This window comes from Bubalus bubalis, chromosome 23, assembly GCF_019923935.1.
Source record: "Bubalus bubalis isolate 160015118507 breed Murrah chromosome 23, NDDB_SH_1, whole genome shotgun sequence".
In the NCBI taxonomy this organism is placed as follows: domain Eukaryota; kingdom Metazoa; phylum Chordata; class Mammalia; order Artiodactyla; family Bovidae; genus Bubalus; species Bubalus bubalis.
The window spans coordinates 11,016,831-11,161,009 of NC_059179.1; the positions used below are offsets into that span (position 1 = coordinate 11,016,831).

The window sequence follows — 144,179 nt, forward strand, 5'->3', positions numbered from 1 at the left end:
TTGGCAAGGCAGGCAGGGGTAGCCATCAGGCTTCTCTTTGCACTTCTGCAAGGGATAGATTTTCCCAAGATTGCTGAGCAGAGGAGCCTTTTACTAAAGGAACATCAGACTCCTTAGAGGAGTCTTTATTTTATGATATGCCATGGGTTTGGGTTGACTTGCTGCTAACCGATTATTGATTGCATGATAACTGGTTTCTGGGACACCTTTACAAAAGTTGGCCCTTAAATGTAGTTAATCAGTGCATTTCCCATCCCAGGCCTTGGAAATACTGAGTTAGAACAGTTTCTTAAAGCATGGCTTATAGAACCTTAGCCATTGGAATTACTCGTTAGTTTATCAAAATGTACATTTCTGGGGTTTCCTTGAGCCAGATTCTCTGCGGCAGAGCCTGAAGATGTGCATTTAAACCAGAGATACTTAGAAGCACTAGCGCAGAGTGTAGGGGGATAATGTGACTCTCCAAAGTATAGGAAAACAGTGTAGGTTGGGTCATCATTAACATTATCATCTCTCTTGAGATGACAGGTCCCAGGCATGTGTCCTCAGAGAGCAGACACAGACAGGGGAAGGCAACTGAGCAAGACCAGAAGTCTCTGTTCTATTTTAGGCTCTGTCACTAATTGTCTGTGTGGCTTTGTATGGTTCACTAACCCCTGTGGCCCTGGTTTTGTCATTCATAACTATAAGTGTGGGGGCCTATATATTTCAATGTCCTTTTCATGACCACTCATCTCTGATTGAAATATTGTCTGAAAATACAAAGTATAAACTGGCCTGAGGGCATCTGTGAGGTTCAGTTCAGTTCAGTTCAGTTCAGTCACTCAGTTGTGTCCAAGTCTTTGTGACCCTAAGGACTGCAGCACGCCAGGCCTCCCTGTCCATCACCAACTCCCAGAGTCCACCCAAACTCATGTCTATTGAGTCGGTGATGCCATCCAACTATCTCATCCTCTGTCATCCCCTTCTCCTCCCGCCTTCAATCTTTCCCAGCATCAGGGTCTTTTCAAATAAGTCAGCTCTTCACATCAGGTGGCCAAAGTATTGGAGTTTCAGCTTCAGGATCAGTCCTTCCAATGAATATTCAGGAATGATTTCTTTTAGGATGGACTGCTTGGATCTTGCTGTCCCCTTGCTGTCCAGGGGACTCTAAAAAGTCTTCTACAACACCATCTATGAGGTAACAGGCTGATAATGTTGATAGTTTTCATAGAAGGTAAGGTATGAAAAATACAGCGGCTCAAATTTTGCCCCAAGAACTGGCACTTTATTATTCCCTGGCTGGGGGTGTGACCTTCACCTCAGTTTTCTCATTTGCAAAATGACCATGACACCGGCTCAATCACGGCACAAGGTTCCTGAGCTGATAAATTTTATAGAAAGACTTAAATTGCTAGAGTACTTTGAAAACTTTAAAATGCCAATCAAGGGAGCATATTATGAGTCGTCACCAAAACGAGGATTAACTCAACTGAATAGCAGGAGATACTTCAATGCTGTTGTCCGGAGTGTTGTGGGAAGCCCTGGGAATGTAGGGTGCCATTAGATGGTCCTGAGGTTTAAGTGGGAAGATCCCATAGAAAGCAAAGTGGCCTGATCCAAGCCGAGGCAGCACAGGCTGAGTGCCAAGATCGGCTGAGAGTTTACACAAACACTCTCATTTTAGCATCAGACATACTTTTTAGCCCCCAGAAAAGAAAGTGAACAGGAAGGACCCCACGAGATAACTTTGGATGCTTCAAGAATTCTAAAATCTTCAGTTTGGAATCTGAAGCATTCATTTCCTTTTCCAACAAAATTGAGACCCTATAGGGTAATTTCAGGCTGATGAACTCCCGCTTCTTTAAAACCTGATTGGAATTTGACATAGCTGGATCAGGCTGAGATTCGCACTGTGATGAAAAGTTTCACAAAGTAGGAGAAAACATATGGGCTTTGGAATCAAGTTGGATTCAAAGGCTGGTTTTTTTCCCAACAATCTAATTTGACTCATTGGGCAAATCATCTAACATCTGAGCATCTCAGTTTTCTCGTTTGTAAAATAGGAATATTGTAATATTATAAGGACTGACGGGAGAACACAGTGGAATAATGAATTCTGGTGACTTTCAATAGAATGTTCCTCAGCAGTCTTCCATTCTAACATGCATTTGATTACAAGCTACGTTGCCTGAAACCAAACTGCAAACACACCCTTCAAACACAAACAAAAAGAAGCCTAAGAACCCTTGCTTCTTAAACTTTCTAAGATGAAAGATTAATATATAACGTGGAACAAATGGTTTCATAACTTTCTTGCCATGGGCAGTGTCGTGTTAAGGCCAGTAAGACAAGCAGGATGAAGCTCTGTGAATTACTTCAGCTAGTCCAGAAGCCATGAGGCTTCACATCTCTGAACCCAGTTTATTCTCTTTTTCTGGTAATATATCTGATTGCCCTATGCATTTATCCTTTTTCTCTTATTGAAGTATAGTTGATGTACAATGATATATAAGTTACAGGTGTACAACACAGTGATTCACAATTTTTAAAGATTATACCCTTAACACATTTTATTCATCACTAAATTAAAAAATAGGATGATGGTTGATAAGTCTTCCCTCAAACCCCTATATTGGATCTCTCATAGGAATAAATATAAATTTGAGTTTTTTAAATTAATCTCAAGATTTTTCTGGTATTATTATCATCCTGCAAGCTTACATTTCCTCCAGAATTTAAGCTATATCATGCATATAACGATTGCTTTTTTGCTGTAGCTTATAACAATAATTGAGATTTTCCAGTTGTGACTTGCAAGTGTGGCATGATTCTAGCATTCCTTTGGAAGTAAAGTATTCAATTCAGTGGGGTTGTATATATAATTATTTATGTACAATTTATATGTTGTATATTAAATCTGTATGTAAGTCTTTGCAAACTTCTAACTCAGATCTGTTAGATTTAGCAACTCTCATTCATCCAGCATGTCTGACTAATCACAATATTTAATTATGTTCCCATGTGATCACACCTATGCATTAATAAACTTCCTTACTGTGCAGCAATTTTCTTACATGTAGTAGAGATGGTTACATATATAATCATCCTGACAGGCACAGGAACGCAGGGAGTCTTCAGGCAGGGTCTTTGGTCACCTTGGGTTTAAAATTCATCATAGAACAGCAAAACATGTTTGTTTTATTGAACCCATGACAACGAGGACTTTATCCAAAAACCAGCTGTAGATGCTGGTAACACGGGCACTCCACTGACCTGAAAGAATGTGAACAGGGTTTGTGTCTTGCACACATATTTGTCGACAGAGTACTTTTTTGGTAGAGAGGAACAGAAAATTCTGGCTTCTTCAGAGAGCTGGATGCAAGCAACCCCTCCTCCAAAAGTAGTCAAAATACCACTGGGGAGAACCTTGACTTTATAAGGGAAGGCAGCTTCTGAGTCACAGAAAGTCTTTTCCTGCTTAATTCTGTCTCACTGGCTGGCTTGGAATGAGGCTCTGCTAAAAATGTTTCAGGCAACTGTTGATTTAGGAATTTCTGTCCTCTTTTCTAGTAACAGACTGTGTATGTGTTGTGGAAATTCTACAGATCCCTACACCTCACTCACCCCTTTTAAAGTCTTCCTCTTGAAAAGTGGACGTGGATGGAAGATTTCTCAGGCTTAAAGAAGGAAAAGTTTCTGCCTGTCAGAACTTTATATAGGTCTGACATTTGGGGGTAAAACACCACATTAAAAAAGCTTTTTTTCCCCAGATGACATACAGATGGAAAATGTGTCTGGGTAGAAGATTCTTCTGAATAAGAAGAAACATCCCAGAAAACAGAAAGATTTAGGGGTTTGGAACATTATTATCTGTGTTGCATTGGGGTTTTTTCCCCTCACATTGAATGGTACTCAAGACAATTTTATACAAGGATCTTGATTATTGAACCAGTAAGTATAACCTTAAGTGATGGGAGTAGGGGAAGTTGGAACACATTGTCTCCATAAAATTAAAATGGATTTTCCAATACACTGTTTGCTTTGCCACTTCTCTCATCTCCCAAAAAACTTTCTTTAGTGTCAATATTCCATCTTTAAAAAAAAAAAAAAACTGCTTTGTAAGATACAAACATTTCCACATTCTGGGGTATTTGGGGCATCAACTGTGCCCAAGCCTATGCTGTGACCTGAGCTGCCGCTCTGCCTTGATATGCCTTTGATATCTCTATCGGAAAGGACACAACCCACCCAGAATAACAGATTTTCTGTCACGCAAAGGAGACTTTCTGAGCCTTCAGCTTCATCTCTCGTCATCCTTTTATGGCTGCCTTATTTCCACTCAGATTTTTCAGATCTCTCAGATGGTCAGCTTCTTGGAAGCCTTCCCTGACCACCACACTCCCTCCCAACTAGATATTATGTTCTTTAAGAGCACTCAACTGTTTTCTAATAGTACTTATTGGTCTTTGTAATAGTGTGTGATTACTTTGTGATACCCACCTTTCTCATTAGACTGGGTAGGGACCTGAGTGTTCACCACAGTATCTCCGGTGTCTTTTAAAAGACATGGGCATAGCAGGTGCTCAGTAAATGTCTCTCATGTGGATGTTGGCAAAGGACCAACTCCACCTGGGCCTTGATGATGACTTGTCATCGTTGTTCAGTTTCTATGTTGTGTCTGGCTCTTTGAGATCCCATGGACTGCACAGTAGGCTTCCCTGGCCTTCACTGTCTCTTGGAGTTTGCTCAAATTCATGTCCATTGAGTTGGTAATGCTATCTAACCAGTGATGATGAGTGAGTGCCTCTAATCCTTCAAGAAGCAGGCACTCCTTGCAAAATATGCTGATAGTGGACTATACTGGTAATGAAAGAGATGAATTTAGATGCAATTTTAGTGACAGAAAAGTGTTTTCAATATTCAGGCAATCTGTAAATCCCTTACATTTAGTGTTAAAATGCAGCTTAAGAAAAATTTTTACTTGCATGTACTGGATCTCACCAGTTCTTTCTCCACTCAGAGGCAATGTCATTACTCCATTCAAGCAGATCTATTTGTCCCAGAAGCATTCCTCCAACCTCCACCTCTTAACTCCACTCTCCAGAAACATGCTGGAAAAGTCATGTTGACCTGACTCTCCTCTCCTCTGAGTTCCCTTCTAACCCAGAAAATTGTTGAGTGTTCTCCAACTTCCATTACCACTTAAAAAAAAAAAATTTTTGTTTTTAATCTTTTGGCTCTGCCACAAGGCATGTGGGATCTTAGTTCCCTGACCAGGGGTTGAACCTATGTCCTCTGCTTTGGCAGTGAAGAATCTTAACCATTAGCTTACCTGGCAAGTCCTCCATCACCACTTTTATTCCAAAGTTTCCTTGGAGCTCAGGTCCCTGCTCCTGAGAAAGGGCTTTCAGTTAGGAATTCAGGGACTATCTGAATAGAGCTGGTTCTAGCTAAAAACAACTCAGCCCAGCAGTGAGTCTTAGAGGGTAGAAAGGACACACACTAGAATATTAATATTGCATTGGGTAGTCCTAAAATTAGTTTGCACAGCTCTAGAATTTTCCACTTGATATTTATGAATCCAAAAATCTGACAAAGAGATATGTCTGAATTTGTGTCTGACATTGGGATTTTACCATCAAAAGACAATAAAATGTAGTGACAAACTTTGTTCTTGGCTTACTCTTATCCATTAAAGGGATAAATAGTAGACATCTTTCTAAGTGATTAAGCCTGATCTTTAAGCACTTCTCATACAATTAGGAATGGGGCAGGAAAGAGTTTTTAGAACACCTAGGCTGTCACTCTGCTTATTTAACTTATATGCAGAGTACATCATGTAAAATGCTGGGCTAGATGAAGCACAAGCTGGAATCAAGATTGCCAGGAGAAATATCAATAACCTCAGATATGCAGATGATACCACCCTTATGGCAGAAAGTGAAGAACTAAAGAGCCTCTTGATGAAAGTGAAAGAGGAGAGTGAAAAATCTGGCTTAAAACTCAACATTCAAAAAACGATGATCATGGCATCTGGTCTCATCACTTAATGGCAAATAGATGGGGAAGCAATGGAAACCATGACAGACTTTATTTTCTTGGGCTCCAAAATCACCGCAGATGGTGACTGCAGCCGTGAAATTAAAAGACGCTTGCTCCTTGGAAGAAAAGTTATGACCACCCTCGATAGCTTATTAAAAAGGAGAGACATTACCTTGCCAACAAAGGTCTAGTCAAAGCTATGGTTTTTCCAGTAGTCATGTATGGATGTGAGAAGTGGATCATAAAGAAAGCGGAGTGCTGAAGAACTGATGCTTTTGAACTATGGTGTTGGAGAAGATTCTTGAGAGTCCCTTGAACTGCAAGGAAATCAACCCAGTCAATCCTAAAAGAAATCAGTCCTGAATATTCACTGGAAGGACTGAGGCTGAAGCTGAAGCTCCAATACTGTGGCCACCTGATGCAAAGCGCTGACTCAGAAAAGACCCTGATGTTGGGAAGGATTGAAGGCAGGAATATAAGGCAACAACAGAGGATGAGATGGTTGGATGGCATCAACAACTCAATGGACATGAGTTAGAGCAAGCTCCGGAGTTGGTGATGGACAGGGAAGCCTAGTATGCTGCAGTCCATGGGGTCACAAAGATTTGGACACGACTGAGTGACTGAACAACAACAAAGCTGGAGAAGGCAGGTGTTTTTCTTATTTTCGCTTTACCTAGAGTTTAAAATTTCAACTGCTTAAATGAATATCTCACTTTCAAGTGTGTAAAATAACAGATGATACATTTGTTTTTTATCCTTAATTGTTAACATGATGAAACAAGTACAGTTAAGGACAAATACAAGCATAAAATAGGCAAACCCCATGTAGTATGTTTTGTAAAAGGAATCAATGGCATGGATACATATGATTCTGTCTCAACCATTGTCAACATGGCCCCTGAAATTTTTTGTTAGTATGTGAGTGTTTGGGTAAATAGAATAAGGTAAGAATGAATAGAAGTTATATTTCCTTAAATCGCATCTGCTAAATGGTAAGACCCATATTTCGTTACTTGACTCTTTCATTTCAGACCATTGGGTTTTATTTATTTTCTGATGGGTTTATCAGAAGCAGAAGCAACAGTGCAAATCACTGGAAGAGAATTTTGTTGAAGGTGTTGTCCTTTGTTTTTTGTTTTTACTAATAGGACCTTTGTATAATGAAGACAGGATCTACAGCATGTAATGGCTCAACAATTTGTGCAATACTCCTCTTGTTAACCTTGCTGCATACTTTTTCCCTAGAAATAGTCAAGAATAAGTGTTTGGAGGGTAGCACTCTGAGGATGAGTTAACATACAGATCTGTAGCTTCTCCAATAGTTGCTTATTTATTCAAGCCAGATTTACAGTTCCTGGAGAACTAGGAGGCTGTTGGTCAGTGGAACTACTTATTGGTTATACGTTTCTAGTGAAATGAAACAAAGTCATCAGCTAACAAGAGGAGAGGAGCTCAAATTCAGCCATTGGCTGGTCTTTAGGCAGCAGGAAAATAAGGGACTCTTATTATTTTTGATAGTGATTGATGTTTTTCTTTTTCTCCTTTCTTAACTTCTTTTGTGCTATGTAAATATTTTCTAAACATCATTTTAATGTGTCTATTTTCTTTTTGGGCCTCCGTGGTAACTCAGATGGTAAAGAATCTGCCCACAATGCAGGAGACCTGGGTTCGATCCCTGGGTCAGGAAGATCCCCTGGAGATGGGAATGGCTACCCACTCCAGTATTCTTGCCTGGAGAATTCCACGGACAGAGGCGCCTGACAGGCTACAGTCCATGGGAGCACAGAATTGGACACGACTGAGTGACTAACACTTCATTTCCCTTTAGCTGTATCTTCTCATACTATTTTTAAGCAGTTGCTCTAAAGACTACAATGTGCCTCCTTAAATAGTCACAATCCACATAGAGTTAATACTGTTTCACTTCATGGAAAAAGTTGAAACCTTATAAGTGCATAAGTACTTTTATCCTCTCATCCTGTTACAATGCCTATTATAAATCCCATACAATTGCATAATTTTTGCTTTAATATACTGTGCTTTATTTTTATTTGAGCATATGCACTGTCAAAGTGAGCGCCTCATTTATCTTTTGATCTATCTCTGGACTGTTTCTCCAATACGTATTTGAACTGAGAGTCCTAAAGGCAATTTTGTAGTGTTTCATGTGTTTTCGATGGCTGATCCAAAGATTGTGTTTCTATATACATGTGTTTGTAAGGGCTGAACTTTTGAAAAGAGCCACTGCAGGAGACTAAAGAATGAACCCATATGGTGTTTGTGGTTGTTTTATTTTAAAATCCAACTTAGTAAGTCCTTGGTCTTTCCAAAAATAAATTTTAACTTCTAAATTTCATTTTTCTATTTTTGCTTTGCTTCTCTTCCACTGACCATCCCCCTTCTTTCCTCTGTGTGACCCATGGAGTCAGAAACTCCTTATTTGGATAATTTCAGGTACAACTTTGGAGACAAACCCCAGGAAATTGACCCTGGAGATGCAGTCTTACCCTTATGGGGTCCCACACCCTTAGGGATCTCGAGGATATCATCCCCATCTGAACAGCATCTTTAAGAGAGACAGGAAGTGAAATGTCTTGATGGGGCAAGGGAGATGCAGTCCCAGAGATTATCCCTTTCTAAACAAAAATGTATTGCTTCATCCTGATTCATCATTCCATCAATTCATCATTACATCATGGATGTAAGACGATGTGCCTGCAGGCCCCATTTAGAGTGCAAAGTGCCCCCAAAGCTCTTTAATGGGCCATTCTTTCTTCAGATACAAAGTGCTTAAAATGAACTAACCTCAAATGGCTCTCATTCAATTACAGACATTCAGATAAAACCTATATTCATTTTTGCAACTGAACCAAAGTCACCAGGCAATCTAGTGTTTGTCAGACCAAATACAAACAAGTATATATACATGTACCTGCATAATTACCTGTGTGTTTTGCATAATTACATAAGCATGTACCTTCAGAGCTACAAAGTTTATTAAATTTTACAGCTGGGTCTAAGACAGGCATTAAGGTGAATTGTAAATGTAACCTGATTTAAGCTATATTGAATTTGGCTTGACTCTTCAGCAAAGAAACGAGGCTCTCAAGACCCTGATTTAAGAAACCAACAGCAAACAGAAAACTGTTCTTGATGTATTTCACCGAATAGGTGTCCAAAGAATTTATACTTAAAATTGGATGATTTATGTATTAAAAGAGAGATTGAGGCTAAAGCCCCACTCAATTAATTTGAAAATATGGAAAAAGCAATTGCCAAAGTGTGTAATTTATGAAATGTTGGTGGTCTCCAAACTTCATCTTTAAAGTGGGGGGAAACGATATAGGTATTCTAACAGTGAGTGAAATAATGCACAGTGCTTGGTGCAATGTCTAGCAGGAAACAGGTGCTCAGGGCCTTTCCCTATTATCATGGATTGTATTAGTATCACATTAAATTGCTGACTAGAGTCAAAGTGAAACAGTGTTTTAAGTCATTGATTAAAAAGAAAAGAAGATGACTTTCAAGCAGGAGCAAACAATGATACTGCTTCTATGTTTTCTAAATCTCCGAATATGTGGCTATTTTAAGGCTTCTGAAGAAGACTGCTGAATTTATAAAAAGAAAGACGATAAATCAGAGACAGAGAGGACCCCCACAGGTCAGCATCTGTGCTTCAGTGAGGTACTAGTCCCGTGGGTATTTCGTGTGTGCTTAGTTGCATCCAACTCCTTGTGACCCCATGGACTGCAGCCCTCCAGGCTCCTCTGTCCATGGATTCTCCAGGCCAGAATACTGGAGTGGGTTGCTGTTTTCTACTCCAAGGGATCTTCCTGACCCAGGGATCGAACCCTCATCTCCTGTGTCTCCTGCATTGCAGGCAGATTCTTTACCCACTGAGCCATCAGGGAAGCCTAGCTCCATGGAAGGGAAACCAATTGAAAAGAAGATAAATTTGTGATTCTTTTTTAAGGAAACGAAAAACACCGGAAGTGTTTTGTTTGTTCCAGAGTAGACATAACAAAAGTTTTCCTGTTGGTTCTGGCTTCCCAAAGCTCTAAGGCAAGAATCTCAGGTGGAAAGGCAAGAAGAATATGGGAAGCAGCATGGAAAGGGCAAGAACAGAGCCTTGGGGAAATAAATCTGCGGGTTCTGGGCTCGCTTAAGTGGGGCCACACGTGCTTTTCACCTGAACTGTAAACTCTAAAGGGTAGGAAATTTTCTTCAATTGTGTTCACTGCTGCATCGCCGGGACACAAACCAGTGCCCAGCACATAGTGGGCTCTGAATAAGCTTTCTAGAATGATAGCAAGGAGAGAAAGTGGAAGATACTAAAGAGTTAAGGTAGTAAAAACCTGTCTTCTCTCCTTAGACTTGGGGAATGTAGCGGTATTAGTGTACATGTATAGTGTGTATGTGGAGAAGGCAATGGCAGCCCACTCCAGTACTCTTGCCTGGAAAATTCCATGGACGGAGGAGCCTGGTAGGCTGCAGTCCATGGGGTTGCTAAGAGTCGGACACGACTGAGCGACTTCACCTTCACTTTTCACTTTCCTGCATTGGAGAAGGAAATGGCAACCCACTCCAGTGTTCTTGCCTGGAGAATCCCAGGGACAGAGGAGCCTAATGGGCTGCCGTCTATGGGGTCACACAGAGTTGGACACGACTCAAGCGACTTAGCAAAAATCAATACCAATGTTTGTAAAAGATGTTGACGTTGTTTGAGATGCTTGACTCTGGTTTAGGGAGTTTTGCCCACGCTCCCCCACCCCACCCCACATCCCCAGTTTCCTTTGAATAAGCAGCAAAAATATTTTACTCTGAATCCCAAAGGAGAAACTTATTCCTGGCCTCTCCAGCATTGAATGAATTAATATTTTTGAGGACTGAATTATTAAAAGGCTAAAAGAAGTCTCTATCTATCTATCAGTTTCACAGAAATAGGTGAAGCTGAGAAAACATAACTGTCAGTACACTTGTCAGAACTCTACAAATCTGCACGAGCCTGTTTTCTGTGTACACTGAGAGAGCGTCTGCATACCTTCTCTGACCTGTCAGCAAGTGGAAGGAGAGGGAAAAGACTGTTCTATTGGAACCAACTGCAACGGAAGGAAGAAACGAAAGCCACCAGGCTTGTGCTGACAGCCGATGTAGTCATCAGTCCTTTCACACTAAAGCTCCAGCTCAGCCTACTGCCAGGGAACCTAGGGGTCTCAAGGGTCAGGGACCACTCCGGGAAGGGACTTTTATTCAAGTGGATGTTCTCTCCCACTAGGGCGAGCTTGCTGTCTTGGTAAAGAATCTGCCTGCAATGCAGGAGACCAGGGCTTGATCTTTGGGTTGAGAAGATCCCGTGGAGGAGGAAATGGCGAGTATTCTTGCCTGGAGAATTCCATGGACAGAGGAGCCTGGTGAGCTACAGTCCACGGGGTCACAAAGAGTCGGACATGACTGAGGGACTAACACTTTCACTTTTTCTCTCCCACTAACACATGGTAAATTGGGCCACCCCTCTCAGCAGCAGCTTCTCCATAGTCTTCTATGGTCCCTGAAGCTAGAAGCAACCTTTCCTCCATTTGGATCTCTTGGCAATTTGACTTTCTTATACTAATAATAACACTATTAGGAAATAATAGTAGGAAATATTAGGAAATAATATTAGGAAATAATAACACTCATCAGGAAATGACTCTGTGTCAGATTCTGTGAAACACACCCTTTCCATGAATTACCTATACCTTCATAACAAGCAAAGAAGATACATTCTGTTGTTAACATCTTTTTACAGATCAAACTAAAAGTCCAGAGAAACTAAGTAACTGCTCCATGCCCACCTACTTAATGGTTGTGGAGCCACAGTTCAACTCCCAGAACCCATGCTATGACCCCATAAATTATATTGACTGCCTAGCTTCTGTAGGGGACAGGACCCATATGCTATCCATCTCTACATCCTAAGTCTTCCTTTTCTCCTGCTGCTGCAAAGATAGAGACTTGCCCAAATGTCAATACATAGTTTTGGGATTAAAACCCAGAAGTGAACTGGTCTTTGGTTTCACTCTGGATGGGGGAACGGGCTGGCTTGTTATGACGTCCTCATTGAAGGACATGAAAGGGTCACGTAGCAATGTGAACTAATTGAGAACAGAATTGAAGGTAAAAAGGTTTCCTCATATGCCTTCAGAATTATAAGCCAATTATACAGAGTGAAGTAAGCCAGAAAGAAAAACACCAATACAGTATACTAATGCATATATAGGGAATTTAGAAAGATGGTTAACGATAACCCTGTATGTGAGACAGCAAAAAAGACACAGATGTATAGAACAGTCTTTTGGACTCTGTGGGAGAGGGAGAGGGTGGGATGATTTGGGAGAATGGCATTGAAACATGTATAATATCATATAAGAAACGAATCGCCAGTCCAGGTTCGATGTAGGATCCAGGAAGCTTGAGGCTGGTGCACTGGGATGACCCAGAGGGATGGTATGGGGAGGGAGGTGGGAGGAGGGTTCAGGATTGGGAACATGTGTACACTCGTGGCAGATTCATGTTGATGTATGGCAAAACCAATACAATATTGTAAAGTAATTAGCCTCCAATTAAAATAAATAAATTAAAAAAATTAAAATTCAAAAAAAAAAAAAGAATTACAAACCAAGTGAAAGTCAAGCCATGGTTGATTGTCAGGGTAACCTAGAAAGTTCCTCTTCTCCCTCATCCTGTTTAATAAACCAAATCTATTTTCACTCGGCCATCCCATTGAATACACCCAGAATCCTACCATCTTCCCTAAATCAACAGTAGAGAAATATCTTTAATACAAGTGAGCCTTTGAAAGTGGTTAGTATGGGGAAATGTGGTTTCTATGGACAAAAGGCTCAGTCCTGAGAACATGATGGCACCTGACAGTCTCCCAGAACAGAACTGAGGATTTTCCCTGTCCTGATGTACATCTACACTAATCCAGCTGTCCTTATGTCTCCTTGCTTAATGGAGAAAAAACAGGATGACCAGAGGCGGAGTAAAGAGAAGAATAAAATGTGCATCCAAAAACTGGGCACTGGTGAGGAAAAAAAAAACATTATTTTATGTTTAGGAACATGGTCCACTGTCTAAAACCCTGGAAAACAGAGAAAAACAAACACAATTCAAGTGATAGATTCTTTAGCTGTTATTAAGCCAGTTCTAATGAGCTGCACTGGTGTGCGTGCAGGGGGAGAGGTGCAGAGAGAGGGAGATGAGAGCTGAGAATAAAGGGAAGAAAGAAAAAAAAAAAAATGGGGTCAGGCTCTGCAGCAGGGAGGTTTGGCAGCTCTGGTTCCTAGAGAAGCCAGGCCTTGTGATTCATCACAGACCAGATTCCTGCTGACTTCAAAGAGAGATGTTCAGGGGGAGAAGATGCCAGCATCCAGGAGGGAGGCAAGTCTGGCCAAGTAATTGTCATGACCCCTGAAAATGTATGCTACTCATCTAGGGGTGATACTAAACTCTGGTTTGTGTAGCAGTCATCACGCTAGCAAAGAATGGGAAAGAGAACTTAATGGTCTCAAGCTGAGGCATCTCTCTCTTCCTCTCTGTCCCTCTGCTTTACTTTTGTGGATGATGACATTGTTGTTTATCTTAACATGTCTCAAAGCCCTGAACTTTGGGGAAGGACAGCATGGATATAATCCTTTCGATCATTTTATTAAAAATCAGGGCAAAATTAAAACCTCGTTCAATCAGAAAAGATTATAGGTGTTTGGCCTTATAATTTGCCTCGTTCAATCAGAAAGGATTATAGGTGTTTGGCCTTATAGTTTGCTAGCCATCTAGTCCTGACTCCACAATCAAGTGACAGGTGAGTCTGTATGCTGCTGCTGCTGCTGCTAAGTCGCTTCAGTCGTGTCCGACTCTGTGCAACCCCATGGACTGCAGCCCACCAGGCTCCCCCGTCCCTGGGATTCTCCAGGCAAGAACACTGGAGTGGATTGCCATTTCCTCCTCCAATGCATGAAAGTGAAAAGTCAAAGTGAAGTCGCTCAGTCGTGTCTGACTCCTAGTGACCTCATGGACTGCAGCCTACCAGGCTCCTCCGTCCATGGGATTTTCCAGGCAAGAGTACTGGAGTGGGGTGCCATTGCCTTCTCCAGGTGAGTCTGTATAGAAATAGCTAAAGCCATTTCCAGTGTCTGCATCTTCACCACAAACCTCCTCAAACAGTAGAAAGTGCCTAGGAGACTTTGAGGGTAGACCCTGACAATATGGAACAGTAAAAGTTACACTTCCTACTTTTAAGGAGCTTCCAATCTAATTACAGAAATTAAAAGACAGAAGAAGCAAAACACAGCTGCAAAGTCTGTGGGTTCTGAGCATGGCCAGATGGGCCCAAAGACTAATCGTGGGCTTGTTTCCACTTGAAATTTGACTTTTTTATTTTGTTCACTGTTTTCAATTTCCTCACCCTTGTGGTCTGGATGAAAATCAAAGAGCTCAGTTTTAGACAAATGAACAGTTTGAGGTGATAAGTGGAAAATGAAAAGGAATTAAAATAGTGCAATGGGAAGGTAAACCTAAGTGGGAGAAAGAGGGAGAGATCTGAAAGTCATCTGGGAAGAGGGGATGGTCAAAGCTTTAGGGCATCTTTGAGAAAGTGAGGGGAACAAATGCTGAGGAGAGTAGCAGGAGGTCAAGCATAACCAGGGTGAAGATGGCAGAGAAGGAGGAGGACCAGAAGAGAGGTGTCTGGTGAACCAAAGGTGATAAGTGTTCCTCAGGCAAGGGGAGTCAAGGCTGAGAATGACAATCATTTTGTAAAATCTGTTAAGGCAGGAACCACACCTGTTCAACTCACTGCTATTCCCAGGACTTAGTACAGCCCATGCCACAAAGCAGATACTTATAGATATTTATCTAATTAAGGAGATTGTTGGGATCCAGACAGACTTAAGTTCAAAGCCTCCATTCAAAGACAGTAGTAAAGGATGCCCCTCTCTCAAGTAACTTGTTTTCTGATTTAGCAATGTATCTGGTGCTAAATAAAGTCAAGTCCATTTTTAAGGCAAAGGTGAATGGGGGGGGGGTGGTAGTTCAGTTCCACGTTGATATAGATTTACCGGAAATGTGGTTTGGTTTTGTTTTGTTTTAAAGATGATTTTCACAGATTCCAAATATGAAACTCAATATCATTTACTCTTCAAAAGTGGTGAGAAAGTTCTATGTTCTGAAAGGTCACAATGGGTCACAAAGGTCACAAAGGTCACAAAGACAGCCAGAGAAGGCTAGAGTTTTAAATTCTGCCTTCTGTGAGAAGTGGGATTTGCAGGGTCAAAGTGGAGGAAGAGGGTCCTTCCAGATAGGCAGTTTGGATGAGAGGTTGGGGACAGGGCATGGGGAGGCTGACTGCCAGGAAGTCAGTGTTAGCAAAGGGCAAAGGCAATACATCATCAAAGTGGGAGTGGGGTTAGTTGATGGAGGGATACCTTAGGAGACCTGAGACCTGTGTTCTACCTAGATCTACCCTATACTGGCGTGTGTAACTAAGGCAAATAACCTAAATTCACCAAGCCAAAGGTTCTTAATTTGTAAAATGAGGACAATCTTACATAATGAGATTATGTTAGGATTACATGAGATTATGCAAAAAGCACTTCCTAGTGGGCTTCCCTGGTGGCTCAGCCGGTAAAGAATCCACCTGCGATGTGGGAGACCTGGGTTTGATCCCTGGGTTGGGAAGATCCCCTGGAGAAAAGAACGGCCACCCACTCCAGTATTCTGGACTGGAGAATTCCATGGACTGTGTAGTCCATGGGGTCGCAAAGAGTCGGACACGACTGAGCAACTTCCACTTTTACGTACAGTTAAACTCTTGGCTAAAGGTTAGTAATGTGTCAATCATTGGGCTGAGAGAGGAAATACTTTTTCTGAAGAAATTGGCCAATGCTTTACCCTTTGTCATTGTGGTTTGTGAACTTTTGCTATACTCACAACATGAAAAGTAGATAGGAAATTCTGTTTTGAATGAGGGCTAGAATAGTATCTAAAGAAAGAAAAATGAAGAGATGCAATCCTAGGGCGTGGGAAAGCTCCAAGGGAGGGTGAGGGAGGGACATTTTCCAATTCCCATCTAATGTCGCAATTGTTGGTAAGACCACAAAGACGGAGATGACGGATGGGGGTGACAGACATGAGGTCACAGGAAGAAAGGAAAGGTGAGGTGGGGAAAAGACTAAGGAAAAGTTAGGCCAGGTATTTCAGACCCTTCCAGAAAGCGCTCCAGTGCCAGAGAATATACATCCTACTCTATGCTCTGGTATATGACAAGGTTTCAGATTGGTGCTATATCAAAAGAAAGCAAGAGACAAACTCTCATTCACTAAAAAAAGGTAGGCAATATCAAGACATTGGGCAAAGACAGAGCACAGACTTTAGAGTCAGACAAACCTGAGTTCAGTGGACATGAACTTGAGCAAACTCCAGGAGATAGTGGAGGACAAGGAAGCTTAGCATGCTGCAATCCAAGGGATCACAGAGAGTCAGACATGATTTAGCAATTGAACAACAGACTTGAGTTCCTTACTTACCTCAGGAACTTGATCAAGGTACCTGTTTATGTGAATAAGAAAAGTTAGTCTTTCCTCATAGATGTGGGTAGGAAAATTAAATGAGATAATATATGTAGAAGGATCTAATGCATAGTGAATGCTCAATTAACTAATCTATGCTGGTTCAGGAAGAAGGCAGCACATGGTTAAATGCAAGAAACAATTGTTTGGTTCACATCCCAGCCCTACAATTTACTTGTTGTGTGACTAGAGCAAGATTTTTAACCACTTGGGGCCTCACCTTACTGCATCCATATAATGGGTATAAGAAGATCTATCTCTCAGGATTTTTATGGGCATTAAATGACATGATATTTATAACCCTTAGCATAGTACCTGGCTCATATTAAGTGCTCTAAATAAATGTGTTAAATATTATCATTGAAAGATAATCAAAAGCTGTACATGCACTAAATGTAACATAAAAAAAAAATTTCTACACGAGAGATCCACTGTGGGTTATTTATTTATTTATTATTTTGGAGAAGGGGAAAGTAAGACATAAAAGGCAGAGTATGTGCACAGAACTGTAAGATACATGTCCCCAAGACAGAAATAAAGAAGGCAGAGATTCACTGAGGGGGGAATTCATGGACATTTATGGTCACGTTATTCTGATTGGCTGAGGGGATCAGCAGGCTTCTGGCCAGTTTTCTTTCCGTTCACGGAAATAAAAGTTCAGTGTGTTTGAAAATGAACTAAGTTTATTCCCCCTTATTTTTCTCGATAGGAAGGATTTATTTATGTAGTCAGAGAAGGCTTGTTTCTGCTAAGTGAAAATTTGGCCTAGGGAGTATAATAATAAGCTAAACGGAAACTGGATAAAAATATGTTCATTATGACATTATTTAATTTGTTGATATCCCTACATTCCCTACCTAATACCATGAAAGAGGTTCTCAAATAACAATACAGTTGGTCAAACTGTTACAAGTGGGGTCAGCTTGTCTGTATCTGTATGAGCTGGATCAATGGCTAGTTTCTCTGAGCTGGTTACCTTGACAACCCAAGGCTCCTCTCCAGATGTGCCATCCACATCAGGAGTATGCATATGAGAAATGCAGAAGCTCATGCTTCTCTTCAGACCTACTGCATCAAACCCTGAATTTTAATAAAATCACCAGGTCATTTATCTCCATATTAAGATTTGGAAAGCACTGAGAATGTGGAGTTGTGGCCACATAATCTTAATCGTTACAGTCATCACTTCAATCCAATTAACATGGACAAGAGCTCTGATAATTAGGAGTGAGTGGATATAAACAGCAACATTTCATACTTGATTTGCTTGGTGCAATAAAGAGTTCCCTTAGCTCATGAAATCTTAGGAAATAAACCTAAAATTTAAGAAAATAAAATGATGAAAGTATGACAGTAATCAACCAGAAACCAAGTGCTCAACAGAACCACAAAACAATCAGGTTCTGTACTTCCTTAGAGTAGATTCAGCCTGGACTTTAGAACTTCACCTCAGCCACTTTATAACCAGATGACTTTGGGTAAGTTGCTGCAACAAATTTCTTATATCTGAAACAAGAGGCTAACAGAACCTATTTCATGAACCTAAGGGATCTACTTTAAGTTACAAGGCTTAAATGAGTTAGTATGAATGCAAAGAACACATAAATGTCTGTGCCAAGATTAGTTATTATTAAGCATTAGACGTTTTAATATTATTAGATATTATTATGAATAATGCCTTAGGTTTGTTGGATTTCACAGTTCCCTTCTCTTTAAACAATTCTTTCCAACATATTTCCATGGTTTAAATAAAAACAAATTTGAAGAAAAATCTTAAAAGAGTATTGATAAGCCCCTTGGATGACTTAGAATTTCCAAGACTTCACATCCAGGTGAGTAGAAGATGCCTGCTTTGGGTCTTTGCTCAGTCCCAACCTCTCCAAACCCCAGCTGACTCATAACCACTACAACATGGGAAAGAGTCTTCTAAAGAACCATCCTTCCCAGAGGGTGGTGTGTGTATAGGAGGACAGGATGCTTAGAAATTTAAAACTATTTTAAATAGTTTATCTATGACATTCTGCCTTTTGGGGCATGTCTCAGTATGGGTTTGAACAACTTGATCATAATCACTGAGGCACACACAAAGCAAGTTACTAAGATCTTTGTTTTTCGTCAATACCCATTTGATAGACTTGAACCAGCAAATGAACTATGGACATGGCACGAACTGGGCATATAATTTGCATTTGGTTCTTAATGAAACCTTTGGGCCAGCCTAAGTAGTAAAGTCACATATGAAGAGATCTGATCAGAGCCAACAACAGATGATCATGGGATCAAAAAATCTGAGACAATGATTTCTTTTTAGTTCTTTTCCAGAAAGTTTAAAATATACCTTCCTTTGTGGAGAAGCCAAGATGAGGGGCTGCAGGCCATGCTTATACTCTCCAACCTAGTGAAGAAGGAAAAGCACTACAGGTAAGAAGAAGGACACTGATAGTGATAACTTTGGGACCAGCCCATGTATGTTGTCACCCATTAAAAGGTGCTAGCAATCCAAGAGGTTTTGAGAGGACATTTGCACACCGCAAAAAAAATAAAGTTGCAGAGTACAAGACCGGGTCCCAAGCAAAGCATTATGCTGAAAGTGCTTAGGTTTACCAGGTGAGAAAATTGAGACTGAAAGAGGTTAAATATTATGCAAAGCTTCCTACAGCTAGTGAAGGAACTGACCTAGGATTTAAATCCATGGGCCTATCCTCCTCACTCTTCTGTATTAGTTGATGAAGGCCATCTTCTGCAGAAAACCATCTACGTCCTTCTCTTCCTGTGCTCTGTGCTCTAGATTAGCCTACTGTTCCCCATCCTCTCTTTTCTAATACCTTACTCTGCATTCTCTCTCTAGCTTTACAAGACTCTCTGTAACCCTCCTTTATCTCTTATCCGTCATGTCCCTTGAGCTGTCACTTAGCCTCTTCTAATGGGAAAGGCTTGGGCCTTGGTACAGGGTTTCCCCCAACCTCATCCCTCCAGCACTAGGTGGGGCTTAAGAGGCAATGACTGCCCCTAACTCCATGCTGCTCTGACATCTCTTGATGTTGATATTACCCAGGTTTGCTGGTCCTTTTTCTGGTGGTCATTTTGGAGGCAGAGAAAGGCTAAAACAGAAGATTTTCATGCCTTATGTCAACCTTTTCAGTACCCTTACCACTGGTGGTTTGGGAAACATTTTTAGTGGTAGGAAGGCAACTATTTTGTTTCAATGGTTATTTTTACAGATACCTTCTATCTTTGGTAATGAACGCTGATTTTCCATTTATGGTTACAATGTAATGCTTTTTTTTTTTTTCTATTTCTATAACTTCTTTTTAAATTTATCTTTTAATTGGAGTATAATTGCTTTACAATGTTGTGTTAGTTTCTGCTGTACAACATGAATCAGCTATATGTACACATAGATCCCCTCCTTCTTGAGCATTCCTCCCACCCCACCCCCATCCCACCCCTCTTGGAGCACCCAGCTAAGCTCCCTGTGCTATACAGCAACCTCCCAGTAGCTGTCTATTTTACACATGGTAGTATACATATCTCAATCCCAATCTCCTAATTCATCACACACACATACACACCCTCGCTGTGTCCAGAAGTCCATTCTCTACATCATCTTTGTACAGAGAGAAGCAAGTCAGAAAGAGAAAAACGAATACCATGCATTGACACATATATATGGAAGGCAGAAAAATTGGTACTGATGAATCTACCTGTAGGGCAGGAATACAATTGTAATATGTTATTTAAAAATAAATTACTTAAGAAATAATGCAAGTTGACTTTATATTATATATATATTAGTTATACATAATATAATATAATATATAACTAAGTTATTATATATATATTAGTTATATATTATATATATATATATATTAGTTAAATGAAAGTACAAGTGGACCACAGAAATAGCAAAAGGTAGACTAAGGCTTAAGAAATATTGCCTCAAGATAAGCCTTAAATCTCATCTGCCCCAGATCAGCTCTTCTTGAAAAGTGGCCCCTATCTTTTCACGTGTGGTTCAGAACACCTTGGATGGGCCCACTTCTGGTGTGTGGATTCATAGAAAATCTGTGCTTTCAGGGCACTCAGGGAAGGAGTGTCCAACTGGATTACAAAACCAGGACCTACACAAGAACCATTTTCTTCAACTACCTGCTGCTCAGAGTGCACTCTGCATCTTAACCACTACAGTCTTTAGGGACTTCCCTGTTGGCTCAGTGGTTAAGAATCCATCTGCCAACGCACGAGATGAGAGTTAAATCCCTGGGTTGGGAAGATCCCCTGAAGAAAGATGTGGCATCCCACTCCAGTATTCTTGCCTAGGAAATCCCATGGACAGAGGAACCTGGTGGGCTATAGTCCATGGGGTCACAAACAGTCAGACACAACTGAGCAACTGAGCATGCACACAGGGAACTAAGATCCTACACGCTTTAGGTTTACTGAGTCTGCGTGCCGTAAGTGCTAAGCACTCTCTGGAGTCCGTGTGCCGCGACTGGAGAAGCCTGCATGTGGCAACAAACACCCTGTGGGCCGCAAATGAAGATCTGACTCTATCAAATCAGTCAATAAATATTAAACAAATAAATGCTCTTTAATCCATTGTCTTTTTCAAGTTCTTACTCAAGAGGTAGGCTGATACATCAGGTTTCAAGGCAGAAGACATTGGGAGATTGAGGAACTTGCTCCATATCCCAGTGGCCAAGCTTTCCAGCCTCTTTCTACCAGGCTCCAAGTATTTCCCTTGGGCTGTACCTTCAGGCCATGATCACACTCATACAGGAAGTAGCACAGGAAAGCGGTTGTAAGCTACTACTCTTGCCTTTCTTTCCACCTGAACTGTGACCCCAATTTGCAACCTGTCCTGTGAACACACCTCATTTAGGAGGAGCAATGATAAAATAGTATTTATTGAATGTGCTAGGTGCTTTGTATACATCATGTCTTTAATCCTGGAAGAACGTTCTCATATAGATGAAAATGTCTAGATAATCAGTTCACAGATTCTCTCTCTTCTTTCTTCCATTTCCCAAGAACCCAAATATATTTTTATTCACGAATCGAAACCTTGTTCAAGTTGCTTCGTTTGGCTGATGTGGTATCTGGCACCCTCTAGTGACAGAAAGATTCTTTGGTAGAAGTGATGTTCCTAGATCTTCAGCCATCTCTACAGGCTTGTTTAAGACCATCATCCTTATTGAAACTGTAACAGTCTATTTGTAACAACTAATTTTGATAACAGAGAATTTCTTATGCCGATTATAAGCTCTGATGACCTACTTGTTAAGGCTCTTTTTAGCTGTAAGACTGTGGCTTAAGCAAACGTTGAGACTGTACTGGGCTGGGTAACTGTGGGTAGTCTAACTTTCAATTTCAGGATTAAGTCGATTCCAGACTCAGGCAACACTATCAGGCTTGGCCCTTCGGTGTGGTTTCTTTTCATCCTGGGTTGACTCTGCCTTCAGCTCTGGCAGGAGCAACCTCATCAGTTCTGTACCGCAAATATTTCCACTTCAAATACAGTGGAAAAAAAGAAAAAGAAGAGCTTGTGTCCCACTGTTTCCTGGAAAGCTCACGACAGAATGTGATGTGCTGGTTGCATTAACCACGTGGGGTTCCTTGTCCTCCTCTCCCCCGCTTTACACACACACACAGAGTCTGGGATCGGTGTCACGACCGCTGTAGTGATTAATCTTACGTGTCACCTTGACTAGGCCACAGGATCCAAAGACTTGGTACTTTTCTAGGTGTTTCTTTTAGATGGTGTATTTTTAGATGTATTTTTTAGATGGGATTGATATTTAAATCAGGAGACTTTGAGTAAAGCAGTTGCCCTCCATAGTATGGGTGGGCCTCGTCCTACCAGTTGAAGGCCCTGAGTAAAGGACTGACCTCTCTTGAAAGACAGGGAATTTTGCCAGCAGATGGCCTTTGCAATTCTTCCTTGGGTCGCCAGCCTGCTAGCCTACCTGGCACATTTTGGACTTGTCAGCCTACAAAATCACATAAAACAATCCCTTACAACACATCTTTGTCTCTCTCCCTGTTTATATATAGGTCTATGTAAAAATAGATAGATATAGCTATATAAATCTTGGTATCTATGGCTAATCTGTATGTATCCTGTTGGCTTTGTTTTTCTAGAGAACCCTGACTAACGCAACCATGTCAATAGCTAGGAAGACGGAAGAGGAACAAAGACAACTTGGAAGATGTTACCAGGAAGAAGGGGAGAAGATATAGGATAAACAATCATGAATGTGCACTACAGATGGAGATTATTAAAATCAATTTGCTGCTATTTAGTAAGAGAAATTTTGTTGACAAAAATTTTAAAACATTAGGGGATAAGAAATAAAAAGTTTTGGTGGTAAAAGGGTATTGGGGGTTTTCTTCCTCCCAGCTTTTTAAAATAAGTAGACATACGTTTAAATGTTATTCAGGAATGAAATGTTCAATGGCAAGGATTTCTTTAGAGTAGAAGCAGCAGGCTTTAACTTACATGGCGTGGTTTGAGTAAAATCAGGGTGGTTGTCCGAAGTGTCTCCCACATCTGGTAGAGTGCCTGAAACTCTATTATTAAAATTGTATTTCTTTGCCCTTGAAGGCCTGTAAAAATGTGTTGTTAAAATTAACTGTTAAAGATGTCTGAACTGTTTCTTCCAGAACACCAGCATTCATAAGGTGTTATTCAGTAGGTGTTCTTCAAAGAACTCCATAAAGACAAAGAAGACTGGGAAACAGTATAGATCACCGTCCCATCTTAGTCAGAATGCATATTAGCATATTGAGGGCTCAGAGAACTCTTAGATTAGGAGACCTGTTTAACCCAGAATTTTCTAAAATCATTTGATCATGTAACACATTTCTTCCCACAAAGTACCTATTACTATTTCATTAAACTTAAGGGTTAGGTTTGTGTGTGGAGTGGAGGAGGTTTGAGGGGAGTTAGAAAGAGCAAGGACTCAGGAGCAAGAATATCTAAGTTTAATTCCTGAATCTACTATTTACTAACTAATCAAATTGTCAGTGTTGCTTAAACTTTTTTGGCTACAATTCTTTATAAAGTAAATATAATAATTAGACACCTCACTGGGCTAAAATGGCAAATATTAGGTAAGGAAGAACCATTTGTGAAAGTTGTTGACTTATGATTCACTCTCAAGAGATGCTGATTTTGTCAGCTGTCTTGCTCTCCTCCCTTCCTTCCTCCCACCTTTCTTATGCTTTTTTTATTTCAATAAACTTCTAATTTCAGAATAGTTTTAGACTTACAGAAAAGTTGCAAAGATAATACAGAGTCTCCATATGCCAGCCCCTCTACACCCCTCTCCCCAACCTCCCACCATTCACTTCTTTTTGTGTCTGTTTTGGGTTGGGAACTGCAGGAGCAGGACTGGCCAGCTAGGATCTTCTTCACAGCACTAACAATCTGCTGGGCAGTGAAGCAGGGGACAGGTAAATCCACACCTGTAAGACAGGGCCACGAGTGCAGAGCAGAAAACAGGGAGAGTGAAAGCATTTAGAAGCAAAGCATTAGAAGCAAAGCAAAGCTCCTAACCTTGAGTTGGGAGACAGGAAGATCTCCCAGACGAAAATGTCTTGAAAATGTCTTCAGAGAGGGATCCAGATGGATGAGGAATGAGCCAGGCAAAGGGAGGGAAAGGAGAGTGTTCCTAATGGGATACAGCCAACAGGGAAGATGGACAACGGAGTGCAGGTGCAGAGCTTAGTGGAGGAGGGGGGTCGCAACTTACCAACTACTTTCAGAATCACGCTCACGAAGGATGTCATTATACAAACCTTCTGTAAAACTGTCGCAAACTGGCTAACCAGACGGATCAACTTTTCCAAAACAGTAATGACTTCGAGCTGTTAACCAAAGCACTAAAGTATACATACATATATATATATATATATATATATATATATATATATATATATATATATAAAGAAAATTGGCCAGGAAATGAGTAATAAAGGAGGGGAAGTAATTGTACGCTTTTAATCATATAGCTGGAGGTGTGTGATTTGTCCTAGGAGTTAGCTTTGTACTCCTCGTGAGAATAAAATATAGAGGGTCCTTCCTCTTCGGAATCCCCACAGCACTGGCCACTACAGACACTAGTCCGGGGTTCCTGTGAGCCTCTAACGTCGCCACCACGGCACACGGAGCTGAGCCAAGGCTGGGTCTGCTCTGGGAATCCCAGCAGTCAGCCGAGGCTCCTGCTCCGAGCAAGACGCGTGCGCTCTGCACTTCAGTCCTCCCCAGCCTCCCCAGATGAAACTGCAGAAGAGTTTAGAAAGGACATGGGGCCCGTTCTCAGGATCCTCACCTGAACCCGAGCATGCCAGTCGACTGCGGAAACGCTCCCAACGGGGAATGCCCGCTTGTGCAACAACGCTGGCGCCTTCCCCGCTCCCCGTTCAACACCCCTTCCCCCACCCCACCCCCAACTCAAGGCGCAGGGTTGCAGAATCAAAGGCGCCCTCCCCTACTCGGGCGTTCCCCAGCTAAGCTTCCTCCTCCAACCCCCACCCCCTGGCTCCGGGGACATTTCTTTTGGTCTTTTCAAATAAGCTACCAACAGGTGTTCACGCTGCTGGAGAAAGGGTTGAAAGCGTCCCGAGAGTAACTGTGCGTGAGCGCCCGGGGCGGGCCCGGGAGGGGAGCACTCTCCCAGGCCGGCTGGAGCGCGGGGAGGGGCCAGTCGGGGCTCACTACTCACCGGGTGCCTAACTCGCCCTGGTGCCAGTTGTAAGGCTCCTTCACTTCGGAGATTGTTCCACAGCCATGTCCGGGATTTGGGTTCACTTGTCACTGGTGAGTCGTCTCTGCCCCGGCGAGGGCCTCTCCCAGCTCGGCCACTGGGCTGGCGCGGGACGCGCTCTGGGGGCGGCGGGGGAGATGCGCGCGTGGCCGGCGGACTTGGCCGGCCTTTGCCCGGCTAGCTCCGCATGACTGCTAGGACTTCTCTTGAGGGCGAGGTCTCAGGAAACCAGGCTACTCGTTTTTCTTGGGGCTGGATGCGAAGCTGCGAGCCCTCGAGGCAGGCGGAACATCTCTGGGTGCCCCCTGGGAACGCGGTTTGCGGCGCCGAGTGGGTGGGCGCGGGGGGCTGGCCGGTGCCGAGGATGTTTGGGGGTCGCTGCAGGGAGACCCCCGTCTGAGGCAGGAAAGGGTCTTCTGGATAAGTCCTTGCATGTCTCTCTAAGGCTGTGCTATGAACGTGGGCGCCCCGGGGCGGTGAGAACTTGCTCTCTCGAAATTGATAACACAAGTTTTTCCAACACTTTCCAACTTTGGGAATAAATCAGCCTCGAGGCAGTGGTTACACCAGAGGCTTTGGAGCGTACCGTTTCTTTCTTGAAAACGTTATCTTGGGGCTGAATGCTCCTTAAAGAGACTTGTTTACCTTTTTGCCGCTACACAGAAAAAGAAACTGTTTTGTTTCCCTTCCGGGAATCCCTCTCCTTGAGAGTGTGAGTCACTATCTCAGGTTTGCCCCCCGCCCCTTTTTTTCCCTCTCTCTCTCTCTTCCGTTTTTTTTTTTTTTTTTTTAAATCTTTCATTGCTTGCCGGACTCGGAGGCGGGAGGTAACCCTGGCCCCATTGCTCAGGCGGTGGTACCTGCTGCCACCGCGCATGCGCTAAGTAGTCTGTACTTGGCCTAGACGCCTAAGCCGCATCCACCTCTCTTGGAGAGTCCCTGCCTCAGATATCCCGGCTTGGTGATGGCTGATGGAAGACTTTGGCCTCAAGGGGTTCATTTGAGTTCCGAACTCTGAAAACCAGTGGATTCTTATTTGCTGGGCCTCATCGACGTGCCAGGCAGTGTGATAGGAATGTTTATGAGTATGATCTCAGTCAGTTCTCGCAGCAGCTGCGCAGTATCTCCATCTTACAGATGGCAAAATGAGGTTCAGACAGCTTACGTAAGTCGAATCCAAACAGTAAGAGGCAGGACTGAATTTAAATCCAATTTAGATCCCATTCCAAAGCCTGGGGGGTGGGCGTGGGGGTGTCGACCGCAACTATGTCCAGAGGACACCAACAAGAGTTTTAAGAAAAAAAAAAGATAAAAAATCGATGTCTGGAACCGTCTTATGGTTGGAAAAAAAAATTCTCCCTGGTCCTTTTGGAAGTAATGTACGATATTTGGGCTCCTTTAGAAATTTTCTTTGAGAAAATTTGAGATTCAAAGTTGGGAAACCATTTATACAACCTCAAATCACATTCTTCCTTATCATGAACCACTGCCTTATTGCAGTCTTGGTTGCTTTGACAATCTCTTCGTTCTAGGAACAACAATTCCAGCTAGTATAGCAAAATTATCAAAGCCCAGACCTACACTTTACTTTTATAATAAAAAGTGTCTCTACCAGGGGTGCCTGTTTAAAACACCAAGGAAACTGCTTTTCTGAAAGAATGCACACGTATTCATACACACATATGTGCAAATACAGATTTATTTACATTTATTTGTATATGCAGATTATAATAGCTATGATATATATTAAACATTTATTATTGTTATATGATATAGAACCTCAGAAGTGAATGTTTATTGGATAAAAAGTGTTAATACAGATGTGTAGAAAGAAAAAAATCTGATATAACTGTATCACCTAGATAGTGCTGTTTACATTTGTAGTATATCCTCTATTTCCGCTTTCTAATATGGCTCTTCAGTTTAGTTACCCAGAATCCTGCCCTGCCCCCATCACGGGCCAAGCATCACACCTCTGTTCTTAAAGAAGTTTCCACACCATTATGTCAGCTTGTGTGTCTCCAGAAAATGCTTGCTTTTATGACCTTGCACTTAGTGGGGCTTACTTACTAGTCGCAAATAAATTAAACCAGTTAAACCGGCGCGTGAGTGCTAACTACGTGGAACACAGAAGCAAATTTGGTTCAGTCATGTCAGTGGACTGGACGCGGATGGGAGGGAGCGACCATGCTGTCTTTTTTCCTCTTTCTTTCTCTAGTTCGTTCATCTCGAGTGTGATCTATCAGCAAACATCCCATCCTTTACCTCTTTCCTTCTTTCTTCCCTGTTGAAGTTAGTTTTCTTTCTCTTAGATTCTGGGTGTTGTTTGGATACAGAAGGAAAGGCATAGTTACTTTAGAAATTTGTGTGAGAAATAGCTGTGAGCACTGCTGCTGCTGCTTTTAATAGCACATAGTTTTGATAGCTTTTGTTTTATACTATTTAGGTCTATGGTTAGGCAATTACTAGATAGCCATTTCCCTGTCCTTTATTTCTTGGAGTTTTCAAAATTATGGGCAAGGGAAAGGAGAGGGCAGCTGAAAAAGTGTATTTAAAGTAACCATACAGGACAGCTTTGAGGAGAAAATAAAGGACAGTTGTTTAATTTGTAATTTATAATTTTTCCATAAACAAGGCTAAGAAGCAAGAAATAGGTTGTGGTGTGTTTCTGTTTATTGCTGTTTTTAGCAGGTTTTCCTTATCTCATGGCGGACTTGAAAATTCTTTTGAATAAAATAATATTATGAAATGTAATTTAAAACACAGCATGTAAAAACACACATTGATAAAAGATGGCAAGATTGGGAGGCAAAAATGAAATTGATATGTGAAGATCCTCAGGGCCTTCACTGCTAGCTTCAATTAGCTGAATGAAAACTCTTCTATTGTCTATCTCCATAATACAGTTAACCACCCTTAGTGGCAAAACTAGAGTTTAATTTAGCAAAGCAGTTTTTATTCTAGCACTGAGTTTATAGAAGGAGAAAAGTGAGATAGAGGCAAAGAGGACTCAAGATTTTGATGTTGTCTCTAAGTAAGTTTCTTTGGAATACTAAACAAGTAATTGACTTCTAAATAGTTAAGAGTGGAAGTGTCAGCATTTCAAAGGAACCTCTCTGAAGGCTACTAGCACTATGCCACAACTGCCAAGGAGTAATCACTTTCTAAGAGATGATCAAAAACCTGAATAAGGAAATCCCCAACTTGAAAACCCCTAATGAGTTAAGTACATTTTGGTAAATTATCTTGGGTTCCAAAAGTCCCTTAAATGAGCACATGTTTTGTAATAGGTACTAAAGATTTATTGACTTATGATGAAAAGTAATAATATAAAGGTAATAACATGTATAGCTTGTTACCAAAAAATTATTTGCAGAATCATTGTAAGTACCTTAATGGACAGTAGTGTATTCTTTTTGCTATGTGTGTATATCTATTTACAAAAGTGGGAAAACAGCATTTAACTACTTAATAAGTCCTTTCATTTCCCAGAAGACCTTTGCTTTTAAATGAAATAGATAAAATGAGTAAATAAATAAACAAAAATGAAATAAAGTAGTGTATCTTTTGCTTTGTATGTAATTGGATCCCTAGCGCCAATTGAGTATCTTCCATTCAGTCTTAAACAGAAACAAATAATTCAAATGTACTTGCCTACTTTTATTTTCTTTGATGTGAGAGTATGAGTAGTAAGACTCGAATTAGAAAGTTGATCATTGTAAGACTGTTAACTTCACCTTCCTCAGAAGGAAATAGGCTGGTTCTCCTCTTTGATCACAGTTCCCTTCTTGATTTGGAATGAGCTTTTGCGCAACTGAGCCATCCCCATCTATGGACCAGTTAGAAACAGCAGCCATTGCTCTACTGGACACCTGGCTAGAGACCCACTAAGTGAGGGGTGATAGTAACTTTTGTATGAAATTATGCATTCTGATTAAGGCTAGTCTTACAAATTAGCAATCTGACTACAAACTCATTCAGCCGATGTACTCTGCCCAGCAAAGCAAGCAAACCTACTATATGTAGGTATTGTTAAGCTGTGAACTGGGATAAACTTGGGAAATTAGAATAAACTTTTTTTGAAGTCATTAATGTCAGGCTGTCTTATAGTCGAGTGATGCTGCATAGTAGATTTAGTCACTTCTGTGTTCTGGGACACCATAAATATAACCTGTGAGAAACGTCAATACTTTTGATTTCTGAGATCAAAGATCTTGGAAAAAAGAGAGAGAGAGAGAGAGAGAGAGAGAGAATAAACTCAGAACATGTGGTATCAGGTTCCCACCCCTTGCTGAGGTTTGAGCTTTGGTTTTTAGCCATCTTCACAAAAGGATCCTTATACCTAATGGACTGTTTTTTCATATGAATGTCTGTCTTGGGCGTGATTTCAAAAATTGGGCTTACATTGCCCCAGACTATGTTTTTGTTTTTTAATATTTATTTATTTGGCTGCACTGGGTCTTAGCTGCAGCATGCAAGATCTTTATTTGGAGCATGTGGGATCTAGTTCCCTGACCAAGGATCGAACTGAGGATCCAACCCAGGCCCCTTGCATTGGGAGCATGGAGTCTTAGCCACTGGACCACAAGGGAAGTCCCTGCCCCAGACTGTATTATGTCTATGCTGCACTGTCTTGACACATACAGAATGTATATAGGCAAGTATGTATTTTTAATATTAGTTGCGGCATTTAAACGTTGGAGGATTTTGGTTTCTCTTGAAAAATGAAAGGTCTGGACCCACATGCCACCTGGTCCCCACCCTCCTGGATCAGAAGGCTGCCTCTTGGGTCCAGGTGTGCCTCTCCATTTTGACAGCCCTGCCTACACTTTGTTGTCTGTTCCACCTGGATGCTTTACTCCTGTGACCCTTCTGGGCATTTGAGAATTCTTGGGCTCTAGTTTAGGACTCGGTAATCCTCCCATTTCCTCCACCAAAGATGACTTCTCTTCCTTTCAGGCTTAGTTTTAGAAGGGTAATTATTTCTCCATGAAAAGTCAAATTCTAATTGGCAAGTGCAGAGCACAGAGGCTGTTGGTCTGTAATACTCTTCTCACATGTAGATGTACTCATCTGCTAACCTCAGATTTCGCTTCCTCCAGCCCTGAAGACCTTCCCAGGTCTTCAGCTGCGAGGAGCAGCAAAATAACCAGGGTTATTAGATACTAAAAAACAAGGTTGAGCATAATCATGAGGAGGCCCCATTCTCAGAGATCCTGATTCTGTAGGTCTGTCCTGGGACCGAAGCATTTCTTATTTTTAATGTATCACTGTGTATGTGTGTGCTCAGTTTTGTCTAATTCTTTGTGACCCCATTGACTGTAGCCCACCAGGCTCCTCTGTCCTTGGGATTTCCCAGGCAAGAATACTGGAGTGGGTTGCCATATCCTTCTACAGGGGATCTTCCTGACCCAGGGATCGAACCCGTATGTCTGTGTCTCCTGCATTTCAGGTGGATTCTTTACCCGCTGAGCCATTGGGGAAACCATCACTACGTGATTCTAATGTTTTTCAGGGTTTTAAGGACAGTTTTTCTAACTCTAGCACAAAACCCCAAATCTAATCCCAAATGGAATTCTCTAGGTTTCATTTTACTTTATTTATGACTTGATTCAGTCAGGAGTCTAACCAATCACTTACTCTACTGACTTTGCTATCTCTCTCCTGGTCTTCCCAGAAACCAGCCTTAAGAAAGAATGAAGACCTTACTGGAATAAGATTACCTTGTGTGTTTTTATTTACACACAAAAAATAAGAGCAAAAGAAATCTTCACTTATCTCTTTAATACTGAAATGTTTCTGTGTTTAGAAAATTTAGAATACTTGTTTTTATTTCAGTTTTTCAATAATGTACCTACTACAAAATACCATCACTATTAATATTATCTCACTTTCTATACAAATAGAGATGCATTGAACAGTCAGAAATGGTGGACTATTAATGGTTTTTTAGAAGTTCTTTTTCCTAAAGTGTTGACCAGTAACTAAAAGTCTGAAAAGGGAATGACCAGTACTCGTGTGTTGTTACAATTGTGTCCTGGACAGTAGGGGCCAGTGAGATTTCAACTTTCTAGTGGAGGTCTGTAAGACTGGGAAGTTCAGGTTCCTCCTGGCCCCTGAGGATTCCAGTTCTGAAGACCATTTTCAGTCTCTAGTCTGTTTAGCACAGTGATGGTTGAAGATGGGATATCCTAATGCTCAGCTGCGAGGGATTCCCAAATGTGTGTGCACCACAGACCTCCCTCAAATCCAGACTCTGAGGGAATCAAGAGATGGTGGTGTGGGCCAATAGGTACTCATTTCCTGTGGCTGCTGTAAGTGGGTGGCTTAAACAACAGAAATGTATTTTCTCTCAGTTCTGGAGGCTAGACGTCTGAGATCAAGATGTTGACAAGTTTGGCTTCTCCTGAAAACCCCGAGATAATGATCTGTTCCATGCTTCTCTACTTGGCTCGTGAATGCCCTTCTCCCTGTGTCCTCATATCCTCTTCCCCTTGTCTCTGTGCCCAAATTTCCTCCTCTGAGAGGGACACCAGTCATATTGGATTAGGGTGCACCCAATGACCTCATTTGGATTTCCTCTTTAAAGACCCTGTCTCTAAATGTGGTGACATTCTGGGTTACTGGGGTTAAGACTTCAACAGAAGAATTTGGAGGTGAGGGAGAGACAACTCAGCCTATAAGAGCCTGACTCTCTTGATCCAGACCCGGCCGCCAGTTTGGGGCATAGCTTCTTCTAACAGATGAAGGGCTTGGGTTCTAAAACTCTTCCCAGTGATTACTGGAGAGCTTGTAGTCAGTCGGAAGTATGTGGTAAGTATCAAAAATTCTCAGTGACCATACTAAGCATCTGTCTTCTTACTCTTGTCATTTGAAGGACTGCCATTTTTCACCTTCCGACACCTTTTTTTTTTTCTCCTCTGCTTTTATAAATTCTTTTCCTGTTGCTTTGAACTTCACTGAGAACTGAAAAAAAGATGATTTTTTTTTTTTTAAACTTCCTTTTCAAACCCTGGCTCATCTCTTAGGGCTATTGCCACACTGATTCTTTGAAGTAACCCTAATAGGATTCTCCGTTTCTTCCAGTAGTTTGTTTAATGCAGTCACTGTGAGGCTACTCTATTTGTGATTGCCATGTTAGACCTTGAATGTTTACAATTCCTGGGAAAGCATGGTGAGCTTGTCAAAGGGGAGTGATAAGCCTCAAGGGTGGTCGTCAATTTCTGGATCTGGCCCTTCCTGCTTTGTTTCTTCTATGTAGTAACCCAGTTGGCTATGAAAAGTGATCCATCATATGATACAATTCATTAATATAAAGTCAACCGTCATCTGATACAAGGGACAGACTCTCATGTCAGCCTGTTTTTGAGAGTTTCAAAGGGAGCAAATGCAAAGATCAATGATAGGCTAGGAGGACTCCTGGTTCCCAGCTATTCATTGCAAATCCCCGCACCCACAAGGGACTCACAGTGCCTTCGATGGCTGTGCTCAGAAACTCCTCACCCAGATGGGAGGAAGGGAAACCCAAACTCCCCTTCTTTTCAAGATGCAGATCAGGGCTAGGAAGTTTCCCCTTCCCTGCCAGCCAGAATCCCAGCCTGGATAGCCCTGCCACAGTTTTCCCAGACTAGAGGGCTTGGGACGGACTTCTGGTTTTCAGAAAGTTCCTGCTAACTTCCTCCACCCTCAACACGCATTTGCTTTGAAGGTTCATTGTAAAATTAACACTCAGCCATCTTGCCCACAATTGTCTGAAAACAGACTGCATTGTTTGCATGCATAAATGGAGAAAGCGATTAAGAAACTGATTTATAAACCAGAACCAGAGTCCAGATTTGCACCGGAGATGCCGAGTCTTCCCTTAGCCTGTCCTAACGGGGGTTATCCAATGAGTCATTTCACATACTCTGTTCAGCTTCCTCAGCTATAAAATAAGAAAGTAATAATTCCTCATGTCTAGGTTTATTGTGGTGACCGTGAGGTGATTTTTGGAAGGAATGATGCTAAAGCTGAAACTCCAGTGCTGTGGCCACCTCATGCAAAGAGTTGACTCATTGGAAAAGACTCTGATGCTGGGAGGGATTGGGGGCAGGAGGAGAAGGGGACAACAGAGGATGAGATGGCTAGATGGCATCACTGACTCGAGGGATGTGAGTCTGAGTGAACTCCGGGAGTTGGTGATGGACAGGGAAGCCTGGCGTGCTGCGATTCATGGGGTTGCAAAGAGTTGGACACAACCGAGCAACTGAACTGAACTGAACTGAGGTGATGTATATGAATGAACTTCATAAAACGCCAGGCAAATGTCAAGGGAGAATAGGTAAATGACTCTAGGGTTTGGTTTCCTGACAACACTTTTATGAATGATTCAGAAGGACTCTATCCATTCGACCGAATGACATTTTGGTCATAATATTCTCCTCACTTAGGATGCTAGATATGAATTGCCACTTCATTAACAGAACTCTTAAAATTCTGAATTTAAGAGATTGTAATATTTTTATGTGCCATTTCTCAAAATGAATTTCACCAGGTTTTAGGCTTTATGCTGTTAAAGCATCTACTGGGCATGCTAAATAACAAATCTTACCTTTCTTCATCATTTCATAAGAAATTTTCTGATTTGCATAAAATATTAAAATCTTGTAGATAAGGAAAGACTCAAGAAGATCCAGTTTTTAAATCTATGTGGAAGTGGAGCAGATGGTTACATGGTCCCCTTCTGCTCTGATGTTTCAGGATTCTACAAGATTGCACATCTGTGGTTATGATTGGCTATATGATCCCACTGCACTGTGTCTTTAATAGTCAATATGTTAATTACCTGTGTGGTTCAGGAGACATTGATCTTTATCTCTGTTAATCAGATCAGATCAGATCAGATCAGTCGCTCAGTCGTGTGCGACTCTTTGTGACCCCATGAATCGCAGCACACCAGGCCTCCCTGTCCATCACCAACTCCCGGAGTTCACCCAGACTCACGTCCATCGAGTCGGTGATGCCATCCAGCCATCTCATCCTCTGTCGTCATCTTCTCCTCTTGCCCCCAATCCCTCCCAGCATCAGAGTCTTTGCCAATGAGTCAACTCTTGGCATGAGGTGGCCAAAGTACTGGAGTTTCAGCTTTAAGCATCATTCCTTCCAAAGAAATCCCAGGGCTGATCTCCTTCAGAATGGACTGGTTGGATGTCCTTGCAATCCAAGAGACTCTCAAGAGTCTTCTCCAACACCACAGTTCAAAAGCATCAATTCTTCGGCGCTCAGCCTTCTTCACAGTCCAACTCTCACATTCATACATGACCACAGGAAAAACCATAGCCTTGACTAGACGGACCTTTGTTGGCAAAGTAATGTCTCTGCTTTTGAATATGTGCCTGTGTGGTTCAGGAGACATTGATCTTTATCTCTGTTAATAGCTAACTGTTAATAATATTTTTGCTGAGGACCTCAGGTATGTCCCCATTTGGGCTAAGCCAGGTTGCTCTGGGTGTGACTTGCTTGGAAAGCCCTTTTCAGCTAATCATCTACTTGCAACAAGTCAGTTTTCTTATTCAGTGGCCTTCACAGACAACTCTTCCTAAAAGAGCACTGCCTCACACCTCAAATTCTCCATGCCCCCTAAGCTTGCCTTATTCCTTTAAATAGTCCTCATTCCTCTTGGTTATGTTGCCTATTTCTTTGTTTCTTCATCATTTCCCTCCGTGTGATGCCTAATATTATTTGTCTACATGACTGGACCATGGCACCCAGATATTTGTTCAAACAGTACTCTGGCTATTTCTGTGAAGGTTTTGTTTGTTTGCTTTGTATGAGTTGAACATTTAAAGTGCTAAACTTTGAGTAAATTAGATACCTTCTGTAATGTGTGTGGGTCTCATTCAATCAGTTGAAGGCCTTAGTAGAACGAAGACTGAGAACCACCCCCACCCCAAGGAAGAAAGAATTCTGCCAGACTGCCTTTGAAGTTCAGCTGCTACTCTCCTCCGACTCTCCAACATACTGACCTACCCCACCAGCAGAATCTGGACTTGCCAAGCCTTTACAGTTGTGTGAGCCAATTCCTGAAAATCAATCAGTCTCTCTTTCTTCATACACACACACACACACACACACACACACTCAGTACTGGGCCTGTTTTTCTTGAGAAACCTGACCAATAACTTCATTTACATATAAATGCTATAAGAGCTGAGTCTTTATCTGTATAATGCTCTGTTCCCGGAGTCTGTCTGGCGCGTAGCAGGCACTCAACTGGAGGTGGAAATGGCAGCCCACTGCAGTATTTTTGCCTGGGAAATCCCATGGACAGAGGATCCTGGTAGGCCATAGTCCATGGGGTCACAAACAACTGGACATGGCTGAGTGACTAAACAGCAGCAAAGGTACTCAGCAAAGTATTTGCTCATTTAAATAATTGATTAATGTATCAGCTAAGATTATTCCGAGCAGAATCTAAAACTGAGGTCCTTTTGACTTTTTAATCTTTGTTATGATGGTTAATTTTATTCCTTTTTTTCCCCATTTGGTTATCATTTTCCTTAGTTTATCTGCTTTTCAAATCTTTAATTTTCTGGCCTTTTCAGCTTTTTTGAAAAACAATTTTTGAGATTTCTGATCATTTAGTTCTTTGTGGGTTTCCTGCCTTGTCACAATTAAAAACACCCCAGTTTCTGCCAGGAAAGTTTGGGTTAAATCTTTGCATACTGCAAACTTGAGCTAATATAAAAACTTTAAAAAATGCAAGCTGTGTGGAAACTGTTTACATCGAATCATGTAACAGAATATGCTCTTTAGACACATCTTTCTTTTTTTAATACTTGACATAATTCTTTGATGCTGAAGTAAGTAGGAAATGTTTCCAGAAATTGAACTCTCTGAAGCTGGTGTGATCAGATATTAAGTGAATTTGGTGCCGGTGTCTGCTTCATGGGCAATGATATTTATGTCTTTCACTGTTCTACTCCAAGATTCACATTTCTCAAATTCTGAATGTATTTTGGACATTGACTTGATTTCCAGTCAAAAACTTCAACACTAAAACGAAATGTATTAGCAAGTACATTTCTTTCAGACAGTTCCAGAAAGTTGAGTATATGCACAGTGTTTTTAGAAATAACACTAATGTAACAATTCATAAATATAAAATGTGCTGCTCCTCTGAACACTCGATCATTTAAACCAGGAATTGTGGACCTGCTTATAATATTGTCACATGATTACTGAATGAAATTAGCATACCAAGGAAGATGGGCCCTATATCTGTAGGGTACACACACACACACACACACACACACACACTCTACTGTGTATCAACTTTGAACACCTTTAAATTGTCAGTTTTGACTAGTCCAATTTTGACTCAAATCTCTTTGAGTTTAAATGTGTGGCATTTTGTTCAGTTTCTGGTGAGATGAGAAACCAGAATTGAAAGAGGAGAGCAAGTAGTATCTCACTGTTAACTCCCTCTTTCCAGGCCTTGAGGTGGCTGATAACAGAAAGAATTGCTCCTACTCAGTTTGGTTGCTTAGATTCAGTTTTCCATTATCTGTTGTAGAAGGGGCTTACTGATTTCTTCTAGCTACAGAGACTTGAACATTTGTGCAAGAATTTTCATGTGCTGCCAATGTCTGGAATGTTATATGGTTAGTATGTTTAATTCCTGACTGTCACATAGAGCAAAGTTTGTGATAGAATAAGGATCCTAAAACATGGGTGATTTTCGTTTGAAAGCCCTTCCCATCTTAACAGTGAATGCTTTGGTGTGATTTCAATCACATTATTTCCTCAAGTGTCCAATTCAGTTACTGTTCATTAGCTATTGATTCTATGATTTAGAAGAGGGACTAATATTAAGATGATCTTCTGTAGAGAAGGTAAGAATTGGTTGGGGAACTGTCATCTTGAAAAGAGAAATTGATACTGATGAATATCTTTAGTTCAGAGCTGCTTTAGACAAAGACCATAGATTCAAATGTGTTTTAAAAAGTAAAAGTCAGGCAAATATAATGTTAAAAAATCAAAAAATTCCCAAATGATTAATATATTACAAATAACATGCCCCTGTGCAAGTCTGCTTTTGGAAACTTAAAATTCATTTTCGATTATAAACAGTGTTACGCATATAATTATAATTTATATATTATATATAATATAATTTCAATTATAATCAGTGTTACGCATCTCTGTATTCACAGAGTAGGTGCTAAAGAAATGTCTGTTGGGTTGTAAAGGCAGTGGTTTGATAGTGAAGCCAGTACACTGAGGCATAATTCCTCTGATCTGTTTACCAGCTCCAGTTATTCTTTAAATAGAATTGTTGACATAGAAAAAGTAAGCTACATTTTATGGTGAGTTGGGTGTAGCAGGAAAAACACTGTAATCTGAGTAATATGACTTAGACAAGTCCTAGCTCTCTGCTTTTTTGCTCATGAGTGACCCTGGATAAGTCAGGTATTCTCTTGATATTTTGGTGTGATTTTTTTCTCCTGGAGTCTGGATGTTAGTAATAGATTTTTGCTTTTTTATTTATTTTTAAAATATTTTTCTTCCTTTCTTTCTTTGACTGGGCTGGGTCTTAGTTGCAACATGTGAATCTTTGTTGCTGCACACAGACTCTCTCTAGTTATAACATGTGGGCTCCAGAGCTTGTGGGCTTCAGTAATTGTGGCACATGGGCTTAGTTTTTCCATGGCATGTGGGATCTTAGTTTCTCCAACCAGGGATCAAATCCATGTCTTCTGCATTGCAAGGTGGATTCTTAAGCACTGGACTACCAGGAAGTCCCTGGAAATGCATTTTTAAATCAGCCATCCCAGAAGGAAAAGATGGCAACCACAGCTCCTTCATCCTTCCTTCCTTGGAGGTCCCATGGTATCTTGTGACTTGGGAATGCAGGCTTTGGTGACAAAGGGGGAAGGGCTAAAAGGGAAGATTTGGGGACTCCTGTGACAGTGATTTATACACAAAGAATATTCAGTTCCCTTAACCCAGAACATGCCATGAAGTAGAAAAAATAATGTATGCCATGAAAAATGTGAAAAATGACCTTGAGGGAAAAAACCCTCAGAACTAGTAGTTTAAAAAATTTTGACGCTTGGCAATGAATTTACATATTCCACACAGAAGGAAAGATTATTTAAATTTGTGTTTAGAGAGACAAACAATAAATGTTCAGAAAACCTGAGAAAGGGATCAAACGGACATTAACCCCAAATGTTTCTATACATTTTAGGAGCTCATTTTTCTGAGGAACTCAAGCCTACAACTGACTAAGATAAATTTGACACAGTGTCCCTTATGGATTTTGTCTCCCAAACAAAGGAACCAATATTAAAAGAAGTTCATTTTTCCTGAATAAAAGTGAAAAAAATCCTGTTGGATTTATTGTGAAAGCCACCAGGCTCTTATGTCCATGATTCTCCAGGCAAGAGTACTGGAGTGGGTTGCCATTTCCTTCTCCAGCAGATCTTCCCCACCCGGGGCTTGAACTTGAGTCTTCTGCACCGTTGGCAGATTATTTACTGTCTGAGCCACCTATTAGTGCTGGTTAACCAGGAAGGAGTTCATCAGCACTGAATATTCTGTCACTATATATAAAAAAGGAAGAAATCGAACATGCTGTAAGCGAAGTAGCAGGTTTGGGAGAAACGACCACTTTTTATCCTCACAGCGCTTCGAGACAGAAAGTACTGTTGTCGCTTACAGATCAGGACCTTGAGGATCCCTGAGGTTATCTAACTTGCCTAAAGTCAATGTCGACTGCAGAGCTAGGATTCAAACCACAGTTGTTTTGAAATTTCATGTATTTTCCCAGTCTGCTTCGTTGTCCCTTGAGCTACCATCTGTGATGCTGTTTCTCAGGTGGTTTGGAGAACCCGAGGTTTGGACTGTTATGCACTTGACCTGCTCCTTTTTTGGAGATGGGTCAGTGGAAGAATGGAGCCTATGTTGATCTGTGTGCAGCAAATAAAATACATACGTTTGGGGTGAGTTAACACCTTTTTACCCAGTTGCTTAGTTCAGAAGTCAGTAAAATTCTCTTCATGCTTTTCTTTTACAGATATTTATCTCTGTTTCTGGACCATTGTCTAAAGGTGAAAATGCCCACATGGCTGGTATCAACTCTGAGGGGCTGAAATTGAATATTACTGAAGCGAACTCCTGCCAAGAAGGCCTGTATCGTGAGCATCAGTTTTGTTGTCAGCCTTGTCCTCCTGGTATGTTATACACACACAAACAAAAAAAATCCAGTAATCAGAGTGAAAATCCGTGTGAGGACTAGCATGTGGTAATAATGAAGAGAGTGTTTTTACAGCATTTAGTTCTCCTGCATTATGGCATGACTGAAAAGAAAAAACAACTATGACATTATTTTCCCAAGACTGGCTTAATTTTTAAATTTGTTTACTTTTTAATTGAAGGATAATTGCTTTACAGAATTTTGTTGTTTTCTGCCAAACATCAACACTAATCAGCCATGGGTGTACATATGTCCCCTCCCTCTTGAATCTCCTCCCCATCCCACCCCTCTAGGTTGTCACAGAGCCCCTGTTTGAGTTCCCTGAGATACACAGCAAATTCCTGTTGGCTGTCCATTTTATATGGTAATGTAAGTTTCCATGTTACTCTCTCCATACATCTCACCTTCTCCTCTCCTCTCCCCATGTCCGTAAATCTAGTCTTTATGTCTGTTTCTCCATTGCTGTCTTGCTAATAAATTCATCAGTACCATCTTTCTAGATTCCATATATATGAATTAGTATATGATATTTATCGTTCCCTTTTTGACTTACTTCACTCTGTATAATAGGTTCTAGGTTCATCCACCTCATTAGAATTGACTCAAATGTGTTCCTTTTTATGACTGAGTAATATTTATCGTGTATATATACCACAACTTCTTAATTCATTCATCTGTCGATGGACATCTACGTTGCTTCCGTGTTCCAGCTATCGTAAATAGTGCTGCAACGAACGTTGGGGTACATGTGTCTTTTTCAATTTTGGTTTCCTCAGGGTATATGCCTAGGAGTGGGACTGCTGGGTCATACAGTGGTTTTATTCCTCCAAGACTAGCTTATTTTATCTTTATCACACTGGTTTGATGTGAACATGAGTAAATATAATTTGTAAATCACATGTAACTCACAAGTGAGAGGACTTATTTGCTTAGCTCCATTTTTCAATAGCCAAAAAAGACTAATTTGTGGATATTAAAACTTGCCACATCAGAACTGGTTAGAATGTATCATAATAATTGTGGAGCTCTAAATGCAAGAAACTTCTACCCTTAAGAGATATGTCTCAACACTTCCCTTCAATCAGAAAGTCTCTAAGAAGAATGTTTGTCCTAGCACTGAAGCCTGAAAAATACATTTGCATTTTGCAACCGAATAAGTAGATGAGCTAGAAAAGCAACGAATAAAAACCAACCATTTTTTTTTTAAATCAGTATTTTTGAAATGAAAACCAATTTCAGATCGGAAATCCTCTGAACACTAGCAAATTAAAAGCTAAGCAAAATGCAATTGTGCAGACTTTCATTTTCAACACGGAGTAGAGTTGACTACTATGTTATACAGATAAGCATTTCCCAGCTGCATCATGAAGGAAGACAGGAAGATAAAGAAAAACAGCACATGGGCATATATAATAGATTAAGAGAACCATAAAGGATGGTAGTTGGAGAAGGCAATGGCACCCCACTCCAGTACTCTTCCTGGAAAATTCCATGGAATGAGGAGCCTGGTGGGCTGCAGTCCATGGGGTCGCTAAGAGTCAGTCACGACTGAGCGACTTCACTTTCACTTTTCACTTTCATGCATAGGAGAAGGAAATGGCAACCCACTCCAGTGTCCTTGCCTGAAGAATCCCAGGGACGGGGAAGCCTGGTGGGCTGCCGTCTATGGGGTCGCACAGAGTCGGACACGACTGAAGTGATGCAGCAGCAGCAGCAGCAGCAGCAGCAGCAGCAAAGGATGGTAGTAGGTTTCGTGTTTGGGTTTCCGGGCCTCCAGTACTTAAGCTGCTAAACAGATGTGGGCCCTGTTTATGAAAAGATTCTAACAGTCTTACTTGGCCTTCTCTCCAGGTTTTAACAACCCTTATGGAAAATCTGTCATAATCCAACTATATTTAAGCCTGTTTATATTTAGTCTCCTCCAAATGAGAATAAAGACTGGCTTCCTGGCTTTTTGTAATCTGCTGGTAAAGAATCCGCCTGCAATGTGGGATACCTGGGTTTGACCTCTGTGTTGGAAAGATCCCCTGGAGAGGAGAAGGAAATGGCAATCCACTCCAGTACTCTTGCCTGGAAAATCCCATGGACAGAGGAGCCTGGTAGGCTACAGTCCATGGGGTCGCAAAGAGTTGGACATGACTGAGCGACTTCATGCTCACTCACAAACACCATCTATTTGTCTTATGAATTGAGATCTTTACTCATATTTTTAAACGCTAAAATGCAAATTAAAATGAAGATAATATGCTTTGTATATCAAGCTGTTAAGGACTTTTGTTTGCTTGCTCTTTTTGTTTTGCTTGGTTTTATTTTCATTTTCGAAGTGATCTCAGTCTTAGTGAGTTTACTTATGAGATAAGCAGACTCTCCTACATCACTCTTGGAATGTCAATTGTTAAAACATTTTAAGAAAGAAATTTGGATATGTGGGTCAAAAATTTGAAAATCTACTGATACTATAATAGATTTATGGAAAAATGTCTTAAAAAATAGTAAAAAATAAAATAAATATATGCATAACATTTCACTGTGATATCCAATGATGTGAGGTTAAGTAAATTTCAAAGTATTCAAAGATTGGAATACTATGTATCAATCAAAATCATGTTTTCTGATATATTTCTGATATAAACCTCAATGTATATAAATTTCCTAAAGAGATTTCTAACTAATCTGCTGGCTGGATTAACTGATTCTCTCTGCTCCATCTCTAAAACATCCTAGATGGTGTCCAATATGTACTAAAAATCTTCCCACTTCTATTCTTTTTTGAAAAGAAATTTAAGCTTATCAGTATCCAAATTGCTTCCAAAAATTTTTGCAATAGTAATATATAATTTAACATTACATAAATCAGTAAACAAATACACAGAAAAAACATTTAATTTCTACGAAAATTATTTTTAATGCTTTGGAGAATTTCAGTAAAGTCGAGTTACTAAAAAAAATTATTAATGAATTAGGTGGAGGCAAAATACATGGGGAAAATAATGAAACTATGAAAGCCTTTCATACAGATTATTGAAGTCTTTAACTTTTCTTTCCGTCAAAAACAAAGGAAGAAGGAGAAAGAAAAAAGAAATTGTGAGTGATACATTTTGGATGTGACTTAAGTGAGAAAGAAGCTGGAATTCTAATAAGTTGTTTCTATATCACAAGAGTGGCAAATAATTATACAGTTATACTTTATAAACTGAATTATTTATAGTAATTTTTCTGTGATCCCCTATTTGAATTGACATTTTTTTAATCAAAAAATATATATGCAATGTATGCAGTGTACCATAGAATCCTTCTTATTGAATATGGTGATGTGATAAGGACTTTTTTGAGTAAAAAAATGTCACTTCACATAGGGGATCACATACATACCTATGTGTGTGTGTATATATATATATATATATACACACACACATACATATACACATATGTGTGTATGCATACATATACTAACATGTATATACGTGTATTTATATGTGTAGGAATGCACCAAAATAATGTCTCAGTGGTTGATATATAGGTGCTTTTTACACTTTCCTAAAATTTATACAGTGAGCATATATAGTAGTATACTCAGAAACAAATATATTTTAAAATATTATTTTCAAGAAAACAACTCCTTTTTTAATATTTTGATAAATTTAGGTTTTATCCATTGGAAGAAAGAAAGAACTTGTGATATTATATCTCTGTCATGCCATAGGCATTCTGCAAGGTAATTCATTAAAGAGGTCAGTCCATTTAGAAAGCAGTATTATTCTACTGGCAAGCAATTAAAGTTGTACTTTGACTTGGTTTTCTTAAACATACTGCTGCAATGATATAGAACCCTGATGCCCTGTATTTAAATTGGTTCCGAGTTTCCACCATTTGTTTATTTTTTCTATTGACATACCGTTGTCTTTGTTTACTAAAGTATTGTATATGTTTAAATTTCATGACTTGTTTAGGTATTGAGTAGTATTTTGTTTTATCAAAAGGAATGCTGTGAAAAGAAATTATTAAGAATTTCTATGTTCCTAGATTTCCTAGGAACAATTTCTAAGTTCCTAGATTTCCTAGGAACAATTTCTATGTTCCTAGGAAAGATAGTATACATAATTTTTGCTCTGCATGCGAATAGGGCAGATTAAACTTTAAAGTGCATTCCAGCTCTCTTCAGGAAACATCCTGCAAGATAGTACTGGACACTTTGCTAACATCCCATTGGCTAGAATTTAATTATATGGCCATGCAAAGGAGGCTGGGAGATGTAGTCTTGACTCAGGGCAGCCATGTCTCCTAGTAAATATTCTCTTCTTATGAGAGAAGGAAAAATGGATATTAGGTGAATCAGGGATCTCTGCAACATTGACTGATCTTTTACAAAGTTCTAAATTAAGAAAAATGTAAAGACATTGTAATGTGTTGATCTATGTAGTAATCACCATTTGCAGTTAGGTTTTTGGCACCCATAGTGGGCATACCAAGTAAATAGTTCCCCAGTAAAGCGATCCCAGGAAGGCAAACTGACTTCTGAGAGAGTTATGGGACAATGTTAGAAAGGAAAAGGAAAGCAAGTGAAGAATCATGCTCTGGTACACTCATTCTCCAGTGCAGCGGATAAGCCACTGGGACTGTGAGATGAAGGCAGAGAAATAGGACAGAGCCCCTGAAAAGTTTTGTCATATTAATAGTTTGTAATATGATAGCTGAAATCTTTACCAAGCAGATATTGAATTGTGTTTCATAGTTTAAGTACTGGCATCAGACACTGCTTTCAGATCCTCCCTCTGACACTTAACAGGATGACCAGCGTATTCTGGTTTGCCCGAGACTTCCCCAATTTTAGCACTAACAGTCTCACATCCTGAGCAAACAGGGATGATTGATTCTCCTAGCTATTTACAAGCTTCATTGGGCAAGATACTTGATTTCTTTGAGTCTGGTTCTTTAATTGTAAAATGGAAGTAGTAATAGTTCTGACCTTTTGTGATTATTGTGAACAATAAATGGAATGTGTTAATAGTGTGTAGCAGAGTGCTTGGCTCAACAAGTGTTAATATTATCATGTATTGTTACCATGTAAGAATTATAACAGGTTCATATACATTTGAATGGGTTCATTTGAATGGATCTGATGAGTTCGTATACATTTTACCTGCATTCTTCTGGATGGAATGACATGCTATATTGGAAAAAGTGAAACTGAGAATTTGTGATGGTCTTATATTTCTCATGAATGACAATAAGCTACTATAAGTGAGGAATTTTCTTTTAAAATTTAACATAAATCTCAAATGTTCCTTCTCTCATTTTCTCTGTATAGTAATCCACTAATCTTTTGTTGTTCCACCATGGAATCTGAAATGAGAATATTTTCTGAACAGTCATGTAAAGTAATTGTCTGAAATATTACAATAAATTAGAGTAGCACTGGACATGGAACAACAGACTGGTTCAAAATAGGAAAAGGAGTACGTCAAGGCTGTATATTGTCACCCTGTTCATTTAACTTATATGCAGAGTACATCATGAGACATGCTGGGCTGGAGGAAGCACAAGCTGGAATCAAGATTGCCGGGAGAAATATCAATAACCTCAGATATGCAGATGACACCACCCTTATGGCAGAAAGTGAAGAGGAACTAAAAAGCCTCATGATGAAAGTGAAAGAGGAGAGTGAAAAAGTTGGCTTAAAGCTCAACATTCAGAAAACGAAAATCATGGCATCTGGTCCCATCACTTTAATGGAAATAGATGGGGAAACAGAGGAAACAGTGTCAGACTTTATTTTTTGGGGCTCCAAAGTCACTGCAGATGGTGATTGCAGCCATGAAATTAAAAGATGCTTACTCCTTGGAAGGAAAGTTATGACCAACCTAGATAGCATATTCAAAAGCAGAGACATTACTTTGCCAGCAAAGGTCTGTCTAGTCAAGGCTATGGTTTTTCCAGTAGTCATGTATGGATGTGAGAGTTGGACTGTGAAGAAAGCTGAGTGCTGAAGAATTGATGCTTTTGAACTGTGGTGTTGGAGAAGACTCTTGAGAGTCCCTTGGACTGCAAGGAGATCAGCCCTGGGTGTTCTTTGGAAGGACTGATGCTAAAGCTGAAACTCCAATACTTTGGCCACCTCATGCGAAGAGTTGACTCATTGGAAGAGACTCTGATGCTGGGAGGGATTTGGGGCAGGAGGAGAAGGGGATGACAGAGGATTAGATGGCTGGATGGCATCACCGACTCCATGGATGTGAGTTTGAGTGAACTCCAGGAGTTGGTGATGGACAGGGAGGCCTGGTGTGCTGCAATTCATGGGGTCGCAAAGAGTCTGACATGACTGAGTGACTGAACTGAACTGAACTGTCATATGTACACCCTGGTTCTGAGCCCTAGGTTGAAAGTACTGAAATCACCTAGTGGAATTTTAAGTAGACAGACAAACCAGCAACTGGGACAATCCCACCTTTACCTAAAATGGCTCCCCTGTTCTCATCTAGTCTAGTCCAAGATGCTAGTCCAAGAGCCTGTCTAGTCCAAGTATGGTTTATAAGTCAGCAAAATCCACATTAGCCAGGAGTTTGTTAGAAATGCTGAGTGTCAGGCCCTGCCCCAGACCTACTCAATCAGACCAATGCCAAAACCCTCACTTAGAAATTCTGATTTAATTGCTCTGAGATGGGACCTGAGTGAGAGAGTGAGTGAAAGTCGCCCAGTGGTGTACGACTCTTTGCAACTCCACGGACTGTAGCCCACCAGGCTCTTCTGTCCATGGGATTCTCCAGGCAATATTTGGAGTGGCTTGCCGTTTTCTCCTCCAGGGGATCTTCCTGAGCCAGGGATTTAACCTGTGTCTCTCACATCTCCTGCATTGGGAGGCAGATTCTTATGTATACATAAAGCTGATTTGCTTTGTTGTACAGAAGAATCTAACACAACATTGTAAAGCAATTATATTCCAATAATAAATTTTTTAAAAAACTAAGAAATAGACAAAAAAGAATGCTATAAAGTTATTAAAAAAAGTCATATACCTGAGAAAAACAGAATAAATTATGTTTGCTGTTCATACGAGGGGGGCAGATTAGATTTTGCCTATTCTTTTTGTTTAGTTATAACAAGTTTAGTCACTACTTAGGCTTTTCTCTTAAACATCCCTTTATATTTTTTCTTTCATCTTTCTCTGTTCCCTTGCTGTTCCCTTTATATTTTCTCTACTTTCTCTGTTCCTTTGCTATAACTTAGCTTCCCCCACAGCAATTATCACCACTTGCCATCCTGTATTTATTTGTGCATGGCCTGCTTATACCTTGAAAATGTGAAGTCTTTGGAGACCAAGGACTTGTCTTCCAAGGGTATCTCCAGTTCCCAGAAAGTGCCTGGCACACAATAGGTATTCATAAACACGTCTTAAGGAAATGAATTTTCCAGAAGATAGTGTTGTATGAAAAAAGAAAGTGAAACTCTCTCAGTCGTGTCCGACTCTTTGCAACCCCATGGACTCTGCAGTCCATGGTATTCTCCAGGCCAGAATACTGGAGGGGATAGCCTTTCCCTTCTCAAGGGGATCTTCTCGACCCAGGAATTAAACCAGGGTCTCCTGCATTGCAGGCAGATTCTTTACCAACTAAGCTCTCAGGGAAGGCCATTGTTGTATAATACTTACTAATAGCAATCCAGTGATTCATTTTATTTTTAAAGTAAAGGAAAGCAAACAGGAATATGATTTAAAGTTTTGTGTATTAAGATAGCAAGCCTGGTAATAAAGCTCATGCCGACACATCATAACATACTCTGCCACTTAGTGGCAAAGGAATAGAAAGAAAGAGGCGTGAAAAGGAAACTGTGAGCACTTACTGGGCAGGTCCCTCGCAGTTCTTTTAGCTGTGCAAATGAAGTGCGATTATCTCCATCACATGCATGAAGAAATTCGGCTCAGAGAGATTAAGCAGCTTGTTAAAGATGTTATTGCTGTTAAAAATATAGCCAGAGTCTTTAGAACTTCAAATGTTCTTTTCCTCAAACAGTACTATTCTTACCAGGATTTGTGGACTTTGGAAAGTCAAATGAGACGTCAGAGCAAGAATTGGGTCATCTCAGTGGCCAGTGGCAGTCATCTCTTAATATGAATATATACTTAGCAACCTTCTTCCCTCCTCCCCCAAAGCTGGTAAAGGCATCTCTTCCGGTGCTTTTGGTCATTCTGACCTCTTTTTCATATGTTCCTATTGCTAATCATCCTATAGAAGTAGGCATAGGAACTTCCCTGGTGGGCCAGTGGTTAGAAATCTGCCTGCCAATGCAAGGAACGTGAGTTCGATCCTTGGTCCAGGAAGATTCCACATGCTGTTGGGCAACTAAGCCCATGTGCCACAACCACTGAAGCCTGAGTGCCCTGGAGCCTGTGCACTACCCCGAGAGAAGCCACCGCAACGAGAGGCCTGCACTCCACAGCCTGAGAGTAGCACCTCCTCGCTGCAACCTGAGAAAGCCCCTGTGCAGCAGCGAAGATCCAGCACAGCCAAAAATCGATCAGTCAATAAATAAAATAAAATAAAAAATAAAGTAGGCATCAGTTCAGTTCAGTCGCTCAGTCGTGTCCGACTCTTTGCAACCCCATGAATCGCAGCACGCCAGGCCTCCCTGTCCATCACCAGCTCCTGGAGTTCACCCAAACTCACATCCATCGAGTCAGTGATGCCATCCAGCCATCTCATCCTCTCTCGTCCTCTTTTCCTCCTGCCCCCAATCCCTCCCAGCATCAGAGTCTTTTCCATTGAGTCAACTCTTCACATGAGGTGGCCAAAGTATTGGAGTTTCAGCTTTAGCATCAGTGCTTCCAATGAACACCCAGGACTTATCTCCTTTAGAATGGACTGGTTGGATCTCCTTGCAGTCCAAGGGACTCTCAAGAGTCTTCTCCAACACCACAGTTCAAAGCATCAGTTCTTCGGCGCTCAGTTTTCTTCACAGTCCAACTCACATCCATACACGACCACAGGAAAAACCATAGCCTTGACTAGACAGACCTTTGCTGGCAAAGTAATGTCTCTGCTTTTGAATATGCTATCTAGGTTGGTCATAACTTTTCCTTCTAAGGAGTAAGCGTCTTTTAATTTCATGGCTGCAAGCACCATCTGCAGTGATTTTTTGAAGCCTCCCAAAATAAAGTCTGACACTGTTTCCACTGTTTCCCCATCTATTTCCATTAAAGTGATGGGACCAGATGCCATGATTTTCGTTTTCTGAATGTTGAGCTTTAAGCCAACTTTTTCACTTTCCTCTTTCACTTTCATCAAGAGGCTTTTTAGGTCCTCTTCACTTTCTGCCATAAGGGTGGTGTCATCTGCATATCTGAGGTTATTGATATTTCTCCCAGCGATCTTGATTCCAGCTTGTGCTTCTTCCAGGCCAGCGGTTCTCATGATGTACTCTGCATAGAAGTTAAATAAGCAGGGTGACAATATACAGCCTTGACGTACTCCTTTTCCTATTTTGAACCAGTTTGTTGTTCCATGTCCAGTTCTAACTGTTGCTTCCTGACCTGCATATAGGTTTCTCAAGAGGCAGGTCAGGTGGTCTAGTATTCCCATCTCATTCAGAATTTTCCCCAGTTTTATTGTGATCCACACAGTCAAAGGCTTTGGCATAGTCAATAAAGCAGAAATAGATGTTTTTCTGGAACTCTCTTGCATTTTCCATGATCCAGCGGATGTTGGCAATTTGATCTCTGGTTCTCAGTAACTCTTTTAGGTTTTGTCTTGGGAGAAATTCTGTCTCTTGATATGATTTTTCAACAACCTTCTCCACTACTATATTTATATTTCATTAGCTTAGCCCTTCCACTCCTGTTTCAGCAGTGTTTTATTATCATCCCTGCAGAATTCCCTTGCTGTTGCATGACCACCTTGTGTTTAAACACTTGTTCCATTTGTTCCCCATGGGCAGGCGAACGGAAAAACGGTGATTGCAAACACGACGGAGGTATACCAGAATGTGTGCTCTGCTCAGAGGGGAATGAGTACACAGACAAGAGCCATCATTCTGACAAATGCATAAGATGTAGTATCTGTGATGAAGAACATGGTAAGTGTCTTAAAAAAACATTCAAAAGGGACAAATCATGGTACTGCATGTAGCACCATGTATAATACAGTCAGAAACTGGGACCTATGCTGGTGCTATGTCAGCATACAGGAGGGAGAAGGTGGGGCTGATGGGGAAGAAGCAGGATCAGGTACCGAGTGAATGAGTAGTCTGGACATTTATAGGTCAACTCTAGGCAGTTCTTCTAGATGTAAGAGAATGACTAAATGTAAGCATGGTGAACAGGACCCATCAGCTCTAACCAGAATTGCAGGGACTTTCTTTCCTGCCTTGATTTATGCTTGTAAAATGGCTTTTGTTCTTAGCCAGAAAGAGCTCAGAAGCCTGCAGATACAAGGACACAGAAACCCAAGAGGTGGGTGGACTGCTCCCTGTTTCTCTGAGGATCTGGCTTGTCCTGAAAATTACTGTTGAGGACCTGAATTTTCATGGATATTCAAGTCTATCTTGAGGGTTCAGATTAAAATAAAGCAGAAGTACTCCCAGTTTTGTTAAGAAGAACATCAAGAACTCTCTGGACATAAAGCTTTTCTTGTCCCTATGCAGGCTCTAAAGCAGTGTTTCTCAACCCTAACTGTATAGTAGAATCAAACAGTAAGCTATGAATATTGCCAACATTTAGGTCCAATTTCAAGGGCTTCCTAGTGGCTCAGATGGTAAAGAATTTGCCTGCAATGCAGGAGACTCAGGTTTGATCCCTGGGCCGGGAAGATTCCCTGGAGAAAAGAATGGCTACCCACCACAGTATTGTTGCCTGGAGAATTCCTTGGGCAGAGGAGCCTGGCAGGCTACAGTCCACTGGGTCACAAAGAGTTGGACACCACTGGGCGACTTTCACTTACTCTCTCACTCAGGTCCCATCTCAGAGCAATTAAATCAGAATCTCTAAGTCAGGGTTTTGGCATTGGTCTGATGGAGTAGGTCTGGGGCAGGGCCTGACGTTCTGCATTTCTAACAAGCTCCTGGGTGATGCTGATGTTGCTGATCTATAAGCCATACTTTGAATAGCCAGGCTCTAGATGAGAACAGGGGAGCCATTTTAAGTACAGGTGGGATTGTCTAGGTTGCTGGATTGTCTGTCTGCTTAAAACACTGCTAGATGATTTCAGCTCTTTCAACCTGGGGTTGTCTATTTGGCATTTAAACGCTAGTTATGTTACTAAAGGTTTGATGGTTTGACTGCTGATGTCAGCACTGGATCTCAAAAACCCATGCTGCTCCTGCCCATCCTTTTCATTGTTCATTCATCAAATTGGTGTTCTAGGGCTAGAAGTGGAACAAAACTGTACTCGGACCCGGAATACCAAGTGCAGATGCAAATCAAACTTTTTTTGTAACAGTTCTCCGTGCGAACACTGTAACCCTTGCACCACGTAAGTTTTTCTCTGGTTAAAACAGTAGGTGTATCTTGAGAGAAAATGATTTCCTGAAAGGGGAGCAACACTAGCTGAGAGTGGAGAATTTGGGTTTTAATCTTGCTTTGACTCCAAGAAACTAAACAACCATTTTTTCACCCAAACATCCTGTGTCTAAACATTTATTGAACACTTTCTGAGTGCTTGATTCTGTGCTGGCTGCTCAAGCCATTGATGTATGCAGACGCATGCCTGGTCTTGAAGATCTAAGGCTAGAGGCAGAGAGTGTCAAGGAAGATGATGGTTATTATGTCCAGACCATATGGTAAGACTTGTGTTCCAGATTTTGAGTTATATAGGAAAACCTTTCAACTCTGGGAGATGGGTAAAGATAGGACACATGGCTTGAGTCTTGAAAAAAGGAAGGAAAGACACTTACCTGGTGTAAACAGAAAGGACATTTCAGGCAGGGGAACAGCAACTGCAACAGGCAAAAGGAAGCTCTGGAGAACAAAAGACCTGGCTGGAGTTTAGGAAAGACTGAGAAGGAACCAGGTCAGATCATGAAGGACCTGTCTTTCATGCTAAAGTGCTTGATTTTAACCCAAAGATAGGACACCTGATTGTAGGTTTCACTTTTCTTCCGATTAATTGGGTGATTTTGAACAGATCACTGAACCTCTTTGCAGTTTGGTTTCCTCACTCATTTTGTTGTTGTTCAGTCGCTAAGTCATGTCCGTTTGCGACCCCATGGACTGCAGCATGCCAGGCTTCCCTGTCCTTTACTATCTCCCAGAGTTTGTTCAAACTCATGTCCATTGAATTGATGATGCCATCTAACCATCTCATCCTCTGTCGCCCTTTTCTCCTCCTGCCCTCAATCTTTCCCAGCATCAGGGTCCTTTCTAATGAGTTGGCTGTTTGTATCAGGTGGGCAAACTACTGGAGCTTTATTTTCAGCATCAGCCCTTCCAATGAATATTCAGGGTTGATTTCCTTTAGGATTGACTGGTTTGATCTCCTTGCTGTCTAAGCTTTCAAAAGTCTTATCCAGCACCAGGGCTCAAAAGCATCAATTCTTTGGCACTCATCCTTCTTTATGGTCCAAATCTCACATCCATACATAACTAATGGAAAAACCATAGCTTTGACTATATGGTCCTTTGTCAGCAAAGTATTGTCTCTGCTTCTTAATACATTGTCTAGGTTTGTCATAGCTTTTCTTCCAAGGAGCAAGCGTCTTTTAATTTCATGGCTGCAGTCACTATCCACAGTGATTTTGTGGCCCAAGGAAATAAAAGTCTGTCACTTTCCATTTTTTTCCCCATCTATTATTTGCCATGAAGTGATGGGACTGGATGCCATGCTCTTAGTTTTTTCCGTGTGGATGCAAATAATACTCACTTGTCTTATCAACATCATTTCTGTGACAAATAGATTGGGTAGTATGTGCTGTAAAAATTTGTCCAAGCTCACCTAGTTAGGGAATGGGCAGAGCCAGGTTATAATTCAGACAATTTGTCGGTATTTGGTTGTCTGAAGAAAATCCTACAGGGACTTCTTGAGTGCCCTAATCACTAGTTGATATAAAAGAGGAGGCCTTTAGGGGCTAGCTAGGTAGACTCCATAAGCAGCAGCCTGGGCAGCAGGCTATTGTCTGACTGTTTAATTGCTCTATGACTGTTTTAAAATTGCTTTTGGCAATTTATGATTTTACGTTTATTAGCTAATTAAACTTTATTTTTATGTCTATTCCATCTTTTTTCTCACATGTTGATATTTTAATGCCTTTTTTTTTAACCTCAAGGTATTTTTAACCCATAGTCATTCTTTAGGATATTTTTCATCCAAACACCCAAATTATGTCATGAATTTGCACCAAGTAGATGCTAAAAAACACTAAGATCGTGTCATCTGATCCCATTAGGCATGCGTGCTTAGTCGCTCAGTCGTGTCTGTCTCTTTGCGACCCTATGGACTGTAGCCCACCAGACTTCTCTGTCCATGGGATTCTCCAGGCAAGAATACTGGATTGGGTTGCCATTTCCTTCTCCAATCTGGTCCTATCACTTCATGGCAAATAGATGGGCAAAAAATGGAAACAGTGACAGACTTTATTTTCTCGGACTCCAAAAATCATTGTGGATGGTAACTGCAGCCATGAAATTAAAAGACACTTGCTCCTTGGGAAAAAAGCTAAGACAAACCTAGACAGTGTATTAAAAAACAGAGACATTACTTGGCTGATAAAGGACCATATAGTCAAAGCTATGGTTGTTCCATTAGTTATGTATGGATGTGAGAGTTGGACCATAAAGAAGGCTGAGTGCCAAAGAATAGATGCTTTCGAACTGTGGTGTTGGAGAAGACTCTTGAGAGCCCCTTAGACAGCAAGGAGATCAAACCAGTCAATCCTAAAGGAAATCAACCCTGAATATTCATTGGAAGGACTGATGCTAAAGCTGAAGCTCCGATACTTGGGCCACCTGATGTGAAGAGCCAACTCATTGCAAAAGACCCTGATGCTGGGAAAGATTGATTGCAGGAGGAGACAGGGATGACAGAGGATTAGATGGTTGGTTGGCATCACTGACTCAATGAACATGAGTTTGAGCAAACTCTGGGAGATGGTGAAGGACAGGGAAGCCTAGCGTGCTGCAGTCCATGGGGTTGCAAAGAGTCAGACACAACTGAGTGACTGTACAACAACAACAAAATGCTAATCTAGAAATATTTGAGGGAATATGTTTGCCAGAGATGCAAAAATGGATAAAATGTCCCTGGATTTATAGTATGTTATTGAAAATGATCAAGGAATCAGTCCATCAGAATTTTTGAATTCCCTCTGTATTTTTTTCTAGGTGTGAACATGGAATCATTGAGAAATGCACACCAACTAGCAACACCAAATGCAAAGGTTATTATTTCTTTTTATGATTATTTTCTCCCAAACTCACTGTAAAATATGAAGAAAAGGCAATCCATTTTGACTCTAGGAGTACTTTGTTTTCATCTTTTTTTTAATAATCTTAAGAAGTATGTACTTTCATATATCATGTACAATGTTCCTATCTACAGGATCCAGATCTCACACAAACAGTTTATGGGCCCTCCTGATCCTCCTCATCCCAATAGTTCTAATAATATACAAAGGTAAGCTCTTACTTCATTCAAATGGCAGGTTGAAGTGACTTGGGAAGTCATTGTTCACAAGAATTCCCTTCTGTCTTCTACTTGTAAGAAAGCTCCTACCAGGTAGCAACTCTAGTATAGTTAAATTCCTACTTCTAAATGCACCCCTGAGAGCTGATAAGAATAGATGATATTATCCTTCAGCTACTGTTTCTGAGCAACCATTCTGGGGCACTGATTGGGTATTCCCATCCTCCCCATGAACAAGGGTATTTTCATTTACACAGCAGCCAAGTTGGCCAAGAATTAGAAGTAGTCCTTCACTCTACATTGAGATCATCCCCTGCATAAAGAGAACTCCAAGAGCAAAGGGATTGCAATAGACACTTGATAAATTCATCCCTCTCTGTGCCTCTTCTCCCTTGTCAAGACCCCATGTTTTTTGCTTATTTATCCACTTGAAAGACTGTGGCATACTTTTATGCAAGAGTTACTTAGTCAAATCATCAGGTAAACCAAAATTTGAAATACTTGTAATTACCCTGGGCTTCCCAGGTGGCTCAGTGGTAAAGAATTTGTTTGCCAATGCAGAAGACACGGGTTTGATCCCTGGGTCAGGAAGATTCCCTGGAGAAGGAAGTGGCAATTTACTCCGGTATTCTTGCCTGGGAAACCCCATAGTCAGAGGAGCCTGGTGGGCTACAGTCCATGGGGTCACAAAAGAGTCTGACACAACTTAGCAACTAAAGCAACAACAATAATTATTCTAGAAAACTCCCATTAGATCATTCATACAACACATGGCAGAGCCAACTTTTGATAACACTGATACATCCAATTTTTCCTTTCTGTTGGAACAAATCACTGTTTCTCCAGGTCAGCTGAAGATAAAAAAATTGTCTTGCCTTGCGAGGTTTAGCTGAAAATATAAACTCAATGTTTAAACAATGCCACTTCCCAGCAAACTGAAGTCAACTTTCTGTAACCTATGGCTTCTGTACCCTGCTGTAGCCATGTCACCCAGCTTCAAGCCAGCGAGACAGAGTGGCGATGGCCACACAGTAAGTCAAAAGCCAGCTTCAGGCTAGTGCGTGGTCACTGGATGGCTCCATTAAGAAGTGGCATATCAGGACATTCCTAACGGTCCAGTGGTTAAGATTTCACCTTCCAGTGCTGGGGGTGTAGGTTCGATTCCTGGTTGGGGAGCTAAGATCCTACATGCCTTATGTCCAGAAAACCAAACATAAAACAGAAGCAATACTAGAACAAATTCAGTGTGTGTGTTAGTTGCTCAGTCGTGTCTAACTCTTTGCGACCCGAATGGACCGTAGCTCACTGGGCTCTTCTGTCCATGGAATTCTCCAGGCAAGAATACTGGAGTGGGTTGCCATTCTCTTCTCCAGGGCATCTTCCTGACCCAGGGATCGAACTCAGTATCCCACAATGCAGGCAGGTTCTTTACCATCTGAGCCACTAGGGAAGCCTTAACAAACTCAATAAAAGACTTTTAAAATGGTCCACATAGAAAAAAAATTTTAAAGAAAGATGTGGCATATCTCTGTACCACTTGACTCAGTGGGATGGAATTTTCAAAATCAGGACAAATAGGCTTCTTTTGGTGCTTGGTTGCTGTAAATTTTAGTGAATGAATTTCTCCTTTCTTCTCATGCTTCTCTTAGTATGAGACTTTGTTCTGTCATGCTTCCTACAAGGCTGAGACCTGAGTCTGATAGATATTTCTTGAATCTTTCAGTGGTGAAAAGTCGAGAGAGGAATAAAAAAAATGGTTATTGCAACTCTGCAGCCTCAAATGATGTAAGTGTTGAAATGTGCATCAGCTATCCTAAAAAAATAGTCATTCAGCTTTTTACTTGTTACTTTTTAAAAATTAATTTATTTTAATTGGAGGCTAATTGCAATATTGTGGTGGGTTTTGCCATACATTGACCAGAATCAGCCATGGGTGTACATGTGTCCCCCTACTTGTTACTTTTTAAAAAGCAAACCTTTATGGTGCTTGTGTGTGCATGGATTAGAGGGGCATCAAAAATGAATTAAGATATGGTGCCCAGTTTATAAGAAACTTCTATACAAATAACATACAATTAAATTCTTATTAATAAGTTCTCACTTACACAAAGGGAGCTGACAAAAGGATGTGGCCAAGCTTCCATGTTCCATGTTGATTTTATTCATGAACAGAAATGCAGAGAGATATCCTTTCCCAGAGCACGGATTCAACCTGCCCAAGCAAAGAGATTACTCTGGAAGCCCACACTAAAGGCACAACTCAGCTCTCTCCAGTCACTTATTACCTTATCTGTCACCATATCTTTTTCCAACATGGAATCAAAGCCTGTCACATCGCTAAAAAAATGAGTTCCCTGGTGGCCTAGTGGCTTTCAGTGCCATAGCCTGGGTTCAGTCCCTGTCAGGGAACTGAGATCCTGCAAGCCATGCTCAAAGGAGAAAAAAAAAAAAAAAAAAAAAAAAAAACAGCCAAAGGTACACTGGGGAGAGTAACCAGCTCACCTGATGAATATTGATTTTTCTCATTTGGGGCCAGTGGGATTTAGGGTTCTTTAAATCAATGTAGTACAAAATCATTTCAACTTAAACCATGCTCTTGAGTCAAAAATTCAAATCGTTACAGTAAAGAAAATGTTAGAATGATGTTTACCATGTTTATTTTCATGTGTCTGTACAAAGAATAATCTCAGCACATTTCACAAATCCCTTAGGTTTCTTGCCTCTGTAAAAAATGAACCATTATTCCCTTCATTTCTGGTTAGGCTGGAACATTTCAGAATAAAAATTTGAATGGTGAAAGAATCCTCCTTAGTCATTTAGTCTCATTTTATACATCAAGTAAGTGTACTTCCTTGAGTATTAAGGAAGAATTGGAAGATTGCATTTAGAGTATTCTAAATATATTTTTATTTCCCTCTCTTCTTCCCTCTGTTTTTTGTTGTTTTTTTTTTCTCCCCAGGAAGGGAGGCAGCTGAATTTAACAGGTAAGATTTTTATCATTTTGTTTGATAGAGATGGCTTCCTTGGGAGTAACAGGCTAATTTTGCAGTTAAAATAATGTAAATTTCAGTGGCACATTGTGGGGTCTTGCTATTCCTTGAGGCTGCGTTTCTTCCTGCTCACTAACAGGGTTTCTTAGGCAGTGTGTTTAAATTTATAACTAATGCTCATTATTAAAAATAAGTCAGGTAACATAAGATGCTATATTCTTAAAGCTTTGTTTTCCTTCACAAGCAGTTGGGTATAGTATAGAAGAACTCTGCCTAAACTCCTAGGTAATCTGAATTGTAGACTCAGTTGTATACTTACTCTTGGTGTATCCTAGTTCCAGGGAGTCAGTGATAAGATGGTCATAAACCCTTGGCCTGCCTTTTATATTTGTGGATCATTGATCATCAGATCCATGAAGGCATTAGAAATGAGCTCTTCCAGCCCTCTTATTATATAGATGAGAAAAGAAGACGCAGAGATGTTATGTGTCTTGTCCAGAGTACAGAGCAAATTACTGGGGACATAGGAGGAGCTGGGATAAGAACTCAAGGTTGTTTCTGTTTTTATTTTTCCCCAATTGGCTCTTTAGATCTCTAGGACTTCCCCATATTCTTAAGTACAGTAAGAAGAGAAATAACTATGGTTTTTCAAAAGTGGGAATTTTGTTTAGAAAAACAAATTTTCAGAGACTGTTCTCTATTTTTTAGATGTTGACTTGGGTAAATATATCCCTAGTATTGCTGAACAAATGAGAATAACTGAAGTTAAAGAGTTTGTTCGGAAGAACGGTATGGAGGAAGCCAAAATAGATGATATCATGCATGACAATGTCCATGAAACAGCTGAACAGAAGGTCCAACTGCTCCGCAATTGGTATCAAAGTCATGGGAAGAAAAATGCATATTGCACTTTGACTAAAAGTCTCCCAAAAGCTCTTGCAGAGAAAATTTGTGACATAGTCATGAAGGACATTACTAATGAACGTGAAAATGCAAACTTGCAAAATGAAAATGAAAACTTGGTTTAAAGTGAAAAACAACTAACTCAGTTCTGAGAATATACTAAATATTCTAAATATGTTCAAATAAGTTCTGAGTAGCTATAGATATTGCTTGGCTTGGCTTTTTACTGGGTGTGTTTTCTTTTTTCATTTATTAGATTTGTAGAGCTAATACATTTGCTCAAAGCTATTTGTGGGGCTAATAGCTTTGAGCATTTCATGATTCTGCCTTCAAGGATTTTTAAAGTCTAGTTGAGGAGATGAATGCTGGTGAGAGTAAATACCCATGTTCATCTTCTTGCCTGTTAAGTGGGTAAAAAAGTGTGAATTCAAAGATTGAGATCATGCTCAAGTCTGTAACATATGATTCTGTCACTGTGAATGTAATTAATGTATGTGAACACAAATGCCTATCCACAGGTTGACCCCATTCCATGAATTAGTAGATGTGATCATTGTTGCCATGTGACACTCAACTGCCTCTAAATTACCTCCCCAGCTCCACTGGTAATTCTAGAGATTTTGCCCTATTTATAAATTTTGTTTACATCTTTGAGAGGAGTATATTCAGGGAAAACCTGTGCATATCCTCTGAACGTAAAATTTAATAAGGTTCTACCTCAAAGATCTTTGCACAGATTATTGGCCTTTCATAGTGAAATATTTCCATTTTGGATTCACATACATAATGCAGACTCAGTTATAATGCTTGAATATTTTATATTTGTCACTTGGATGAAATAACCCACTTTTTTCTCAGGTGTCAAACATTTTGATCAGGAAAGAATTATTAGATCACTGTCATCTCTCTGTTTTCGCCTTGATGTGCATCCTGGTAGACTGTGTATCCCCAGACTTGAAAGGACTTTCTAAGAAACACTGAATGATTCGTGAAAAACTGGGGCTGCCCTTAGAAACATCTAGCTTGGTTTGGAGAGACCAGCTGCTCTTATGGAAGGTAGCTTTGTGGCATATCATGAACCCATGTCTATCATCAAAGCTATTTTGTTCCATCCCCCACAAAGTACTCAGTAACTTGCCATGTGTTCTCTGTTGGTGTAAAGTCAGCTTATACACAGCAGAAGTGAAATCATACTGCTGCTGCTGCTGCTGCTAAGTCGCTTCAGTCGTGTCCGACTCTGTGGGACCTCACAGGCGGCAGCCCACTAGGCTCCCCCATCCCTGGGATTCTCCAGGCAAGAACACTGGAATGGGTTGCCATTTCCTTCTCCAAGGCATGAAAGTGAAAAGTGAAAATGAAGTCGCTGAGTCATGTGCAACTCAGCAATCCCATGGACTGCAGGGCTCCTCCATCCATGGGATTTTCCAGGCAAGAGTACTGGAGTGGGGTGCCATTGCCTTCTCCAGAAATCATACTAGGTGTTAAGAATTGCTTCTGTTGTTTTCTGTAGCTTCTTAGACAAGCCCCTCTCCCCACTATCATTTCCTTGCTTTTACATTGAAACACTTTTGAAAGTTTGTATTAACTGTGAATGTTAATAAATACTATTTATATTTATATAGTTGTAAGTTATAAGCTGAAGCAGATGCTCAGAACTACCTAAAGAGCTTCCATTGATGGAAGATGTTTTCTCTTTATGTCTGGAAATACAAAATATAAGTAAAAATATTTTATTAAAATCATGTTTTTGGTATTTCTGGTTATCTCTTTTTTGGTGGGACCTTGCTTTTTATTTTCCTTTTTTCTATTTATTACTAACTATAACCTGTTCATTAATCGTTCATCCATTCTCTGATCTCTCAGGAGGTATTTCCTTTTTAAAGGCTTTTAGTGGTTAAATCATTTCCTCCATAGGCTACTACTCTAAGAATATATCTCCTAAACAACACATAATCACTTATCATGTGAGGACTTACCATGACAAGATTATATATTAGGCACTAGAAGTGTTGTATACTGACACATGTAAATGAAATCTAGAAAAATGGTACCGATGAACGCGTTTGCAGAGCAGAAATAGAGATGCAGACGTAGAGAACAGACGTGTAGACATAGGCAGGGAAAGGAGGGTGAGACAAATTGGGAGAGTAGCATTGATATACCGAGAAGGCACTGGCACCCCACTCCAGTACTCTTGCCTGGAGAATCCCATGGATGGAGGAGCCTGGTGGGCTGCAGTCCATGGGGTTGCGATGAGTCGGACACGACTGAGCGACTTCACTTTCACTTTTCACTTTCCTGCATTGGAGAAGGAAATGGCAACCCACTCCAGTGTTCTTGCCTGGAGAATCCCAGGGACGGGGGAGCCTGGTGGGCTGCCGTCTATGGGGTCACACAGAGTCAGACATGACTGAAGTGACTTAGCAGCAGCAGCAGCAGCACTGATATATATATACGGTGTGTGCATGCTGCGTCACTTCAGTTACGTCCGACTCTTTGCAACCCTGTAGACTCTTGCCTTCTAGGCTCCTCTGTCCATGAATTCTTCAGGCAAGAATACTGGAGTGGGTTGCCATTTCCTCCTCCAGGGTATCTTCCCAACCCAGGGAGCGAAGCTGCATCTCTTATGTCTCTTGCATTGACAGGCGGGTTCTTTACCACCAGCATTACCTGGGTAGTATCCTATATTACAGTACCATATGTAAAATAGATAGCTAGTAGGAACCTGCTGTATAGCACAGGTAGCTCAGCTGAGTGCTCTGAGATGACCTAGATGGGTGGGAGGGAGGCTTACAAGGGAGGGGATATATGTGTATGTATAACTGATTTACTTTGTTATATAGCAGAAACTATGGAGAAGGCAATGGCACCCCACTCCAGTACTCTTGCCTGGAAAATCCCATGGATGAGGAGCCTGGTTGGCTGCAGTCCATGGGGTCTCTGGGAGTCAGACACAACTGAGGGACTTCTCTTTCACTTTTCACTTTTATGCATTGGAGAAGGAAATGGCAACCCACTCCAGTGTTCTTGCCTGGAGAATCCCAGGGACGGGGGAGCCTGGTAGGCTACTGTCTATGGGGTCACACAGAGTCGGACACGACTGAAGTGACTTAGCATAGCATAGCATAGCATAGCAGAAACTAACACAACATTGTAAAACAATTATATTTCAATAATAAAATTTCTTAAAAATATGTATAACTGGAAATATATAAGAAAAAGAAAAAAGTAAATAGTTCAAAGGATTGGTTTTATTGGTAAGAAAGCTAAATGGGGATTTTGAAATATTCCTTCCTGCATACTTTTTATTTCTGGCTCCATAACGACCACTGGACTATCTCTCTTTTTTAAAATTTAATTTTAATAATACATTTTGTTTAGCCCATTATTTCCCAAATGTTATTGTTGGGAGCTGGGTTACACATTACTGACAAAATGGAGGCACGGCCCCAACCCCCTCACCTCATCTCGCAGGCACAGTCCCGGGATGAAGGAATTAGGCCTTGTGATTCTGACTTGTTTTTTCCTTTCTTTGGTTGAGTTGGCTGGAAAGAATGTTAAGGTGTTTGAGAGAAGCATGAGAAAGCACAAAGCCTTCTGCAGTTATGCCCAGAAAATAAAGTAACCATTGACATTTGTTCAAGGATCTTTACAAAGAATGTTCCAGGATGAGCACATAGCCCGCAGCTTGAGGCCATGAGAAGGATTGTTATCTGAGACCTGCTTGTGAGGGAAATATTTATGGCAAAAGAAGTTTGCTGAGTTTAGGGTTTAGGAATAATTAAGAATAACTAGAAGCCTTTTTAGGAGATAGTGATCTTAAGATGCTAGGGGCAAACAGGATTTAGAAAGACAAGAAATAAACGGAGGAATGTGGCATGAGTTACAATGTAATCACAAGTTAAGTATAGGACACATAAGAGAAAGTAGGTAATAGATGCTGCTGCTGCTGCTGCTGCTGCTGCGTTGCTTCAGTCATGTCCAACTCTGTGCGACCCCATAGACGGCAGCCCACCAGGCTCCCTGTCCCTGGGATTCTCCAGGCAAGAACACTGGAGTGGGCTGCCATTTCCTTCTCCAATGCATAAAAGTGAAAAGTGAAAGTGAAGTTGCTCAGTCGTGTCCGACTCCTAGCGACCCCATGGACTGCAGCCTACCAGGCTCCTCCATCCATGGGATTTTCCAGGCAAGAGTGCTGGAATGGGTTGCCATTGCCTTCTCCAGATAATAGATAGTAAAGCCGATTCTGAGAGAATCACTGAAGCAGGAACTCGGTTTGTAGGACAACAGTGATTTCTGGAGACAATAAATCTGGGTGGGGAAAACTAAAAATGTCAAACCTCTGACCTAATGCTTTTGTCAAAGTATAAAAGAAAACCTGAAGCTTGAAATAAACATGTAGTTCCGTACTATGAGTCAGAGGCTACATCATCGTCCGCCAACACCGCTCACCCCTTCAGGCTGATTCCCTGGCTGCTGGAGCTGGACTCTGGCATGTTATCATTTCAACATGTATGCAATATAAAAACTATTAATGAGGTCATTTGCATTCTTTCTTTTTTTCCTAGTAAAGCCTTCAAAATCTGGTTTGTATTTTAGTTACAGTTTTAAACACATCTCTAGTTTGGACTGGCTGCATTTCAAAGATTCAACAGCTGGTGGCTAGTGGCTATGGTATTGATAGTTCAGGTCTCTATCTTTATTAGGGCAGGTCTGCAAATTTAACTCTATGGCTGGTTTAGCCCTACTACTAAAGTCCAGTACTTTCACCATCTTTTCAAGGGGTTCTCTTCACTCTGGTTGGTTGGAGTGTCAACATCTCCCACCCCCATGTCATTGCTGGGAATTGTTCTGCTTACAGCACCCATAGCTGTTCTTTGCTGGCTCTCAGAGTCTTATCTCTGCACATAGTAACAGCCAAAGATTTCAGAGAATCTCTGCACAGATTTCTGGAACTTTTTTTCTGTGTAACTTCCTTCTTTTCAGTACTCTGTTCTGAAAAGTCTGGCAGCCTCAACCTCCTAAATACTACCCTCTGCCCCTCAACTTGATAAGAAGACTATTCTCTGCTTAGAGTTCCTCCTGTACCAAGGTCTGTAAAGAGCCTGTGGGCAGAAGGTCTGAGTGATCATAGGGGTCACGTCATTAGTTTCTATCCTCTAAGGGACAATCTGTACTCTATTAACTGGTTTTCTAGTTCTAGACAACAGTGGGGCAACTAGTTCATCTTCATGGCCAGAAGCAGAAGTCCTACGGCCACATCTCAGTATGTTGTACTTCACTTTATTGCATTTTACAGATATTGTGATTTTTCCCAACAGGTTTTGTGGCAACCCTGCATCGAGCAAGACTATTGGTGTCATATTTTTCTAACAGTATTTGCTCACTTCGTGCTCATCTTGGTAATTCTTGCAGTATCAATATCTTGGACTTTCTCATGATGATTATATTTACTATGGTGATCTGTGATTAGAATCAGATCCCATACCAACCAGAGATGCTCAGAGGGCTCAAACAAACCTTGTGCGCACCAGGACCCAGAGACCCCACAGAGACTGAGACAGAACTGTTTTTGGGTGTCTCCTGAGGAGGGACAGTCACCAGTGGACTGCTGCAGGGGCAGGGGCTCTGGGTGCAGTAGACCAGGGTATGGCATAAGCCCTCTTGGTGGAGGTCGCCATTAACCCCACCATAGAGCCAACAGAACTTACACAGGACTGGGGAAACAGACTCTGGGAGGGCACAAAGAGAAGCTTGTATGCATCAGGACCCAGGAGAAAAGAGCAATGACCCCACAAGAGACTGACCCAGTCTTGCCCATGAGTGTCCATGTGTCTCTGGTGGAGCCGTGGGTCAGCAGTGGCCTACTGCAGAGTCAGGGCACTGAGTGTAGCAGTGTGTGCATGGGATCTTTTGAAGGAGGTCACTATTATCTTCATTACCTCCACCATAGTTTGGTCTTAGGTCAAATAACAGGGAGGGAACACAGCCCCACCCTTCAACAAAAAATTGGATTAAAGATTTACTGAGCATGGCCTCGCCCATTGGAGCAAGACCCGGTTTCCCCCTCTGGGTTTTTGTTTTTGCTGACTGTGTAGAGCTTCTCCATCTTTGGCTGCAAAGAATATAATCAATCTGATTTCAGTGTTGACCATCGGGTGATGTCCATGTGTAGAGTCTTCTCTTGTGTTGTTGGAAGAGGGTGCTTGCTATGACCAGTGTGTTCTCTTGGCAAAACTCTATTAGCCTTTGCCCTGCTTCATTCCATACTCCAAGGCCTCCGGATTTTGTTCCCTCAGTCTCTCCCATCAGGAAGCTCCCATAAGCCATTTATCCTTCTCCATCAGAGGGCAGACAGACTGAAAACCACAATCCAAGAAAACTAACCAATCTGATCACATGGACCACAGCCTTGTCTAACTCAATGAAACTATGAACGATGCCATGTAGGGCCATCCAAGATGGATTGGCCATGGTGGAGAGTTCTGACAAAATGTGGTCCACTGGAAAAGAAAATGGCAAACCACTTCAGCATTCTTGCCTTGAGAACCCCATGAACAGTATGAAAAGGTAAAAAGATAGGACACTGAAAGATGAATTCCCCAGGTCAGTAGGTGCCCAATATGCTACTGAAGATCAGTGGAGAACTAACTACATAAAGAATGAAGAGATGGAGCCAAAGCAAAAACAACACAGAGTTGTGGATGTGACTGGTGATGGAAGTAAAGTCCGATGCTGTAAAGAGCAGTACTACATAGGAACCTGGAATGTTAGTTCCATGAATCAAGGCAAATTGGAAGTGGTCAAATGGGAGATGGTAAGAGTGAATGTCAACATTCTAGGAATCAGCTAACTAAAACGGAATGGAATGGGTGAATTTAACTCAGAGGACCATTATATCTACTACTGTGGGCAGGAATCCCTTGGAAGAAATGGAGTAGCCATCATAGTCAACAAAAAAGTCCAAATGCAGTACTTGGATGCAATCACAAAAACAACAGAATGATCTCTGTTCATTTACAAGGCAAACCATTCAGTATCACAGTAATCCAAGACTACGCCCTGACCAGTAATGCTGAAGAAGTTGAAGTTGAATCAGTCTATGGAGACTTACAAGACCTTCTAGAACTAACACCCAAAAAAGATGTCCTTTTCATTATAGGGGACTGGAATGCAAAAGTAGGAAGTCAAGAAACACCTGGAGAAACAGGAAAATTTGGCCTTGGAGTATGGAATGAAGCAGGGCAAAGGCTAATAGAGTTTTGCCAAGAGAACATACTGGTCATAGCAAGCACCCTCTTCCAACAGCACAAGAGAAGACTCTACACATGGACATTACCAGATGGTCAACAGTGAAATCAGATTGATTATATTCTTTGCAGCCAAAGATGGAGAAGCTCTATACAGTCAGCAAAAACAAGACCAAGAGCTGATTGTGGCTAAGATCATGAACTCCTTATTCCCAAATTCAGACTTAAATTGAAGAAAGTAGGGAAAACCACTAGACCATTCAGGTATGATCTAAATCAAATCCATTACGACTATACAGTGGAAGTGAGAAATAGATTCAAGGGATTAGATCTGATAGAGTGCTTGAAGAGCTATGGATGGAGGTTCGTGACATTGTATAGGAGGCAGTGATCAAGACTATCCCCAAGAAAAAGAAATGCAAAGGGCAAATGGTTGTCAAAGAAGGCCTTACAAACAGCTATGAAAAGAAGAGAAGAGAAAAACAAAGACAAAGGAGAAAAGGAAAGATATACCCATTTGAATGCAGAGTTCCAAAGAATAGCAAGGAGAGATAAGAAAGCCTTCCTTGGTGATAAATGCAAAGAAATAGAGGAAAACAATAGAATGGGAAAGACTAGAGATCTCTTCAAGAAAATTAGAGATACCAAGGGAACATTTCATGCAAAGATGAGCACAATAAAGGACAAAATGGTATGGACCTAACAGAAGCAGAAGATATTAAGAAGAGGTGGCAGGAATACATAGAAGAGCTGTACAAAAAAGATCTTCACAACCCAGATAATCACGATGGTGCGATCAATCACCTAGAGCTAGACATCCTGGAATACAAAGTCAAGTGGGCCTTAGGAAGCATCACTATGAACAAAGCTAGTGGAGGTGATGGAATTCCAGTGGAGCTCTTTCAAATGCTAAAAGATGATGCTGTGAAAGTGCTGCACTCAATATGCCAGCAAATTTGGAAAACTCATCAGAGGCCACAGGACTGGAAAAGGTCAGTTTTCATTCCAATCCCAAAGAAAGGCAATGCCAAAGAATGCTCAAACTACCACACAATTGCAGTCATCTCACACGCTAGCAAAGTAATGCTCAAAATTCTCCAAACCAGGTTTCAACAGTGCGTGAACTGTGAACCTCCAGATGTTCAAGCTGGTTTTAGAAAAGGCAGAGGAACCAGAGATCAAATTGCCAACATCCGCTGGATCATCAAAAAAGCAAGAGCATTCCAGAAAAACATCTATTTCTACTTTATTGACTATGCCAAAGCCTTTGACTGTGTGGATCACAATAAACACAATGGAACACAATGGAAAATTCTTCAAGAGATGGGAATAGCAGACCACCTGACCTTCCTCTTGAGAAATCTGTGTGCCAGTCAGGAAGCAACAGTTAGAACTGAACATGGAACAACGACTGGTTCCAAATAGGGAAAGGGATACCTCAAGGCTGTATATTGTCACCCTGTTTATTTAATTCATATGCAGAGTACATCATGAGAAAGGGTGGACAACCTGGAATAAAGATTGCCAGGAGAATATCAATAACCTCAGTTATACAGATGACACCTTATGGCAGAAAGCGAAGAAGAACCAAAGAGCCTCTTGATGAAAGTGAAATAGGAGAGTGAAAAAGTTAGCTTAAAACTCAACATTCAGAAAACTAAGATCATGACATCTGGTCCCATCACTTCATGGCAAATAGATGGGAAAACAGTGATCGACTTTATTCTTCTGGGCTCCAAAATCACTACAGATGGTGACAGCCATGAAATTAAAAAACGCTTGCACCTTGGAAGAAAAGTTATGACCAACCTAGACAGCTTATTAAAAAGCAGAGACATTACTTTGCCAACAAAGGTCTGTCTAGTCAAAGCTATGGTTTTCCCATAGTCATGTATGGTTGTGAGAGCTGGACTGTGAAGAAAGCTGAGCACCAAAGAATTGATGCTTTTGAACTGTGGTGTTGGAGAAGACTCTTGAGAGTCCCTTGGACAGCAAGGAGATCCAACCAGTCCATCCTAAAGGAAATCAGTTCTGAATATTCATTGGAAGGACTGATGCTGAAGCTGAAACTCAAATTCTTTGGCCACCTCATGCGAAAAACTGACTCATTTGAAAAGATCCTGATGCTGGGAAAGATTGAAGGTGGGAGAAGAAGGGGATGACGGAGGATGAGATGGTTGGATGGCATCACTGACTCAATAGACATGAGTTTGAGTAAACTCCAGGAGTTGGTGATGGACAGGGAGGCCTGGTGTGCTGCAGTCCATGTGGTCACAAAGAGTCAGACATGACTGAGCATGTGAACTGAACTGAACTGTGATCAGTGATCTCTGATGTTGTGAAGAGTGAAAGTGAAAGTGTTAGTTGCTCAGTCATGTCCAACTCTTTGTGACCTCATGGACTATAAAGCCTGCCAGGCTTCTCTGTCCATGGAATTTTCCAGGCAAGAATACTACAGAATATGTTGCCATTCCCTTTTCCAGGGGATCTTCCTGACCCAAGGGATTGAACTTGGGTCTCCTGCATTGCCGGTCTTCCCTGATAGCTCAGTCAGTAAAGAATCTGCCTGAAATGCAGGAGACCTGGGTTCGATTCCTGGGTCGGGAAGATCCTCTGGAGAAGGAAATTGCAGCCCACTCCAGCATTCTTGCCTGGAGGATCCCATGGACAAAGGAGCCTAGCAGGCTACAGTTCATGGGTTTGCAAAAGTCAGACATAACTTAGCAACTAAACCACTACCACTCCTGCATTGCAAGCAGATTCTTTACCATCTGAGCCATCTGCTGCCAATATATATACATATATATATGTATATATATAACTTGCTGGAGGTTCAGATGATAGTTAGCATTTTTTTAGCAATAAAACATTTAAAAATTAGTGTTTGTAAATTTTTTTAGACATAATGCTAATGCACACTAAATAGACTAAAGTATAGTATAAACATAGCTGTTACATGCACTGGGTGACCCCATAATTTGTGCGACTTGCCTTTTTTTGCAATATTTGCTTTATTGCAGTAATCTAAAACAGAGTCCACGATATCTCTGAGGTATGCCTTGTACTTTGCAAGGTGAACTTGAGTCATAGAACACCCTGTACCCTCTCTGGTGAGCTCCAATCCAAGAATTTCAGGTTCCTTTGGGAGGACGAGGGAAGTTGAGAAGGTCTTTGGACTTGGTGGCATGGCTCTTGCCTTCATAGTTTCACTTGAGTGTGACTGTTCCGAATAGTTACAACCATGTTCCTGAGTCTGAGGTGGCCCTTGGTTCAAGATCACCCTTACTGTGGTGAACATGATCTGGTCTTCTTGGTGGCAGACATCACGGGGAAGAGTATCACCTGTGAGCCGGAAGGAAAAGGTCATTTGCAGAAGGAGGTCATAGATCACACAGTGAGACTTGCTTACACAAACAGCTTGGTCTTCCTCATTGGCTTGCACTCTGGAGCTCTCCTGACTCTGATTTGATCAGAAATTTTTAGCTATCGAATCAGTTTCTGCACAGCTGTCTAGATAAGTTATAGAATCAATAAAATTTAAAAAATTTTCCACACTCACTCCTGAAATGTATTTTATCTGAGTATAGAATTTAATGTTAGGATACTTGCAAGTTTCCCTCATCTCTTTGAAAATGTTAATCTATTGTCTTCTTACATTTATTGCTGCCAAAGGAATGTCTACTGTTGGTCTAAATATCATTCCCTCAAAGATAATATTTATTTTTTAACTCTGATAAGTTTTAAAGTTTCCCCTACCTTGTCCTTGGTATTCTGCTGTTTCACTATAATAAGCTTCAGTGAAGATTTATTTTTACTTAACCTATGTAATAAGTGTAGAATTTTTATCAGAAAGATAGGGCTGTGGTTTTTGTTCTGTCTGGAAAATTCTCAGCTATTTTCTCTTTCATAAGAGTTTCTTTTGAAACTCTTAGTATTATCTGGTGAAGTTTCTTGAGTATCTAATTTTTACTTTTTTATTTTTAATATAATTTGTCTCTAAATGTTGCATTTGGGGGAAATTCCTCATTATTCTCTTTAAATTAACTATTTTTTCTTACTAATCAGGTTGGAGTATTCTATCCACTTAGGTATATATTTTATTCTCTACCTTTTTCGTTCTTAACATTTCTAAGTGCTTCTTTCACATTTTCTCTTGTACTTATCTCATTTATGCTTGTTTTTCATTGGCAATGTATTAGAGTTTAATAGATTTTATTCCACCATCTATCTCCTTATAGAGAAGAGGATCTTATAGTTATTTTTAAGTCTTTTTTAGAATTGCTTTGTTAACTTTAACTGAAGCAATTTCATACTGATTTTGAAGTGTGGCTCTTCTGGAAGGATTTTCTTCTTGTAGTTTTGAGCTCTATAATATCAGATCCACACCCCCCCCTCCCCCGCCCCAACCCCTTTTCTCTGCAGTCTCATCTGTCTAGTAGTTTCATGGCCTCTTTTACCAGGGCTTCCAGAGTCCTCAGTTCTGAGACTGGATTTATAGATGTGCTATGCAGCTCACAGTCCTTGGAGACATTAGAACTGTCGCATATTCAGACAGAGGAGCCTGGTGTGCAGCAGTCCATGAGGTCACAAAGAGTCGGACACAGCTTAGCGACTGAACAACAATATTCAGTCATGCATGTAGGGACAGCTTGGCTCAGCTCCATGTCATGTGGCTGTTGTACCTAGGACTTCCTAGCTCTTAAACTCCACAACTCCATATAAGCCATAGTCCCGGGCCATATTTGGCAGAAGTTCTGTTTAGCTTTCTTTCATCAGTCAGAAAGCTCTGCCTCATTCCCCGATTTTAAGAAGGGAGGCTGGCTCTCGTCCTCAGCCTCAAGTGGGACATATTTATTGTTGACTAAACCCGTGAACAAGCCCTGCTTTCCTTCCAGGCATTGATCTCACAGGGCTTTGGCTTGTATCCAGGTCATTAATTATCTTGCAGTTGTTTTCCATTCTTCTAGCAAGGAAGGGTTTCTTCTTCTTTAGCCTGGCTGTGCCTTTTCATTTTCCTTTTAAAGTGTGTTGTGGATCATTGCTATTTGTTCAGATTGGGAGGGGCTGGCCCTCCAGAAGCGCACCTACAATTCTAGTCTAACCCTAAGGCCCCAGTTTTGTCATTAGGTGATCAGAAACAATGCTTTGTTTTACATTTTTAAGCTACAACTAACACTCAAGTTGTTTTCAGTTACACAGAGTCCTTTGATAAGAATAGAAGAATAGGGACTGTAGGATTTCCCAAGTGGACCTGAGTTTTATTATTGTGATACATCTAGAGACCTACAGATCTGGGATTAAATGTTTATTTTCTCCATAAGGGTAGAAATGCATATTTTAATGTCTTTGAGACTTAGTTTCCCCATCTATAAAATGGGGAAATTGTTTCAGCATTTAGGAGTTTTATGATGAATAAATTGAACATGTATGAAGTATATGCCAATGGTGCCTGACTCTATACCTTGGCAGATAGTAATAAAAAAAATCCAACTGAGATGCGTAAGCAAAATGTAAATTGACTGGCATATTTTACTAGCAGTTCAGAGACAGGGTGGGTTTAAGCACTAACCTATTACAGGGCCTCCAGTCATGATTTCCTATGATTCTCTTGGATTTACCATCTTCATATGGATCTACTTGTCAGGCTGATAGCGACAAGCTACTTGGACCTATCTGTGTATCACAACATCCAGGAAGGACAACAGTTATGTAAGGGGGCAAGACGTTCTGGTTGGCTAAATCCATGTGGCTCGATCTTCAGCCTCGGGTAGGATCAGGTTTCCCCGAGTTGCCAAAGATGTGTTGGGAGGAGGACCCTTGCTAAGAGGGTAAAAGGGGGGTTCCCAGTAGGAGTGCTAGGATGTTTTGGGTACCCAACTCAAACTGACAATAGAAAAATACAGTATCAGGTTGGCCAAAAAGTTCATTTGGGTTTTCCATAAAATGCTATGAACTTTTTGGCCAACCCAATACATTACAAGACAGGCAGTCCAAAGGCATGGCTCAGTGATACCATGAAGACTGCTTGGACCAGCTCACAGGCATTAATTGTTCAATACTCAGGAATTTTGTAAGCCAACTGTTAAATTGTTGGCAGCTTACTGACCTGGGTTTGATCCCTGGGTCAGGAAGATTGCCTGGAGAAGGAAATGGCAACACACTCCAGTACTCTTGCCTAGAAAATCCCATGGATGGAGGAGCTTGGTGCAGGCTACTGTCCATGGGGTTGCAAAGAGTTGGGCATGAATGAGCGACTTCGCTTCACTTTATATTACTGTGGTGGGAGTAATTACTTTGCTTTTTAGGTAGAAGAGACCAGTCTACTATGAAACCCAGTGAATGTCAGGAGACTTGCAAGTTTTGCTTAAAAGTCCTACATTTAATTTCTAGCCACCATTCCAAGCATTTGTCTGGTAACGCTCACACTGATAAAGATAGGATCAAGCTAAAGAGTGGGACACGTCGGAGAGACTAAGCAGAGCAGAGAGAAGCTCTATCTTCTTCTCTTCCATGAGCATGTTTGAAGGGGACTTTCCTGGTGGTCCAGTGGTTGAGAGTCTGTGCTCCCAATGCAGGGAGCCCAGGTTCAACCCCTGGTCAGGGAATTAGATCCCACATGCCACAATTAAGAGTTTGCATGCTACAATGAAGACTGAAGATCCCACATGCCACAACTCAAGACCTGGCACAGTCAAATAAATAAATAGTGTTAAAAAAATGTTTGAAGAGAGGGGTTCGCTTGCTGACACCAACAGTAATATTTTTTTTTAATTTTTTAATGAGAGGGGACTAATCTAGTGGTAACATTAACCACCTTGTGAGACATGTGCAGTCATCAGCCATCAGCTCCTATTGGAGACACAAACCCAGAACACAGAGACTGGGCGCCACCAGTGGCCACCGAACCAGGAAGGGAGAGCCTTGCCTTTCCTTCCTGCTCGCCTCATTTTCTCAGCTTTCTCCTCTTCCCCTTCTTCTCTAGCAACAACTTGAAATCACCTCTCTCTTGCCCCTCCCTCTTCCCCATCCTTCTTCTTTCCCTCCATCTCACACGTTTGCTATATTCTTTCCCTTTACTTCTCTAACTTGCACATTGGATTCATCAGGAAAGTGTGTAACCATAGCAAAAAATATTTTTTAATTAAAAACAAAGACTAAGAGTCTAGAGATTCAGGATATGTCGGCCCCAGAAAACATTTTCATCAATGTACCTTGGATCTACTGTGTGTATGGCACTAATAATCTTGTGGCATCTGCCCTCCTAGACGAGTAAGCTAACTTCAGCTACGAGGGAAAAAAATCGCAGCTACAAAATTAAAGACTAAAGGACTGGTCCACTGGTCCTTCAAATGCATCTGTGGCGAGTGAGGATGGCTCAGAACATATCCATCATTGAAAGGAGCATCAAGGTCAGCAAGAGAAAATGATCAGTAAAATAACAAGGTTACACTTTGCTTTCAGATGGCCAGAAGATGGCAGTGTTTCTCCTAGTACTAACTGCCCTGCTTGTATAAAAGACATGCCTACAGAAACAAAGTGGTCATTTTGTGTTTTTAATTCTTCTTTTTTCTTTTTAATTTTTCCTAGGACAGGCACAGCACAGACTGGAGTAGTAGGTCAAGGACTCAATCTGAAATCAGACAAATCCAAGTTCAGATTCTAGTTCTGCCACTAACTAACTTACAATCTTGAATTTAACATCTCCAAGTTTCCGTTTCCTCAGCTATAAAATGAAAGACACGTCTGGCTTGCCCTTCTTATGATGGAGAAGAACAAGAAGAAAATACATGGGCAAGTGTAATAAATTATAATGCACTATGGAACAGCTTCTTAACCATTAACGTGCATAGAATCACCTGAGAAAATTCTTTAAATGCATATTCCCCAGGTCTTTCTCCCAGAGATGTTCAGGAAGTACAGGGCTGTGCCTGGAAAGGTGTATATTACCAAGCATCTTTGATAAATAATCATGATGCTGAAGGCTCTTGGACCACAATTTTAAAAACTGCGTTATGCAAATATATACCAATTGAAAGAGAGATTAAGGCACAGAAGTTATTAACTTCCTTTGTAATAACACTAATTATTTTCTATTTTGAATAAAAGTTTTATGAAGTCCCTTTACTCATAGATTAATTAAATCAGAGAATTGTATTTTGTTCATCCTTTGGTGTTCACAGCAAATATTTATAAATATTTACTGTATGGTAATCAGATCTGGGGGAGGGGGGAAGATCGCCTGGAGGAGGGCATGACAACCCACTCCAATATTCTTGCCTGGAGAATTCCATGGACAAAGGAGCCTGGCAGGCTACAGTTCATAGGGTCACAAAGAGTTAGACATGACTGAAGTGACTTAGCACACATGCAATCAGATCTAGGACAGTCTATAAAGCATCCTTGAAGGTTTTACCTCATTTACGGGTATATTTGGGTAACAGGACTTGGCAGAATCATCTTGAGCTCTGCCTCTGGATTCCCATGGGCTGCTCTTTGCTTACAAATAAGTGACCCAGTGCCTTCTGATAATGGCTTCACCCTGCAGAAAGAGGTAGATGTGCAGGAAGTTTAGCAACGAAGTTTCAGGAATCTCCTTAAGTTCTCCGTCACTGTGTCTATCACAGACTTCCAGGTCTTTCCAACCAGTACTGGCAGGATTTTCACAATATCAAAGCAAAGGATTCGGCCCCCCTACTCTTCAGAGTGTGCTCATCCACTGCGTTGTTGCCCCAGCAGAGACAGTCCAGTTCAAAGCGTGCACAAGCGTTATGCAGTCTGGCCCCTGGGGAGTGGGGCTGGAGTAGAATAGCTCGATGTGACAACCCCAGCACCTGGACATTAGTATTTCTACTCTCATCTTAGGCAACAGGAGACAACAAAGCTTCCCAAAGGGGCTGCAGAAACTTGCTTTGCTGGGGCTATGTTCAGACTTCACACTAATATGGCAAGGAAGGTGCTTAAATGGAATCACAGAATTTTTAGTCTTTGAGAAAATCCCTGTTGAACTATTCTTTTTGAGCCAGGCACCATTTTAAACCTTTCACTAAAATGTTAATAAAATACCCAAAGACTCCAGTACTCTTGCCTAGAAAATTCCATGGACTGAGGAGCCTGGTAGGCTACAGTCCATGGGGTCACAAAGAGTCGGACACGACTGAGCGACTTTACTTACTTGCTTACTCTTTGTGGCGCTAAGATTCTAGCAGCAGGAGACACACTACATAATAAATGGACTTGATTGCAGTTGATCTTTGTAAAGACCATTTGTTGAATTGGTGGAAACCTGAATCAGTAAATGAGAGGTGATCTCAATGCAGCACTTACTTTTTTTTTTTCGGTGGTTTTATTCATCCAGCTCTTGCTCTTAGCAGTTGCTTAGGAAAAAAGATTGAATACAGAAATGTGAGGAGCATGGAAGAACTAAATCTGATTTAAATGTAGTATAGCAAATAAAGGAATGTGATTCTGTTTTTGCTTGACCTAAAATGTGACTCATTAATGCAGCACTTTTTGCACCCCATCCTGCCAAGTTCTTGTGCAAAGCACACTCTGCCCTTGGGCATTTTCCTGACTCCACTACTTTTTTCTAGGGATGACCTATGCCTCACACCTTAGTCATCTTTTCACTGAGAAAGGACTTTCTTAAGAACATCGAATTTGGAAAGTCCCTTTTTGCACCTCTCTTTTTTTGTTTTCAACTGAGATGAAATTCACATAAGATTATCCACTTGAAAGCGTACAGTTCAGCGGCATTTAGTATATTCACAAAGTTGTGCAATCTCCATCTCTCTCTAGTTCCAAAACATTTCCATCATTCCTAGAGAAAATGCTGTATCCATGTAGGGGTCATTTCTCCCCCTCCCCAACTCCAGTCCCTGGAAACCACCAATTTGCTTTCTATCTCTAAGGGTTTAACTCTTCTGGACATTTCATATAAATGAAATCACATAATATGTGGTCTTTTGTGTCTGCTTTCTCTCATGGAACTGTATGTCTAAGAATATTCAAGTGAAGCAGCAGATTTTAATTCTGCGGTGAAAAAAAGGAAATGCAATACCTGCTAGTTCTTATCTGATAGTTATAATCAAAGATTTTTCTGATTTCTTCAGCTTCAGGTGACACATACAATGCTTGTCGGATTTATATTTCCTAGGGCAAGTTTTCTTTGGATAAAGATACATAATAACACCTGAAACTAACACAACATTGAAAATCAACTATACGCCAATAAAAAAAAAGATCCAGAATACATGTGGCAACAATAATAGCTTTGATAGATCCTTGCATAGTCTTTCCTCAGTTTCTGCCCTTATTGTCAATAAAAGCAAGCATTTCAATAGAGGTTTCAGTTCAGTTCAGTCGCTCAGTCGTGTCCGACTCTTTGCGACCCCATGAATCACAGCACACCAGGCCTCCCTGTCCATCACCAACTCCCGGAGTTCACTCAAACTTGCATCCATCGAGTTGGTGATGCCATCCAGCCATCTCATCCTCTGTCGTCCCCTTCTCCTCCTGCCCCCAATCCCTCCCAGCATCAGAGTCTTTTCCAATGAGTCAACTCTTTGCATGAGGTGGCCAAAATACTGGAGTTTCAGCTTTAGCATCATTCCTGCCAAAGAAATCCCAGGACTGATCTCCTTCAGAATGGGCTGGTTGGATCTCCTTGCAGTCCAAGGGACTCTCAAGAGTCTTCTCCAACACCACACTTCAAAAGCATCAATTCTTTGGTGGTGAGATTGTTTCCTGTAAGATGTGAAGCTAGAGGGTCTCACATGTGGAGAGATTTGAGGTAGTCTTACTTTTTTCATTTATGGAGAAATATTTCTGGTCCTGAGTATTCATTGGAAGGACTAATGCCAAAGCTCAAGCTCCAGTACTTTGACCACCTGATGCAAAGAACTGACTCATTGGAAAAGACCCTGATGCTAGGAAAGATTGAAGTCAAGAGGAGAAGGGGACGACAGAGGACAAGATGGTTGGATGGCATCACTGACTTTATGGCCATGAGTTTGAGCAAGCTCCAGGAGTTAGCAATGGACAGGGAGACCTGGTGTGCTGCAGTCCATGGGGTTGCAAAGAGTCAGACATAATTGAGCGACTGAACTAACTGACTGACTGATTACTGGTTCACTCAAGAATCCTTTTAAATTTTAATTCCATCAATGCATTTTATTCCCAGACTTTGAGGTAGGTATTATTATCCCCATTTTAAGGATGAAGAAACCAAGGCTTTAAGAAGATAAAGCTTTATGCATATTTATACATCTTTCAGCTGACAACACAGACTGAGTTTTTACATTCTAGAGAAAGTTCTAAAATAATGAGCAGTGTCATTTGCAGGAACTCTTAGTCATTCCTACATCTCACTGGAAGCCTAATGAACTTTCACTGAAAACCAACATGGGTCTGACATGAGATTTAGAGTTAGATGAAGAGGTGCCTGCTCTCACCTAGAGAAGACTCTCTCACTTGACACTCAATAAGATGACCAGACCAGGCTCAAACTTTGCCAGTATCCTCTATGCCTCATACTGCTCCTCACAAACTCTGTGTACATGTATGTGAGTTCCCTGTTCTGTTTTGTTTTTTTTTTAATTGGAGGATAATTGCTTTACAGTGTTATGTTGGCATCTGCCACAAATAACGTGAATCAGCCATAAATAAACAAACATATATATATATATATATCCATCCCTCGTCCTTGAGCATCCCTGCCCCCTCTCATACCTTACTTCTCTTGGTCATCAACTCTATTCTGTTTCAACTACACAAAATGTATCAGTTCCTAATGAGAGCTTTAGTAGCATTCTTGTTGCTATATGATGTTTTCAAGACTGCACTTGACAAAATGTTTGAGATGGCAGCTAAATGACTTTACGACACACACATAGACTTTTAACGTTAACCTTTGTTAATTCAAGAAATATATACTTAGCACTCAGTTTAATGCTGGGGATATAGCAATGAATGAGATAGACATGGTTCTTACCTCACTATATTTCATAGTGGAAATATATAGCAGAAAATATCTCCAGTAATTAACTAAATAATTTCTTCTCTAATAAGGAATATCAAGAAAAAGTACAGGTGATATGAACTGGTTTAACAGAGGAAACTATTCTAGACTGGGATGAGGGTAGAAGACTAGGGAAGAGCTTCTCAAGGACATGATATCAAACTGTATTCTTCTATATCTAAATGTATCTCTAATGGATATGAACAGATATTCATGAAAAATTAAAATGTAATTATCTCCAAACAGTGAGCACTGTAATTATGTAGAATTATTCTTTCAATACACACACACAAACACACACACACACACACATATGAAATGAGTTATTTTTAAGGCATTTCCTATGTAAAGTACATACACATTTATTGAAAGTTAGATTTAAATACAATCAAATGAAAAACAGATAATCTCTGCTGATTTTTTATCCTTGACTCCGATTTTTACTAAATAAGGAGCTATTTGATAGCCATAGAGGCACTTAGGAACTCTCAGATGTTTTGTTTTTCCAAGAATTGGATTGCAAAATACCTATTACAAACTCAAATAATGACAGTGTCTGCTGGAGAAGGAAATGGCAACCCACTCCAGTGTTCTTGCCTGGAGAATCCCAGGGATGGGGGAGCCTAGTGGGCTGCCGTCTATGGAGTCGCACAGAGTCGGACATGACTGAAGCGACTTAGCAGCAGCAGAAGCTGGACCCTAATGGAAGCCATCGCACGAGGCTAGTCTTTCTGCAACACCAGGCAGAGAACTCCCTTTGTGATGTGCTCGCTCAGGTCAGAACACCTTTGCTGGATGAGTTTGTCAAGGAGGCTCCTGGGCAGAGTTTCCATGCTGTCTTGAGGGAAAGGCAAGCCAAGCATGTAAAAGCACATTCTGAGTGTGCTTAGGCTGCATCCTCTTACTCCTGCGAATAACCCAGAATGTCAGGCCAGACATGACTGGGGTCATTTAACCTCTGTGGTAGTGAGTGCACATGAATCACCTTGTGGGGTAAGTTTAAAACGTAGAGGATGTTCTCCTATGCAGATTCCAATGCACAGTGGTAATAGCTGAATTCCTAACATGGTTCTCCATGAGTGAATTCCAGTGATGATCCCCTGAGAAATACAGACCTAGGAACCTGTAGATGTGCTTCTGGGAGCCTTGAGTCCTCTAGAATTATGTATTACATAGAGCTTGCGTGTAAATTTGTCTAGGAAACAGCCCATCCTTTTCATCAGCTTTTCTAAAATCCAGGTTGGAAATGAATTACAAATCATCTCCTTGAAGAGTATTGATTGACGTGTGCTTCTTAAGGGCCAGGTGATCATTGAACACTTCATTTCAACAAAAGCCGGTGAACTAAGTAATTTACAAATGATAAAACTGAAGCTCAGAGAAGTTAAATAGTCCCTCCACCCACCGCTTCAACAGCCCTGAATGAATTCATCTATTTAAAGTGTACAGTTCAGGAGACTTTCCTGGTGGCTCAGTGGTAAGGAATCTGCCTGCCAATGCAGGGCACACAGGTTCCATCCCTGAGCCAGGAAGATCCCACGTGCCCCAGAGCAACCAAGCTCATGCGCCACAGCTACTAAGCCTGTGCTCTAGAGCTGGGGAACAATTACTGAAGCCATGCACCCTAGAGCCCATGCTCTGCAATAAGAGAAGCCACGGAAATGAGAAGTCTGCACACCTAAACTAGAGAGTAGTCCCCCCTTCCACAACTAGAGAAAAGCCCATGAAGCAATGAAGAACCAGCATAGCCAAAAAGTAATTAATTAAAAAATTAAGTGTACAGTTCAGTGGTTTTTGGCATATTCAAGGAATTGTGCAGCCATCACCATCATCTAAATTTATAACATTTTCATCACCTCACCAAAAAATTCAGACTCATTAGCAATGAGTCCCCATGTCCAACCCTAGGTAGGCACTAATCTACTTTCTATCCCTATATCCTGGACATTGGATATCAATGCAGTCATGCAGTATGTTGCCTTTTGTGATTGGCTTTCTTCCACTTAGCATAATATTTTCAAGTTTCATCCATGTTATACCATGTACAGTACTTCATTCCTTTTTGTGGATAAATACTGTATACAATTACGTTGTATAGATATATCACATTTTATGTATCAGTTGGTGGATATTTGGGTGGCTTACACTTCTTGGCTATTACGAATAATGCTGTTTTGCACATTCATGTACCAGCTCTTGTGTGGACATGTTTTCATTTCTCTTGGGTATATACCTAGAAATAGGTAGACTTGCTGGATCCTATGTTAACTCTAGGGTTTACATTTTGATGAACTGTCCAACTTTTCTGGGAAGTGACTACACCACTTTACATTTCCAGTAGCAAGCAATGTGGGTTCCAGTTTCTCCACGTTCTCCTAATACTTGTTACTGTCTGTCTTTTTGATGATATTCATCTTATGGGATGCGAAATGATATTGTGCTGTAGTTTTGATTTTCAACTCCATAATGACTAACGACGTCTATCAAAATTTAGAGCCTATTGGTTATTTGCACAACTATGGAGATATGACTATTCATGTCGATTACCCACTTTTGACTTGTCTTTTTATTATTGAATTATTAATGTTCTTTATAAATTCTAGACTTAAGTCACTTATCAGATACATGATTTGCAATATTTCTCCTATTCTTTGGGTTTTCCTTTCACTTGCTTAATATCATTTGCAGTCCAAAAATTTTTAATTTTAATACAGTCCACTTTATCTATTTTCTTTTCTTGTCACTTGTGCTTTTGGTATTGTATCTAAGAACCTATGGTTTAACCCAAGGTTGCAAAGATTTATTCTTATGTTTTCCACTAATGATTTCATAGTTTTGTACCTTTAGGTTTATGTCCATTTTGAGATAATTTTATTATATGGTGTGTGATAGGAGCCCAGCTTGATTTATCGGTATGTGGATATGCCCAGGCATCCCAGAACCATTTGTTGTTCTTTCCCCATTGAGGCACCTTGGCACCTTTGTCAAAAGTCAATTGACAATAAATGTAAGGGTTTATTTACAAACTCTTAATTCTATTCTATCAATCTATATATCTATCCTTATGGAAGTACTACACTGTCTTGATTACAGTCTGTTTTGAAACAGGAAAATATGAGTGCTCTGGCTTTATTCTTTTTGCCAAAGCAAAGATTGCTTTGGCTTTCGAGGTCTCTTACATTTCCATATAAATTTTAGGATCAGTTTTGTACATTTGTGAAAAAAAAAAAAAAATCCATGTAACTACAAGCCACATTTTATACTTTATCTTCCTCTTCTTTCTTGATATATATTAAACTCAGAATGTATATGTTATTGGCAGGCATGTATGCTATTCAATGTGCTGTGTTATTGAATAATGTTTCCATATTCATTTTTAACCACACTGTCATCAAATATAAATCTAATTATGGCTGTCAAAGAAGGAAAAACAAAATATCTGTATTATGGTCTTTCAAAGCTATGGGAGCTTAATAATTTACCAAGTGTTGTGCTTCAAAGGCTTTCATATTGTTGATGACTCATTATTCTACACAAGCAGTTAAGCTTATGTGCTTAAAGTCTAACATTTGAGATAAAAACTCAGCGGATTTATTGTTAAATTTTAATGATTTATTGCTGAATGATGAGATGGGGATTGCGTTCTGCTCTCAGGGAGCACTTTTTCATAAATAATATATCATAGTGAGAAAAGTATGTCTACCAATGAGAATTCATATTGTACATAATTGAGACTCTTTTTTTTCTTCTAAACTATATTTTTCAGCATTCCAAAGGGACCCAGAGTCCTATGGTTTTGAAAAATTACACAATAGATAAGTTAAGGAGAAAGAATGCAAATAAAATATTTTTTTCGAGTAATGGAGTGTTTTGTTTGTTAAATTTATTCAAGCAGTGCTAATGGAATGCATATCTTCTGTGGCAATAAGACAGCCAGGGTCTCAACTTCATGATGTCGATGATCAAGTGCAGGAGACTTTCCTCCAAGTCTGCCAATTTAGTACTGTGGCCAAGAAATTTCTTCCAAATTGTTCTGCATTTCTAGCAGTGTGGACTTAGCCAACACATTAACCTCTGTCACACATTTTCCTCACATGTAAAATGTCTACAAGGTTATAATGATTAGATGATCTGAACAGAGTATCTGGTGAGCAGCAGTGACATAGTAAAGAAGAATAGGTTATGTATGGGGCACACATCTTATACACCCTTTCAGCTTCCTTCAACTCCACAGGTCTCCCAGGACCCCAGCTACTACTCCACTTGTCAAGTACAGTCCCCTAAACTCTGCTTGTCCCTGTCGCTCTGCTGTCTAAGGCCACCTAGTAACTGGCGCTGAATGTGTTGACTCAACCTTGACTACCAGCCCTGTTGGTGTTTCCAGTTCTGGTCATCATTTCTAGATTTAGACAGAACACCATGTATCAGAGTTTGGGGTCAAGCATCCCATGAAAAGACTGGATGACACAACCCAGGCGCATTTTCTCCTTTTGGGAAAAAATGTTGAATATGGCAAAACATCTATTGGGAGGAATCCGGGCAGATAAATCTTCTCCCCCTCCTCTTTACTCAAAAGATAGTCTCTCTTTGCCATTCAGTTGGAGAACTTCCAAGTAGATAGATACTGCTCTGCTGAGCAACCCTCTGTGTCTTTTTATGACTTATCAATGAGCAGTAGACAGCATCATTTCTGATGGTTTCACATCCTTCCTTGCCCAGAATTCCCAGACACACATTTCAGCAGAGTTCAAGTTTAAATTTTATTGCCATTATTTTTTGCTTGGTCTAAGAATAATTTTCATGTAGATTTTGGGTAAGAAGTATCTAAGACCTATGATACAAACATTGATAAACTAGTAGAACACTCCTGTCTTAAACAAAATTCCTGTGTTCCTGGAAGTCTTTTTTTTTTTTTTTTTTTGCAAATTAGGCTCTCTTCTCTGGAAAGTTAGAAATGATAACATAAGAAAGGAAACATGCCAGTTGTTCTATCTTAATGAGAAATTATTTAAACTGGAAAACTCAAGCATCCCCATCTCTTTCTCTCTTACTTCCCATATCCTATTTACCACTCATGCTAGTTAATGAAATTTATTAACAATTTTAACCCATGTCCTTGGCCTTTGTCCCATTATGAACTTACTCAGACCCTAGTCACAACACTTCTAGACAAAATGCTGAGTTGCTGGTTAACTGGTCTCCAGTTTCATCCTATCTGAACCCATTTTCCAAACTCCTACCAGATCAGTCTTTCTAAAACATAAGGTAGATTGCTTTGCCCTTCTACTCACAAATCCTCAATAACTCATTGTCTTTTAGAGATAGCATTCAGGTTAAATTCATTTGCCTACAGTCCATTCTGAAGGAGATCAGCCCTGGGATTTCTTTGGAAGGAATGATGCTAAAGCTGAAACTCCAGTACTTTGGCCACCTCATGCGAAGAGTTGACTCATTGGAAAAGACTCTGATGCTGGGAGGGATTGGGGGCAGGAGGAGAAGGGGACGACAGAGGATGAGATGGCTGGATGGCATCACTGACTCGATGGACGTGAGTCTCAGTGAACTCCAGGAGTTGGTGATGGACAGGGAAGCCTGGCGTGCTGCGATTCATGGGGCCGCAAAGAGTCGGACACGACTGAGTGACTGATCTGATCTGATGATGTATTACAAGAGTATGATAAATATTGAGGAGAGAAATGCTAAGTACTATGAGAACAGGGAACAGGGAGAGTGCACAATGTTTTAAGAGAGGTATTGATGTTTGAGCAATTTTTTTTTCAGGAACTAGATTTAGAAAGGGTCCAAACCATTGACCTTTCCTGTCCTTTCTCCTACATAAAGATGTCCCCTCCAGCAGATCACAACACTGTCCAGCAAGTTCCCCACTCCTCCCCGTGAGAGGGTGATGCATGCATGTCCCAGTGTGGCTGATCATGTTGCTTCTCCTCCTTCATTTTATTTATGGCTGTGCTGGGTCTCTGCTGCTTTGTGTGGGCTTTCTCTAGTTTGGTGAGTGAGGATGTGCAGGCTTCTCATTGTGGTGGCTTCTCTTGTTGCAGAACACCATCTCTAGGCTCATGAGCTTTAGCAGTTGCAGCTCGTGGGCTCTAGAGCATGAGCTCAGTAGTTGAGGCACACAGGCTTTCGTTGTTCCGTGGCGTGTGGAATCTTCCTGGACCAGGGATTGAACTCCTGTCCTCTGCATTGGCAGGCAGATTCTTATCCACTGAACCACCAGGGAAGTCCAGCTTCTGCTGTTTCTTGCAGGAGGCCATCCTTTCCTGCCCCATTTGAAATGTAATCATCTTGGCCATATGATTTGTCTAATGAAGCCTGAGTGGAAACGTATGAATCTTCCAAGTAGAAGCTTTAAGGGCCAAAGTGTAGTTACCTCCTTTCCTTTTGACCCTCTGCTGTGACATCACTAAGCTGCAGATTGAAGCTGCCCTTTCATTTTGGGTCCAGAGCAAAGATTATTTGAAGTAGAACTGCAGCGATTCACAGTGGGCAAGTGATAGGAGCAAGAAATAAACTTTTGATGTTAAGTCTCTGAGATTTGGCGGGTTGATAGCTATTGTAATTAAACCTAGTCTAAGCTGATCCATATGTTTACTTACAAGGTGTTTCAGTTATCGATTGTTGTTTACAATCCACCCAAAAACTAGTGGCTTAAAATGGCAATTATCATTTTGTTTGCTTACAAACCTGCAACTTAGGCAGAGCTGGTGTTGGGGAGAGTTGAAAGTAGCATCTTTCTGTTCCCTGAAGAATAAATTAGTGCAGCTCAGTGGCTGAGGGCTGGACCACAAGATGGCTCCCTCCCTCCCTCCTTTCCTCCTTCATGTGTCTGGTGGTTAAGTCTGGCTGCCATGTGGGATCTGAGCTGGACTGTAGTCAGAACACCAACATGCAGTTTTTTCATTCCCTTTCCTCCCAGAGTGATCGCTGGCTCTCACCAGCAAGCAACCCAAAAGAAGTAAGCAGAAGCCCCATCATTTTTGAAACCTGGCCTTAGCAATCACAGAATTACTTCTACATCTATACTACACACCCCACATCCTAAACAAAACAAAACAAAAAAGGCAAAAAAATTGTATTAGAGTTCTCCAGAGAAACAGAGCCTCTACGGTGATCTATATGGTGAGAGAGAGAGAGAGAGAGAGAGAGTTTTAAGGGATTGGCTCACGCAGACGTGGGGCTGACAAGTTTGCAATCTGCAGTGCGGGGAGGCAGGAATCTACATTGCAGTTTTGAGTCTAAAGATGGTCCAGAGAAGAATTCTTTCAGATTTAAATCAGAAGTTGCAAATCCCCCAGGAGAAACATAGCTCTAACCACATAAGAGAGATTATGAGTTCTTTTTGTGATACAATGGTAACACTATCCATTCATGGACACTAGTGAAAAGTGGCTATTTCACCAAAAAACCTTCATAAGGCAAATGGGACAGAGGAGGTATAGAAACTACATTCAATTTAAGATACTCCAATTACCCAGTAAAAAAAAATCAAATCAATTTAATAGGAAAGGAAAAATTTTCTCAGAATGCAGAGGCAAAAATGTGATTTGAGAGTTAAAAGGAGAAGATGGCAAACATTTGTCATTAAAATGACTTTAGAGTTGTGGTTAATACGCCTAAACATTAAATAGATTTATAGATTTAATCTAATTAATAAAACAACCTAGGAAAGGATTACAGAATGCCATCTAAGCATGTCATGAGACACAGGTGAAAGAATTCAGTGGTCAAGATTTTAAATCTAATCTCATAAAATGAGTATTAATTTGGAATCTCCCACTGCCATCATAAAAACTCAAAAAGAACGTGTATGTAGGGGATGTGGGGGAGGGTATTAGTCCTTCTATCTAGGGCTCAAGAAGATTCAGCTTAGAATTATGTAGCTTCCAGTTCTTTATACTGGTACACAATTGCATTAAAGTTATCAGTTGTCAACCCAGAAACTGAAACTTGTTGCAAATTTTGATGTATTTAACAAGAAAATTGAATATAAAAATTATAAATGCAGTTAAATATTTATATAACTACAATTTAATTTAAGCTTGTAAATAATTTGATATGTTTGAAATGAGGTCATCAAACATTAATCAAAGCCTCTCCTGGAAATAATAGTTCTTGTTTTATATAACATGTACTCAATTGGTAAATAAACAAGATTGACAAAAGATATATAGACAAAGAAAATTAGATTTCTAAATTTTTGCTTTATAAATTAACTATTACAAATGGATTCAAGGTAACATCACACATTCTCAATTAAACTTTCTCAAGTTGGATAAATAGCTAAAGTGTAAGACTAGTAGTGTTAAGAAGACTCTCTTCTATTTATACTTTATTCTCAATACTGAAAATGTGTTGCTGGCACCAAATTCTTCATTCCATTAATTGGTTGGAATTCCTTACCATTTTTTGAGTAAAATTTACAACAGTCCTGGAGGGTGGAAAGTGCTGATTCTGAAATAATGATATACCTTGTTTATTGTGCTTTGCTTTTTTGTGTGTGGGTGTTTTTTGTTTTGTTTTTTGTTTTTGTAAATTGAAGGTTTGTGGTAACCCTGCATTGTCAAATGATGGTTTAGCATTTTTTAGAAATAAAGTATTTTAAAAAATAAGGTATGTGAAAATGGTTTTTAGACGTAATGCTATTACAAGCTTAACTGACTAAAGTATAGTATAAACATAACTTCTGTATGCACTGGGAAGCCAAAAAGTTCATGTGACTTGCTTTAGTGCAATATCTGTTTTGTCGTGGTGGTCTAGCACTGAATCTGCTATATCTCAGAGGTATGCCTGTATCTCAGAGGTAGCTCAGGTAAGAGAAACCAGAAACATGTGCTCTAGTGCCAGCTACTGAAAAACAAAAGAAAGGTCTCTAATTACTAAACTTGAATCTTTAGAATCAAGTGAAATAAGAGCTCTACCTAAAGATGAAAGGTGTTTGCTACTTCATATGCACCAGCAGAGGAACAATTCATCAAGTACCATGTAAAATCACGGAACACAGTACCACAAAAAGAAAATAATAATTTTCCAGAAGCCATACTTAAAGTTATGGAATATTGTGATATAACTGATAGAGAATTCAAAATGGCCACTATGAAGAAACTAATGAGCTACAAGAAAATTTAGAGGCAGTTCAATGAACTCAGAAATAAAATTAATAAACAGATGGAATACTTTGCCAAAGAGATTGAAACTCTAAAAAAGAACCAAATAGAAATTATGGAGCTAAAGTATTTAATAAATGAGACAAAGAAACATTGGAAAGTATTGGAAATAGAGCAGACCATATGGAAGAAAGAATTAGTGAGCTGGAAGATAAAAATTTAGAAATGATACAAGTAGAAGAGAAGAAACAGCTAAGATCTAAACCAATGGGGCTTTCCTGACAGTCCAATGGTTAAGACTTTGCTTTCTAATGCAGGGGGTGTAGGTTTGATTCCTGGTCAGGGAGTTAAGATCCCACATGCCTCATGGCCAAAAAATCAGAACATAAACAACAGAATCAATATTGTAACAAAGTCAATCAGATCAGATCAGTCGCTCAGTCGTGTCCGACTCTTTGCAACCCCATGAATCGCAGAACGCCAGGCCTCCCTGTCCATCACCATCTCCCGGAGTTCACTGAGACTCACGTCCATCGAGTCAGTGATGCCATCCAGCCATCTCATCCTCTGTCGTCCCCTTCTCCTCCTGCCCCCAATCCCTCCCAGCATCAGAGTCTTTTCCAATGAGTCAACTCTTCGCATGAGGTGGCCAAAGTACTGGAGTTTCAGCTTTAGCATCATTCCTTCCAAAGAAATCCCAGTAAAGACTTTTAAAAAATGATCCACATTCAAAAAATCTAAAAAAATTAGAAGCTAAAATATGAAGAAATTCTATGAGGACTATCTGACTCTATAAGGAAGGGAAACATAAGGATAATGGGTATCCCAGAATGAAAAGAGAGGGAGAAGGAAGCAGAGAGTTTATTTAAAGAAACAGTAACTGAGAACTTTCCAAATTTGGGGAAGAAACATATACAAGTCTATGAAGCTAAGAGAACGTCCAATTACCTCAACACAAAAAAACTGTCTCCAAAACACATTATAGTAAAATTATCAAAAGTTGATGACAAAGAAAGAATTTTGAAGGCAGACAGGGAAAAAAAGCAGTAACCTACAAAGGAAACCACAATAGACAATCAGCAGATTTTCAGCAGAAACTCTACAAGGCCAGGAGACAATGGAACAACATACTTAAAATACTGAAAGACAATACTGAAAATTATCTTACATACTTAAAATACTTGACATACTTAGAATACTGAAACTGTCTGCCAAGAATACTCTATCCAGCAAAGTTATCATTCAGATATAAAGGAGAAATATCCTTTTTTTTTTGGCATCTGTCTTCTCATGCAAGGGAAATGAAAGCAAAAATAAGCAAATGGAATTACATCAAACTAAAAAGTTTCTGCATAGCCAAGGAAACTATCAATAAAGTTGAAGAGACAATCTACTTCTCTATGGGAGAAGATATTTGCAAATTGTATATCCATTCGGGGATTAATATTCAAATATGGAAAGAATTCAAACAACTTAACAACAACAACCCCCCCCTCCACAAACAACCCAACTAAAAATGGGCAGAAGATCAGAATTGACATTTCTGTAAAGAAGAAACACTGATGGGAAACAGGTACATGAAAAGATGCTAAACATTGCTGTACTAGGGAACTGCAAATCAGAACTATAATTGGAATTATAAAGGCTATTATCAAAAAGGACAGAAATAACAAATGTTGGAGAGAATGTAGAGAAAAAGAACACTTATATACTGTTGCTGGGGTTGTAAGTTGGTGAAGTCACTGTGGAAAACAGTATGAAGATTCCTCAAAAAATTAAGAATAGAACTATCTTGTGATCCAGCCAATTAATATCCACCTCTGGGCATTTATCTGAAATGAACAAAAACACTAGTTCAAAACAATATAGGCACCTCTATGTTCATTGCAGCACTATTAACAATAACCAAGAGATGGAGACAGCCTAAGAGTCCAAGGATAAAAGAATACAGAAGATGTAGTTGGTATACACACACACACACACACACACACACACAATGGCATACTACTCATTCAAAGATATCATTAAAAAGATAAAATCTTGCCATTGGCAAAAACACGAATGGACCTTGAGAATATTATGCAAACTGAAATAAATCAGAGGGAGAAAGACAAAAAGCATGTGACTTCATTCACATGTGAACTATAAAACAAATAAATAATTTAACAAACAAAAACGAACACAGAGACACAGAGAACAGAGCAGTGGTTGCCAGGGTGGGAGGGGAAAGGCAAAATTAGTAAAGGGAGTTGACTGTAAGGGGAGGAGTGGAAAATGTGTACAGAAGTTGAAATATCATGTTGTACACATGAAATTTACATTATGTTATAAACCAATGTAACCTCAATAAAAAGTAGGGGAAACCAAGTGTATTATCATCTTAATTCTTTTGTAAATCTCTAAATCTGTTCTGGAAAACAAGGTTCAGTTAAAAAAATTCATTGTCTTTCAAATACAAAAGTTGCAAAAATGGAAACACTTCCATCAACTATTCTGATGGAAGTCCAGGTCCAACTAGAGAGCATGTGTGCTGCGGTTTGAGAGTGACTGGCAGGCTACAGTCCATGGGGTCTCAAGAGCCAGACACAACTTAGCGACTAAACAACACCCCAGGAAGGCTATGCCCCTAAACTATTAGGAAATGAGCCAGTCATTTCATTTCTTGAGTTCGTAAAAGACTTTTCTGAGCTAGAGATGTTATATGCATTATGTGTTTGGTAGCCTTGGAAGGATGTGTAGAGAAGAGGAATAGTGAAAAATATGGAATTATACCATTTCTTCTTTTTGTTTTCTGGGTGGTACATTTGACTTCTATCGCAATTTGATTCTGTTAAACTTAAGTTAGAGATTTGCCTTCCTTTTTATATTAAAACAGTTTTGTAACTGTCATTCCAAGCTAATCTTTCTCACTTTCCTCCTACTTGCTGTGTTGGATATAAGTTATCCTGGGGTTTGCCTCATTTGTTGATGATGGATGTTAGATTGTAGCTGTGAGCTATATTTGTAGTGCCAAGAATTTGGGAATATTATAATTGGGTAAAAAGTTTGTTTCTATTTTGAAAAATTTAAATATAATCTAATAGGATATATATGGTACATGATACAATAATGAGACATTCATGTACTCACAACCAAAGTGTAACAAATATCAGCAGTTGTCATAAATGTTTCAAATATTTTAATAAAAGAAAAAAGCTTTAAAATATATGCCCTGGGAAAAACTAAATATACGCCCTGGAAAAAAACTAAATATACACACAATTTCCATTCTAAGAATTCATTATTGTACTTTGAATCTAGTAGAAAGTTAAGAAGGACAGCCTTGGCAAAAGAACAATAAAAAGTATAGCACAAAGCTTTGAGAAATAGGAAATTAATAGAAATCTGTACTCTTAGGAGGAAGCAGAAAACATCACATGTGTTTCCTCCTATAGTGTTAGTAAGTAATTTACTTCAAAAAGGATACAGAAGAGGGAAAAAAAGGATACAGAAAGACTAAAACACAACCTCGAGTCTATCTTTCCTGGAAAAATGCAATCTTATACACATACACACACACAAACATGCTAATTTGCCTCCAGGTTTTTCTTTCTGGAATTTCCAAAGTCATTTAGAGGTCAAATTTACTTAGGTTCTAATTTTTTTTGCCTCTTACTGTCTAAACAGCCGTCACCATATCATTTATTGCTATAGCCCTTGACTTAGACCTTGACTTAGAAAGTTGAGGGATCCATTACATAACCTAGTACATTATTTTATATTACATAACCTAACACATTACATTACATAGTGCTGTTAGACACTAATTGTTTTATAACTTTATATCTTGTCTCCCCAGCTGGGCTGTAAATTCTTTCATAGAAGATTGGTGCTGATTTTGAAGTCCCAGAGCTTAGTGACTCAAAGAGTTGTGCATCTTGTAAATCTTCAGTAAACACAGGTTGAACTAGTATTTTTATTGCATTTAATTAGTGTTTTTTTGCATTTTTGTAAGTGTCCTCTATTCCTGATACCATCACTAAATCCGGTTAACATTTAAAAGCCCAGCTCAAGTCCATATTTCTCCAAGAAGCCTTTTCAGGTGCTCCAAATGACATTTTTAATCCACATAGTTCTTATAGGCTTATAACTCTCATGTTTTAGTTTATATGGTACTTTGTACTTACATTTAAGTTATGCTGTAACTTACATTTATATATTTGGTAACCATGCTATGGGCAGTTTGACCAGAGATCACAGCAAGTGTGCATCCTGAAGTCAGAGACCATCCACTGACTGGTTATAGGACTTAATCAAAGAGGTTATATGATGCCATGCATGGAGGATGCTCCATAAACATTTGTGGAATAACTTTAATAATTCAAACCCTCCAACTCTCAATTTTTTCATCTATTAAACACGTGCAACTGGATCTAACCTGCAGAAATTATTGTAAGAATTAAATGAGATAATGTGTTAAATGTAACCATATATTAAATAGAAAACGTTTATTTCAGGACATATCATTGGCATTTGCCTCTTTTAGTTTTCCATAGACTTAGTGAGTTTTCTTTACATTTTTTCTTTTCCTTTGCGGGATAAAGAACCCACTTCACCTTTCATGCCTTCACTCACTGCACACCACTTATTTCATTCACAGCACTTATTGCGATGTATATTTTTTGGCGTGCCCATCACCTTATGGTCAGTATATTTCTCTAGACATCCACACATCCGATAAACCCTGTGTTTGTTCACCTCCATGATCTATGTGCGCTTTACGCCGAGCCTGACAACCCATGTGAGTCTTTTTCTGTGGGTTATGGGGTCTGAGCTACATAGCACAGGCGACACTTTGTCACTTGCGTGGGTCACCTTCAGGACAAAAAGAAACAATCTCCCTCCCACTCAGCCCCTAATAATGAGATAAGAAGGATAAATTATCCTTTCCTCTGAGGGGTGTTGGAGACACATTGGCAGAAATAGGTGGGAAATTCCTCCCCCGTGCTGGGAAGCTCATTGGCCCCTGAGCAATGTCTATTAACTCCTTCAGGACAAAAAGACTCATTTCCTAAGGACCTTCTTAAGCAGGGATTTCTAATATTTGAGTGCATAAAAATATTTGAGTGCATAAAAAATCACCAAAGGAGTTTGTTAAAAATGCCGCTGGTAAACTAATTTGTTAGGGGGTAGTGCTCAGGAATCTGCATGTATTCGTCACAACTCTCCTCCCCATTATACTGATGCAGGTGGTTCTCTGCCCCCAGTTCAGGAAGGATTGTTAGGCTACCAAAAATTCTCTTCTCCGGATTGGTCAGAATCTTCCTTGGCAGGGCCAGGTTAGTCCAAAAGCCTTATATAATACTTACTGGGTTGGTAGGATGATACCTTTATGGCTCAGTTGGTTGCTCTGCAACAAAGCAATCATTGGAGTTAGTCACTTAGATCCTCAGTAGTTTAAAAGATGAACTCAAGACCCAGAAATTCTGCCCAGTTCCAGATGATGCACTTTTATTAGGGTTATGTCCAGAAAAAGATAAAGTTGGGGAAGCGTTTAAAAACCATGACATATGCTAAGTGGGTAAAAGACCCACGGACTCTGAAGGCACTGGGATGGGAGCTATCTTCAGGTAGCTGTAGCACGGCCATCATCATCGGGGGTGAGAAGCAATTGCTGTGTGTGGCCCCAGAAGGCAAAACATATTTCTCCCTGCAGATTGTATCCTGATCTCCACCCCACACTTCAGTGCATTCAATGCCATGGCTTGTCTCACATATATCCCTGGGATCATGATGACATCAGTGTACAGCAAAAGTTAAATTTCAATAATGATCAAAATTAGACTAAATCATTGAAGCTGAGAACAATACTTTAGTCTGTAGACACTGGAAATAGTCCTAGTACTTTCCTCATCTTATATCAATGTCTTTGCTCGCTCAATTTCCACTCTCTAGGGTGTGTTTTACTTCTCTGCCTGGTGACCTCATATTTATTATTAAAGTTAGATAATGCCTCTAAGAATTCCTCCTTGATTTCCAGGCAGAGCAAATTCTCCATGGGGCTCCTGTGATTTCAGATGTCTTATGAGTGAGGTATGAAGTGTCCATTTGTTTCTGGCTGTTTTTTTAAGGGTGTTTATACAGCCAGCAGTCTTGGAAGATAGATAGAGTGTCTCTCTCTCTGAAGAGGAAAGAGTAGTACTTTCATACTGTATAGAATCAAAGATTCAGGTTCCCTAAACTCAAGGCAACCTCAGCTATGACGCAAACATCCAGACGGATCTCTCCAAGTCACCTTTGTGGGAATTGCTGGGCAAGAGAAGTGACACAAACATGAAGTCCATGTTTGTGTCATGAGTAACAGAATTCTTTGTCTTTGATCCAGAAGTATGATTGATGTCTTCTCTCAGCTTCCATGAAATTGTGTTAGGCTAATGTGTTAGCTTGCAAGGAGGGTAAAAGCTCTGATCCATCACAGTTCTCCGTAAGTGGCCTTCCTGTTAACTGCTTTTATCATAGTATTATTCATATCCAGTGTTAAAATAATCAGTTTATACGAGGAAGATTTCACTGGAAGAAAGTGACTGTTTTTGTGTTTCTGCTTGTATGTGTACCTCACATGATTCAGTGAAGGTTTACAAATAAGACAATTATCATTAGAAGAATTTTGTTGCCTCAACTGAACTGAAGATTCAGTACATTGAATTGAATTCAGTTATTATTATTTGCCATCCCTCCCACTAAACACACTTGTTGAAAGTAAGAAAAATTTCTGAGAATAGAGAAAAACAGTAGAGGTGAAAGTAAGGGTAAAACTATGAAAAAATTAGGAGCAATTTAAGGACATGTATTTACAGATGGGAGAAAGATCCCGCAGGGGATGAGAAATGGGTGGGCTCAAGGGAACATTATTTAAGCCCACCCATCCAAGGTGCCAACCAGGAACTCTCTGGTAATTTTTTCAACTAATTTTACCTCCACCTGTTTCCTAATGGTCATTCCTAATGCCTTTCCTAATCTAGCATCCTAAGCACTGAGAATATAGACTCAGAATCAGAAATATACTTCTCCCAACACACACATTCCTAATTAGTATTGATAAACTATTCTAGCATCTTTTCTTCTAAACCATGAATCTGTTTCTCCACCTAGTTCTCCAGTTATCCATTACCAGTCAAGAGGAGTTGATACATGTGATACAGTTCATATATGCCATTGCAGACAAGTCCCCCAGGAATGATTTTTTAAAATAGGATACAGATAAAAGATAAATCCCTCCCAAAAGAGTAACCCTGAATAAATGACAAGGCTCGTCATTCTAGCCCTGAAGAAGGACAATCAGAAAAGTAGCTTTTAGGATCAAGAAGCAAACTCCTGCAGAGATGAGCACCAGACTCTACACAGAACCAGACCCAATTGACCACAGCAGGCCTACAGCCCTGTGGCTCTCCCACTTCCTTTGCCCTCCGTACTGCAAAGTAAGTAGGGAGAAAAGTGCCTATAATATGAGAAACACACCAGAGGAATGTCTTCTAAATTCCATCTGGGCCACTGTCTTCTCCACATCTGGAGCTTCTGAGGCATTGCGAAAATGTGTTGGATATCTCTGAGGAAATGTACCAAATGTGGTTTACCATGTGAATGAGTGAAGATAGGAGATGTAGGGGAGTTGGGCTGTCTGCCAGATGCCCTCAGTGGCCTCCCATGTCACGTGTTCTTGTCCATCAGCACCACAGCCTTCCCATGGAGGAGTATGTGGTTTGGCTCCATCTGCGTAGAGCCCACATTTTCGGCTCCCACAATGAAGTATTTTGGATAATCATCCAACAATGAGATGATCAAAAGGAAGCAGCTGAATCCCCAGCTCATGCTGTCTTCCCTGGATGACTTGGTGGTGCAGCCAAAGATTGTCATGTAGTCTTTAAAGGTGACTTCATTCTCATGAGGACGCCTGGCAAGAAGGGCCGCCAAAATTTCACAGAATCCTGATAGTCAAGCATAAAACCAAATATTTATTTACAAGAATTTTTGTTCCAGTATGATTCAGAATAGAAAAAGAATCTAAAGAAACTTGAAATTAACAATGGTAAGCATTCTGTTAAATAGTTTATTGGATGCCAATATGTTGGAACAGTAATATTTAAGTATTTTTAAAATCATGTTTAAATAGAAACTTATTCAAGTGAGAAAATATCTTTGAAATACTTTAGGAGATAAGTGAAAAAGTGAAAGTCACTCAGTCGTGTCTGACTCTTTGCGACCCCATGGACTATACAATCCATGGAATTCTCCAGGCCAGAATACTGGAGTGGATAGCCTTTCCCTTCTCCAGGGGATCTTTCCAACCCAGGGATTGAACCCAGGTCTTTCACATTGCAGGCAGATTCTTTACCAGCTTAGTCACAAGGGAAGCCACCAGGAGATAAAGGAAGACAAAAAAGACTGTATATAGTACAATCCTCATTTTATGGCGTATATGGAAGATACTTACGCAATGATATTCACGGTGATTTTCCCAGAAGGTAGAAATAGTGATGGCACCCACTCCAGGACTCTTGCCTGGAAAATCCCATGGACGGAGGAGCCTGCTGGGCTGCGGTCCATGGGGTCGCTGGGAGTTGGACGCGACTGAGTGACTTCACTTTCACTTTTCACTTTCATGCTTTGGAGAGGGAAATGGCAACCCACTCCAGTGTTCTTGCTTGGAGAAGCCCAGGGACGGGGGAGCCTGGTGGGCTGCCGTCTATGGGGTCGCATAGAGTCGGACACGACTGAAGCGACTTAGCAGTAGCAGCAGAAGCAGAAATAGTGAATGAATTATTAATTTTCTCTTTTTTTGTAGTTGAATTATTTTTGTACTTTGACTAATCATTATGCATGTAATCAGAAAAGACACATATTAATAACAAAATGATAAATAAAAAGCAAAATCTCTGAGAAGGATGGTGTGCTCTTTTTGAGAAATGTTAAATAAGTTTGAGAGAAAGCTGAAAGCCTAATAAAATAGGTATTGAAATCATGTTAATGGATAAAACAACTTAATATTGTAAAAACATCACTTCTTCCCAAGGTGATCTATAAATTTAGACAAATTCAATCAAATTCCAAACAAGTTTGTGTGTACACATGTATTGTTGTTCAGTCGCTAAGTCATGTCCAACTCTTTGCAACCCCATAGACTGCAGCATGCCAGGCTTCCATGTCCTTCACTAGCTCCCAGAGTTTGCTCAACCATGTAGAAATTAAGTGAAAGTGAAAGTCGCTCAGTCATGTTCGACTCTTTGAGACACCATGGACTATACAGTCCATGTAATTCTCCAGGCCAGAATACTAGAGTATGTAGCCATTCCCTTCTTTAGGGGATCTTCCCAACCCAGGCATCAAACCCAGGTCTCCCACATTGCAGGCAGATTCTTTACCTGCTGAGCCACCAGGGAAGCTGCCTATTATTTAGCGAGAAATGAAAAGATCCAAGAATAACTAAGTCAATGCTGCAGAAGAAACATAAATCTGAAAGTCTTAAAGTACTAGATACAAAGGCTTGTTATAGAGCAGTTAATCAGTTTCAGTGGGGGAATGGTGCAAGAACAGACAAATAGACCAATGGAACAGAAAGAAGAGTCCAGAAACAAACCACATACAGTCACTTGATTACTCAGTGCAGTGGAGAAAAATTGGTCTTAATAAATGGCGCTATGTCAAATGGATATCCATATGAAAAAAAAATTTTCACCTCTACTTCTTAGTATAAGCAAAATTAATTCCAGATAGACAGATGTTATGACAGATGAAATAATAAAGTTTCAAGCCTGAAGTACAGAAGAATGTCTTTATGACTTGGCAAAGATTTCCTAAATAAAATACATTAGAAAGCACTAACCATAAGAAACAAATACATTGGATTATATTATAGTTTAAGATATCAGTTCATCAAAAGACATCACTAGTGAAAAGATCAGAATGGGAGAAGATATCTGCAAAACTGGTACCACAATAAGGTTCATATACAGAATACATGTATTTTTAAAACTTATAGGAAGGAAAAACATCAAATCGTACAATAGGAAAAAATAGACAAAAGACATGAAAAAATGCTTCTCAAAAAGAAATATTCAAATGGCCAATCAACATAAGAAAAGGTGCTCACCTTTACAGGTTATTAGGTAAATGCTAATTAAAAACAAGTTAAATGTTAATTCACAATTACATGAATGGCTAAAATGAAAAAGACAAGGAGAACAATAGCTCAAATATACATTTAGTAGAATGAATATATAAATTATGGTGTTTTCATACAATATCAGTAAAACAAAACATTATTGCTACATGCAACAATGTGTGATTTTCACAAATATAATACTGAATCAAAAAAGCCAGTAAATACTGCATGATTCCATATATATATATAATTAGAAAACAAGAAAAATCACCTATGTATTATATAAGGATAGTGGTCAGCCTTAGAAATATAATGCCTAGAAAGGCCATGAAGATGTTGGCAATGTTTTATTTTTTAACTTGGATGCTTATTACCTGGTATGTTCACTTATTTAAAGAATCCTTAAGCTACATACTTGTATGTGTTAAACTTTAATGTATACTGTTAGAAAAATTGCTGAAGAAACCATTTTTATGTTGTAATTAAGTTATATAGTGGAAGATATTAGAATATGATTTTTAAGAAAAAGATTAAAAATAACCGACCTGGCCTCAAGTTTCTATGTGTGCTGAAGTGTTAAAACCTAGGCGGGACACAAGTTCCAAACATGTTTTCCTCTTTGAGTTTCCTGAGCTCTGACTGGGTTCTTCCAGTAAATTCTTGACTTGGTTGCTATCTGATCTTTGTGATACAGTTCTCAGCTTCCTGCCTGCCTCCAGCTTGGCTCAGCCCCATATGTGACCGCAGGTCCTCACTCCATGGACTGGATTTATTCATGTCCTATCTATAACTCCATCTCCTTGATTTTTACCACTCTATCAACAGTCTCTGATAAGCTTTTAATCTAAATTTATCACTATTCAGAAGAAGACTGATAGGAAAAATAAAAATAATAAAAATTTATTTTCCAGAAAACAGTAGTTCTCTCTCTGGGTTCTAGCTGTTGTAAAGCTATGAGAAATGAAAAGCATAGAATCTTTATCACAGAAAAAAGACACTAGGGCAAGAGTTGTAAAATCAAATACTCAAATGGCCCAGGCAAATTAAAAATGATAGATTTCTGTAAATGAATTTATTTTCCTATTAAAAGAAAAACACATACTTATTTCCATTTTTTCTAAAATTATACAGCTCTTGGTCTAAACTTGTGGTACAGGGAAATACATATTTACCATATATTTGAAGAGTTGCTGCTGCTGCTGCTAAGTCGCTTCAGTTGTGTCCGACTCTGTGCAACCCCACAGACAGCAGCCCATTAGGCTCCCCCGTCCCTGGGATTCTCCAGGCAAGAACACTGGAGTGGGTTGCCATTTCCTTCTCCAATGCATGAAAGGAAAAGTGAAAGTGAAGTCTCTCAGTCGTGTCTGACTCCTAGCGACCCCAGGGACTGCAGCCTACCAGGCTCCTCGGTCCATGGGATTTTCCAGGCAAGAGTACTGGAGTGGGGTGCCATTGCCTTCTCTGATTTGAAGGGTAACAGCAAATAAAATCATTAAGGGCATCTCCTCTTAGGGCAGACATGAATAGGGGTGAAGTGTAGGGCTCATGACTTGCTGAAACAGGTAGCTGATATTCTGATCCACCATATGATGCTGTGGGAAAATATAGATCTACTGCAAGCAGAGTTAGAACCTATATTTTTGGGTAAAATCCCCAACTCCTAAATTTTAATTAAAAACCTTAAAAGACTCTGAAAGTCAAATAAAAAATGTTTAGGTGTGGATTTGGCCAATGAACTGTTAGTTTGTAACCCCTGTTATGGGCTAGTTGCATATTCACTAAATTCATCCCTTTATTAAAGAAATTTCAGAGGAATATCCAAGATGACAATAACCAGACATGCTGGTGCAGCATACAAGTTTTGGACCAAACGTGGAAGGGTCAATTCAAGCACTAGTTCTCAGATCCAGAGATGGAAACGAGGTTTAGGTAAGTAAGCCAATTCATTCATTCACTCCATGAGCAGTTAGTGGGTCGCTGCTCCCCAGATGTGCTTCAGTTTGGCTCAATTAGAATTATTTAATTATTATGAAGTAAATAACCAAATATAAGCAAGTGCACAAACCAGGAAAACTTTTGGTCAAATGACAGGCCAGGATTTAAAATTCAGAAACCTTGACCCCTCTTTGGGAAAGCTTTTTGGGATCAGCTTTTATGGTAGTTACTTAGGGGTTAGTCCCGGAGGCTAGAGGGAAATTAAAAGCCTCTTGAAGGCTGACCTTTCAAACCAAAGTCTAGCCATTGCTCAATTCACATTCAAGATAGAGAAACAGAAGATAGAGAAAAAGTTCACCAGACACACACAATGAAATAAATTCATGCAGAATAATATTTTGAAGTGGACATGCAGTTAGAGCTAAGATTGTAAGAGCTAAGGAGGGATACAAGGACAAAGTGACAAATAACTAAGTCATTCCATGTCCTGCTGTTATTCCATGTCCCAGTTTTTGTTTTCAAGAAAAAGGCACAAAGAATAAAATGTCTGTCATCCCAGTAGCTTTTTTTCCCTCCTTTCTGTAATTGGAAGAGAGTTGAGGTCACTATTCTTTTTTATCTTTCTTTTTTTTTTAATGTTACTGTCCCTGGGGTCTAGTTTTTCCTTACATATACAGGCCAGTCTTTAATAAATATTTTGCTTCTCACAATACCACCCGAGGACTCAAACATTAATTATTTCAAATGACAGCAATTATTCTTTTATGTAGCATCAGCTCTCCAAGCTACTCAGGGACTTCCCAAAGATGTTGCAGCTGCCAATTCAAACCAGATTGAATGCAGAGCCGAAATGAATTCTTTCCTGGAACCAAAGGGCGTCTTTCTGAACTTTGTTTACAGAATTTAATTTCTTCTCTCTTCAGTTCCAACAGAACTTGTGACAAAGAAATATGAAAACATTCTTTAGCAATTCCAAGGTCAAGACCATAGGACAAAAAGGGGCCCTGTGGTTTGTTCCTTTTTATCAACATTTGGTGCAGAAGAAAAAGGATTGTTAAATTCCCCTGTATTGAGGTAGTCTAAATCATGTCTGATTCAGGAAAAAAACAAACAAAAAAAACTTGGATAGGATTTTGTTTACCTAGACCTCGCCCTCAATAGTAAGGAATGGAAATGCTTGGCAAGTTCTGTCCACCCATGTTCCTTCTCTGTACCCGCTTCTTCTAGCCTGCTACTGCTGCTAAGTCACTTCAGTCGTGTCTGACTCTGTGCGACCCCATAGATGGCAGCCCACCAGGCTCCCCCGTCCCTGGGCTTCTCCAGGCAAGAACACTGGAGTGGGTTGCCATTTCCTTCTCCAATGCATGAAAGTGAAAAGTAAAAGTGAAGTCACTCAGTCGTGTCTGACTCTTAGTGACCCCATGGACTGCAACCTACTAGGCTCCTCCGTCCATGGGATTTTCCCAGCAAGAGTACTGGAGTGGGGTGCCATTGCCTTCTCCATCTTCCAGCCTAACATCTGTTTATTCATGGGCATAGGATGGCACCTTTGTCAGCATAGCAAAAGGCTTCCTGTCTCCTGGATCTCTCAGCAGTGACAGTCTCTAGAATAGCATCTCTGAGGATCACTAGTATGACGGAAAAGGCTTAGATTTGGAGTCGGAATTCTTGCTGAACAAGACAATTTCAATAGCCTCAGTTTTCTTATCTGTATCACAAAACTGTAGAATTGTCAACTTGAATTATTTCTCAATATGTGTCTCTTTTATTGGTTTGAAAAAGCCTGAATACTCTAGAATTTTAATAAATTAAGCACATATTATTTTTTCAGAAGAGACTCAGGCTGCAAGTTATGCTGCTAGGAATACTAGTATGCATGCATGCATACTAAATTGCTTCTGTCGTGTCCGACTCTTTGAGAACTTGTGGACCCTGAGCCCCACCAGGTTCCTCTGTCCATAGGATTCTCCAGGCAAGAATACTGGAATGGGTTGCCATGCCCTCCTCCAGGGGATTTTCCTGACCCAGGGATCAAACCCACATCTTTTACATCTCTTGCACTGTGTTCTTTACCACTAGAACCACCTGGGAAGCCTGAATACTAGTATACAACAACTCAAACACATTCCCTCACGCCCCCATGGACACATAAAAGTTTAATTCCAAGTTAAACTATCTAGAAAATTAATATGAAGGTCAAAATGGGACAGTTTTTCTAGTTGAAAACCCTGTTTATTTATTCTTTAATCCAAACATTTTTACAAATCTGAAAAAGAGATTGATTACATTTTAAATATTCACTTCGGCCTATTTGGTTCTGTTTGGTTAAAGGGTGATGGGATTTGGCCAGGCTTTCTTCCCAGAATCAAGAGTCATTCTCTGAGGAAGAGCAGACTCACTCACTGTCTTGAAACACTGATGGTATGTACTATTCACTAGACTATGTGGGGAAACTGCATGCCTATAACTTTTTAAAAAAAAATCTTTTACTAACATATAACATACCTACATAAAAGTGTGCACATCATAAGAGTATGAAAGTGAAAGTGAAGTTGCTAAGTCGTGTTTGACTCTTTGCTACCCCAAGGACTGTAGCCTACCAGGCTCCTCCATCCATGGGATTTTCCAGGCAAGAGTACTGGAGTGGGGTGCCATTTCCTTCTCCAGGGGAATCTTCCCAACCCAGGGATTGAACCTGGGTCTCCTGCATTGCAGGCAGATGCTTTACTGTCTGAGCCACCAGGGAAGCCCTTTTTAAGAGTATGTGAAGTGAAGTTGCTCAGTTGTGTCCGACTCTTTGCAACCCCATGGACTGTAGCTTACCAGTCTCCTCTGTCCATGGGATTTTCCAGGCAATAGTCCTGGAGTGGATTGCCATTTCCTTCTCCAGGGGAATCTTCCCAACCCAGGGATGGCCCGGGTCTCCCGCATTGTAGACAGACGCTTTACCATCTGAGCCACCAGGGAAGTCTTTTAAGAGTATAGCTCAACAGAATTTTAATAAACTGATTACATCCATGTAACTAGCATCCCCCCTAAAAAAAAAACAACAAAAAACAGAACACCACCAGGAACTCAGAAATCTCCTGATGCCCCTCCCCATCTCTGCCCATCCAGGGGGTAAGCCTAAAGCACTCAGAGGTTTTACCAGTTTGCATACATTACATAAAATGACTCATACAGTATGTGTGGCTTTTTGGTCTGGCTTCTTTTACTCAACAGTATATTTGTGAGACTCATTCATATTTTTTCACCTATCTGTAGATCAATGTAGCATTTCATTGCGTGACTATCACAGTTGGTTTGCCTACTGTGCTGATGCATATTTATCTTTTTTATCCTTCCAGCTTTGGGCTTTTACAATTAGTGCTGTAAAAAGTATTCTGGTGCTGGCCTTTTGATAAGCATGTGTATGCATTTCTGTTGGTTACATACCTAGAAGTGGTATTTGAAAATTTAAAAATAAGCCTATCTTTATCTTTGGTAGATAATGCCAAACAGCCATCTAAAAATGGCTGTGCCAAAATCTATTCTTGTGAACAATATATGAGAATTCTGATTGACCCACATCCTTGTCAACACTGGCTATTGTCAGCCTTTTTCGTAGTAGGCATTCTTCTGAGTGTATAGTTATTACATGGAAATCATGTGTGCATGTGCATATATATACTCAGTCATGTCCAACTCTTTGTGACCCCATGGACTGTAGCCTGCCAGGCTCCTCTGTCCATGAGATTTCCCAGGCAAGAACACTGAATTGTTTTGGCATGACCTTTTCCAAGAAGAAGTATAGTTGTAGAAGTAATTTCTAGGATCAAGAATCACACTCCCACAGAGAAGAGCTGCGTACATAATCTTCACAAAGTAAAGACACATTTGACCACAGTACAGCTGTGAGCTCTTGGTCATAGCTTACAGTTTTTGAAACGAAGTCTCAGATGTATTGAAGCCACAAATAAGCTGGTTATCGTTCCATAGAGTACTACTCTTCCTGTCCAGAAGTGGCACACCTAATGATTGCTAACAACTTTGTAAATAGACGCTGGCCATTCTCAAAGGCAATGAAAAAGAGTGAGTGGATGGATCACCACAAAGCCTTCGGGGAGACCAGAAAAAAACTTTATGGGCTTTTCCAATGGTACCTCTATAAATTTATCATCACTTGATATAAGAATTCCCTTTATTTTATTAAGGTACTTGTTAAGCATAGGGTCTGGAACCAAGCTGCCAGGATCTGACTCCTGATTCTCCTATTTACTAGCTGTCTTACCTTGCCCAAGTTTTTTAGTCTCCCCAGTTTCCTCATATGTAAAGTGTGGAAAATAATAGTATATGATAAGAGTTGTCCCGAAGGTTACATGTGAGTTCAATGAGCTATATGAAGTGCTGGAATACTGCTTAGCACATGGTAGGCATTATACAAATATTTGCCTCTATTTCATAATGTTATGTCATGAAACTATACCCCATCACCTAAGAGAACCCTCCAGCAGTCCTCAAAACCTGATATTATATGTGGACAGACTATGGCCAAAGGAGACATTATCAGCCTTAGACTAACTCAGGAGTCATGAATTACCAAGTTAACCATGCTGATCAGTGTGACTTCTGGGATCACTTGCATCTGTAAGATTCTCTAATTCTAGTGAGTATTAAAATAAGAAATGTGGCTTAATATTTATGCTTTCCAGCTTTTTAATCTTGAAACTTCTTGCTTATTTCAAGGATGAAAGAGACCAGATAAAGAAGACCAATACCCTGAGTACCTTGGGGTACTTATCCAGAAGTCAATCAAGAAATAAAGGTTAGTCTAGCTAAGAAGTTTTATGTGTTGAGTGCATTGTAGATAATAATAAAAAAAAACAAAACTGCCCAGTGATAAAGGGAAATTCAGTGTGTAGATAGTCAGGTTTCAGGCACATTGTTTGAGGAAAAGTCAAGAGTCTGGGTAGATTGTCTGTTAGGCATGCATAGAAATAATGTCCTAAGGTCAGCTTTGAATCCAAGCCTCAGAAAAGACAAATAATTTGCACAAGGAAAAACTCTTTGAAATGGTCACAGAATGTAGCTTCAACAGCAGTCTGGAAATTTGAAATGCTCAACTTTAGAAAGGTTGGCCCCCACATGACAGAAAGCTGCCAAATTAGCACGAACCCATTCCTAGTCTAACAAAGACTGATTTGATTCTCATCAGATATTGTTGTTCAACTGAGAGAGACTATTTCTGAATATTTGATAATAATTCTATAACCTCACAAAGATTTTCTACTTTTGCAAATAAAACCTCTAAATAATTCTGGAACCCTGCCCCTTCTTTAAGTCTGCATCTGGTCAATTGTTTTTGTTGGCACACATACACACATACAAATACATCAATTTCTATCACAAATGATTCTAAAAAGTATCTGTTCAGATCTTTTTACTCTTAATTTTCTGGTACACTACATGAAAGAAGCTTGATAAGTCTGATTAGCAGATAATCCTAAAAGTGTGAAATAGGTGCCTCTCATGCATTATTTAAGGAAAATTTTCCTGTTACTTATTGAAAGAGATCCCTTCAAACATGTCTGAATTTTTAGAATGCACAAGTAATGAGACTTCCCTGTGGGAAACTCAATAATTCACTTGTAGTTTGTACATTCACTGAAGGTAAATTTGCTGAATGAAACTGAAAGCACCACCATTTCAATAGGAGGCTGTTTGTGGCAGTGATTAAACAGATCAACTTATTAAATATAACACTGAGTGATTTAACCAATGCATTTATTGCAACAGTTAAAAGACCAGTTGTACACTCCATGCAGCATAGCTGCTTAAACAGCTATAGTTCCTCAATGGTTATTTTCAGACCAGATTGCTTACATTTTAGTCTCCTTTATAAACCATTTCAAGGTCTCAATTTGTATTAAAGACAACCCTCATTCTATTTAGTACTTTAGCCAATAGAATGTACTGCAAGGATAGACTCAATTTCAGTTAAAAGGGCTTTAATTCTGACATAAGGAATGACCATGTTGAGTGTACAAATTAGGTTTGAATTTTATAGCCAAAGTGCCATGAAAATCATGGGCAATATTAAAGCTGCAAGTAAATGCCAACTTTTCTTTATTGAGCCAATATGCAAAGTTTGTTTTGAAGGCATCCATGTTTTGTTTTAAGCACCACTTCATCCGTCTTTGCAGCTGTTAATACAAAATCTAATTCATGGCAAGATCACCTTGGACCACTGCTCTCTCCATCTTTTCTCTTCTTTCCCATATCCCTTGGATTACTGCCCTTTCCATCTTTTCTCTTCTTTCCCATATTTTTCTCCTACTGTCTCCTCACCAACCCTCATAGCTTTTATCATCTTTTATACATGGGATAAGACCTGCTTATTCACATTTTCAAATCAATTAAAGTAAAAACCATCTGTATTTCAAACCCAGTATGTTATAAACTGTCCACTCTAAAAGACTATGTTCAGGAAATGGAATGTTAGCTAAAATATATTTTCATTAATATACTATTCTTCATAGTTAAGATGAGGGCTTGGACTCTGGCCAGAATGTAAGCTCCCATGAGAACAAGGAGTTATTTCTTACTATATAATGGATATTTGAATTTTTTTCTTTATAATTTGGATACTATTACTCTGGACTTTTAATGGCTTTACAGCAAACATCTTTACATTTATCAACATTAACAAGTCATTCTAGAATATTCTATGTGCCAGGCAACACATATGACAGCTGCAAAATTGCAATTATAATCCCTTTATGAGCAGAGGGAAAAATCCCAATATAAAGCTGGGGGTTGGCACAGGTATAAAGAAAACAAAAGTTTGAGGGGATATGGTGGTATATTTAAATTGGGTAAGTATTTTCAAATTTACAAAGGAGAATATGGAACAACCTTAAAGAGCTGATACAAATGTGAACCATTTGAATTCATCAATGATGAACATAATGTAACTCCAAGCAGTAAGCAAATCCAAGGTGAGTTGGGTAAGTTTCCAAGGTTGGAGGCTGTGGTATTAAGAACCAGTAAAGATCTGCCTGCAATGCAGGAGAAACAGGAGACAAGGTTTGATCCCTGGGTTGGTAAGATCCCCTGGAGGAGGGCATGGCAACCCACCCATTTTCTAGTGTTCCTGCCTAGAAAATCCCATGGACAGAGGAGCCTGATGGGCTAGAGTCCACAGGGTTGCAAAGAGTCAGACATGACTGTAGCAACTGAGCAAAGATATTGTAGAAAACCAAGGAGTAGGAAATTAAGGAGCGAGAGGCCCATTTTCTTAGATGGCTCTTTCTGAAAGGCTTCCCAAAGCTAACTCAGTCTCCTGTTTCAGTCTTCAGGCTTCGACCAACTCTGCAGTCTGAGTGACTCTCTCACCCCTGCCCCTGTTGATCTTCATCCTGTCACACTGTTTACATCAGCCACAGCACTTAACATGATGTGAATTTATCATAATATGTCTTTTACTTCTCCTCACTGATGGGAGCTCCGTGAGGTCAGCGCTGTGTCAATCTTTTTCATCACTGCAATCCTCAGAGCAGTGCCCAGCACATAACGGTTGAATGATTGATTAATTGACTGAAGGAATGAAAAACTGAAAGAATTGATTTGCTTCGGGGGAGAAGCAATAAACCTAATGGATGAGATAGCAGACGGAAAGATTACTATTCAAATTTGGGCTAGGAACAAGTACTGGCTATATGTAATCAAGCGACTCAAGGGCTCTGCCTCTCCATTGCCTGATTTGTAATTTGGGTAATGTTTCTTACCCTTCTCTGTGGTTGTGAAGACAAAGGAGATATTTTATGAGACAAGATTTAGCATAGTATTTGTATTAGTCATCTACTGTGTTGTTGTTTAGTCACTCAATTGCGTTAAACTCTTTGTGATGCCGTGGACTGTGGCCTGCCAGGCTCCTCTGGCCATGTGGTTTCCCAGGCAAGAATACTGGAGTGAGTTACCATTTCCTGCTCCAAGGTGTCTATTGTTATGTAACAAATTGTAGTTGACCCTTGAATAACATGAGCTTGAACTGAATGAGTCCACTTACATACACATGGATTTTTTCCCATTAAGTATGTACTTCAGCACCACATGATCCGAGAATAGGGAGGAACCATGTATAAGAAGGGCCAACTGTAAGTTATAATCAGATTTTCCAGTGACCAGAGGATAGGTGCCACTAAACCCTAGTGATGTTCAGGGTCAACTGTACCCAAAAACATGCAAACTGGAAACAAAGAACATTTATTATCTCACCTGTTCCATGGGTCAGGAATCTAGCGGGTGCTATGCCAGGTCTCTCACAAGACTGAAATTGAGATGTTAGCTGAGGCTGAAGCCACCTCAACGCCCATCTTGGAAGATCTGCTTCCAAGTTCACCCATGAGCCTCTCTGAGGACTGTCTCATAACATAGCAGCTGGCATTCCCCACTGTGAGCACTCTAAGAGAAAGCTGAGAGAGCTCAGGACAAATTAGTCATTATAATCTAATCTCAGAAGTGATATCCCACCACTTAGTCATGTGAGTTACTGGCTCTGCCTCACACTCAAGAGGAGGAGTTTCATCAGGGCAGGGGAGGTAGGTATCAATGCAGCCATCTTAGAGGCTGCCTACCACAATGCCTGAACAGTAATAATAATAAGCTAACATTAAACAGCTACTGTAGGGCTCCCAGACAGCCATTTTGCTTTTTTGCATTTCTTTTCCATGGGGATGGTCTTGATCCCTGTCTCCTGTACAATGTCACGAACCTCCATCCATAGTTCATCAGGAATTCTATCTATCAGATCTAGATCCTTAAATCTATTTCTCACTTCCACTGTATAATCATAAGGGATTTGATTTAGGTCATACCTGAATGGTCTAGTGGTTTTCCCTACTTTCTTCAATTTCAGTCTGAATTTGGCAATAAGGAGTTCATGATCTGAGCCACAGTCAGCTCCCAGTCTTGTTTTTGCTGACTGTATAGAGCTTCTCCATCTTTGGCTGCAAAGAATGTAATCAATCTGATTTCAGTGTTGACCATCTGGTAATGTCCATGTATAGAGTCTTCTCTTGTGTTGTTGGAAGAGGGTGTTTGCTATGACCAGTGCATTTTCTTGGCAAAACTCTATTAGCCTTTGCCCTGCTTCATTCCGTATTCCAAGGCCAAATTTGCCTGTTACTCCAAGTGTTTCTTGACTTCCTACATTCGCATTCCAGTCCCCTATAATGAAAAGGACATCTTTTTTGGGTATTAGTTCTAAAAGGTCTTGTAGGTCTTCATAGAACCATTCAACTTCAGCTTCTTCAGCATTCCTGGTTGGGGCATAGACTTGGATTACTGTGATATTGAATGGTTTGCCTTGGAAACGAACAGAGATCATTCTGTCATTTTTGAGATTGCATCCAAGTACTGCATTTCGGACTCTTTTGTTGACCATGATGGCTACTCCATTTCTTCTAAGGGATTCCTGCCCACAATAGTAGATATAATGGTCATCTGAGTTAAATTCACCCATTCCAGTCCATTTTAGTTTGCTGATTCCTAAAAGCAAAGGAGAAAAGGAAAGATATAAGCATCTGAATGCAGAGCTCCAAAGAATAGCAAGAAGAGATAAGAAAGCCTTCCTTAGTGATCAGTGCAAAGAAATAGAGAAAAACAACAGAATGGGAAAGACTAGAGATCTCTTCAAGAAAATTAGAGATACCAAGGGAACATTTCATGCAAAGATGGGCTCGATAAAGGACAGAAATGGTATGGACCTAACAGAAGCAGAAGATATTAAGATGAGATGGCAAGAATACACAGAAGAACTGTACAAAAAAGATCTTCACACCCAAGATAATCACAATGGTGTGATCACCCACCTAGAGCCAGACATCCTGGAATGTGAAGTCAAGTGGGCCTTAGAAAGCATCACTACAAACAAAGCTAGTGGAGGTGATGGAATTCCAGATGAGCTATTTCAAATCCTGAAAGATGATGCTGTGAAAGTACTGCACTCAATATGCCAACAAATTTGGAAAACTCAGCAGTGGCCACAGGACTGGAAAAAGTCAGTTTTCATTCCAATTCCAAAGAAAGGCAATGCCAAAGAATGCTCAAACTACCGCACAATTGCACTCATCTCACACGCTAGTAAAGTAATGCTCAAAATTCTCCAAGCCAGGCTTCAGCAATACATGAACCGTCAACTTCCAGATGTTCAAGCTGGTTTTAGAAAAGGCAGAGGAACCAGAGATCAAATTGCCAACATCCTCTGGATCATCGAAAAAGCAAGAGAGTTCCAGAAAAACATCTATTTCTGCTTTATTGACTATGCCAAAGCCTTTGACTGTGTGGATCACAATAAACTGTGAAAAATTCTGAAAGAGATGGGAATACCAGAACACCTGACCTGCCTCTTGAGAAATCTGTATGCAGGTCAGGAAGCAACTGTTGGAACTGGACATGGAACAACAGACTGGTTCCAAATAGGAAAAGAAGTATGTCAAGGCTGTATATTGTCACCCTGTTCATTTAACTTCTATGCAGAGTACATCATGAGAAATGCTGGATTGGAAGAAGTACAAGCTGGAATCAAGATTGCCGGGAGAAATATCAATAACTTTGGATATGCAGATGACACCACCCTTATGGCAGAAAGTGAAGAGGAACTAAAACGCCTCTTGATGAAGGTGAAAGAGGAGAGTGAAAAAGTTGGCTTAAAGCTTAACATTCAGAAAACTAAGATCATGGCATCTGGTCCCATCACTTCATGGCAAATAGATGGGGAAACACTGTCAGACTTTATTTTTTGGACCTCCAAAATCACTGCAGATGGTGACTGCAGCCATGAAATTAAAAGACGCTTACTCCTTGGAAGAAAAGTTATGACCAACCTAGATAGCATATTGAAAAGCAGAGATATTACTTTGCCAACAAAGGTTCGTCTAGTCAAGGCTATGGTTTTTCCTGTGGTCATGTATGGATGTGAGAGTTGGACTGTGAAGAAAGCTGAGCACCGAAGAATCGATGCTTTTGAACTGTGGTGTTGGAGAAGACTCTTGAGAGTCCCTTGGGCTGCAAGGAGATCCAACCAGTCCATTCTGAAGGAGATCAGCCCTGGGTGTTCTTTGGAAGGAATGATGCTAAAGCTGAAACTCCAGTACTTTGGCCACCTCATGCGAAGAGTTGACTCATTGGAAAAGACTCTGATGCTGGGAGGGATTGGGGGCAGGAGGAGAAGGGGACGACAGAGGATGAGATGGCTGGATGGCATCACTGACTCGATGGATGTGAGTCTGAGTGAATTCCGGGAGTTGGTGATGGACAGAGGCCTGGCGTTCTGAGATTCATGGGGTCGCCAAGAATCGGACACGACTGAGCGACTGAACTGAACTGAACTGAACAGAACATTGGACATGGTTTACTGCCTGCCAGCAAGGCACTTTATGTGTACTATCTATTTAATTCTCACACGGTGCTGTGAAGGAGGTGGAACTGTTAGCCTCACTTAATGGACGAGCAAAGTGTGGTAAGCCCCCGTGTTACTTGTAGCATCCTCAGGCTTTAAGACCCAATAATCTGACCCCAGGATCATGGTCTTAACCTCGTTGCTAAACTTCCTCCTGGAGAAGAGTTTAATAACAGGCAGCTGTTGCCATTAAATTCAAGGATCATGAGTGTAAAAGATGATTCAAGGAGCAGAGGCAAGGAAAGACCCAGAAGACAGGTAGCTGGATTCAAGAAACTGAAAGACGGAGATGAAATGTCACATCCAGGAGAAAACACAATTTCTTGTGGGTTAAGACAGGGATTAGAGCTACCATGAGAGAATCTTGGTGGTTAAATGATACATGACTAACTCAAATGTAAAAGAGCCTTGGTGAAGACAGAATCATAGCTTTACGATACAGAACAGCATCGTAGGCGTGGATCTCTGGGCAAGATTTTTAGAACCTTAATTTGCCACAATATAGTAATAAAATATTATCATTTTTTTTCTAGTCTAGGGGAATTCAGGGTAAAAGTTTTGGGACTCCGAGACTAAGTTATTGTTTGTGGTTAGAGGTGGCAGGGGGAGAGTATTTACTGAAATGACATGTACTCTTTCATCTGTCTCCCTAAACATACAAATATGTTTCAAAAAACATCCATGATTCAAGAGCCAAGTTTGCATCACATTCCTGGACAGGAAATAAGGACTCTGCACATGACACCTGGCAAACCGTCTCGCTATTCAGGACCTTCGGAACACTTGCTATGATCCTGGCAAAAGTGAATTATTGAAGAGAGAAACAGCAGCCTCTCCCTTCTAAGCTAAACAAATGGTCAAAACATTTGGTTAGAGGACAGGAAACAGCAGATAAAGGTAATTTCGTCTGAACTCATGCTTGCTAGCCATATCCAAAAAGTTTCAAAGGAAGCCACAGCTGGTGTTCAGATAATTATCCAGTAGTGGTAGCAAAGCCATAGAAGAAACTGACATGGACCACTGAATTTTTTAAGGAAACAGGAAAAAAAAAAAAAAAAAAAGATTCCTTGACCACTCTCTAACTCAGCACCAGAATGTGAAGCAGAGAAGTATGAATAACATGTAACAATTTCTTTTTTGCAAAATATGACTCACTTTAAGAAATGTAGTGTGAAATTTTTAAGTTGGAGAATAAGTTATTTTGAGGGTGACTACTGCATTTATAAGCATTGTTTAATTTAGGAAAGGATTCTGGTAAGACTTCAGAGTTTCTATTTTTCAGAAGTTTTCTTGGAATTGTGACATTGCAAATTTTTGGAGCTGTAGAGAACGTTGGAGGTCAGGGTATATCTGAAAAGTGTTGTTTGAGGAAGAAGGAGATCTAAATGCTGCTAGTAAAATAAAGTTTTACCTTATATTTCTGACTGGTCAGAAATGAGATTAGGACAAGGATAGGCTGGATGTATCATGGAATTTGCTTCTTTCCCTAATAAATTTTTACACGTGACTAATGCATCTGGTCCCATCACTTCATGGCAAATAGATGGAAAAACAGTGGAAACAGTGTCAGACTTTCTTTTGGGGGGCTCCAAAATCACTGCCGATGGTGATTACAGCCATGAAATTAAAAGACACTTACTCCTTGGAAGGAAAGTTATGACCAACCTAGATAGCATATTCAAAAGCAGAGATATTACTTTGCCAACAAAGGTCCATCTAGTCAAGGCTATGGTTTTTCCAGTGGTCATGTATGGAAGTGAGAGTTGGACTGTGAAGAAAGCTGAGCACCAAAGAATTGACGCTTTTGAACTGTGGTGTTGGAGAAGACTCTTGAGAGTCCCTTGGACTGCAAGGAGATCCAACCAGTCCATCCTTAAGGAGATCAGTCCTGGGTGTTCATTGGAAGGACTGATGCTGAGGCTGAAACTCCATTACTTTGGCCACTTCATGCAAAGAGTTGACTCATTGGAAAAGACCTTCTTGGGAGAGATTGGGGGCAGGAGGAGAAGGGGATGACAGAGAATGAGATGGCTGGATGGCATCACCGACTCGATGCACATGAGTTTGGGTGTACTCCAGGAATTGGTGATGGACAGGGAGGCCTGGCGGGCTGCGGTTCATGGAGTCGCAAAGAGTCGGACACGACTAAGAGACTGAACTGAACTGAACTGAAGAAGCTGGGGCTGTTCTTCAGAACATATCCAAGGAGTTTACCAGTAGCCAGTGCTTCAGGTTCTTGCCCCATTAGCCCAGTTAAAATGAAATGTCTTTTTTTTTCCCCTCTTAATTTATCGGCTGCACTGGGTCTTTGTTGCTGAATGAGTTTTTTCTAGTTGCGGCGAGCAGGGCCTATTTAGATGTGGTTCTTATTTAGGTGGCTTCTCTTGTTGCAGAGCACAGGCTCTATAGTGAGGGCTTGGTGGCTCAGACAGTAAAACATCTGCCTGCAATGAGGAAGACCTGGGTTCCATCCCTGGGTTGGGAATATCCCCTGGAGAAGGAAATGACAATCCACTCCAACACTCTTGCCTGGAAAATCCCATGGATGTGGGAGCCTGGTAGGCTACAGTCCCCGGGGTCACAAAGAGTCAGACACGACTGAGCAACTTCACTTTCCTAATAAGTAATTGTGGCTTAGAATAAAGATGCACAGGAAAAACCTCTTTCAGAATCCTCATGTTGTATTTATTGCATTTACCTTGTCCCAAAGCAGTTATACATGAAGAGAATTTCATGTTGAAATTCTCGTAAAGGAGTGGGATCTCAGAGCTGTTGAAAATTATGGAACTCTATGATATTCTTCGAGTACTCCTATAGCACGAGTTTATACTTCACCATCAAAGTCAATATAAAACATTTAAATAGAAACCCTTTGAAGGCAGAGTCCAGTCTACCTCATCTTTGTATTCCATGCTCCATGCAAGATGCCCAGTGAGTTTCCATGAACATTGAACGGTGATTGATAACACTACTTAGTGTAGCAGCAGTGAAGTCTCCAATCGGCATGTCCATCTCCAGATACCTACACCCTCTACGTCTCACAACCGGAGCAAATCACACCCACACTCAGGGGTCATAAGTTTCTTTGGGAGTCCTGACTGATTCATGAAAGCACATGTCTATTATTTAGTTAATTTGTTTATTAAGCATTTTCATGTTGGTCAGTGTTCCAGGTGCTGAAGATCAAAAGATAAACAAGACGCAAAGCTGTTTTGTGTCTTGCAAAAAAAGGGGCATATTTCTTTTACGCTAAAAACATGACTCATTTCATAACATTTCTGTGTACATTCAACTTGCCAGAAATATATCTGTTACTTACAGATCTGTACATCTAGAGTCAAACAAACAAAAAAGTACTCAAAATCTATCACTTACCTATATAGAAAGTACATCTCATCTTTGCAAATGAATTGAGCACACATAAATAGGCAGCTGTAGCAAAGCTGAAATGATAAATACAGCCACTTTTCCAAAAATGATTGAAGTTCCAGATCTATTTCATCACTTGCCAGGCACATAAACTTGTACAAGTCATCTGTAAAAGGGGTGAATGAAATTTGTCCCACATTACTATAGTCCCAGCATTCAGCCTCTAGTAAATACACAATAAATATTTCTTAAGTAAATCACTGAATAAACATGTATCTTATCTATGTTATAAAACGTCTTCTTATTTTCTTAGAATATAAAAAACCCTGGCAGATCATCCTTTGGAATGGAAGGATGAAAGTGTGAAATTACTTTCATTCAACAAATAGTTTTTGAACACTTAATCAGTTCAGTCACTCAGTCATGTCTGACTCTTTGCAACCCCATGAACTGCAGCACGCCAGGCCTCCCTGTCCATCACCAACTCCCGGAGTCCACCCAAACCCATGTCCATCGAGTCAGTGATGCCATCCAGCCATCTCATCCTCTGTCGTCCTCTTCTCCTCCTGCCCTCAACCTTTCCCAGCAAGAGGGTCTTTCCCAATGAGTCAGCTCTTTGCAGCAGGTGGCTAAAGTATTGGAATTTCAGCTTCAACATCAATCCTTCCAATGAACACCCAGGACTGATCTTTAGGATGGACTGTTTGGATCTCCTTGCAGTCCAGGGGACTCTCAAGAGTCTTCTCCAACACTACAGTTCAAAAGCATCAATTCTTCGGCACTCAGCTTTCTTTATAGTCCAACTCTCACATCCATACATGACCACTGGAAAAACCATAGCCTTGACTAGATGGACCTTTGTTGACAATGTCTCTGCTTTTGAATATGCTATCTAGGTTGGTCATAACTTTCCTTCCAAGGAGTAAGCGTCTTTTAATTTCATGGCTGCAGTCACCATCTGCAGTGATTTTGGAGCCCCAAAAAATAAAGTCTGACACTGTTTCCACTGTTTCCCCATCTATTTGCCATGGGACCAGATGCCGTGATCTTTGTTTTCTGAATGTTGAGCTTTAAGCCAACTTTTTCACTCTCCTCTTTCACTTTCATCAAGAGGCTCTTTAGTTCCTCTTCACTTTGTGCCATAAGGGTGGTGTCATCTGCATATCTGAGGTTATTGATATTTCTCCCAGCAATCTTGATTCCAGCTTGTGCTTCATCCAGCCCAGTGTTTCTCATGATGTACTCTGCATATAAGTTAAATAAGTAGGATAACAATATACTGCCTTGATGTACTCCTTTTCCTATTTGGAACCAGTCTGTTGTTTCATGTCCAGTTCTAACTGTTGCTTCCTGACCTACACTTAATATAACACATATAATACATGCCAGATTCTGTGCTGAGCTCCATGGGTCAAGTCTCCTGGTGGAGGAAGGCAAATTATGAGATTATTTCAGAAATGCAAGTAATATCTAGAGTATTGTCATTTATTTTTAAAAGAATACAAATGATATGCAGTCTGGCTCTGAAATTGCATCATTTTTCCTCATGAGTAGCAACTGGTAAGAGTGCCAACTTTGAAAATTATCCTGTTTTCATCTATAGCAATTTTGCTTTTCTCTTTCTTCTAATCCTCTTTGTATTTTCTCTCTCTACATATTTTTGGTCAAGTCACATGCATTGAAATAATCCTTTTCAAGGATAACTTTCAAATATGTTTTATAACCAGCAGTTCAGGCAACAATGTGACACCAGTCATGGTGCTGAAGCCCAGGTCTGGGTGTCCCTTGATGTTCTGCATGTGACCTCTTTAGACACAAAGAGATTACGAAGAGATTCTGAGAAAGGTCCTGGGGGGGGTGGGGGCTGCAGTGGCAGATGATAGAAGGATTTGGGTTCAGGATAGTATCTACCTACCCAAGCTATAAGGTAGTATTTCAACACCATAAATGGCACTGCCATGCCAGATGTGAAATAAAGCATCTGCATAGTTAGTGTCTGGCTACGGCAGAGCTTCATGTAATGCGAAGCTTTAAGAATGTTTGCTCTGCTTCCATATACTCTGCAAAATGAAAACAATCACCATTAGGACCCATATTTCAAAGGAGCCATGCATAGACTTGCATATAAACTCTTGGCTTTATATTAAAATGACAGCTTCTAGTTTGTGTTATACATAAAGTTGGGTAGAAATCACACAGTCTTTGCTGTTTCCTATTCTCCCTGGAAAGAGTGTTTTAAATTTTCTATGCCAACTTTCATACTGTTTACACCCATGGACCTAGTCCCGTGGATTTCCCAAAACGGCAAGTAGTGCACTATAAGTACTAAGAAGCTAACATTTCAGTTATGGTTATATCCTGTTTATGTGAACTGTTACTTATTTAAAAAGTAGTCTGAGTTGCTTCTGGTTGTTTGGAGTAGGAGGAAGAATGAAGGAAAACAGGAATAACCTTGTTTGCCTTTGGTTCCAAAGGGGAGGCTCGTTTCACTAAAAAGGATTGGGTAATATTGGAGGAATCAAGGGGAGACCCCCTTGGAAGGTGGTGTTCCTGAGACAGAGAAATGAGAACAGCAAGGGCAATGAGGCCTCTCCATGAAGACAGGCAGCCTGGTGGGCAGTGGAGGAAAAGTCCACTGAGCACTCATCCATGAATGGCCAGGAGGACAAGAAATAATTCTGAGGAAAAATAAGGCAGAAAATGATCTTGACTCACTTGGACTTTTGGTTTTGTCCCATATTAATGGTCATTGTAATCTTGAGTCATTAAGTGCAATGAAAAGATTTTTGAGTTGCTGACAAAATGAAGAAAATGGGAATTTGACCTATTGAAATAAAGTGATTGTTCCTTTCTTTCTCCCTTCTCCCTTCCCTGTTGTTTTCTTCCCTTTCTTCCCACTTCCTCCCATTCTTCTTCCTTTCCTTTTTCCCCCCTTCTCCTTCCTCTCTCTTTCCTCTGAGGGAAGGAAAGGGCTGCGTTCAATTGATTCTCATGAGGCTTAACTCGCAAGTCCATCTGGTTTCTCTAGAAATTAAATCTCATTAGGAGCCAATGTGTCTCTACCACAAATAATTAATCCCTTGAACAGATCCCTTTCCAAAATTGCAATATTTAGAAAGACCTTCCCATTTGTCAGCCCTATTCATGCCTCTCTCCCCAACCCCTACCCAAACACACATGTGAAGATGACCTTCAGGTATAAAGCTATGCTAAGAAGAAATCCATGACCTGCTCATTTTTAGACTAGAACAGACCACCAGTGCTCTCACCACTGTTTTCACATTTTCTAGTGTAATACCTATCATAAAAGAGGCATCCAGAGAAAAAAAAATCTTGACTAAATTATGACAAACTCATAAATATAGTCTAAATACAGAGAGTCTAAATATGGACTTTCTTCAGTGTCACATTCCATGGAACAGCTTCAGTTTCCTGGGTAGTTTCACAATAAAATTAATTGCCTTTATCAAGTTTTATCATTTTTACAACAGACATTTATTGATAAGTAGTGAGCAGAGAGTCAGATTCATTCATTTTCTTTTCAGCAAGCATTAATCATGTCAAATACTGTGGCCAAATACAACTGTAAACAAGATAGAATCTGCTGGTGTCCTGGAAGAGCTTACCTTCTATTGGATTACTTAAGCAGCTCAGACTGGGAATGGGCTAGACTCTCCAGAGCTAAGTGATTCTCTCCAATGTATTATTCAAAATTTTCATTACTACACATTGTGGATAGCCACTGTCTCTAGCTGAAAACTGCAGAAGTGAAAGTCATGAGCATTCAACTTAGACTGCAAGTACATCGAAGCAACTAGCACCTCTAAAGCAGCTAGGAAGCTGGTTTTACCTTCCAGAATCAGTGTTGCTTCCTTATACCGGGGAAGTGATATTGCTTTAACGTGCATCTTTTTAGCCCCTAAAAAAATAATTTGGAGCTTAAAATTTACTCTTCCCCACCCCCGCAATAGCAATAATTGAAGAAAAGCCTAAAGCTCGGACAACTGACACATATTCAGTAATATGCATGCTATGACTTATTTTTCCCAGGAGTGACCATAAATGTGCACTGTTTTTACCACATTCATAGGTCCAGTTTTCTCTGTTAAACAATGGCTAATGTGAAAATCAGTTCATGGGTGTGGTTCATGGCCTGGAACATGGTCAAGGAGCTACCCCCACGGGACTGGCAATTATTTGTGGTGAGTCTGGAATCACAGTGCAGTCTGTTCCTGAGCCCACACCCGGACAGGCCTTGCCCAAGGAATTGTCTGTGTGTGCAACACACGGGAAGGAATTAAGACAGGCTGGGACCTGGCACCTGGGACCCTTTGCTGTAAAGCTTGCACCTGGACAAACATCTCCTCAAACTACAAAATACAAAGAAACTACACGAGACTAAAAGTACTTGTGACTGTGCAGTTGGGGCAGTTTCTGGACAAAGATACAAAAAGACCCAGAACTCCAGCTGCCAGTTCTGGAGGGCCAGTAGCACACGCACGGAGCCGCACGTGCCCTTTGCACTCAACACCACCAAGTTCAGTCCAGTTCAGTTCAGTTGCTCAGTTGTGTCCAACTCTTTGCAACCCCATGAACTGCAGCATGCCAGGCCTCCCTGTCCATCATCAACTCCCAGAGTTCACTCGAATTCACGTCTACCGAGTCAGTGATGCCATCCAGCCATCTCATCCTCTGTCATCCTACTCATCCTGTCATACTTCTCCTACTGCTCCAAATCCCTCCCAGCATCAGAGTCTTTTCCAATGAGTCAACTCTTCGCATGAGGTGGCCAAAGTATTGGAGTTTCAGCTTTAGCATCATTCCTTCCAAAGAACACCCAGGGCTGATCTCCTTCAGAATGGACTGGTTGGATCTCCTTGCAGTCCAACGGACTCTCAAGAGTCTTCTCCAACACCACAGTTCAAAAGCATCAATTCTTCGGTGCTCAGCTTTCTTCACAGTTCAACTCTCACATCCATACATGACTACTGGAAAGACCATAGCCTTGACTAGATGGACCTTTGTTGGCAAAGTAATGTCTCTGCTTTTCAATACACTATCTAGGTTGGTCATAACTTTTCTTCCAAGGAGTAAGCGTCTTTTAATTTCATGGCTGCAATCACCATCTGCAGTGATTTTGGAGCCCCAAAAAATAAAGTCTGACACTGTTTCCACTGTTTCCCCATCTATTTGCCATGAAGTGATGGGACCAGATGCCATGATCTTCATTTTCTGAATGAGCTTTAAGCCAACTTTTTCACTCTCCTCTTTCACTTTCATCAAGAGGCTCTTTAGTTCCTCTTCACTTTGTGCCATAAGGGTGGTGTCATCTGCATATCTGAGGTTATCGCTATTTCTCCCGGCAATCTTGATTCCAGCTTGTGCTTCTTCCAGCCCAGCATTTCTCCTGATATACTCTGCATAGATGTTAAATAAGCAGGGTGACAATATACAGCCTTGATGTACTCCTTTTCATATTTGGAACCAGTCTGTTGTTCCATGTCCGGTTCTAACTGTTGCTTCCTGACCTGCATACAGGTTTCTCAAGAGGCAGGTCAGGTGGTCTCGTATTCCCATCTCTTTCAGAATTTTCCACAGTTTACTGTGATCCACACAGTCAAAGGCTTTGGCATAGTCAATAAAGCAGAAAAAGATGTTTTTCTGGAACTCTCTTGCTTCTTCGATGATCCAGCAGATGTTGGCAATTTGATCTCTGGCTCCTCTGCCTTTTCTAAAACCAGTTTGAACATCTGGAAGTTGACGGTTCATGTATTGCTGAAGCCTGGCTTGGAGAATTTTGAGCATTACTTTACTAGCGTGTGAGATGAGTGCAATTGTGTGGTAGTTTGGGCATTCTTTGGCATTGCCTTTCTTTGGGATTGGAATGAAAACTGACCTTTTCCAGTCCTGTGGCCACTGCTGAGTTTTCCAAATTTGCTGGCATATTGAGTGCAGCACTTTCACAGCATCATCTTTCAGGATTTGAAAGAGCTCAACTGGAATTCCATCACCTCCACTAGCTTTGTTCATAGTGATGCTTTCTAAGGCCCACTTGACTTCACATTCCAGGATGTCTGGCTCTAGGTGAGTGATCACGCCATTGTGATTATCTTGGGTGTGAAGATCTTTTTTGTACAGTTCTTCTGTGTATTCTTGCCACCTCTTCTTAATATCTTCTGCTTCTGTTAGGTCCATACCATTTCTGTCCTTTATCGAGCCCATCTTTGCATGAAATATTCCCTTGGTATCTCTGATTTTCTTGAAGAGATCTCTAGTCTTTCCCATTCTGTTGTTTTCCTCTATTTCTTTGCATTGATTGCTGAGGAAGGCTTACTTATCTCTCCTTGCTATTCTTTGGAACTCTGCATTCAGATGCTTATATCTTTCCTTTTCTCCTTTGCATTTTGCTTCTCTTTTTTCACAGCTATTTGAAAGGCCTCCCCGACAGCCATTTTGCTTTTTTGCATTTCTTTTCCATGGGGATGGTCTTGATCCCTGTCTCCTGTACAATACCACCCAAGGGGTAGACAAAAGACCTAAGCTACCCACTCCCACCCAACTCCTGGACACACCTCTACCCTCACCCTGTAAAGGAACCAGCTTGCCCCTCCCTCAGAGAGAGAGCAAGGGAATCTTGTATTTTTTGCTCTCTGGGAGAGAGATTCCCTTGGTTCCTTTACAGGGTGAGGGTAGGGGTGTGTCCAGCTGCAGGGCTGAGTTTCTTGTCTGGCTTCTAGTCAATTTCTATTGATTGTGGAAGGTCAAGAATCTTGGTTGGTCAGAATGGCTTCAGATCAGATCAAAACAAACAAATGATTAGAAACCCTTATGGCTAGAGTTTTTTAAGAAATTATTAAACCAAAAAAGAACATCCAAGATCAAGAAGCTGGGACTGTTGAGGCCAAAAATTTTTAATAAATAAATAATAAGGGGATGAGGGTACAAGGGAAAGTCAGTAATCCAATATCAGAGTTAGGTACCAATCCTGCCAACCAAAAGTGGTCCAGGGGTACTGATGCACAGTTAAATGTGCAAAACTCTAAGAATGGGTTTGTGAACATTGAGCATGTTCTAAACTTCTTGTGCCCTGACACAAAATGGCATCGCGGACGTATGTAGAAAGAATGGAACCAAAACAGTGCAGCCAGTTTGGATGGATTATTTGACTTTTCTGGGGGAAAATTTGCACTCAGTATCCCATTCTTAATTGCTGAACTTCCAAGTTCCTATCTTCTCCTCTTCCTAGAGTAAGTTATAACCATTGTAATCATGAAGAAGGCTCTTAATCCATTTTTGTCCCTTTTTTTTTTGAGCTCTGAATATCGTTTGAAATGGTGGTAAAAGGACAGACTAATCTAAATAATTGTGACTATCTGGAGGTCAACAGTGCTCTCAATCATTCAGATGCTTAAATAAATCTAGATTTTATTTTCCAGGCCAAGAACATATCAAGATGATTTAGTGTATTTTCCCTCTGTGTGTGTGGAATCATGTGTGTGTCAAATCAAACATTGAGTACATTAATCAAATTTTTTTAAAGAGATGGAAAATAATATATCCCTCTTCATCAAGATTCCCAAGATGTCTAACCCCTAGGAATAATTTTAAATTTAACTTAATATACAAGTTCCCAAGGAAAAATCTCCTCCAAATGAATTTGTTCAAAACATGTCTTCTGACATTCCATCCATTTAGAGAGGCTTATGAGGAAGTGGGAGTTGGTGATGGACAGGGAGGCCTGGCGTGCTGCGATTCATGGGGTCGCAAAGAGTCAGACACGACTGAGCGACTGAACTGAACTGAACTGAACTGATGAGGAAGCTTGATTGAGCAAGCTTTAGATAGATAAGGCATCTTCATTCTCTGATAAAGACCCAAATCCACAAGCCACCAAATAAATAAAAAGGAAGATAAAGCTGTGTTAGATGAATCAGCAGCCCCTAGTCTTACACTTGAATGTGCCTTAAGACTTCAGTTGAAAACATCATTGTAAATGTTTCCTGGCTGCTTCAGTTACAATCCAATTAGGTTTCTCCCATGACTTTGTTACAGCACACATTACTTTGTCATATAGCTATTTGCACGTGGCAGAAATTTATTCCAAAGTACTAATACCTGTATTCTCCACTTCCTACAGCTCCTCTCCCTCAAAGTCTGAGGTTGGCCTGGCCCTTTCCTTGTTCAAGAAACCACTGGGGGGTCATCCGATGCCTGAGGGGAAGATTTCAGGGCAAAACCACAAAAGAACCATCTCTGGGTTATGAATTTAAAAACTGAGAGGATGGGCTAAAACTGAAAGATTTGGAAGATAGATGAATTGCTTTCTCCTTCTCCTATTATCTACCAGACCAAGAAAATACTCTGTGGACCTGGGAAAGAGGAGAAGAAAGATATGCCAGGAAATGAGAATAAAGAAATAAGCAGAGAAGAGTGAAGTCAACATGAAGATATGATCCACCTTCATATGGGGAGAAAAGATACTGGCAGAGGGACTAGAAATCATGAGTAGAGTGGTGTTGTGTGAGTCAAGGAGTGGAAAGAAAAGGAGACTGTGATCAGAGAATGGTTCACTCATTTTTCTGCCGTAGAACATTCCCAATAGGTGTAAAGAGCAGGTATGGCCACAGGTGCATGGAGGAAAATGAAAACAAAGGCCACTGCATAGAGAATATCAAGGAATACTGACATGAGGGGACGACCTGAGTAATTGCTCTACCATCTTATTTACACAGCAAAAGGGTCTCCATCCTGCCTGTGAGTGGGATGCCAGCCATCCACTGATGGCACAGCAGGGCAGAAAGGACTTGCCTCATGGAAACAGATGCTGTCCTCCCCATAAAACAATACAGTGATGCAATGTAAAGAAAGTAGAATGGGATGTGACAGTGAGTGAATCTTCTAGCCTCACGAGGAAAGTTAATGATGCAATCAGGGATGGGGGTAGAGCAGCTGGAGGACAGCTGAGGGCGGAGAAGTGGGTCATGGTAACTCTTCATGAAAGGCCACCAGGCTCTCACCACCCGCCCTCAGCCGGGGCTGGCCGAAGTTCTAAAAGTGTCCAAGCAGGCGACCCAGTTCCAAAGACCATATCTCTTGTGGCAAACTGCAGCCTCTCTCCCTAAGTGTTTCTGGAAGTGTGGGAACAAACATCATCTCTGGCCTCCGGAAAAACGTGCTACGGCTGAATTGCTTTCAGTCTTGGAAGATGCTGGCGTCAGAGACTCTTATTTTCTCCAGTCATTAGAGTGCATTAAAATCAAGGCACGCCTTTTTCCTCAGCTTTTCATTTCCTCAAACGTAGGCGACAAAGCTTTCCCACACATCTGTCTCCACTCAACTGAGTCAGGCCGCCTCAGGAGGCAGATGCTGGCAGTTCCCGTTTGTTAGCATCAATGCTCATCAGCAAAATTCCTTTTGTCACACACTGTAACTTATTCACATGTCCCAGGGATTGGGGCATGACATCTTGGGGTGGGGCAGGCATTATTTTGTCTAGCACACTCAGCTTCCTTTATCTGTAAAGTGAGAGTAATAATACTACCTACCTTGCAGAGTTAATACACACACATTGCTTTGGACAGTGTTTGGCATTCATAAGTTATAGCTTATTGTTGGCAGAGTTGTACCCAGGTGAGATCCAGGAGGAGGGAGAGGATGGGGGGAAAGGACTGTGTTTTACAGCTCTGTGCAAAGAAAATGCTGTGAAGCTCAGCGCTAGGTCAATCTGAATTTGAATCCTTGTTTCATCACTGATAGCTTCATCACCTCAGAAAATGAACATTTCTTGAGCCTCAATTTCTTCACCTGGAAAAAGGAGACAGTAATATTCAGCTTGCTACTGCTAAGTCACTTCAGTCGTGTCCGACTCTGTGCGACCCCATAGATGGCAGCCACCAGGCTCCCCATCCCTGGGATTCTCCAGGCAAGAACACTGGAGTTTATAACTTCCCTCGTAGCTCAGATGGTAAAGAATTTGCCTGTAATACAGGAGACGCATGTTCGATCCCTGGGTCAGGAAGATACCCTGGAGAAGGGAACGGCTGCCCACTCCAGTATTCTTCCCTGGAGAATTTCATGCACACAGGAGTCTAGCGAGCTACAGTCCATGGGGTTGCAAAGAGTCAGACACAACTGAGAGACCAACACTTGACACAGTCTATGGCAAGATTGCATGTGTAAATGCCTGGTGAATGACAGTACATGATCAGGTAATAAGTCCACTTGTCCCCCCCATCACTTTTTTTTCTTATACTTATATAAGTGCCATGTTCTGGGGTCTGTGACAGTGCGGAACATAATGTGTCATCTTATATTCTACTATGAAGTTACTAAGATTACATAGACTCATGATTTTTTTCCTACAAGTTGCCTTTTAATCTTTCACTGTTACTTTTTCCCAATGAGTTCTACTTCCTTGCATTGTTTTGGTTTCCATCTCCATTCATTAGATAATATTTATCATGGAAAGACAAATTCTTGGGAATACTAGATTCTGGAACTCCTAACAAGAATGCTAGATATTAGCATGGTCAAACTCATACAGTGTGCACCCATGGGTTTTTGAATCATTCACTGTTTTGAAATTAGCCTTCACATGTATAAATTAACTCAATACAAATGCAGATAGATATAAGGCTGGTTCCTGGAAAGATCATGTAATCTTGGTCCTTGAGAAATCCAAGCATGATATACCCAAAGATATTTTCTTATTATGATTGATTATCTTCCACATATTCTTCATGTATGTATTAAAAATCTAGTAGGACAGTAATTCTCAAATTTTGCTACCCATTGGAATCACTTGGGAGTCTTAAAAAAATACAGGTTTTTCTTTGCCACTTTCAAAGAGTGCAACTTAATTGATACAGGATTTGACCTGAGCATAGCGTTTTTCCCAGATGATTTTAATGTTCAGCAAAATTTGGAAACTGCTGTCTGAAGCTAGTACCTACCCAGGAGTCATTACATAAAAGACATGTGTTTATATGTTATTCAGCTTGAGTTTCACCAATTCATTCAATAAATATTTGTACACTGAGAGATACTGCATTGTTAAAATGTATTATTTTTAGTAGTACTAATTCATCGGATGTGACCGAAGCGACTTGGCATGCAATTCATCTGTATTTTCTTTCATAATTAGGAAGAGTGCCTCCAATCAAGGTGGAGCACAGAATTTGTTAAGTCAAATGAACAAATTTTTTTGGTAAAAGGTAAACATTACAAACTATACGACAGAATATCCTGTATCTCTTTTGTTTTTCTCTCTTAGGACACTCTGCTTTTAGCCACATACCAAAGTACAAAAGCAAGCCAAGTGGAGGGCTATCTGCATGTGTGTGTGTGTTCACACATATATATGTGTATATATTTCTGTCCAGGGACAGCCAGGCTTACTTGGGGCTTGTAAAAGACACAATGACACAATTCTGTGTCACATTCACCTCATCTGCTACTAACCTCAATCCCCTTTTCCCTTTCATGTCTCTCCTCATCCCTACTCTTTGTGGAAATAGCAGAGCATCCATCACACCACGGGTTATGGAATAAGTGCCCACATTTTTAAGATTTATTTATTTGACTGGGCGTGGTGGCGGAATACGGTTGGAAGACATTTAATACGGAGCCAAAAGGACCCGCTAATATAAATATTTGCCTTTAGCATTAGCTGGCTACCTGGCTACTTAGGGGAATCATTGGAAGAACTTAAAATAACAAAACACTAATGCCAATGCCAGGGTCCCATCTAAACAAATAGATTCTGTTTCCATTGTTTCCAGTGGAGTCCAAATTTAGGGCATTCATATTTTGCCGTATTCTTCTTCTCCTTTCCTCCCTTCCTTCTCCTCCTCTTTCTCCTCTCCTCACTTCTTCCTCAAAGCTCCTTAGGTAACAGTAATATAGAACTTGATATCAAAGCTGGAAGGAAAAAGTAATATATTCCTAGGCAATGACGATCAAGGAAGGAAACATTACCACCTATATGTGAATGCAATAACCTGCACAGATACAGCATAAAACAAATGCAAGTGCATTCATTAGATTAAATCATATGAGGTCATTGCTTCTGTGTATGATCTGTTTAAATTAAGGGTTATTGGGTCAGCATCTACTATGCACCTGGGTGACGCAACAAAGGTCCGTCTAGTCAAGGCTATGGTTTTTCCAGTGGTCATGGATGGATGTGAGAGTTGGACTGTGAAGAAAGCTGAGCGCCGAAGAGTTGCTGCTTTTGAACTGTGGTGTTGGAGAAGACTCTTGAGAGTCCCTTGGCCTGCAAGGAGATCCAACCAGTCCATCCTAAAGGAGATCAGTCCTGGGTGTTCATTGGAAGGACTGATGCTAGAGCTGAAACTCCAATACTTTGGCCACCTCATGCGAAGAGTTGACTCATTGGAAAAGACCCTGATTCTGGGAGGGATTGGGGGCAGGAGGAGAAGGGGAAGACAGAGGATGAAATGGCTGAATGGCACATGAGTTTGAGTAAACTCCGGGAGTTGGTGATGGACAGGGAGGCCTGGTGTGCTGTGGTTCATGGGGTTTCAAAGAGTCAGACACGACTGAGTGACTGAACTGAGCTGAACTGATGCTACATGGGTCTTTGCTAATGTCTCTAATCTAGCAGTCTACTCAGTCAATTATAACTCTTTCCCAACACGTCTTCTATTCCCATGATGGGGAATTTTTGCTCCAGACATCCCCAGCTCTTTTTGTGTGCTCTCAGGGGTTGACCAAGAGAGTCTCACACGTAGTTGGTGCTCATTGACTCTTTATGGGTTGACTGTAGAAGTGAGCAATTAAAGTAAATGCTGAGAGTCATGAAATACGCAGGAAAAGACACAGTCCAACTCCCACATTCATGGAATGTATAATCTCACATGAGAGTCAGATGAAAAATATATCCATGGCTTCCCAGGTGGTCTCCATTGCAGGAGACTTAAGAATCATGGATCCAGTCCCTGGACTGGGAAGATTCCCTGGGGGAGGGCTTGGAAACTCATTCCAATACTCTTGCTGGAGCATGGATAGAGGAACCTGACAGGTTACAGTCAATAGGGTCACAAAGAGTTGGACAGGATTGAAGTGACTTTGTTGTTGTTCAGTCACTCAGTCATGTCCGACTCTTTGCGACCCCATGGACTGTGCACGCCAGGCTTCTTTGTCCTTAACCATCTCCCAGAGTTTGCTCAAACTCATGTTCATTGAGTTGGTGATACCATTCAACCTTCTTGTCCTCTGTCATCCTCTTTTCCTCCTACTTTCAATCTTTCCCATCATCAGGGTTTTTTCCAATGAGTCAGCTCTTCTCACCAGGTGGCAAAAGTATTGTAACTTCAGCTTCAGCATCAGTCCTTCCAATGAATATTCACAGTTGGTTTCATTTAGGATTGGACTGGTTTGATCTCCTTTCTTTCCAAGGGACTCGCAAGAGTCTTCTCCAAGACTCTGAGCCAGAGAATGCTCAGAAGGTGCAAATAAAACTCTGTGTGCTCCAAGACCAGGAAAAGGAGCAGTGATCTCCACAAGAGACAGAGGCAGACCTGCCTTTGAGTGTTTGAGTGTCTCCTGGGGAGAGACAGGTCAGCAGTGGCCTGCCACAGGGACTGGGGCTCTGGCAGCAGCAGTCCTGGGAGGCACAGCATGTGAAGTCCTCTTAGAGCAGGTCACCATTAACCCCACCTTAGAGCCGTCAAGCAGGTGACCCACAAACTGGATAATAATTATACCAAAGAAGTTCTAGCACTGTTGTGAAAGTTCTAGTGCCCACAACAGATTTCCTAACCTGCGGATCCAGCAAAAGGACTAAGAACCCCCAGGGAATTTGACTTTGAAGGTCAACAGGGCTTGATTACAGAACTTACACAAGACTGAGGAAACAGAGGCTGTTGGCGGGCACAAACAAAATCTTTTTTGCACCAGGACCCAGGAGAAAGGAGCAGTGACCCCACAAGAGACTGAGCCAGACTTGCCTGTGAGGGTTCAGGAGTCTCCAATGGAGGCGAGGGTCGACAGTGGCCTGCCACAGGGCCAGGGACCCTGACTGCAGCAGTCCTGGGAGGCGTGGCATGCTGGCATAAGTCCTTTTGCAGGTCGCCATTACCACCATTACCCCTACCATAGTTTGGCCTCAGGTCAAACTACAGGGAGGGAACAAAGCCCCACTCATCAGCAGAAAATTAAAGATTTACTAAGCATGGCCTTACCCACCAGGGCAAGATCCAGTTTCCCCCACAGCCCTCCCTCCCATTAGGAAGCTTCCACAAGTCTCTTATCCTCATCCATCAGAGGGCAGACAGAATGAAAACCACAATAAAAAAACAAAAAACCTAACCAAACTGATTACATGGATCACAGCCTTGTCTAACTCAATGAAAATATGAGCCAAGCCATGTAGGGCCACCCAAGATGGACGGGGGTCATGCTGGAGAGTTCTGATAAAATGTGGCCCACTGGAGAAGGGAATGACAAACCACTTCCTCATTCCTGCTTTGAGAACCCTGTGAATAGTATGAAGCGATTTAGCATACAAAATTAGAAAGTAACATGGGACATCCTCCCCGCCAAAAATTTGTTAAAGCAATTGAGGGGCAAGGTCTCTGGTCAAGAAGGGGAAAAATAATATGTATCATCATGGCTGATTTTCATTGTTATAGAGCAGAATCCATCACAACATTATAAAGCAATTTTCCTCCAATTAAAAAAATAAATGTAAAAAAAAAGAAGGGGAAAAATAATCATGGGACTAAGGAGTTAAGGAGGAAGGCTTCGAGAAGGAAATGAAACTTGAACTCAGTATGGAAGCTGTGGCAGAATTTGAAGGATTAGAATAGTAGCAGGCGTTGTGTAAAGCGAGAATTACAATGTGGAAATGATAGCAATGGATGCCCAGCGTAACATCTGAGTAAGGATCTTGTTGTCTATCCAACTGATAAGAGCAACATAGGTTAAAAAAAAAATAAGCCATGTGACAATAAACTTTGATGAGTAGGATATGTTCACCACTGCATTCTTAGTTCCTAGAAATGTGTGGTCTATAGTAGGCTCATTTATTCAACAAATATTTATTACCTAATAAATATTTGTTGAATAAATGACTAACTGTATTAAACAACTAAATGAAAAATGAAGGAAGGCATGAAGAATCAGTATTCATCAGGCATTTATTTATTGCTCAAATTTATTAAGAACCTACTGCATGCCTGGTTATATGCTAGAAATTAGATACACAATATTGTCACATTCAGTGGTTCTCAAACTTTCATTTGCCTAAGAATCACCTAAGGAGTTTAGTAAAAATGAGGATTCTTGGGATTTACTCCCTAGATACCTCAGAGATTCTGACTGAAAACGCTGCAGGTGGGGCTTAGGAATATACATTTTCATAATTTTTCTTCCCCTGGATACTGAGTACTCTGAGGATTATACTTGGAGAAATCCTTGCCTAGGAGAAAAGAGCTAACATGCACCTCACCAAAGAAATCTCCCAATAACTGAATATCAGGTAAAGGGTGCTATAATAGAGCCTCTCTCAGGGAATGGCAGTGGTAGTATTACTGAACTGAGTCCTGAGCGTTGAGTCAGCTTCTAGAGAGTCAGCATGAAAAGAAAGAAGGAACAGCAGGGAGGTGTAAAAAAACCCAGAACTTTCAGGAAACGGCAATTGGCTTGGTACAAAGATTTGATGTATCTTGGGATGCGCCAATTTCTCTCAATAATGTATTTTGGCTGCTTGGCCTAGCATTGTTAGGAAAGAAAGGACAAGCAGTGCTTAAATCAGATGAACCAGTTAAAAACCTGGGAGGATTATGAAACAGAGAGACCACCACCATATGACTGTGATCACGCTTCTACAAGTCTAGCTCTAGCCCACTGCTTGATGTAAGTTCACAGATTAGTACGATTCATGGAATGCTTACTTCTCTAATTATAGGATGTTTGGTTCTCCAGTGTTGGAAAAATTGAGCTCTTAAAAGCAGAACAAAACACTTTCTTGGTACTGACTTCCTCTGTACCAAGAATGTTCTTCTGTTTAATCAAGAAAATGTGACCTTTCACTTTACTTATCAAGAAAGGAACACATTTCCAACTAAGTACAGATCATTCAGATACACTTCTTAAAAGAGGAGTTTGGGCTGTTTATAAAAGACAGTTGAACACATCCTTTGGTCCATCCATGTAAATCTGTAGGCTAATCTATAATTATACTGTCTGGAAAGAATATAGAACATGATTTCAACATCTAGTTGTTTTTTCTCATACTGATGCTCCTGATTCTCCTTTTGACATCAGACCTGTGGGAAGAGAATTTTGTGAGTTATCCCAGAAGAGAGAAGCAAGCTGACAGAAAACTACAATTCAGCTTGAGTCTATTGAGTATTAGTGTAATACAAGACTCATCCTCCTGCGTAATTTAGATGCTTCAGCTCAGGCAGGCTTGGCAATTCCTTAAACATGAGACATGCTTGAGAAAAAGACTGTCAATCATAAATTGGGGAGATGCTAGGGACAAAGCTCCCAGGCTACCCATCTCTGAAAATAATTAATTTTCATCTTATGGGACTTCTACAACTGCAGAACGTTGGGAGGGGCTGTTTTCTTAGCCCAGTGGCTTGGATGTGGGGACACTGTCTCCTCGGTTTCCTGGAGCGGATCATCACCTTTCTAACCTAGCCACGCGCAGGCGGACAGCATCAGGGCATGTTAGTAAGGGCCTTCAGAGGCTGGGGGATGAGAAGTTGTTATTTCGTCAATCACAGTAGAAGAGGTTCCCAAGTGACCAAAAGGCAGGTTTTTTTCTTTTTTCTTTTTTCAAGTTGAATTTCTTCTGCCACATTTAACCAAAGGTCCACCCCAGGTCACTGACCTCCTATCTGAAAGAAGCATCATTTAGGGGTTGCCCTCCCTACCTCAGCTGCTCCCTCCAAGCTTTCTCTCTCATGGGGGTACAGTTACTCCAGTCCCCTGCAGCATTTCATGGCTATTTTTTGAGGGACAAAATGGTTTCTTTCATATATACAACCTGCCACAAGATGCTATTCCTTTTAACAGTCAGAACAGTTGAGTGTTTCTACCTCATTGAATGCTCTTTTTTTTTTTTTTTTTTTTCTTTTGAACTGTCTTCTGTTTCCACACCAAACATACCAGGTTTCATTGTGCTAGACAGTGGAAGCGATAAGTGTTAGTTACTCAGTCATGTCTGATACTTTGTGAACCCATGGACTGGACTCAAGCCCACCAGGCTCCTCTGTCCATGGGCTTCTCCAGGCAAGAATATTGGAGTGGGTTGCCATATCCTTCTTCAGGGGGTTTTCCCAACCCAGGGATTGAATGGGTCTCCCTCACTGCAGGCAGATTCTTTACTGTCTGAGCCACCAATGCACTGTTCCTTCTTATCCCTTTGAATTTAGAAGCAAAGTAAAAAGTCTAAGTTCTGACTTATTTTGGTGCCTGTGACCAAAAGTAGGGGCTTCAGCTCCCATCACTAGGACCCTATTTGTGGATGTTCGAACTTGAAGAGCTGAGTCACACTTAAGAAGCTTCAGTCCATTGGATTGATATAGGCATCTCTGAATGTGACTTCTTTCTTGGGTCTTGTTCTCTATCATTACTTCATTTACCCTCTTGTCTTCCTCTTGAAGTATTTTATGTATAATCAAATCAATGGGAACTTGAAAGGAGAAGACATTTGATCCTTTCAACCCCAGTTGTGTCTGATTTCCCAAATTGCACCTCATAGCATTTTTTGGTATGTTTCTTGGCAAAAGTCTAAGCAATTATATAAGGCTTTCCCGTTCCTATATGTGTGTGGTCACCATACAAATCCAGTAACTATGTATATCTCCAGTCACCAACAACCTTTGCAGTACTACGAGGTTTTGTCCCAAAATGGCAGTTATTTAAACTTTCCTGATGACATAATTCTTAAGGCTGGCCCTGAAAAGTCATGGAGTAATTGACAGCCTTTGTTTCTTGATCTACAAGGCCAGGTACCCTATGGCAGATGTTCTTTGTACATTGATCCCAATGAAGGATCCCTGCAGACAGTTTCCATTCAGGGCAATGGTTTCCTGCAGCTTTTTACCTAAGAGCATCTGTTCACCTTATATTTAGCCTATGCATAGAACAGCAAGAAATGTCAAATAGTAAGGTGTCAGGAAGGAACCTTGCCTGTTGAGGAAGACAAGATTTCTTGTCCCTCTTGGGACAATTCTGAAGCATGTTCTGCACAGTTTTTCAGAGACTGCCCAGTGGGATCGAATCCCAGTGAAGCTCAGCCATCATCTGATGATGAACTTACCCTTCATTGGCTCTGGCCTGTCTCCTTTCCTCCTGCTGTTGGCATGCTTTCTGGGATCACGTTCAAAATAAATTTACAGTGAAAACCTTGTCTCTGGGTTTTCTCTAAATAGTACCCAAATGAATACAGATCCCAGGCAAGTATGGGACCTGTTCTAACCACAACCCAAATCATTCTCCTTAGAATCAGGAAGTATAATGCACAATGAGCTATGGTTTCTTCCAGTGTATTGCCTTGATTAGGGTTTCCAATGAAGAATTGATAGCACCTCCCATACTAATGTTTCACGCTATCACCAGGGATTCCTATGTTGGCAGGCAAAACAAAAAAACTGTGAACCAAACGAGTGCACCTGCCTTCCCCCAAGAAAGGCTCCAGGTCTTTAATAAATGGTTTGTACACAAAGGCTGGGATGAACGCCAACTTCTGGCCTTTTCTTGCAAGAGTTTCTCAGACATTTTTATTACACCCATCCAAGGTTATTTATTCCTTATTCTTCATCAGGACCATCAGCTCTTGAATGATCTTTCTCCCAGGGGTTGTACAGCCTAGTGCAGAATATTTTGCACAACTTCTGCCCAGCACTAATGTAGTATTTGGGGAAAACACCCAGAGAAGAAAATCCCACATGTGGTCCTTCAGGTCCTAAATCGCAGATGCTTATGAGCTTTGGATAGCAGGCCTCCTGGAGGTAGTTGCCCTTCCCACCCGACATGAGGTGCTCAGCCAACGCACTGCAGTTTTCTGAAGAGAGCGGCAGTCAAAGCTCGGGCCTCACCCCTCAAAACCAAGCCAGCTATGCTTATACTCACACCTGCATCCCTAACGCAGATAACGCCTTCTGGTGTCTCAGCCGAGGTACTTCCTAGGTGTCTTCTTTATCCAGAGTCTTGGCTAAGTCACTTTTCTCCACTCTGATTCAGTGCTTTCTCTACTCCTAACCTGTTCCCCTTCTCCTACCCCCGACCACCAGATTCATAAAGAGAAGGACCCCTTATTTATTTATGGGGTCTCCTTCTACAGTGAGACCACTCTTCGCATCTGTACTGCAAGTCACGTCTGACCCTGGCTGGGTGCTGTTCCATGGGAAAAGTTGGAACACTGGGAAGCCAGTGCTTCTTTTTCAGGGCCTCTTGCTTGTGCAGTCACAGGAAGTGATTAAAGGCTTGATTGTCACTTTCAGTTTGGCTCATTGGCCTAGGTGACCACTTTGACAGCTAGAAGCTCAACAACAATCTGCTGACCATCATGGCCCATGTTGGACACTCGGTTCACAGTGACCTGAGTTGAACACTTCGCTGTCACAGTAAAGGCATACACTTGGTTGGATTCTGGGGGAGGAAATGTCACCACAGACATGGCAAGGAAAGGCTCCTCTGTTTAAGTATCAGAGTCATGATTCCAAAATATAACCCCTAGATCTTCTGAGATCTCCTTAGCCTTTGGTGTTTGGTTTTTTTTTAAACTTGACTCCAATCCCCAATGTCTTAGTCTGGGTTTTTCCAGCACCCTCCTAATGATGTCTATAAATTCTTGATCTTACTTCCTCGTGGCCCTTTTTCTCCTATGCTGACATGAGGCAAATGCACTTTTGATCTAGATGCAAATTTCTTTTTGCCAAAATCTGCCAGAAATGCAGTCTCACCAAGCATACTGTGACTTTTGACTTCATTAATATTTTGCACGGTCACATTTCTCTAGGGTAAAAATTCCACTATGCACAACCCGGGGCTTCCCTGGTAGCTCAGCTGGTAATGAATCCGTCTGCAATGCAGGAGACCCCAGTTCCGTTCCTGGGTCAAGAAGATCCCCTGGAGAAGGGACAGGCTAAGCACTCCGGTATTCTTGTGTTTCCCTTATGGCTCAGATGGTAAAGAGTCCGCCTGCAGCGTGGGAGACCTGGGTTCAATCCCTGGGTTGGGAAGATCCCCTGGAGGAGGACATGGCAACCCACTCTAGTACTCTTGCCTGGAGAATCCCCATGGACAGAGGAGCCTGGTGGGCTACAGTCCATTGGGTGGCAAAGAGTCAGGCATGACTGAGTGACTAAACACAGCACAACTGTGGGATGTTTTCCAGCTGCCCACTCCAGGGAGTTGTCTCCTGGGAGTAGCTGTGCCTGGGCAACATGTGGTTTCCAGCTCTCCTAGGAATTCTGTGGGGGTAAAAATGACTTTTTCAAATACCATGAGGGTGATTCTCACTTCCTTCCACCTCCAGTTTCCCCTCATACCACAGATTGTTCTATTTCTCTTCCTTTAAACTCCTTGAACTATTGCTCCCATATCAGAGTCAGCATGAACTTCTCTCTCTTCACATTTCCCGGATCTGAGAGGAAGGAACTAAAGAGGCAAACACTGAAGTGGGTAAGTTAGACGAGGCTATGGCAAAATCTTGGAACGCTTGCAAGCGAAGGATCTGTGTCCTCGTACAACTATAAATGTAGTAAATGAGTCCATACTCCTTATCTATAAAGTAAGTATAAAGAAGTCATGATTTTCTCATTTTACAGACAAAAGCATGGGTTTAGAGAGAGGTGATACAAATTTCCCATTATCAAATACATTGGAAGTTGTGGAGTTGAGATTTAAACTCCTGTTGTGGTCTTCACACCAATGCAACTTTTCCAGTTAATTGATTTATTTGCTCATCATTTTGATGAAGAGTTGTATTGGTGTCGAGACCAATACAGGAGTTTAAATCTCAACTCCACAACTTCCAAGGGGTTTGATAATGGGAAATTTAAATCACCTCTACTTACTTTATAGATCAGTTCAGTTCAGTCACTCACTGGTGTCCAACTCTTTGTGACCCCATGGACTGCAGCATGCCAGGCTTCCCTGTCCATCACCAACTCCTGGAGCCTACCCAAACTCATGTCCATTGAATTGGTGATGCCATTCAACCAACTCATCCTCTGTCATCCCCTTCTCCTCCCGCCTTCAATCTTTCCCATCATCAGGGTCTTTTCTAAGGAGTCAGTTCTTCACATCAGGTGGCCAAAGTATTAGAGTTTCAGCTTCAGCATCAGCCCTTCCAATGAATATTCAGGACTGATCTCCTTTAGGATGAACTGGTTGGATCTCCCTGCAGTCCAAGGCACTCTCAAGAGTCTTCTCCAACACCACAGTTCAAAAGCATCAGTTTTTCGGCACTCAGCTTTCTTTATAGACCAATTGTCACATCCATACATGACTACTGGAAAAACCATAGCTTTGACTAGACAGACCTTTGTTGGCAAAGAAATGTCTCTGCTTTTTAATACTCTGTCTAGGTTGCTCATGGCTGCAGTCACCATTTGCAGTGATTTTGGAACCTAAGAAAATAAAGTCTCTCACTGTTTCCATTGTTTCCCCATCTATTTGTCATGAAGTGATGGGACTGGATGCCATGATCTTCATTTTTTGAATGTTGAGTTTTAAGCCAACTTTTTCACTCTCCTCTTTCACTTTCATCAGGAGTCTCTTTAGTTCTTCTTTGCTTTCTGCCATAAAGGTGGTGTTATCTGCATATCTGAGGTTATTGATATAACTTTACTTTACAAATAAGGTGAGTAAAATGTTTAGCATCTGTGCCTAGGACACAGTGAGCACTTTATTGTATCTATCCTTATCCCTAGAAAAATGTTAAAGCTGGAAATGCTTATTTCATGTTCCTGGCTCCCAGTCATATAGTCCATAAGAAACATTTCCTTAAAGGTTTCTAACAGATCAAGTGAACCCATCCTGCTTTTCTGCTCAGCTGTGTGGAACACAAAATCACATGCAGCTCCTTTTACACCTGAAAATTTTTCTGAAGAGATGGTCCATTGTGGAGTGTGAGCAGATAGTTGAAGATGAAGTTTGCATTGATTTTAAAACCGCTATGCCTGCAGGTGATTGATTTTTTTATTGAACTCTTTTTGTTTGTGTGAGCTTTTTTTGTTTGTTTGTTATTTTATTTTAAAGCTTCAGGACGCTCTGACTTGTTTTAGCTGATTACAGATATGTAGGGTCATTAACTTGAAAAGCTATAGCTTTTCAGCATCAGATTTCCTTGAAATTCACTTTTATTTAAAAGATTCAAAAACAAGAAATCACAAGAGACCATGTTCCCTTCATCTCAAAAGAAATACAAAAGAAACTTAAAAACACATGTTGATAGTTCTCATAAAAATAAAGTGTGCAAAATCATACATCAAGCATTTCATGTTCAGTCTCCATTTTAGATAAAATACTTATAAAGAAAAAAAATACTTGTAAAGAGGCATAAATGTACTATGCACAAAGAATTGATTATACTATTATGCATATTTTATTATGGGAAATTTCAAATATTAAAGTGGACAGAATAGGATAATGAATCCCCCATACCTCAGCTATTATCAACTAATGGCCAATCTTAATTTCTCTCTAGTCCCACCTGTTTTATTGAACTCTTTTTAAAATGTGGTTTTGTGGAAGAACCAAAGCAGATTACAGTTTCAACAGAGAGTGAGTAAATGAAATAGTTCCTGGCTTCTTATTTGGTACTGTGGTTGAAGGCAATTCATTGCCACTGAATCATAAGGCAAATGGTCCTCTTGAGTGGGGTCTCATTTTTTTATAGCCGGTTTCCACAATCTGGGGCTTCCCTTGTGGCTCAGCTGGTAAAGAATCCTCCTGCAATGCAGGAGACCTGGGTTCAATCCCTGGGTTGGGAATATCCCCTAGAGAAGGGAAAGGCTTCCACTCCAGTATTCTGGCCTGGAGAATTCCATGGACTATACAGTCCATGAAGTCGCAAAGAGTCAGACACAACTGAGCGACTCTCACACTTCCACATTCTGAGCAAAATGAAGGGGAAATTAAAACTGCAAACAACTCTTGCTATAATTTTTAATGCATTTGATCAGAACTTTAATTTTCTTCCTACCTTTAGTAAATCATTTCCTCAATGTACTTCTCTAGGTTGCATTTGTTGACTTAATGAAAAAGAGGATTTCAGGAGTAGTGAAGTGATCACTTAGAAAAAACAGACATAGTGAATTTAACACGGAGAAGGCAATGGCAACCCACTCCAGTACTCTTGCCTAGAAAATCCCATGGACAAAGGAGCCTGGTAGGCTGCAGTCCATGGGGTCGCGAAGATCGGACACGACTGAACGACTTCACTTTCACTTTTCACCTTCATGCATTGGAGAAGGAAATGGCAACCCACTCCAGTGTTCTTGCCTGGAGAATCCCAGGGACGGGGGAGCCTGGTGGGCTGCCGTCTATGGGGTTGCACAAAGTCGGACACAACTGAAGCAACTTAGCAGCAGCAGCAGCAGTGAATTTAACAATCGCAGGACATCCTGAAATTTTCATAAAGCATTGTATTAATATACGTCTTCAAAAATATTACACGAATAGCAATACTCTGACATAACAGAGAAACAAAGGGAGATAGCTTATACACTGATGTTGTATAAAATATATAATTATTTAGAAATTTTTCTCCACTATAACAACAACAGCCTCAGACATGAATATAGAATTTGCCAATTTATCTCTTAAAACTACTCAATGTTTGTAGTCCTGAAAACTATACAATGTTATACTAAGAGTAATGAATACAGGTTAAGAAAGGAGAACTGGCCAGAAGAACTCAGACAGTGAAAGTCAAGATTGAAACATGGAAATAAAAATATCATTACAGAACAAAGCAAGACTTGAAATTCCAGATAGATTTTTAACTAGAGTCTAAGCTGGGTAAATCTAAAGATTTTCTCAATTTATGCTATGAAAATAACAGCACCCAAAGATGTTCTACCTTTTCATCATAAGCATTATCAATTCATTGTTAACTCACCATTTGGAAAATATTGCACAAAGCCTCTTAGGCATATTATTTTAAATGAAGGAACGGTACATTCCTTTTCCGTCCAAAGTGTGAATTCCCATACTGGAATGAATTAGTAACCAAGATCATTAAAATATTGAAAAAAGAAACAAGACATGCCTCAGGAATTATGCGTGCCAACTTCCTTGGCAGCTAGCCTGGGTGTAACTCATAGTCACTTTCAAAGGCCCTGGAACAACTAACTTGGTCTTTTGTTTTGATGACATCTTATTATGTGGAATATCCCTCTGTTCTCCAAAGAGAAACCTTACTTGCCAGAGTTTTAGTCTCTTCCTTCTCCCATTATCAGGACACTGGATTCTGTTATCTTTGCTTGATGTCCTTTCTCTGATTACAACATATACATAGAGGGAGCAACTGGGTACTGGCTGAGAGAAAGTTCTCAGACCCCTTCTCTGAGCAGCCTTCATCTCTCACACACCAATACCTCAAATGATGCCACTAGAATCACTTCTGAGAGTTAACTGTCACCTGACCTCAAAGGGTCAACTCAAGAAGTCTTACTTATTCCACTCCAATGCAATGGGGAATTCAGAAAGAGTGAGATTTTGACTTGATAGGAACCAGTTCTCATCCATTTCCATATACTCAGTATGTGCCTGTCATGTGATAGGTGTTCAGTAAAAGGGCAGTGAAATGCAAATAAGCAAAATAAAGTATTTGATGAGGAAATGCTAAAAATAAGGGAGAAAAGGTCTAGAGAGTGAAGACCAGAAATCCACCATCTTTACCTCTTTGCTACAGATGGACCTTGAAGTTCAAACTCATTTGTCAGATGCCACCAAATGCTTTCTGTTAACATGTTTCTAAGAGCAGACTGTCCTGCTTCCTGGGTACCAGGCTTCCAATCTCTCTAGTCTAGATGTCCCTGATAATTTAGATGTCTCTGCAGGAACCTGGATCTGCAGACTACTGCATAAGCAGAAAGTACTTTCTACCTGTCTGAGGAGTGAGAAGAAAATGGATCAGTCTACAGGGCATTGGAAAGGGAGAAGGAAAGGAATTAGAAGTATGAGTGGCAGAACTACTGCATACCTCTCTGAGGAAAACTTCGTGGAAAGTAAGCAGAAATGGATAGTTTTAAGGAAAACAATTTTGAGATCTCTGCTTGTTTCCACTGACTTTAAAACTCCAAAAATCAGAATAAACCCCCATATGCACTTTAGATTCAGCAACTTATTAGCATTTTTCATGTTTCCTTTTTTTTTTCTCTCTCTCTCCTCCTCTTACCCTCATTCAAGTGAAATCCCATAGCAAAGTGACCTTGATCCCAAAGTTTCACAGAACTTGGTGAGAGAGCACTTTTAATTCGTATTTGCATACATCCGTTTCCCCCCCAAGTTGTACTCATGTTTTCAAAGTGAGTCCAGTCCTGGTTCTAAACAGTGGATGGACTCTAAAGCCCTATCCCTTTTCAGGCCTTGAACAGCCCAGACTCCTGATTATTTTATGGCTCTTTTGAATGAAAATTGGAGAATATAAGTAAGAAGGAAGAGATGAGGGAATTCTCTGGTGGTCCAGTGGTAAAGAATCCACCTGTCAATGCAGGGGACAGAGTTCAATCTCTGGTGCAGGAATACTCCACATGCCGTGTAGCAACTAAGCCCATGCACCACAACTAATTAAGCCCACTCTCTAGAGCTGGGGCCCCACAAGTGAAGCCATCAAAACGAGAAACCTGTGCACTGCAGCTGGAGAGTAACTCTCACTTGTGCAACTAGAAGAAGCTTGTGTGCTGCATCAAAAACCCAGTGTGTTCAAAAATAAAGAAAGAAAAAGAGGGAAGAGGTGAGGGGTGGAAAGCCAACACCTGTTGCCCCACATGCACATGGATTTATAGAAAGAAGGATGTTTTTCCACATCCTCTTATGATCTTAAACTCAGAGAAGACACCAAGGACCAGCTAATATAAAAGTGTACACAGAACTAAAATCTTTGGACTTACCAGTTGTTCTTCCCTACTGTGGAAGTTACCATTTGTCAGATTTTATCCTCCACTTAGAAATATGGCACAATCATGCAGAATCATTGGGGTCAACCACCGATCTTACAGATACAGGAAGTAAGGTTCAGAGAGAGAAAGTGACTTGCTAATGTTGGCGTGGCTTGTAAATATCAGAGTCAGTACTTGGACAAGTGGTTTCCCGGGCTCAGTTTGGTGTCCTTTCTTCCATACCACTCCTTCTTTTCATAAAACTTCCCTGGGGAAGTTTAATTTGATATTATGTCAAGTGAGGTGCCTAAACTAACTTACCAAATTCACAGTTCATGAGTCAGCAATGACATGAGTGGAAGAAAAATAAACCAGAGGGAGAAATCTAATGACAAGTATTTTGGATAAATGACTCAAAGGAGTGAGGACACAATGCAGTTTATAAATTAATTTAAAATTTCTCCTTAAATAGGTCCGACATGACTGAGCATACACATCATCATCACCATCTCCTTAAACAAACACTTTGGTTGAAATATATTGAGATGCTGTCCTCACGCTCCAGGCTGTGACTCAAGACCACTTTCATTTTGGGAGGATCTAGCAAACGTGGTCCAAGAATTCTATACCATCCAAACTGCTGACCTGAGTGAAGGGAAGTGAGCAGCATTGTCAAAGACTGAGTTAATCCTCACTCACCCTTTCTAAAAAGGTGGTGAACATTGTAAATCAACTATATTTCCTTTAAAACAAAGAACAAATGGAATGTAAACAGCAAGGTCCTATTGTATAGCACAGAGAACTAAATTCAATCTCTTATGATAAGCCATAATGGAAAAGAATATATATTTTTTTTAAAATTTATATACATACCCTGATGCTGAGAAAGATTGAGGGCAGGAGGAGAAGGAGTTGACAGAGGATGAGATGATTGGATGGCATCACCAACTCAATGGATGTGAGTTTGACCAAACTCAAGGAGATAGTGAAGGGCAGGGAAGCCTTGTGTGCTGCATTCCACAGGGTTGCAAAGGGTCAGACATGATTTAGTGACTAAACAACAATACATACATATAAATGAATTGCTTTGCTGTACAGCAGAGTGATTCTCTGTTAATTGCTGCTGTACAGCAATTAACACATTGTAAATCAACTAATTCAATTTAAAAATTAAAATTAAAAAAAAGCAATGAATGACTATAGTTCGGGAAGAAGGATTTGAATTCAGAAAGATGGCGTATTTTATATTTTCTGTTTATAGTCAAATATTTAAAAGTTGAAAATAAGAAAATAAAAAATCAAGTGATACTGAAACTTAAAACAAAGTTAAACTAAAGATAGTCAAAAGAAACAATTTTCTAGTCGTAAAGTAAATTAATCCTGGGACTATCACATAAAGTATGATGGCTATAATTAATAATACTGCATTATATATTTGAAGGCAATGGCAACCCACTCCAGTACTCTTGCCTGGAAACTCCCATGGATGGAGGAGCCTGGTAGGCTGCAGTCCATGGGGTCATGAAGAGTCAGACACGACTTCACTTTCACTTTCACTTTTCACTTTCATGCATTGGAGAAGGAAATGGCAACCCACTCCAGCGTTCTTGCCTGGAGAATCCCAGGGACGGAGGAGCCTGGTAGGCTGCCATCTATGGGGTCACACAGAGTCGGACACGACTGAAGTGACTTAGCAGCAGCAGTATATTTGAAAATTGATAGGAGAGTACAACTGAAAAGTTCCCATCACTCAAAATATTTTCTAACTATGTGTGGTGATGGATGTTAACAAGATTTATTATTTTTAAATATATACAAATGTTGGGGGCCGGCGTGAGGCACTCCACCCATGGCAAAGGTCATGAGGAAGGAGGCTTGACATACGCAAAGGCGGGATCGAGCCTCAGGAGTCCCCCTGGAAATCCTCAAGTATCTACCCCCATAACCAGAGCCTGCCTACTTTACTACTTTGTGCTCTCACCTACACCTCTGACTTTACGGGGGGCTGTCCCCCACCACCTCTTTCGGAGAAGGAGTTAACCTAGAGCTCCAGTTAATAATAATTCCTGGGCGTGATAGGAGTGTTTTAACCTACAAACTCCTCTGAAGGTTCTCTAGCCTGCCTGACAGGCTTGTCCGGCCACATGTGATTGCTCACAGCCTCCCAACTGTGAGAGGCACGAGATGCTTTAAACCTTCTAAAAACAGGTTCCTTAGAGAAGTTAGAAAATTATAAGTATAATGGGCTGATTAGAAATTGTATTGGTGAAGGGTTTTTTCATTTGTTGAGCCAATGTTTGTTGCTAAGTCTCCATATCCCCTGCCCTTACACACATTAATGAATATATAAAAGAAATAAGTATTAACCTTTGATATCAATCACGTTAGACCTTAGGCTAAGTAAATTCTTTCCTTAACTAAAACCCACTACACCCTCACCCTATAGGAATGTAACTTTATTTGGGTGGCATCTGTTTTAAGAATAATCACCCCTGGAGAAATAAGTGTCCTGGTTGACTGACCGACTGTCACAAGGAGAGGGTCGTAAATTGTCAGCAGGCCCCCTGGCCAGAAGATGATGTAACACCCCTAAGACCTCTGTATACATTTGTATGAAGCACCTGACTTTGATAAAAGTCAGGACTGCTGACCCCACGTGACTTTTGCATAACATCTCAGTGTATAAAAGTAGACCATGGAAAATAAAGAATTGGGATCAGTTCCTCGAAAGACTGGTCTCCCCATGTCTCTCTCTCTCTCACTCTGGTTGAGTCTCCATCTGGAGCGCGGAACCCACCATGCTTACTAATTATGCCTGGGCTTCTAAGATCCGACCAGGGAGGCCTCAGTGTCTCCTCTCCTTCGGGAGAACGGAAGGACGCCTGTGGCCTACGTAAGTGGTGCAAACTTCTTGTCTTGAAGTTTTATTGGTCCCCCGCGTAAACCAAGCTACTCAGCCTCTTTTCTCCACTGAATTTTCCTACTGAGCTATCCTCATTCTATTACTCTTTGTATCCTTAATTAACGTGTAATTAAGCAGTTGTTTCCTGACCCTCGCCTATGCCGTCTCTCCTTCGAATACCCTGGATCAGCTGGGGCTGGACCCCGGCATACAAATATCAAATTATTATATTGCACCCGTGAAACTAATATAATGCTAGACATCAATTTTATCTCAATGAAAATGTACTCTAATATACTCAATAATCTGATGAGTATTTTTGTTAGAGGGCATATGACATATAGAGTTGAGAGAACTGGGGCTCCTGAGGAAAATAAATGCTGACAAGCTAACATAACACATGAAACAGCTAACGGCAGTAAATCAGGCATCTTCCATCTAAGAGGAATTATATTTTTCTGTTTTATTTATTCAGAAAACATGCCAATGTGTTAGAAATTAAGGATTCAGATGAATTAAGCCTGGCTTTCATTCTCAGGGTCTTCCCTGGTGGCTCAGACTGTAAAGAATCTGCCTGTAATGCAGGATACCCAGGTTTGATCCCTGGAGAACGGAATGGCTACCCACCCTAGTATTCTTGCTTAGAGAATTTCATGGACAGTGGAGCCTGGTGTGCTATAGTCCATGGGGTCGCAAAGAGTTGGACATGACTGAATAACACTTGCTTTACTTTGCTTCATTCTCAAGCTGATTAGGGAAATAGGACATGACCGTTGGAATTTCAATACAGACTATAAGAAGGTTTTAATAGACTGTGGACTTGTAGATGTTAAACCCTGGTAACCAGGAAGCAGAAAAAAAGTATAACTCTCCACAGCAGGATGTATTCAGGCTGGGGCAACTAGAAGGTTGATTCTAATATTAGGTTTGTAAGGTTTCAGTGGTAGCTGGAATCAGGAAGGAGATTAAATTTGTAGGAATGGGGTGTGATGGAAAATCTGCTTTTAGTAATCATGCCATTTCCTTCTCTGGAGCTCATATTTCTATTCTATAAAAGGGAGATTAAAAAATGTATTCACAGAATTACTGAGACGATGCCAAGGATTAATATTGTAGCCCTTTTACTCAATTTAGCCATCAAGTGTCCCACAAGGGAGAATGCTAACTGGAAAGATTCATCCAAATCACTTTAATCTTAATCTCTAACTCCTAAATCTCTAACTATCCATTCTTCATTGCCAATGCTCATTTCAATTCAATCATCCTTTTTGAAGGCTTTCTTTATGTCTGGTCTTAGCATATGAAGATTAATAACACACCCATTCTGTCACTGAGGAACTTCAAATTCTTTCCCTAAAAGTCTTCCCTGTATTCATATAGCGTCTTGTTTTTATCTTTAGGATATAAATCTTTATTAATATTTTGCTGCTGCTAAGTCGCTTCAGTCGTGTCTGACTCTGTGCGACCCCATAGACAGCAGCCCGCCAGGCTCCGCCATCCCTGGGATTCTCCAAGCAAGAACACTGGAGTGGGTCGCCATTTCCTTCTCCAATGCATGAAAGTGAAAAGTGAAAGTGAAGTTGCTCAGTCGTGTCCAACTCTTCGTGACCCCATGGACTGCAGCCTACCAGGCTCCTCCATCCATAGGATTCTCCAGGCAAGAGTACTGGAGTGGGGTGCCATTGCCTTCTCCATCTTATGAAAATAATTATCCCATTGAACTTGGGGGGAGAGGTACCCTCATACCACCAAACTTCAAGCTTTCTTTAGTGAT

The 144,179-nt window shown here is 40.6% G+C and overlaps 1 protein-coding gene and 2 long non-coding RNA genes across 3 annotated transcripts; 2 read left to right on the forward strand and 1 right to left on the reverse strand.

Moving 5' to 3' along the window:
• Window positions 1-1,052: 1,052 nt before the first annotated feature.
• Window positions 1,053-25,495, reverse strand: LOC102409066. The gene is made up of 4 exons (XR_003106226.3): window positions 25,361-25,495; window positions 18,973-19,029; window positions 16,593-16,614; window positions 1,053-4,842 (listed from the first exon to the last, which is right to left on the reverse strand). It is a non-coding gene; the product is annotated as an uncharacterized LOC102409066 (long non-coding RNA).
• On the forward strand, window positions 25,127-59,320 carry FAS (Fas cell surface death receptor). The gene is made up of 9 exons (XM_006058448.4): window positions 25,127-25,455; window positions 39,462-39,618; window positions 49,569-49,706; window positions 50,992-51,100; window positions 53,944-53,999; window positions 54,161-54,235; window positions 55,968-56,029; window positions 57,204-57,228; window positions 57,943-59,320. The coding sequence occupies exons 1-9, from the start codon at window positions 25,426-25,428 to the stop codon at window positions 58,260-58,262; spliced, it is 972 nt and encodes a 323-aa protein (XP_006058510.4). The 5' UTR covers window positions 25,127-25,425; the 3' UTR covers window positions 58,263-59,320.
• A 9,401-nt stretch (window positions 59,321-68,721) lies between these two features.
• Window positions 68,722-75,634, forward strand: LOC123331394. The gene is made up of 2 exons (XR_006548005.2): window positions 68,722-72,796; window positions 72,975-75,634. It is a non-coding gene; the product is annotated as an uncharacterized LOC123331394 (long non-coding RNA).
• Window positions 75,635-144,179: the final 68,545 nt, after the last annotated feature.

What these genes read in the sequence shown, in the direction of transcription:
- FAS (XM_006058448.4), top strand. Translation starts at nt 25,426, where the DNA reads ATGTCCGGGATTTGGGTTCACTTGTCACTG. An exon ending in TTTGGGTTCACTTGTCACTG is followed by an intron (nt 25,456 to 39,461) that starts GTGAGTCGTCTC and finishes TTTCTTTTACAG; the next exon opens with ATATTTATCTCTGTTTCTGG. An exon ending in CACTGTAACCCTTGCACCAC is followed by an intron (nt 51,101 to 53,943) that starts GTAAGTTTTTCT and finishes ATTTTTTTCTAG; the next exon opens with GTGTGAACATGGAATCATTG.